Source organism: Gopherus evgoodei, chromosome 8 (genome assembly GCF_007399415.2).
Source record: "Gopherus evgoodei ecotype Sinaloan lineage chromosome 8, rGopEvg1_v1.p, whole genome shotgun sequence".
In the NCBI taxonomy this organism is placed as follows: Eukaryota; Metazoa; Chordata; order Testudines; family Testudinidae; genus Gopherus; species Gopherus evgoodei.
Window position 1 is genome coordinate 69,670,160 of NC_044329.1, and position 125,556 is coordinate 69,795,715.

Genomic DNA, 125,556 nt, shown 5'->3' on the forward strand with positions numbered 1-125,556 from the left:
AAGTATTAGCTATCAATGGGAAATCTGAACAAGTATGGTATCAGTTGACTTCATGTGGTAAATATTAAACCCTCAGCTTGAGGTAGTGGTTTGTGATTCCAGCTGTGCCATCATTAGCCTAACTAAAAGAGAAAAATATACTTAAAAAGGACAGCTTGAAAAAAGAAATCACACTTCTGTCTATAAAAGTAAGTGGAGCTCCCCACAGGCATAGAAGTCAACCCATGCAGTATGACTTGCAAGACTGGGGTTTAGTTGACTATTGAGGGGAACACTGAAACTGACTATACACAAAGCGCTGTCAAATGTACAAAGTAAAACTAAAAAAAGACGAACACTGTTTCCCATTGACTTCTTTCAGTTATAATAATTCAAGTCATTACTTGTTACTGTATTTTAAAGAGTCTCTTGCCCTTTTCCCATTGGGCTCCACATAGACACCGGCATGGAGTAGGTACAGGATCCAAATATTAGTGATTCCAGTTCGTGTGTGCTGACAGGCCCCTACAAACATCAAGGAAGCAGAAAAACCCTTATGCATTTTTTTAAAGTAGGGTTTTTTTAAAAAAAAATAGTTTTCGGAAATAGTATCTAAAAGGTCCTCTATCTAAAATTGGATTTTTTTTAAAACTAGTCAATTAAAAAAAAAATAAAGTTCACAGTATCCCTGTATGGCCAAATTTGATTTTATCAAAAAAGGGTCCAAGTAGGCCAGAGAACCTCTATAGAAAGAGTGGTTAGAGAAAAATATATATTCAAAACAGTAGGGAAATTGTGTTCATATCCTTTCCATTACTATTTTCTCTAATCTTTCTTCTATGAACTATTTTTCATAGTGGAAGGGTACACTGCATGAAATTTTAATTTGAAGAGATATTCTAATTGCAATTATTAGTTATATTAGCCCTAACAGCGTTTGTACCAATAGACTTATTGGTAAAACCTTTCAGGCAGTTGAAGCCACTTGGTCTTCAGGTTTTTTCTTGACAATGAAGCCAGGATATATGCCAACAACCTGTGGGTCTTTGTGTAGCTTACTGCTATTGTATGTTAAGCAGTAAGGCATTCTTGTGGTGATGATTAGTCATTCAGCTACAGCTAGAAAGTCTTGAAAAGCTAATGAAAAAATCTTAAAAGTAAATAATCGGATTGTCTGATAGGAATAAAAAATTTAACCTTTTGGGGTTGTGATAGAGTCACAATCCTTCCTTTCTCATGCAATATTTACACAAAAAGGGCAACATTTTCAAAGAGTCTTCAAACCAGCTTCTAGTTTTGGATCCCCGATCAACTGTAGATATAATATGTGACCCATCATTTCTGCCAAAATTTGAATTTAGACATTTAACTGCCTGATCTATGGGTATATGCAGTATTTTATTATTAGATATCCAAATTCTAGCATTTGCAGGCACAAAATTATATTCCCTTTGGAACATCAAAGATGGATGCTGTGTACTTACAGCTACATTTACCTTCCTTGGCTATAAACCCAGCGTAGTGTTGAAAGAAAGTAGGCTGAGAGTGAGGAAGCATAATTATTGCCTGTATAGGTAAACAGGATACAGTGGGACTGTAATGTACATAGCAATCTTTACCTGAGTGCTCTGACTATTCCTGGGAACTCATCTCCCAGTATTACTGGTAATGGATTGATGACTTATTTCTTGTATGTGTACACAGTATGCAATACTAATTGTATTCATAACATGAAATGTTCACAGCATCTTCTTTGGCTGATGGACTGAGAACAAGAACCCTGACTTGTATGATTACCCAGTTAAATAATAATTCGATGGCTAACTCATTATGGGCCATGCTGTATAAAAAAGAGCTACAATACATCTGTTCTGGAATTTTAGAGGTCCTATGGAATTCTCTGTGATTTGTTTATGATGATGTGATGATTGACTCTGTCAGTAACTAATAAATGGTAAATAAAAAAGTAACCTGTGATATTAAAGTACTACGTTAGCTACATTGTGATTAAATTACAGTAACACCACCAGCTATAAACCTTTATAGAATCTTCTCAACCATGCAGTAATTCTCCTAACTATACTATTATGTAGAGCACAAATATTTCTTTGTAAATCCAAAGCAATACATCAGGGAAGCATTTACTGCTAAAGCTAGATTGAGAGTAAATGCATCTTGGGTTGCTATGAATAAAAGCTCTAGCTTCTCATTACTTTATGACAAGACACAGAAATTCACTTTACTTTTCATTTAAGCTTTTCTGCTCCAGTTTATAGATGTATGCCTTCACGCTTTTATTCCCTTCTCGCTTCAGCCGTACGTAATAAATGATTATAAATTTTCACATTTGACCACCTCTCTGCTAGTCGCATGCTTAATGCACAAAGTTAGGAAGCTGCAGGTAAAAATTTCACAAACACTTTTATTTATGATGTTGTCCTTGGTAACGGAAATTTCAATGTACTGAAATGAAAAGTATGATTAAAGGGATACAACGTTCTGACAAGGATAGTAGAGGGCAGCCTTCTATTTCCCACTGAAAATATATAATACTTTTTTGACATCAATTTCATAGAGAATAGACATGGGCTAGTCATGAAGAGAAAAAAAGACAAACCATTTCTAACTTCAGCGTTGTTGTGCCTTCTTAAATAAAACTTCTCTCAGAAACATTTCTGAGTTAATAAGCTTCTGAGTTGAAAATTATTCAGATAGAATCACAGCTAATTTCCAATGAGTGAGAGTGGCAAAACAACACAGAATAAACAAAGGACAAAAGTGATCTGGGACCTATATAATCAGTTTTCTGTGCAATTAAAAAAATACTACTAATAAAAAAAAGACACCCCTCCAAGAGAAGTAGTCACTATCATTTACTGTTGTCAGACTTCCTGCCATATTCTTATCATAATGGGAATTATTTGCTGGGTTATTTCTCTAATTTTTCCTTTTTATACATCTGTAAAGTGCCAGGCACACCTATGGCACTCTCTATATAGTAATTAATAGGTGAACAGTGAATGTTTTATTTTGAATTACACCAGTTTATCTATCAAAATAGTTTGCCATACTGTGTTAAAGATGCAGATACGGGGAGAAAACACTGGAACCACATTAAGTAATCAGAGTTTTAATTTCCCCTACACGAAAAATAATTTATCTAGCATTACAAAAGTGAATTTAAATCTTTTCTGTTAAAGTTTTAAATCAATAGTCCTAATCTATAGTATTGACTATCTAAACATGTGATATTAGGTCCAAGGTAAATATTTTTGTTAGATGACTTTAATCAATTAAAAAATGGCCAACCAATCATGCTAATCACAAAACTCCTCTCACCAAAAATATTCTAATCCTGTTTACAACAATTTACATATGGAAATAAAAAATCTGTACTCAAAATTGTATAGATACATGGAAATATAAATTGAATCAGTATTTCTCCAATTAAAAATTAAAAAAAATTCTTATGCAAATGTGCAATTTTCAAGGAAAAATAGGCTTTATGAAACAATGTATTTTTAGCGACCCAACACAATAATGCTGCTATACAAACTAGTAAACTCTTATCCTTGCATTCAATGTCTTAAAGCTTTTCTGTTTGGGATTCTTACTCTTGAGTGGTCTAAGAGAGGAACTGGATGCATCAGGCAACTGGTAAGTGAAATATGGACCTTTTCACCCTTACACCACTATTTCAAATTCAGTCCAGACTGGCAGTGACTGAAAGTTATTACTAATCTGATGGCTCTTCAGTAGTCTACATTAAATAATTTGTTGGTCTATGTCCACTTCCCAACAGACATGTTTACCAACCACAGTAACCGTCCTTCTTAACTGGCATTAACTGGACCCAGAAAGACCAATGGCTTAATTATTATTTTAGTTGGCCCCTCTAGTTTAGGGCTGAGTTACATTGATAGGGCACCATGGGGAGGCTGGCACTGTTAAATCCCATGTTCTATGAGTTCTATAGATTAAAAAAAAAGAGCCTTGAACACTTTTCAGCACATTAAAAAAAGATTTACTGAAGAAATCCTTGAGCACTGCATACACTAGTTATGAGAACAAAAGGATTTTTTTTTTTTTTTTAAGAAAAGGGCAAAAGAAGTTGTTATATTGCAGATGTCCATAGTCATTACATTGTTAGGAAAATATTTTATCAATGTATATGCTGAAAAATTTTCAATCTGTGCTTGTACTTTAACAACATTACAACCTTCTTCACTAAGGGGAGTTGCAAATACTTTCTGACAGATTCCATTTGTTGGTTAGCTATCGCAGAACCCTGAAAAACATATTATGTATCATGTCAGTTATAAAAATAACACCACAAATTATAACCAAAACAAAATTACATGGCAATTATCATTTAAATGTCTGTTTTAATCCATTTCAGATTTGCTGTTACTCTGCACTCTTTTACACCTAAATTTTTTATATTTTACCATACAATTACAAACTACTGTGGTCATTTAAATTATTTTTTCATAGTCACTGCTATTCTAATACCAGCAATTACATTGCAGAGCACTCTGCATAGTGTCCTCACCATAAGTGTGTTGTATTCCAAATGTATTTAACATTTGCAGCCTGAAACTTGACAAGAAGTGCTTAGAGTGGACATGTGGTATCAATTATGGAAACTAAAAGCATACAGGTTAAAAGTACAACAACAAGGCTCACACTTTCTTTTAATTAGCTAATGTCTCTGACCCCTTTGTACAAAAGCACTTTAATCAACATTATATATATTATATTTTTGCCTCTCCATTTAACAGGCTGTAAAAAATGTTTGGCTATCAATTATACACATCAAGTTGATATGCTGCAGAACTGAGGGTCATTTAAACTTAAAAATTATAGTTGAAAGTTGGGGAAACCCATGTGGGGAGCAAACTAGGGGTTTTTTAAGCTTGCAAGCAAAGGGGAGACTTAATTAAATTAAATAGGGAGAGTTCCCTCAGCTGACACTTATGAAAAAGCATTGGGGCTCCACGATACTCCACTGTTGTCTCCCACTCCCTCAGACATCCAAGCCTTGCCCTGCATACATACAAGTGCCAATAACAAAAATGTCACAATCAAGTGATCATGTTAGATAAATTTGGTCCTGATCTCACTTTAGGGCCTAATCCAATGCTGGAACAATGGGCTAAGTCTGGATCTGACTACTGATGGCTGGTATGAGATACGGGTCAATACACATAAGTGCTCTATTTGTAATCATAAAAATGAGATAATGTATAGGATGCTAAACCACTTCTTTACATCCCCTTCATCTTATAGGGAAATTGATAGTCCATGTTCTTCAGAATGATGAGGAGAGATTGTGGCTAGTTATAAACTATGTTTTTGCTAACCAAAGATCTTTTTAGAAGTCTCTTTTCTGATTTATTATACCAAATTCCTTGGAGATTACTGATAAATTTAAATTTCACTTGTATTTTGCTGAGGTATTTCAGAGACGATGTCCTATTTCCTCTATTCCATGCAGCCTCAATTTCAGCTTATGCCACATAGGAAATGATCGCAAATTGTAGAAATCATCCCAAGTGTCAAATTTTGGGGGCCAACACTGAAATCAGATCCCCACCTTCCTTCACCAGAATTGTTTTGACTGCAAGCTAGGAACCTCCCTTACTATTATACTTGAAATCCCAGACCTGACTTTTGTTTGTGTACTGTAACTTGGGCAGTAGAGTTAATATGATCCATTCTGGAACTGGCCATTTGACATTTTTGCATGGCTGGTGCCTTTGTAATCCAGGATGGATTGCTGCAGTATCTGTTTATCTTATTTTGGCAGAATGTAACCATGCTGTGCTGTTGTTGCCTTTTCCCTGTTGGATTTGAACCTGTCATCACAATAAATAAATTGTAGGGTAGGGCTGAGGTTATCTTATGGTTTTAGCAGCTCCTTTGCCAGAAGCAGGTATGATACTTTCAGCTGGTTGAATAGCTCATTGATGTGACTTTCAACTCACTCTTTGGGATCGACCTGTTGAACAAGCTCACTGTTGTTCGTCCATCAGACTTTGAAGCTCTGGTGAAGAGCTGAAAACAGCTATTTGTGAGAAATAAAATACTCATGTGTATTTTAATTTGGTAAAAGGAAACTGACACAAAGCAAAGATGATGCATGGTCTCTTGTACCTCTCTCAAAAATTCTTACCCTGGATTAAGCATGTCTCTGAATTATTACAAATGCATTGATCTGACTTCAGTCTGAAGTTACCAAGGTTTTAGAAGACTGTAATAAAGCTCTTTTTGCATTAACCAGCCAAGCACATAAAAATTTTAATGAACTGTTTTTACATGGTTCATTGAGTAGCTCCCAATCTTGTATAATACAAATCACTCCTCCGTCACAGTCAGTTTTCCCATGCAGCCTTTACTTTTTAGTTTACAAAATGCAAATTGAATAGCAGTTCTAGGAGACCTAAGCAAGTATTAGGTTACACAGGAAGTGTACTTCCTAATAGGGAAAATGACTTTGTAATCCATCCCATCTCAACTACACAATTCTAACAATTTAAACCAAAAACCTCCAACATCCACAAGTAATACAATAATATGTTTAGAAAAGCACACTTGCTTGTTGTCATCATGCAAATTATTACAGACCAGTATGAAATGAGCCTTGGAGATATCATCTGAAGCCTTCTCAGCGTACTGCAGTGAGTGACAGTATTGCTATGGAGTATTTGGGAAGCTAAATTACCATTAATCATAGAATAGGCTGTCTCCCCAAACAGGTATTTATTTTATATTGACCTAAAGGCAGAAATGAATTATTGAAATCAACATCAATGCAGATCAAATCTCTTTGGAATAATTAAATATCATTAACAAACAAGTATTTTGGTGTATTCTAGTCAACCTTTAAAAAGCAACACAACATTAAATATTTATAGTTATGTTTTCAAATAAGCTTTACGACATATTATGTATTTAAGATTAAAGATTAGTTGTAACACATGATTTAATAATGAATGCAAATTATAGATGAATATTTAACAAACCATATCACGTTTTATGTCTTAACATATCCTCTGCCATTACTGTGACTGAATGAGAAATGGCTGTATGATGTATTGTCCTGCTGCCTAGGGCCCTGGGTGTTTTCACCTTGATATGGCCTTTAAAATAAATTAATTTGTTAACATTTAAGAACTCTGTGTAACAGCTGACATAAAACATTTATAAGTCTGTTTATGATCTAACCAGCCATGCACTAATCAAATATTTTTTTTTAATTTATTTGGCCAATTGTTCCATGAAAAAGATTTGGAAATGTTTATTTCCAAATTGAGGTTGGGATTAACGGTACTAATGGTACCATAAAGATGTTATATGGTGTTAATATAACCTGAGTATTAAAAACATAATGAATTTGCTATTTATGAACCATTAAGTTTTACCTCACCCCTAGAATAAACTTCATACCATTACAGACCTATTAATAACTTTTCTCGCTCTCTCTTTTTTCTTTTCATCCCTACTCCCCTTCCTTTCTTTCCTCTACATGATCAGACAGACGTAAATGCATAGACATCTATAGAATAGGCACAAATAAACCTACTACTTTATTCTGGACATATTTTCAGCATTTTGTATGTTTAAACTAAAAGACAAACAACTGCACAGAGGAAACAGCATCAGTAAGATTCACTTTGTTTAGGGTGACCAGATAGCAAGTGTGAAAAATTGGGACAGAGGGTTGGGGGGGTAATAGGAGCCTACATAAGAAAAAGCCCCAAATATCGGGACTGTCCCTATAAAATCGGGACATCTGGTCACCCTAACTTAGTTTTCATTATTATTAGTTTTTAAATGTACTATCCAGCCCACTAAACTAGATTTATTTTAAGTCCATAGATCACCTAAGAGAATGCAAAACAAATATAAGCTTCCCAGACTCAAACATCCAAATCCAAACCCAGTATTAGAGGGTGAAATCCCAGTGATTTAAATGGAGATGCACCCATTACACCGAGTCTGAGTTTGGCCCCAACTCTCCAGCAAGGTTCTAAAAGAAAAAAACAAAACAATTCAATTTCTGTGCAGTGCTTAAAGGGCCTGATCCAAATAGATTGTTGTCCTGATTCAAAAGGATTCAGATCAGGCTCAGAGGGAGTTAAAATAGAACTGGGTTTCTTTTCCGATATGGGTTGCAAGTTTTTATACTCTGCATAATATTTCTTCATTTTTAGTCTTCTAATTTAAAGGAAAAAATTAAATAGTATTTCCCTCTTCCCCACTTCCTACCCCTTAAATTCTATTTTGTTTCAGTCAACCCTGGAATCTGGCACCCTAGAACAGCTCCCGCTCTCCACTGCCATGTTACATATCAGCAGCTGGGCTGCACTAACTATGTCTCACATGTTGGGGGGGGTTTGCCCATTTTTTCCACATTTTTCTTTTTACCTGTCTCATTTCTCGAATGTTGCTCTCCATGTTCTATTTTTGCTTTCTCTCCAATAGTCTCTTCCCCTGAGCACTCTTCTCTCCATTATTCCTGTCCCTTCTCTCACTCAAAGTCCCGTGCTGTCCTAGCTATCTACTATCACCCCTGCTGTATATCCGACCCACCCACCCACCCATATCGCTTCCGGCTTCAGAGATATTTCTTTGCTGGGCCACTCCCCCACTCAGAATTTGGCTATTGTCCCCATCAACATCCACCCACTCCAATGGGGATGCTCTTCTCTCCTGCAGCTCCTCTTTTAGAGGCATAGTTGTTACATAAGAACAGCCATACTGGGTCAGACCAAAGGTCCATCTAGCCCAGCATCTTGTCTTCCCACAGTGGCGAATGCCAGGTGCCTCAGAGAGAATGAACAGAACAGGTAATGATCAAGTGAGCCATGCCCTGTTGCTCATTCCCAGCTTCTGGCAAACTGCTGTACAGCCTCTTGTCCCTCTCCTTCCTGGCAATAGAGTGTTCAGGGAGCTGTTCCACATAGCACCATGTGGTGGAGGGGAGAGGACACAGGGCTTGGGAAGGCACAGAGAAGCAGGTGTGCCCTACAGGTTGGGAGTGCCTGCCCAAGAGCCAAAGGTCAAACTCCAGAAGGGTCCCCTCAGCTCTTTGTTTACCTCAAGACAGATAAGTTTTCTATGAGTGGGTCTCAGAGAAATCCTCAAAATACTGTGGGCCTGTCTCTTTTGCATGTACATTAAATATCCCATGGTATTTTGTTCAGAAGCTGGGTTTGCCCCAGAGTCCTTGGCCAAAATTTCCATTCTCCCCATAGTTGTGCACCAGAGAAACAATCCTGCAAGGTGCCAAGTAACTTTGCCTCTTATTGAAGCCGATGGGGAAGTCAGCAGGGTTGGTTTCTTGGTCCAAAGTTGTGACTGTCACTTAGGAGATGGTAATGCTCCCAGCTTTAAATCTTACAGAAGCCCTCAAAGCACAAAATTCCTCAGAGCTGAGGCCTATTGGAAAGAGAGAGATTGGAGGCACTCAGCAGCAGGCAGGATTGAGCCCTAGCACTATCCACTTAGCTGCCACATTTCAGTGTCATTATTTTTACTGAGTTTTGCGTTACATTTAGGGCCTCACCCCAAAGTAACATGTTAGGAGAGTAAAACTGAAAGAAGAGGGGGAGAAAAACGCTTCTGTAGGCTCTCATGGGCACTACTGCATTTCTTAGGCCCCAGTTCTATAAATACATAAGCCTGTGAGCAACATTACTCAAGGAAGTAGTTCCACTGTTCCAAAGGCTGTACAAACATGTGGAAGATGCTCTCTCAGCTCTAATTGAAGTTAAGGGGCCACTCCCCATGGGGGAAGTTACATATATGCTTAAGTGGTTGCAGGATTGGGGCTGGGACCATGTGCTCCTACAGCCCTTAGTGCAATGAAACCCCAAATATGTTTAGAGACACTGATTGCAATTGTTCCGTTGAAGTTTCTCCAACTAGAACATCACAAATTCCATCAGAATGTACAGTTCCATTGAAATCTAAAGACATTGTGAAATTGGGCAGATTTTCCCAGAATTTCATTTTTGAAGAAAACTGGGTAAAAGTTCTGAAAATGTCAAAATGTAAATTTCAATATTTTTGGAACAAAACATTGAGTTTTTGTTTTGAAATGACTTTGCATTTTGAATTTTATATTATAATACAAGATACAGTCAAAATCTAAACGAAATGTTCAACCAACCTGAAACAATGGAGAATTTAAAAATGTTCATTTTTCATTGCAGTTCAGAACTAAGCCACATTTTGAAATCTTTTGCACAACAGAACTTCTGTCCTCAATTCATAACCCAGCATGCTTCTGTTGCAGACCTCAAACCTGCAACTGTAGCACCAAATTAATGTCTCCCACATTTCTTCCCTCATACACCCAATCTTCTCCAGAGCAATTTCACATTAGGATATTTTCCAATTCACTCTGAATGTTGACTTGAAAGCCTGTTTAATTTGCCCTGCTCAGACACAGAATCTCCTCCCCTTGAAGCTGGTAACAGTGAGATGACACACTACCTTCAAGCACAAGTTACAATCTGGCTAATGCACAGTACCCTTCAACCCCTCTGGTAGAACTACTTCTCTACCAAACTCATAAGATGGAGGAATATAATTAACATTGTAAATTAACACAAGGCAGAGAGTTACCAAAATGAGTAATATAGTCAACAAATTGCTTGACAGACCACAACATAAATTAGCTCTTTTATTTGTAACTTGTTATAATCTTTAAGCAGAAACAAGTTTTGTGGGATCTGGGATTTTAAAAAAAAAGTCTGTGTTTATTCTGTTTGAAAACTCGCTAATTGACATAGTCTACTCTTGTCTGGGTGAATGTCAGATTTATTATTTCGCTGGTGCAATAGGTGTGCATAGCACTTTGCAAACACATTTAAAAAAGAAAAAAGACAAGTCCCTATCCCAGCTTATAAGATCAGTATTTTCAAACACATGGAAAAGTCTTAACAAAAAAAAAAAAACCAAACAAGCAAGACAGAGAGAGGAACTACATAAGATTTGTTCCTCATGTGTTTTGTTCTTTCCTGATAATGCACATCTGCTCTAGAAGACACATGGACTAACCAGCACCACCGGGATCGGTCGCTCCACAGAGCAGCGCTGCAATAATGGCAAGAGCAGAATGATAGTCTTCCTTCATACATTGGTGAAAAGTCTGGATTTTGTCATGCAACAGTTTTCCTTCCTCAGCCTTCAGATTTGAGCTCTGTTAACTAATTAAACAGGGAGTATTGACAAAGTCAAGCCCGCCAAAGAATGCAAGACTTATTAAAATAATGTGTGCCACTGTCTACTTAAGCCAAGACCATCAAAGTCAGTTCACCTGTAAACTTACCATGAAATTGGAGTCAGGGTTTCTATGAAATGAGAGTTACAAAGCACTGCTCATGATGCTACCTTGCAATCTGCTTCTGGTTACAGTCTCTCCTCTGGGAATAAGCAGCTATACCTGTGCCCAGGAGAAAAAGAAATAAGCAATGTAGATGTAAAATATAGTGTTATTTTAGATCCTCATAATGGGGAAAACAATGGACAATGATCAAACAGCTGCTTCATAAAAGCAACAACACTCTCAATATTTTCATATGTAACCCTAGCAATGAGGGAAAACAAAAACAATTCCACCCAGAAGTATAGACAAAGAAGATAACCCTCCCAAAGGAGCCCAGCATGATAAGTAGCCACAGTGAGAATCACTGTGATCAGTCAGAAAGGCAGGAGAGTTATTAGCTTAGCCCTGAACCTCCTACTTAATGTGGGGCCAGTGGTGATAGTTAACAGACCCTGGCTAAGGTGACAAGCTTTGGACCTGCTTGAGGAAATCCAATTGAAAAGCAGCCAAGAGGAACAACAAGCTATAGAAACAGATGTTCCAGCTACCAGGATGTGCACACATTTAACCTGAATATGTAGCAAAAATATTATTTTCTAAATATAGTGATTTCATCTCCTCCTGCAGCACAGATATTGTCAAGTATCATTATCTCCAGCTAAAATACTTCCTTCACGTTTTGGAATACATCTTAAACCAAATAGCTGTCTAAGGGATAGCTACCGAATAAAGAATTCAGAGCACTCAATTGATTTTCTGAAGATAATTTCAGCATACGAGCAAAATGAGGCCAAAATTCAGATCCTGGAAAAACATAAAAAAAGGAAATTCCACCCCAAAATTACAATACTTTTGATATTAAATTTAACATAGAAAGTAAAACATTACATCAGGAAATTTTTTTTTTTAAACTTTCAATTCATGTTTAGCAACTAAGGCTGATTACATGTACTCCTATCAACAAGCATCTAACCCACTGCAACAAGGGCACAGACTGGCTTGTCAAAAGGATCTAATTACAGTCGAAGGAGAGTTCTGTCAGATTTAACAAAAGAAGTGTCATCATCCTGGATAGTCTTTTGTGCATCTCTGGACTCTAATGTGTAGAGGAATGTCCAAAGGTTCTAAGGGATGTTAATATCCTGTATGTAGTACATACATTGGGCTATTTCCATACTTCTCATTAATGTTAATGGAAGTTATATATGCACCTCAGGAGGAGAAAATGCCCCACTGTGTTGATTTTTACAACATAAACACTCTTCTGGTCCACATTTCAAGCACACCCCTTTTTAGGCCATGCAACAGTCCTATATGGTTATAGCTAAATTTGTCTGTGGTTCTACATTAAAAACAGAATAAATAAAATGTGTACAAGAAAAAGTGATGCCACACATCATCCTATCTTTGAATACAACAAAGAATAGAGAACAGCAACATCTTTTACTATCTGCTTTTTCTTACACTGGAGTAGAACCCAAGAAATGTACATATTTGGAGAGGGGAGCAGAGTAAAAATTTCCTTTCAATCTGTCAATAACCTTTGTGTTTTACTGAAAAGAAGTTAATGACACCACTTTTTTATACAGCAAAGCTTAAGTGTTGCTAACCTTGAGGACTCCCAAATATTTTTGAAAAGCACAACAACAAAAAACCCAAGTGTCCACAACTTTTTTTTTTTAAATCACTTCCAATAGAGGTAGAGGAGTTCAATAATTTACCCTAATTGTATTTATATATATTAAGAAAAGCTTCTGTTTGAGGTCTTTGAAAACAATATTTTCACTTGCTTTCTGGAAGCAATACCATGAATGCAAAATGAGGAAAAGCACATGAAACCAAAACCTTGACTATGGAATCTATTAGGACTCTTTCCGAGGAAAATTGCAAATAATCAGTGTGGAATGATCATATTATTCCTCTGGTCTAGGCAAACTCAGGGGTGGAGTATGTGTCTCTTTTCCCCTTCCAAACTCACTCCCATGAGTTCTAACTTGTCAAGCCCAAGTTAATGGTACTGGTCCTTTCCATATCTCAAGGCAATTTACAAAGTTTAACAAGATATAAATCATTGTCAAATAAAGCTGTGTGTTACATCACTTCTTATGGAACTAAAAGCCAGCCTTGTTTTCAGTGTCTTTTAAAATGGCCCTCTGCTTGATTTAAGCAACCATAAACAATATAGGTTTGTATGTCTTCATTTTTGGAACATTTGTAAAAAAATAAAAGGCTTTTCCATGCTGCTGCTTCTACTTCAAAAGGGACTCAGTGACCAAATGGTCACCAATTTACCTGCCTCCTTCTACATGAAAATAAATTTAGTATTTTATTTCAGTCATTTTAGGAAATAACATGTTCTTTAATGTTGTCACAGTCTCCAACATTAAAAAAAATTAATATTGTATTTTAAAACTTGCAGTGAATAAATAATCTTCTGTATTAGCATGTAACTCAATTTCTTTTCTTCTTCGATCCTTCAGATTCATCAGTTTGAAAAGAGGGTTACTTTAGGATGAAAAAAAGTTAAATTTTTTTTTGCAGTTTTAATAACAGTTTTAAAAAGCAAGACATCCAAATATAAAGCAGAGTCTAAAACAAAGTAAACCAACGTCTGAGAACACCTACACCATCAAAACAAAAAATAACCAATTTTCTTGTGTGGGTACCACTGCTCAAAGCTAAGCATCATTTTCATTTACGTTCAGCAACTTTTATAAAGTTCTCAAATAATGCAGACAGAGGACTCAATGTCTCTTGCTAGAAAGCACTGACTAGAACTGACTAACATGAAGTTACCATGTCCCCTACAAGAGACCAGATGTTGAATTGTTTTAAGGCCCCAATACTAAAATTGATTACATGTGGGTGGACAGTTGGGCCTGCCTGGAGCCATATTGGCATCAGGGATAGCTCCATGTGGGCACAGCTCCTTGCCCACATGCTGTTCATTGCAGGATCAGGGCTTTGTTTATAGGGTATTTATTGTAGCAGTTAAAAAATAAATAAATAAAATACCAAACTAATCCAACAAAAGAGTTTACAAAAATTCATTTATGAAATGTTCAAACCCCAAAAATTTTTAAGAACCTATCTTCCTGCTAAAATCAATTAAAAAAAGTTACTCATCTGAAATAGTACGTGTTTAGAAACTTTTGAAAGTTAAATGAGATTTCCTTACTGGAGAGTAATAAATAAATCAATAAAATAGGCACTTGAAATTTAAGTAGCACTTTTCATCTGTAAATCACAAAGAACTTGAGAGAAAGTTGGATAACTCGTTATTCACATCTTACATATCAGGAAACTGAGGCACAGCACAATTGAAATTGTGCTTAATCGAACAGAACAAGTCAATGCAAGTGCCAGGAACAGAATTGAGGTCTTGCAACTACAGGACTGGTGCCCAATCCATTCAATCATACCGCTCCCTATTTTGACCACAGAGGCAATGTAATCTCTTACAGACTGGAAACCCCGTATCTATATCACTTAAAAATGGACTAGTTAAAAACACATCTGAAACTAGCCTCCTTGGAATGGATAAGACAGATAAATGGGCTACCTTCTCAAAGCAGGCCACTACACAAGTGCAAATATCCAAGCGGGCATTTCTGCATGCCAAACTGGTACTTAGCTTATAAGCGCTTTGGAGCAGGGATCATTTTTTTGATCTATGCACCTAACACAATGGAATCCCTGGCCCTTGACTGGGCTTCCTAAGTACTACTACAATACTAATAAACAAACTACAATGAGCCCAAGTACCCGAGCTGCGTGGGCAAGAACCTTTCCACACATCTATGTGACTTTTGTTTTTTAGTGTTTTGTAGGCCCAACAAGTGTACCCTGTACTAGTGTTGCAGGTATGAGACTCTCTTCTGTGCTCTCATTACCCAAAGCAGCTTCAGTTTTAAAATGTGAATGCGCATGTCCCTAATGTGCACCATTGCCTTAGGGGTGTGCCATTTGCTCATTAGATATAACTTAATACCTAGAAGTTAAATTCTTCAGATATCCATTTGGCACGAGGGCAGTATTTGGTGTTTGTGTTAGGCCTTTTGGGTGAGTCTGTGGGAAAAAAATTCACTTATCAACATAACCATTTATTCTGCACCATGATCACACTACTGTGTGATGGGCTAGCCATAGAATTTGGGGATGGTTTAGGAAGATAATTCATTGGGTACAGCCAAACTTAACCCCTACTGCCATCTCTCCTCACTGTCCTTTGCTGCAGAAGAAAGGGAGCCTAGCTGTTCATGTTGGGGTCTGTGCAGGGCTGGAAAAATAGCTTGTGCAAGGGACAGTTATCCAAATAAACCAGATACATGAGGACTGCTAAGTCACCCATCACCAAAGTTGTAATGTGCATTTTGGTGAATTTCAGCACTTCTAAGGCATTTTTCAAACACTGTCATAATCCCCAAGTGAGGCAGATAAGTATTATCCCCATTCACAGATGAGGAAATTAAGGCAGCAAGGTTAAATTGATTCCAGTCACTGAGGAGGTCAGAGCCAGATTTGGGACACAGGAGCCCTACACTCAGTCCATGTCACCTCTGTTATGATGCCCATCCTAGGGATCAGAGATCACAGTGTCTGCTAAGCAGAAGGCCTGGCTCATCAGTCAGTAGCTGGCTGAAAGCACTCCACAGTCGTACTATTATTGCTCCCCCACAGCCACAAACTGATCCAGAATGAAGATCAAGTGACCTTTGGACATGGCTTTCATGCATCCCAGTAGGAATAATTCAGAATCTATCCTTCAATATATTTTAGGCTCTCTCCATCAGAAAGAGAGAGAGCTGTGGCTAGCACATACATTTCTATCTTCACCAAATCAGGAAGCCACACACATCAGTACTTTCACGTAGGTTAGTACTTTCTCCATAGGTCAGCTCTGGGGTTTTCTGACTTTGCTTCTTAGGCCTTGGCTACACTTGAGCGTTACAGCGCTGGTGGTGGCTTTACAGTGCTGTAACTCACTCCCCGTCCACTGGCAAGGCACATACAGCGCTGTATCTCCCTGGCTACAGCGCTGCATGTACTCCACCTCGACGAGAGGAATAAAGAGTATAGTGCTGCTGCCGCAGTGCTGGGGTGCCAGTGTAAACAGGGAATAATCTTACTACGCTATAACTGACCTCCGGAACCTTCCCATAATCCTTTTAAGTAAAGATAACTCTCTTTGTTTTGTTGTGATGCCTCTCTTTGTTTTGTTGTGAACTCTGGGCTCCGGGACCTGCTTATCAAAAAACCAAACACAGCTCCTGTTTGCTATGAATAAGCTCCCTTTGGAACGCCCACAGCTAGCGTTTGCTTGAAGAGAGGGGGAAGGAAGGGGCTTGAGGAGAGAAGCAGCTCGGTGGGCGGGGGGGGGTCCGTTTCGGAGCGGCTGCTTATCTGGTCTGTGAGGAAAAAAAAGAGAGGGCTATTTGCTTTCAATGAGTAAGAGACGGGTGGGGGAGGGGGTCGGAACTTGCAAGGCAGGGAGCTGACAGTGTCAGCTCCAAAAATCCACTCACTCTCTCTCCCCCATGCTCCCTGTCACACGCCACCCCACCCCCCTTTTGAAAAGCACGTTGCAGCCACTTGAACACTGGGATAGCTGCCCATAATGCACCGCTCCCAATGCCGCTGCAGATGCTGCAAATATGGCCACGACAGTGCGCTGGTAGCTGTCAGTGTGGCCAGACTGCAGTGCTTTCCCTGCTCAGCTGTACGAAGACAGGTTTAACTCTCACCACTGTACAGATGCAAGTGTAGCCATACCCTTAGAGAGTCTGTGCCAGCAGATTGGGTGAAGGGCAGGTTCTCTCTCTCAGAGTATTTTCCTTGAGAAACCAAATAGTCATTTTCTAGCTCTTGAGCATTTGTTTTTCCAATGTGCCTCATTCTAGCTTTCATATTCTGAATGGACTTCCTAGTCAATGATTTCAGCTGCAACGACCCTAGCTCTTCACTCCCTGAGATTTAGAATATCAATATCCAATAAACAATCAATGTTCAGATGAAGCTCCAGACTCCTAATGGCTAAACATATGTAACATTATTCACTGAAGGACCCAAGACAGTAGTTACACAATCTTCAACAGTGGTAATAAGACAGATATAGATAAAGCAAAGAAGGGCTGATAATAGAGGGCTCTTTAACCTAGCAGATAAAGGCATAACAAGATCTAAGGGGCAAAAGTTGAAGCTAGACAAATTCATACTGGAAATAAAACTCAAAGTTTTAACTGTAAGGGGAGCTAACCACTAGAACAACCACCACATCCGTTAGTAAGATTCTTTCTCACTTGAAGTCTTTAAATCAAAATCAGATGTCTTTATAAAATGATATGTTCTAATTCAGGGATTGGTAACCTACGGCACACGTGCCAAAAAGGTGGCACGCAAGCCGATTTTTTATGGTATGCGGGGTGGGCAGAGCCGCTCAGCCCACCGCTGCTCTGGGGGCAGGGCCGGCTCTAGCCATTTTGCTGCCCCAAGCATGGCGGCACGCCGTGAGGGGCGCTCTGCCTCTCGCTGGTCCCGCGGCTCCGGTGGACCTCCCGCAGACGTGCCCACCGGAGCCGCGGGACCAGCGGACCCTCCACAGGCATGCCTGCGGGAGGTCCACCAGAGCCGCCTGCCACCTTCCCGGCAGCCAGCAGAGCGCCCCCCGCGGCATGCCGCCCCAAACAGGCGCTTGGCACGCTGGGGCCTGGAGCCAGCCCTGTCTGGGGGTCCCGCTGCTGGCCTCTTGCCAGCCAGGGTCCAGCCGCCAGTCCCACTAAGCGCCCACTGCTGGCCTGGGTAAAGGAATCCCAGGCCAGCAGCGGGCTGAGACTCCGGCTGGCAGGAGACAGCGTCCGAAACCCCAGAGTGGAGGTGGGCTGACCCGCTCAGCCCACTGCTGCTCTGGGGTTCTGGCTGCTGATCCCCCGCAGCTCCACTCACCTTGCTTCCAGTTGGAGTTCCAGCGCAGGCCCCCCTGCCAGAAAGGGTCCAGGCCCCCGCCCCTGCTCAGCCTACCAGCCGCCAGCTCCACTCACATCAGCTGCCGATTTGGGGTTCCAACTGGTTAACAACTGATCACTCAGAAGCCTGTGTGCAGCTTAAAGTATCGAAGTACGTGCCATCAGACATTGGAAAACTCAGCAAGGAAAAGCAAAGGCAAGGATCACACTAAACTAATAAGATCTGCATTTTAATGTAATTTTAAATAAAGCTTCTGAAACATTTTGAAAACTTTGTTTACTTTACATATAACAGTAGTTTGGTTATATATTATAGACTTACAGAGAGACCTTCTAAAAAACGTTAAAATGTATTACCGGCACACGAAGCCTTAAATTAGAGTGTATACATGAAGACTCGGCACACCAGTGCTGAAAGGTTGCCGACCTCTGTTCTAGTTCAAGCAGAAGTTATGGCCTGTGTTAGCAGAAAGTCCAACTAGCTGATCATAATGGTCTCTTATGGCCTTAAAAATCTATTCATACAGAATATTTTGTCCACAATTCTCCAATGACTAAACTTCTTTGGCTTAGCTATTATATCCCTTGAATTTCAGCCTAATATGGACCAGTCACTGTAGGATACCTTTTATCCCGTGGATATATCCTACTTTGCATAGCCACAGTATATTCTATCTCTATTGAAAAGTTATTGATCTCTCTCTCTGAGATGAAAGAAAAGCTGTTTGCCTTAGTACAGTATTGGTCTTCTTTCTTTCTGCAACAGGATAACTTTTCAACAAATAAATAAAATTAAGGTTCTGTAGCAAGTTACATACTCTGCTGTAAGATGCTATGTAATGTGTTATGTTATTTTATACCTTACAGTATATGGGACACACATTAATTAAATCAGTATTTTGAGTTATTAAAATACAAATGCAGAATAAACTACTCTATTAGAAACCTACAGTCTAAAGTGTCCCTTACAAATTTAGCACCATCCCACTTCATGTTAAGCTAGATCTTGATCCTGCTTGGTCCTGAGCTGAAGGTGCTCAGCACAGGATAAGGCCATGCTGGATGCCATTATGTACTGACCTCAGGCCCTTGCTATACATCTTGTGGGTAGAATGTGGTACGGGCAAAGGACAAGAGAAAAATCTTAAAACTCCTTTGCTTTTGTGAGTTTAAGTCAAACCTTTAATGTCATTTGTTGTGTCATCATGATGAGAGATATGTTTGCTTTCAGCCCACTCAAATTGTAGTTTAATGCCTTGATCCAGCTTACAAACAAGGCTTTCCTACTGAGTTCAGTGGGAGAGAGATCACACCTAAAAAGCTGAGAGAGGGCACTGAGCAACAGTAATGAATCAAGTATTAGTGCCCCAAATACAGTATCTTAATCTACTGATACTACTACTTCTCCTCCCACCCCAAATCAGACTTTGAAAAAAAATTCTTGAAGATATTGGGTGAGAGACTCACTTAGAGGACCCTGAAAAAAAAACGAGAAGTCAAATTCTATAGTTGGAAAAGCATAGTAAATTTGAGGATATGTAGCAGAGAGTAAACAGCAGCAGTTAAAATTAGATGCAAATACCCACTTCTACTGCAGCAAAGGGAGGACATGCCTATATATTAATGAGAATCAAATGACCCCAAAATGAGGCCTTTTATTGAACCTGTTGATTTTTTGTCTGTAGCATTCTTTGGAGTATTTGTATGTTTAATACAATATCACATTAAAATTAAAACCAACAGAAAATAAAATACCTCAGAACAAATATTTTATATTTATATTTATATTTGAAATACAGATGCAAGACTCTTGCAAATGATTGGTGTGTTTAAAGTACAGAGTTGATTGGCACATACTTTCACTTAATGATGGTAATTACAAAGAACAACAACTCCAAGCCACATCTGTTCAATGTAACAATCTTGTAGTGCTATGCAGATTACATTGAGAGCTGTCAGAAATGCCAATTTTACCACAAATCATGCATAAGCACATTTGTAAGACAAGAAACAGATTAATAAGCATCAACACTTTTCTGTAAACACTTGTTGAAAAGAATAAAAGCTGTTAGCACTGAAGGAAATGATACAACGGTGGAGGCTCTCTCTATCAAGCCTGAAATAAGAAATCACAGGAAGGACAAAAGTGCATGCTGAAGCCAGGAAGAACCTGTCCCCCATCAAGGGATCAAAATGTAGAAAACCACACATCCACATTTCATGTGAATAATATTTGATCAAATTCACTCTATCACTTGTGTCACATTTTGACTAAATTCTCCATTTAACACATTCTTATAGCAACACTAGGTTGTCATGCAAACAAGGTGTTGCTGAATGGACCTGAAATTGAGTACATAACAAATTGAGCAATTCTTTGCAAATATTGAATTCCTTTTACGGTAAAATAAATTTTTGCTGTTGTTTATATTTAAGCTAGGAAAATAATTCTGTCTGCTATTTTAATCATATGTAAACTCCCCAAAAAAAGTGTGTGTGAGACTTTAACCATGTATTTAAAAAAAAAATCAGGTAAAAATCAAATGACAATTGAGGTTCAAACCAATAAATGAAAATAACTGAAACAGCAAATTTATAAATACTGTGAACTTTGTTACCATATCATAATTGTAGGAGATTTTATTCAAAAGCTGTTTAAGATTCAGGGTCATGTTTTTTATAGCAAAGGGGCATGGAATTATAGCCAGTCAGTCATATGATCTCAGACAAGTCATTAATGTAACATGACTGTTTGCTTTTATATGACACAAGGCATTACAAGATATAGCTAACACACAGTAAAATTGCAGAATAAATAAATAGTATGATTTTAAAATAAAAGATTGTTAAATATGTTCCTCAGTAATTTTTTTAAATGAAAAAGTTAACAAAATGTATTTGTGTGTTGAAGAAATAGTTTTCCACTAAATGTGTCGTGGTCATTTATAAACAACCAATCCAAGTACAACCAGAACATGCACACGCAATGGAAAATTAACAAATCTCTCTGAAATAAATAGATTTGCAAGAAGTTCCTTATATTTACTCACGTACATGACTATCCCAAACTCTTAGTAGATAAATTAGTTACAGACCGGATATCAAAATCCATTCATTCAAAAATTAAGGTCTTTTTATTTTGCATCATTTGCTTTTAAATCAAATTTCAACCTACCCAGAATTATACAAAAGCATTCCTTTTTAAAAAGTGTGTGTTTCTTGGTAACGCTGAATCCACAAGGGAAGGATCACAAGAGCTCAGCAATTTAAAATATTAAATCAAGTTATTGCATCACTCCCAAGTATTTCAAATGCAAACTATTTAGTATGTAAATATTAACAAGGCTGAAGTGTAAGGAATACAGAACAATGCTACAACTACTCTCATACTTTATGCTTATTCAGTTACGTATTTTATTCATTCTCCTCAATCATTTTGGGGGGTATTTGTAAGGTCTATAAGAAAGGCTCACTTAGACTCTTAGGCCCCATTCCTGCAAACACTTATGCATGCTTTAGTCACCTAAGGAGCCCCAGTGAAGTCAATATGATTTCTCACATGAGTAAAGATAAGCATCTGCATATTGGCAGATTCAGGTTCTTACCCTGATTTGTAGCTCTCACTAGCCTAATTCTGCCTTTTTCTTAAGCTGCAATAAACATAGCCATCTACCAGAGCTGATATGATGGTTTTACCGGCCAAAGTTCACAACAAATAAATCAAGCAAATATTGTCCCACTACATTCAAAATGTGAATTTATGAATAAGTTATCAAACATACTGAACATTGCTTCAGAAATGGCAGCTAGAAGAATTTAATAAGGCTGTAATGTTATTTCTATCAAGCCATTAGCAATAAAATTAACTTTCAGTGATTTTTTTTTTTACAGTGCTTGTCAAGCAGGAACGTTATTTAGTCGACTTGCTTGTAAACTCAGCATGGCAAGGTTGAACATTTTTGGACTAGGAGTGCATCAGCCTGCTAGAAATATAGTTTGACCTGCTCTGAAGGGTTTAACACTTCATGTATTCTATTTCCATAGGAAGAGATTCTCCTAAGTAATATTCTTATCCACAACAAATATGTAAGCCTGAACACATTTTTCTCAGAACCAGCTGCTTCTGTGGTATCTTGGCATCTGAGTAAATGATTTGCAGAAATTCCACAGGGAAGGAGGTACTTTAAAGGCAGCCAGGCAGTGTTATAGGGCTAGAAGAAGAGTGAAGAGGCACAGCTGTGACAGCTGAAAGCAGGATAAGCTGCCACTGATCTGTTTCCATGCTTATCACAACACCCATTAATCAATTCCAATCACAGCAGGCCCACCAACTAAACCACACTCCACCTCTCAAAAACTGACTACTCAGCCTTGTAATCCTCTTGAAAAATTGTTCATCTGAGGAAAATGGCAGAGGGACAGTGTGTTGTTTACTTTATTAAAATTAAAATTAGTTTGGGAATGTAAAAATAACAGAAGCAACAGTTAAAACAGGTACAGGCTTTTCTTCTTGGATATCTTCTTTTCCGTCAACATTTCACTTACTAAAATATTTTGTATCATTCTGAATTAAAGGATCACATTCTACCTTTGCCTATTGTTGTAAGCCATGCTACAGATACTCATTTCAGACAACCAAAATTCCCATCTGTTTATTGCTATTGAAATGCAAGCTAACTTTTAGTGTAGCCAATGCGATGGTTAAGGTCTAACAGTGTCATTGAAAAAACCCATCGTCCCAGAACTATGTAAAACATTAACACACTGGAATCATGCTATGAAAATTTTATGCCACAAAATATACAGAATTACCTACCAAACAATATCAACCAAATCATAACTGAATATATTAGATAATGGTGGGTCTGTTTTCTCCTTAATATGTGCGTGTACATCCCATTAATGTTAATGCTGATATGAACGGGCATTACGTTCTGCCCCAAGGATTTAAAAGGACACCCGTCCCCACTGTCTACACACATACTAGGCTCAACACTGATATGTAAGCAGGTTCTGAACTGACCACTTGATGTTTACTCAGTACCCAATTACATCACACTTGTTCACTTTAAGTACCACTCATGCAGGCAGCCCTATCTTTTGTTTGCTTGCTCCCTAATTTCCCCATCATTAATGTGATTTAGGCCCTTCCTTTGCTGAACCTAGGTCCACCCACACCAGGCCAATTGCAGGATCAGAACCTTAATGAGGTTCTAATTTTATAAATCAGAGATCCGAAAGAAAATAATTGTATACGTTCTTCTCTCTTGCAACCACTGGGCCATACATTGATGCAATGAGCACATAAGTTTTACATGTAGTTCAAGGACAATAAGGTAAAGACTTCCATGAACTTTAATAAGAGTCAGAATGGGCTCAGAACTCAGAGTAAGGAATAGAGACTGTTATAAACTCTGGGCCACCATGCCCTCTGCTGCTGTGCTGCATGGAGCAGATTCAGCCCTGCGTTGACAAGCTTGATGCTATCAAGGAAAGCACTTAGGCAGAAGCCTAGATGCTTGAGACCACACGTGGAAGGATTAAATGCCCTTTATGAACCTCTCTGAAGTGTCATGTTTAAAAAACAGAGGGAGATTTTCCAAAAGCACTAAAGAGATTTTGAAGCACAAGTCCCATTAACTTTTGATGCGACTTGTGGTCCTAAATACCTTTGCTACTTTTTAAAATCTCCCCCATCTATAGTAAGTCTGTAACTTACCATGTCTTCCTTTATTCAACTATCATTCCTTATTTGAGTAAACGAGTACATACGTTGAGAGGAACCATTAGAGAGAACATGTATGATGGCAAGGGGGACCAGGAACAACTAGTGATCACCTCTTACTCACTATTTCCCTCTCCTAGCCAAGGTGAAAGCTGCAGCCATCTATTTAGACCCAGTTGCTTACGACTGAGCCCAGAATTGGAGCTGCACCATATATTCAAAGTGAAAATAGAATTGGGTTTCTGCTGTAATAAGCCATAAGTGCAACTTTAAGTATTGTTCTGTCTAATGCATTTATCCCTTTGCGTCTTCTTCCATGTCATGTACAGCACACTTCTGGCACTCTTTATTATTATTGCTCTCAAGATGCACTCAAGTATCTGATCTCAATTTTGGCATTTAACCAATATCTTTGAAGAGATTTACGCTTGTGAATATCTCAGAGTAATTGCTGACAAGGGTCTAGAAAGTACGTGTTACAGAGGGGAGGTGAAGAGTTGGGCTAACCATAAGTACAATAAATTAGGCAACCTCTTTAGCTATAAAGTTTGAATGAGAAGTAGTTTCTGCATCTCCATCTGACTACCTAGGAAACATTGTCTTAGCAATACAAAGAGGAAAGATGATCTTGAAATTGAGGCACTGCACTTGGATCAGGAAGCCTGGAATCAACTCTTAATCTGTGCCTCAGTTCCTCCTCTGTAAAATGGGGATAATACTTCCATTTCCTCCTCCTTAGTCTACTTAGATTATAAATTCTTTGGACCAGGGACTATCTTTTACTATGGGCACACATCAACTAGTACAATAGGGCCCTGATATCAGTTGAAGCCTCTAGGTGCTACCATAATAAAAACAGCAAATGATAATAATATGGTGTCTGAAGATTCTGAAAAAGAAGTTAAAAATGAAATGAATGGCTATGGCGAACAGATAGGCAAGTAACATTACAGAAGCAAACAGCAAACCATTTGGGAGGTTTTGCCTCCTTGACCCACCTCCAAACTGGTAGCTGGTGGGATTCAGGTTATCATCATTCCTGAGGCTGGTATTTCTAGGAATGAAATATCAGACGCAGATCAGGAAGAAAAGCCAAGGAGTTTCAACTCTGCTCTAACGACACCTTCCCATTTTTTTAAATCTGTGCACTCTGAGGCAGAGATGATATCTTCCTCTGTATTTGGAAAATACATGGCACATGGTGGGCACTAATGCAATTTAAACAATAAATAAAAATATCCTTATACTGAAGGAATTGTGTTAACACAGCTGTCACAATGGCATGTGACATTCCTTAGCACACTAAAAGGACACACACACAACCCGGCCCAAATATAAGAGCCAATCTTGCTTTTTGGCTAAAATAGGAATTGTTATACATTTCTGATATAAAAAAAAATTGAAAAACTCAAAGAATATTGCTTCCAGCAGATGAACCACAGACTAAAAACAAGAGATAATGTGAACCTAGATATTTACTTCTTGGGAATATAGTGTACAACAATATGCTCTGAACATTGTGACATTTGGAAATATTGAAGTTATATAACGGAGATCAGATGTACAAATGTGCGCACACACAAAATAATATATGCTTTTTACTTTTTATTTACAAAGAAACATAATGCCACTGGGGATCCATTGCATTCCAGGATTGGATGAATCTAACAAGAGTCTAATAACTCAGTCATAAACTACTATGCAGTATGAATATGGCTTTTATTGACCTCATTTTTGGCTATAAAAAGAACAGCACTATGCTCCCAAGGGAAATGTTGATACATTTTGATTTACAGAAATGCAGACCTGTTCAAGTGCTGTTATGAACAGAAAAGTGACTGTAAAAATGGCACTTTTACGCAACACGTCAGTTCCCTGTGCGTATTCAGTCTATCTTGCATTTTTAGTGGCAAAAATAAGTTTTTACTACTTCTTACTCCTGCTGTGACTGCAAAGCCAATGCAGCTATGGGAAAGCAATGGATTCTTATCTGACTCACGCATCATCAACAGAATTGTTAAGTTCCCATTGAATATTCCTTGCAACTGAGTCCTTCCCCCAACAGATAAGAAAATGCAGACCTTCCACGACAGGGGAATTTCTGTTATCCATATTTAGGGTCATTATTGCGTTACAGTACCAACTACCAGCATACTGGTATTACATAGGTTTCATATCCAGTAGCCTAGACACAAGAGAAGCCTTTCGGGAGGAAAAAATAAAAATAAAAATCAATTACATTATTCCCTGATGTCCTAACCAACTTCCTTTGTTATTTAGTGCATCTACAAGATCCTGTCCCCCAAGCAACTATTTTAATATTATTTAATACTTAGCCAATGCTGTGAACTTTCATTATTGTCTGCTAATACATTTTACTTTAATGAGAACAATATAAAATGTTTAAGGATTTCTTTATGAATATTAAAAGGCCAGAGGATTTCTCTCTCTGAAAGCCTCAGTTATCTGACTGCAAAGAAATTAGAAGGAAGAAAAAAAGCATTCTAAAGAGCTCTGTTTTGCATACGTTTGTGCACATTTGAGAACAGTGGATCACTGATGTCTAGATTTCTGGATGTAGATGGCTCCTGTGGACATAGATGCTCCTTGAGGACACAGCATTGGTTGCCTATAGCACGTAGCACTGAACTATCTTTATTCTCTGGACATCATAACCTACCAACACAATATTGCCAGTGCAATGTGTCATAAATGTGTTTTATGTATTGTATATCTCACTGAAGTCTCATCTTTCCTGGACCATTGCCGTAAGCTAATAGTATGGAATAAAGTCTAGTCTCAGATACAGTGAAAAAAAGGCCATCAAAAAGAAAAAGTTGACAATAGTGTCTGTTGGGGTTCCTGGTACTGTAACAGCAGAATTCCAGGAACAATGCTGTTCTTGCTACTAGACTGCTCTCCAACTAGACTGCAGGCTAATCTATGTGCAGGATTCATAGGCAGTATGGTAATATATAATAATAATAATTTCTACTTCACCCATCACCATAGTATCTAAGGGCTGTTCTATATGCAGTTTCTGGAAATAAGCTATACTGATTTAAGCATCTTTGTACCAATATAATTGTGTCTAATCAAGGGGGATTGCAATAGTTTAACTTATATCAGTTTCTTAATGGATGTTGTTAAATTGGTACCAAAACCACATGTAGACCAGCCTTATGAGTAAATACAACATAAAGGTAATTGTCCTAGTGAAGATCAGAACGCATTGTAGAGTCAAAGTGAACTAAAGAACCTGTGCTTGTAGCAGGGGCTGTTCATAAAGATGTCATTAGACCTGGATCCTATTCCCAGTTCTTCCACAGATTCACTGTGTAACTGTGCACAAGTCAGTTAATTTCTCTGTCTCAGTGTCTCCATCTATAAAATAGAGATAATGATATTTACACACTTTTGTATAGCACTTTGAGATCTACAGATGAAAAATGCTATTTTTGTCTGATTCCCACCCTGTCGTGCAGAAAGGGAGACAGTCTGATGCTAACTCAGGGACACACAGTTGGAGCATTGTCTGGCTATTCTAGAAGGAGGACCGGAGGCACTAGATGTAGTGTAATTAGGCCCCAACTTTATTCCTAAATGTCTAGGAGTACCCAGCAGAAAAAGCATACAGCACAGGTAATTTCATAATCATGTACATATAGCAAGAATGGGGAGACTGCTGCCCTTTACCCATCCTCATCCCCAGCCAACCAACTGCTGGGACCTCACCCCTGCTTGAATTAAGGTTAAGGGGGCTTTATATTGCCAAACCAGTTATAGTAGCTCCAAGACCCCTCACCCCTGCCATTTCCACTACTTGAAAGAATTTCTTTAAATCCTTTACCAATCCATTTTATCTGATCACTATAGGGAAGATAATAGATTTTATCTATTTCTTCCCTACAGTGTACCTGCACTGGACATCTGCCCCACATTTACATAGAGTTGTGACAATCATAGCCTAAACCCCATTTCACGTCTACCACAACTAAGCTCTAACTCTTTGTGGGAAAGGCAGAAAATTTCACCTTGGCCAGTCTGTCAGTGATGGGAAAAGTCCTTCCCAGCCCCCTGAGAAAGGAGCAACTAGGGTAGCAACCAGCAGATCATGACAAAACCTGGTGTAGTATTTAACTACACCCATGAGCAGGAGGTGGGTGCAGCTCTGCCTGGTCCAGGGAAAAAGAGGGCTTTTCCAGGGCCAGTGTGGACCTAAATAGTCTCCGCTTTCTTCCAGGGGGAAGATTGGTCAGCATCCCCATGCTCGCCTAGTCTGAAGTCACTTCAGCAAGGCACTCTCTGGCCATCTAGCTCTTAAGGGGATGGGGAGGGGTTCTTTTCCTAGAAGCTGGACAACAGCCCTCACCACTTAATGTATGGTTAGGTCATTTTGTCTGTTGAGAAGAATGACCAGAGTATATTGATAATCTGTAAAAATTGCGAGAAATTCTCTCCCTACACCATCAGCACCAAAAAGCATGCCTGCTCTTGATTTGCTGACAAATACAGGACAAAGTTCTTGTGGGCCAGACGTGCACACATGTATCTACTTGTGCACTGTTACTGATCTGTCTGCAAAAAACCTCTGCAAATTAAGTGGCAAATGGACCCTTCAAGAAGAAAAATTCCATACCACCATTCACCTTTTAATGCCAATCTCATTTCATTTCTATGTCTTTGGTTAACCTCTTCATCTCATAGGACTGATGTTAAATGCAGACAAAACAATACTTGAACAATCCCATACCACCACAATACAATTAACAAACCAGGTTCTGAACCTCTGGTCTAAATTTTTGCAATTGTAATTTTTTAGTAATTGACAGGTTGGATTACTTCTGGCCCACTTTTATTCAAGGGGCAGGATGTGGATAAATGCAGATTGCTCACTAATTGAGGAATCACGCTCTCTTCAACTCCGTAGACTGCCTCTGGTTTATAGTCTCAGTCTCCTGAGGAGACTAGCTGAGGCTGGGAAGAGATCCCTACATACAGCTTATTGCAAACCTTTGTAGCGCCAAAGGATACACTATTTAATTATGATGCAAAGTTAAATTAACGGCTGTCTTCATTTATGTTTAAGTAGAGAATAAAAGAAAGTTTACTAAAGATACAGATCTATATAATAATCTTCCTTGTGAGATGTATACACAGTTGCCTCTGCTCATAATACTCCCGTGTTAATCATTTATAAACGTTGGTTTCACCAGGAAAAAACATTTAGAGCAAGTTTTTGTTTACAATAGTGTTCAAGACAGCTCACAAACTCCTCTACATTATTTCTTAACAGGGGGTATGTTATCTAATAGTTAGAAGAGGGACTTGTCACAAGAATTCATGGGTTCTATTCCCAGCTGTCACTGATTTACTGTGTGAGAGAGTAAAACCTAGACCCCCAGTACAGCAAAGTATTGAAGGACATATTTAAGCACTTTATTGAACAGTGATGACTTAAGCAAGAGCTTAAAGCTAAGCATGTGCTTACATAATTTACTGAATTGAGTACTTCATCTCTCCATGGTTCACGTTCCCCAACTGTAAAACTGTAATATTAGTAATAATATTTTCCTACCACACTGGCTATGTAAGTATCACAAGGAAAGTCATTACTTAAGTCTGCATGTTTAGCGAGGCTTAATATTTTGAAATCATCTGATAAAAGATGTGATATTGGTGAAGTCTTTTCTTATAATTATTATAGACACACAGTCAATTATGTTAGATTACAAACACAATAGAAAATAAGAGCAATAGGATTTTTTTTTTGTGTTGTTGCAGTCAGAGTTTGTAAATTCTATACAGTATATTTTTCCATCTAGTTATGACTGTTCCATGTATATCCTGCTATTCCATGTAATTATGATTATGTATTACATGTAATTACTTGAAAAACTATATACAGAAAAGGACCGTCCTAATAAAATATAAAAATACAGGTTTTTACAGAAGCTGCTTTCAGGTATGTTACAAATGTTAACTTTTAGTTGTGGTTAGATTCCCTTCCATGAGTGAGGTTAATACAGACACTTCTTAAAGGCCTTGTAATTAGCATAGAATTGTGAAACACTTCCATCTAGTGGCTAATATGAGAACTACACACTACTGAAATTGAGAGTACAGATGGCCAAGATTTCATAGAGCGTTTGCTATTTGATCAAGCTTTTCCACCACCATAACCATAACATGAATAGTCACATCATCAGCCACCCTTTCTCTGCCCTCCCAAAAAAAAACAGCCGAGCTTTCTTTAACCTTGTATGGGAAAAGAGCCAGAGGCTCCCTAAAGTCTATTTTGGATTTCACTCTGGCCAATCTCTTTACAGTAGAGGGTCTTAAGCACTATGAAGAAAAGGTTACTTACTGTAACTGTGGTTCTTTGAGAAGTGATGCAGAGGTGTATTCCACTTCGGTGTGTGCACACCCAGTGCACTGGAGCCAGACTCTTGTCTAGCAGTATCTGTAGAGGGGTGGTGCTCGCGCCTTGTGGCCATGGCCCCTTCCTTGGCTATATGAGGCAGCACTACCCCAACCCCCTCTGTTCGTACCACCTGTGGTTGGAGTCAAAGCTCTAGGTGGTTGTAGTCTCTCAGCCTCACATTTCATCTTCACATCATGTACTGTATACATAGGGCCCTACCAAATTCACGGTCCATTTTTACCAATTTCACGGCCAGGAGTTTTTTTAATTGGTCAATTTAACCTTTTCAGATGTTTAAATGTGAAAGTTCACAGTGTTGTAACTGTGGTGGTCCCAAACCAAAAGGATGTTGTAAAGCTGTTGTAGGGTGGTTGCAGAATTGCTGCTCTCACTTCTTTGCTGTCTTCGGGGCTGTTATAGTAGCAGTTAGGCTCCCTAAACAAGGATCAAACTCCCATTGTGCTAGGCAGCATACAGACAAATAAAAGAAACTCTTCCTGCCCAGAGAGTTTTACAGCCTAGGTCTTAGGACATGACAGGTAGACAAGAAGGTAGAAGAGGGGGACGAGGCTAAAAACTGAACAGAGCTTAGTGGGAAAAGTGGATTTTTTTTTTAATGGAAGCTACATTCTATAGAACCCATCCCAAATAGTGGGTAAATACCTTACAGCAAGCCAAATCTGTCCCATAGGCCTGTATGTATGTATGTCCCATAGGTATGTAACAGCAATGGACTAGCTGATTTGAAGATACGAGAACATGAATGTCAGATGTTTGATACATTTGTTACTGCTTTTCTTTTTAGGCGGTCCAAGGACGAGGCAGAAGAATATTTCTTGAGCTTTAAGGAAGCAAAAAAAATTCTACTTTATAACTATGGCCTGGTCTACACACAAAGTTGCACCAATTTAACTAAAGGTGTGATGTTAAACTGAATTCATGAAACTCCAGCAACTGTGTGTGTGAATACTCCAGTTCAGTTTAAACCTGACTTACATTGATTTAGTTTGTCAAATTTAGGCCTGGTCTACACAGACTTAATACTGGTATACTGGGTCTGGTAGGAGTGATTTATTTAACAATATAGTTATTTCACTCTAACCCCTACTGTGGGCACAATAATAATGGTATAAGGGTGCTTTACACTGATATAATTTATTCCCCTTCTCATACAGTGATAATTATATCAACATAAAGCAGCTTTATACTACTATAACAATGTCGACATGGGGGTGGGGGGCAGGAGGCAGGGGTTGTACCACTTTAACAGTACCAGTATAGTTGGAAGCAGCACAATTTTCTTGTGTAGACAAACCTTTAGGATCCTAAATACCCATGTCATTTTTAAAATGGGTCTTACAAATCCAATTCACTTAGGTTCTTCTTAAAATGATATCCATACATTATACATTACAGGAGTGGCCAAACTGACTCCCGAGCCACATGGGGCTCTTTTACCATTAAAGTACAGCTCGTGGAGCCCCCCACCAGCTCCCTCATTGTCCACCTACCAGACTGGGGGCGGGGGGGGAAGAGGGAGCTCAGAACCTCTGCCTTGCAACAAGGTAGTGAGGTAGGGGCCTCTGTCCGGCAGGGAGAGGGTCCCGGGGCTTCTGCGGTTTGCACCTGCCAGGGCTTGGGGCTTCAGCAGGAGTGGGGCTGAAGCCCCACGCCCTGGCAGGTGTGCCCCAGCTCTCAAACTTCTGAAAATTGTTGTATGCAGTTCGGAGGGTCAGTAAGTTTGGCCACCCCGATATATTAGAATTAAACTCAATTTACTCTCAGCAGCTGCCTACCATTTACCATATATACCTCATAGAAGCCATATAAAGAACCATAAGTAATATTTGTGACATGTTTGAGGATATTTGGAAGGGACACACTATGATGCAATACAATATAAAATACTTTTCTTATTACAGGTAAATGCCACAAAATTAAATGCCTTCTAAAAGCAATATTTCTTTTTTCGGATGTTCCCTATTTCACCTCTTCCCCTCTACCAGCACACCTGTCTGATTGGGATTTACCTGGGCTTATCTAATCATTACAGGTAATTCAGAATAAATGCATCACATTCAAAGATATTTGTGATATTTCAATCTTTATCCTGTCACAGGAATGGATTCACTGTCTATGGTGCTCTCTGCTCATTAAATGCCAGCCTCTCAGGAGAATGGACACCTTTTTGGCTCTCTTTTCATTGCAACAGTCAAATTGATGTGAATGTGGACTGGATTTTATGCCATTTCCCATTCTGGCTTCCAATACTCTCATGAGAATAGGTATAACAGCGCAGAATAACATTTTCTAAAAATGGCTGACAATAACAACAAAACTGAATTGATTCTGAGGACAAGGCTAAAAATAACAGAAACAAGAGAGACTACACACAATATGTACCTTTTGTGCCAAACACATTGTGACAGGAACAATGTATTTAAAAAAAAAACCCAGACATAACCACTGCTAGCATCATGATAGATGAAAGAAAGGAAGCAAGAAAGCCTTTAAAAAAAGTAATAGACCATTTCTATTTACAGTATATTATGAAGTGAAAAAGAGGCAGAGCCCAGTCCACAAAAGCTTACTGCTGTATTTGGTGAGATGAAGTAGCTGTAATCTCCTCTGTTACCTCTGGGTGCCATTACTGAACCAAAGGAAGGCAAAGCTGCAACTTGCTGGTTCACCTCATTGTCAGTGTTCTGAGTGTATTAATGGTTTGCCCTAATTTGAAAACCTTACTGAGTGTTTTATAAAAAGATCTTTTATAGATGTGTTTGTGTGTTGTACTTTTACAGAGAAAAGGCAAAATATTTTAAGATACCGAGGCACTTGAAACCAATCTGATGTTCGTGCTCTGATTTCTCTTCTAGCTAAAATGAATCTTCATCTGAGAGATCACAACACTTGACTTCAGAAATACAGTCCACATGTCAAAAAAATTTAAGTGGCTTTTTCAGGCACAGTAGGCCAGAATCATGATTGGTTTAACTTCCCTGATTTCTTTGGAGTTACACCAGAGATGAACTTGTCCCTTGATGTCTTTTTGCTGTAGCTCAGCTCAGGTCATGTTATGTTATTGCCAGCTAAGATGTCAGGGTCTGTAATTTTAATATGGTTTTCTTGTAGTTACAGGGAAAGTACTAGTACTACTGTTAGCGGAATTATAAAAAGAGCAGACTTACAGTCTCAAGCTGAGAGAAATTGCAATCTAAACCATCCTGCAAAAATAATATTCCACTTCTAATTTCTGTGAAAAATTCTAACAAACAGAACTCCCCTTTGTTTATATTAGTGATTTTTTAGCCAGCATCCAAGGAACATAGCAGTGTCTTTCCCTGACTGTGGAGTGCGGGCCATGATTTAGGAAGGCACTATATGTGCCAATATGTGCCAGCACAGACTTTAGATTTGGAAATACAAAAACAAAGGAGAACTATAGGACCAGGAATGAATAATCTTCATATTCAGTACAGCCACATCCTGTCCTTTTTCTGCCACAAGGGACTCAAACTATTAATGCCCTTATTAATGCATGGACATATGAAATACTAAGTTCCCCAATTATACCCTGCGCAGTGTCACGTGGGTGAGTCTAGTAATCCCTTCGTAGTCGTACAGTGTTTGGTGGAGGAGGAGTGAGTCTTGATTAACAATTGTCTTATAATCTGCAGCTACGCTGGGTACTATAGACATGCATAATTTAAAAAAAATTAAGGCTGAAATTCACCCTTGAACAAACAGCCTACATAAGGCCTTATACACCCTTAAAAATGATGCACAAGGCCTTGTGGGGGCCTACTGCAGAGTGGTCAACCTCACCCCATGCCTATGTGGATTTGGTGATATTTCACATGAGAACCTACCAGTACACATTAGAACCAGACTGTTAGCATGGTGCAGGATTGCTCACACAGCTCTGCTAGTGCCTCTTTGTCTTCATCTGCATCATCCATAGTATTGAGCCTACCTAGAGAAAAGCAACTCCATTAAACTATATGGTGGTTTTGTGATCTACATGCATCCAGCAGGGAATGTTAAGACAATAAGGATGCGGATGTAAGCAGCCGTATCACTAGACTACAAACAATATTCCCAGCTGATACAGCTGTTCATTACTCTCTCTCATATGCTACCCTGTCCCTCTGCCCCCTCCCCCAGAGCTGAGAAAGAAAAACAGAAGATTAGCCAGGTAGATTCAAGGCCCAACCCAGCCAGGGATCTCACAGGACAGCACATCACAAAAGCAAGACTAACTATGCCTATTTTGCTTTACATGTAGCTAATCTTACAAATGCCTGGTGCATTACATTACCTTCTGCATCACAGAAAGCAAGGAGAAAATATCAGTCTCTACTTCATTCCTGCAATATATCAGGCAGCCTATACCCATATCCACCATGTCGACATCTCTCTTGACCTGAACCTTACCCACCCTCAGGTTTACCGCTGTTTAATAAGACACCATTCATATGTACATCAGTCCATCCCATAATCTGCCTGCCAGGATCCAAACTCCTCAACATCCTTAGATTGAGCATAAACCCCTCTCCTTGATGATATATTATACCAATACATTACTAGAGTGACAGCTAGCTTGTTGATGTATAAATTCAATATGTCCTGAGAACACTAGTTCACCCTGATGACATACAGTATAATTGCAGTATATACCTGTAGCAGGGTGACCACCTGCTCCAGCCCTGGAGGGGTTGGAAAAGTCCTGCAGAGGGCTCGGGCTGGGCAAGATAAAATCCTGGCTGATTGGGGAGAAGTGGCTGCAGCTGGGACCATGCCCCAAACAGAGCAAAAGGGCCTGATAAGGCAGCCAGGGAAGCTAGAAGCAGCAGTCTCTCTCTGACTTGAGAGGGAGACAGGCCTGGCTGCTGGGGAGCTCACCCAGGGGACCTAGAGGAAGGCAGGGCTGGGGAAAGGCCTTAGGAGCTGGGAAGCCCTAAGCCAGCAACTCCCCAGGCTGCAGGGCCTAGTTCTAGTCCTCCTAGGTATTGGGCTTGCAGAGGGGCAGCCGGAGGGTGGGTAAAGGCAGCCAGTCCAAACCCCTTGTTGCCGGTGATGATCAGCTGATAGACTGCAGTCAGCCCCAGGGCACGTGGGCTAAGCAGAGACTGGCAGTAGCCACGACTGAGGTGATGTGGGGACAGGGGGTGGGGAAACCCAGTAAGACTGTGGGGTATTGCAGGAGGCAGAACCCTGGGATAAGGGCACCGGGGTCCTGGGAAGGACATGGGGGGCCAACGGAAAGCGAATCACTGGCCTGCAGAGGGCCCTCCTGGGTTGAAGAGATAATTCCCGAGGACGACCAGCAGGAGGCACCGCTGGGTGAGTCTGCACTGTGCTACAATACCCTAAAAGTAAAGCGCTTTGGTGATGTACAACTGTAACAAGCGATTTAGTTAAGATAATGGGCTAAAACTGAACACAGCACTAATGTACTTTTTTTTTTTTTTTTGGCCTGGTATCAGCATATTGGCTAAAGTTTCACTTTCCCCTCCATAGCAAAGTTTGCTGAGTCAGTTGTCTACATAGCTGCTGCCCTCTCATACCACTGGTGGCTGCATTTTAGTAATGCTGCATATTAGGTTTGCAAAAGGATAACTCCAATACAGATATACTGGGTCTGATTTTCAGAGATGCTAGGCACCTGTAGCTCCCCTTGACTTTAGTGGGAATTGTGGGTGCTCATAATGCCATGTCCTAGCTATAACATTTCTTACAAGATAAGAAACTTCCTGGAGAAAGGAGTCTATTATCGAGATGTCAAACAAACAAGGATTTAATTAGCTTCCCAGACGTGCCATAGAAACCTTCCAGGAAGGTTTTGCCCTGTGAACTTGAGACTGCAATAAAGCCACCAATCTCAGCTCAGGAAGTAAAAGGCTTGTGTATTGTTACATTGAACTGAGATCTGAATTCATCATACACTAACTTACAGTATTACTTTGAACTTTGTCTCTCCAACCCGCATCTGTGTAACAATACCATGTGTTAAGAGACAAAACTAAAGGAACTTGTTTCAGTGTGAAAGACCTCCTCCCCCACCCCAAAAAAAACACCCCACACATTTGATTTGTTTAGCTTTCCGTGAAATATTTTATCAGATTTTTGTAACACACTATGTTCTCAGCAGGTGTACCATAGGTAGGTCTCAAAGCAACCATAAAAATGGAAACTAATGAATGTTTACAAGTTGTCTAAATTATGGCAATTATCTCAGTTACACAGTCTGATTCTACTCTTTACAATAGTTTACAGTTATATACACAATACATGATTCTGAACAGCAAATTACATTTTTTAAAATTCGGTCAAATACAAAATAGCACTTTTTCAGAACGTGTAAACATATGTTGGATCCCACTTGTTAATTATTTTTAAAAGCCACACAAAGGTTCCTAACAGTAGATTAGGATGTCAAGCTATGAATAAACTTTTACATTTCTTCTCAATGAAAATGGAAAGTGATTAACTGAGTCAATATCACATTTTATGTGATACAATGACAAATACTACCAATAATAATATTCTGTCAATGTTTCTGAAGAACAATTGACAAAATATAACTGCACTGCAACACACTTCTGGAAAAGATATTAAATTACATTAATTTTAAGGAGAGTATTGGATGTGCATTACAAACTGAAGCAAAGCTTTTATTTTCCCAATAGCAAAGATCAGAGAAATATAGTTTATACAGTATTTGCCAAAATCACTGAATTACTGTTCACAAAATGTTTGGACAATATTTAATGTGGAAAACAAATTTATAGTTGACAAAGCAGGTGATTGATTTTCTATTCACTTTACTTACAGCCAATTTTTCAGGTCACTTAGTGTTCTAGTTCCTGTAGTATACAGTACAAATCACATTTTGCAGATCTTTACTGCATTCAAGAGGACTTCAAGGAATGACTGCAAAAGGAGTCCATTTTCTCCTTTTACTAGAATAAATAGCCTTTCGCATATTGTATATTTAATTGCTTATTAGATAACTACAGCTTCCCAAATACAAAAACCTCATCCTATAATAATTCTTAACATCCAATTACTAAAGTCACAGGAGAAAATTTATATGTTGTTATTGTCTCCTTTTGTTCACTTATCACTTCAATGGGGATCATTTCTGGTGTACTCAGACTTTACTACTTGCTGTGTGAAATCCTAGCCTCACTTAAGTTAATTGGAATTTTGCCACTGACTTTAATGGAGCCAGGATTTCACCTGCTCTATCCGAAGTTGGATAACACCATTTCTGCTCCATCACACTATAACCAAATAAAGCATTGACTAACAAGACCAAGTGAAATGCTGAGAAAGGAACAAAACAAAAATGTCATTGATCTGGTGACTGAATTTAATCGAGAGGTAACTTTATCTTTGAGGGGAAGTTTTACATTCCAAAAAAAGGCCGGGGGGGTGGGGGCTCGACTATCAAGAAACACGCTATCTCTGAATACTAGGTTGAAAGGTTTGATAATGGGCACTAAATGTCACTCATTACTAGGATGGATAACACCACTGAGCAAATCCGGTGCTCTTAACAGAACATTTTGTGTTATGATCTCTCAGTTCTCAGTGTTCAAGAACAAAGACTTCTAAAATGCACCATTAGACTTGATTTTCACAGCAATCATTAGCTCTACCTAGAGGTACTGTAGCCTTCTTAAACTACAGCCAACTAGAAAGGGGTGTGAAAAGGGGAAAAGCTGCTTACCAATTTGACACATTGTAGCCTAGATTTGGTCCACATGTTTGCTTCTATTACTCTAGCTATTATACAGGAACACAGAGAAAATGAAAGTCTCAAAGGTATCTGCTTTTATCCTTGAAGAGAATCACAGCTGAGTATATTTCACACGGAAGTAAACACTATAATAAGTGTTCCGTAAACAAGTCACCAAAATATTCTTATAAATATCTTTCAACATTAGTACAACTGGGGCCAGATTGTGGCTAGCCAAAGCTCCCAGAAGCAGCCAGTATCACTTGGGATGCAAGTGGGCTAGTCTAGTGACTGGTGTAAAGGAGAAGATGGCCATGTCCTCACCCACTTTGGTAAGCCCACTGCCAGCATTGGACTGAGAGGGAAAGACTCTGGCCCCACTGAAGTCAATGAAACCAGGATTTCACCCAGAGTCCTTGCTTTCCCTGAGGTCTCAGATTCTGCCCTGTACCTACGCAGGAGCATGAGGTTCTGGGAAAGATGCCTTGTATATCCTTCCCTCTCCTTTGTGCACCCGCAAAGAGCTAGGCTCCACCTGGCCTTAACATTTCAGTATGAACATATTAAATGTACGCTGCATATCAACATAATTCTCAAGTGCCTCACATGGTGATTTTTGTATATTTTAAAGTGTTATGCCTCTAAACTTTTATGCATAGCACTAAAAATTTAAAATCAAGAAAAATTGTTTTTGCTATATAATTTGCAACATGAATCGTTATAGTCAATCTGCATTAATGTTACTTTAGCTCTGTAACCCCCCCATACCTCTATACAAATTATTCCCTTAAATGTGTGTTTACCCAATAATTTTTGTAGCCTTTCAAATCTTTCCTAAGAAAACCTCTCTCAAAAATAAAGCTGACAAACCAAAAATTAAAAAGTCAGGAAACATAGTGGTAGGGATGACACTGCACCCTTAATAAATCATCATTTACTAAAGTGAGGCTACATTATGAATAGAGGATAAAGTGTCCATTTTTAACACTGAATTTCCTTGCTTTTCTCAATTTTTTGTATTTACATATTATCCTTGGACAAGATTTTTACCCACTGTCTGGTTACTTCTTGTATGTTACTCTATAATTTACCGCAGTTAGATATAGGTTTGAAATAAAAAACACACGTTTGTAATTTTCTTAAGTGTAAGTCTAATGTAAAAAGTCTTCTGGATTTAAGTTTGTTCCTGTGCAATTCAGTGCAACATATCTTCTTGTACCTCAAGTCCTCTACTTTCACACACTGTCCATGCTCATGATAAAATTATGAACACATTTCAACCTTGTAAGATATATTATTTTTCCTTCTAAAAATAAGAGACAGATGCCCTCCTGGTGTCTCTTTCATTAAAAAAAGAAAGATGCCCATAATGTTTACTTTTTCCTACATTCAGGAGTCTACTATATTTAATGGCTTAATTTTATACCCACTGTATCGCACTGGGTGAAAGTTTCCCTGAACTTGTAGCTGAAAGCTGAAGTTTATATTCGCGTTTTGGAACTCCTTTCTGTTTCCAAGTAGATTCACCAGTTTCAAGCTGTTTTTCTTCAGTCCTGGTCTTTTGCATACAAATAGTCTGAGATGCCAATGAATTATGTCCTTGTTCAAAACTTATAATGAGTGACTTGGCTAGAGAATCCAGTTCAGAAGTGACCATAAAAGACGTGGTTGTTCCGCAAGTAGGACTGTTTGCTGAAGCAGAAGGCAAGCTAAATGAAGTGCAGTAATTATTAAAATGCCCAGCTAAGATGCAAATCTTTTCTGTATAGCTTCTGAGTTGAGTTGTATTTCTGTATGATCCTGTGAAGTACAAAAGCAAAAAACCAATTCTACTACTTTGCTAAGCAGCATGTTACTTCCATGCACATTTTTGCTTTCATTTCTGTTAGAAACAATACCATATTTTGAAAGTACGTTAGTAAATCTCTTGTGAGACTAAGATGTTAACATGAGGAGTCAGTTGGTGAAAAAAAGACTCAAGACTTTGCCTATAGACCCAGACTGACACAATCACAAGGTTAATTACCTACTATCCAAAAGAAGCTAGTTGGAGTTTTCTATAACATGATCAGCAGTGAAATGGTTAAAATTTGACATTTAGTTTTGTTTTTTTTTAAATTAGGCTTCAGAATCAACAATGAATTGATATGAATGGAATAAAGATATTGTTTTAGTCTGTAGACTAAGTAGTATAGCATCCTATTGGTTCACTATTTGGAAAGTTCTTTCCTCAACTAATTTTTTTTCATATGAATCTTTAAAATCTTCAAGAGCCACCAAAGAAATACTGATATAGTCTACCAGATCAACCTAGAGTATCATGGGAACAATGGTTTTAATTTGCTTATTTGTGCCTGGTCCTTGTAACTTTTATAACAGAAAATTAAACATAAGGAAGGCTGGATGCAAAGGAAAGTTACCTTACAATAATCAGGTCATTTGAAACCAGGAATGTGGAAACACAGTAATTAACTATGTCAGAGGTTGTAAATGACTTAAATCTTGTAAATTCTCTTTTTATTAATGTTGAAGTGATGGAAAAAATACTTCAAATTCTGTTAAAGGTGACTTGCTTCTTTATGCCTAAAAGTGTTTTTTCAACGAAGTTTTTCTCCTGCTTGTCATCACCTTAGAAATTGAACTCTAGTTTATCCTTTTCCTAAAAAATATATCGGTGACTGGAGAACTAGCACATTTATGACATCCTTATTATTAAAAGAAAAATGCTGTTCCGGGGTTGGGGTGGGATGGGGTGGAGTAATATTAATCAAACTGTTTAAAATATTGTTATTGTTAACTTATTTAACTTGAATGCCTAACAAACAGTGGGAAGAAAAGATTGCATTAAAGATTCAACACTGTTCCTTCAGGTAAGTGCTAAGAAAGACCCCAAACCATTTCCAGAAGACACGAGAAACAATAAAGATACTGATAGCCACAGGAAAATGGTTACTTACTGTAACTGTGGTTCTTTGAGATGTGATACAGACATGTATTCCACTTAAGTGTGCGCACACCCAGCTCACCGGAGCTGGAGTTTGCCTAGCAGCAACCATAAAGCGCTTATGCCTCATGGCCTGGCTACATGAAGCAGCACTGCCCCGACCCTCCCTCAGTTCCTTTGCACCAAATGCCCAGAAACAAGATTCCGATGCAGAGGGGAATACAAGTCTGCATCACATCTCAAAGTACCAGTTATGGTAAGTAACTGTTTCTTCTTTGAGTAGATGCAGACATGCATTCTACTTAGGTGACTCACAAGCAGTACATCTCCCACTGCCCTGGAAGCAGGGCTCAGAGTTTACCTAAACAAGGACTGAAGGACCACCTTACCAAAGCCTGCATCTGCCCTGGAAGATGCGGTTGTGGCATAATGGTTCATGAACTATCGACAACCACATAGCAGCCCTGAGTCCAGTATGGAAACATCACTAAGGAATGCTATGGGCATTGCTTGCACCTGTGTGGGGGCATAAACTATTTCAGATGTAGTCCTGATACAGGATATTACCCATTTGGATTTAATCTGTGAAGATATTGTTTGACCCTTCATGCAATCTACATATGATGCAAACAAATGAGGCGAAGCACAAAACAGTTTAGTCCTGCCAAGATAGAAGGCTAGACATTCCCTGGCATCTAAGGTGTGTAGATGCTGCTTATCTATAGATGAATGTGGCTCAGGAAAGAATACTGGTAAATAGACCACCTGGTTCAAATGAAACTGAGAAATCACTTTAGACAAAGATTTTGGAAGTGGCTGTAAAATAACTTTGTCTTTGGAGAACTGTGTATAAGGCGGCTCTAGTCTCAGAGCCTGCAACTCTCTCACTCTCCGTGGAGATGTTATTACTACCAGGAATGCAGTTCTCTAAGGCCACGTCCAGACTAGGAATTAAAATCGATTTTAGATACGCAACTTCAGCTACGAGAATAACGTAGCTGAAGTCGAATTTCTAAAATCGAGGTACTCACCAGTCTGGACGGCGCCGCATCGATGTCCGCGGCTCTCCGTGTCGATTCCAGAACTCCGTTCGGATTGATGGAGTTCCGGAATCGATGTAAGCGCGCTCGGGGATCGATACACCGCGTCCAGACTAGACGCGATATATCGATCCCCGAGCAATCTATTTTAACCCGCCGATGCCGCGGGTTAGTCTGGACGAGGGCTATCACAGCAGAAAAAAGGGACAAGATGCCAGAGGGTTGAATGGAGATCCCACTGGGGCTGCAAGGATTGAGTTAAGGTCCCACAGAAGAACTGGCTCCTGGGCCGTAGGGATGTAGATGAAGGAGCCCTTTTAAGAATTTTGATACCATGGCATTGGAGAAGACTGATCTTCTCTGAATGGGGGGGATAAAATGCCAATAATTGCTACCAGATGCACTTTCAATGAACTAAACACAAGCCCCAACAACTGAAGGTGCAGCAAGTACTCCAAAACGTCCTGGATAGAATCCAAGCAATGGTGGCCTCCTCAGGCTAGTGACCACAATGAAATGGAAGTGGTTTTCAGTGAACAGGCCATCTTGGTAGAGGGTTTTCTACAGTTGAGGATGACTTTTTGAGCACCCACCGAACACTTCTCTTCTTCCTCATTCCGCCATGCCACATGATGCAGCAAGCCAAATGTAGGATGCAAGGCACAGCCTTGGTTTTGAGTGAGTAAGTTGGGATGGAGAAGAAGCAGTATGGGAGACAATAGACAGTGCAAGAAGGCCAGAGAAAAAACAGTTACCTACCTTCTGTAACTGTTGTTCTTCTAGATACGTTGCTTATGTCCATTCCGATTTGGTGTGTTCGTGCCGCAGGCACAATAGCCAGAAGGTTTTTCCCCCAGTGGTACCTGTGGGGTTGGTTCAGGTGCCCCTGGAGTTGCACATCCATGGCACTATATATAGGGTCCTGCTGCCTCTTCAGTTCCTTCTTGCTCTGACAGAGGAGCAGGTGGGTGAGTCTTGGAATGTCAATTACGAAAGGTAGATAACTGTTTTTCTTCAAGTGCTTGGTCATGTTGATTCCAATGAGGTGACTCCCAATCAGGAACTTGGAGATGGTGTCAGAGCTCATGGGTTTGCTGACTGAAGCACTGCTCTGCTGAAGGCTGCATCGTCCCTAGTCTGCTGAGTAATGGCATGGTGAGAGGTAAAAGTGTGGATTGAGTATCATGTCACAGCCCTACAGATTTCCTGGGTCAGAACCCAGGCCAGCAATGCTGCTAAAGATGCCTGCTTGGAAGGTCTGGCATGCCAGACGGATAGCCCTCAGCTCTCTGACAGTGCTGTGAAGTGAGAACTCTGCTTAGGACCAGAGGTCCTGAGTTCTGAACTCCCCAAGATGCGCTCCCCACCCCATCACTGACACATTTGTGACCAGGGAAAGTTATGATTGAGGTCTGCAGAAGGGAATCCCCGCACAAAGAATTTGTGGGTTGAACCACCACAGGAGAGTTGAGAACCGGCCCGAAAAGGGTGACTACCTTGTCTAGACTGTCCCAGTTTGGTCGATACACCGATCGCTAGCCACACCTGAAAGGATTGGAGTCTTCGTCTGGCATATTACACTACAAAAGTACAGGTGGCCAAGTGACCGAGGAGCTTCAGACAATTCTTTGCTGTTGTGGTAGGAAACTGTCTGAGGTCTTCTAAAACATTGCACAGGATCTGAAACCGTGACTCCAGTAGGAATGCTCTCACTTGTCTGGAGTCTAACACTGCTCCTATGAACTCTATCCTCTGTGTGGAGGACAGGGTCAACTTCTGCACATTCTGTAGTAGGCCAAGCTCGTTAAAAGTTGATCTTTTTGGGCTTACATGCGCCTTCACTTGTGTTCTGGAGTGGCCCTTGATCAGCCAGTCGTTGAGGTATGGAAACACCTGCATCTGGCGCTTCTGCAAGAAAGTGGCAATGACTGCCATGCATGAGGTCAACATCCAAGATGCTGCTGACAGGCTGAAGGGGAGGACCATTAACTGATAGTGATTCTGGTTCACCACAAACCTGAGAAACCTTCTGGGAGACAGGGTTATGGATATATGAAAGTACGCAGCCTTCAAGTCAAGGGCTGCATACCAGTCCCCCAGATCCAGAAAAGGGATAATGGAGGCCAAAGAAACCATGTGAAATTTCAGCTTCTTCATGAACTTGTTGAGGTTTGCAGAGTCTGAGACCACCTTCAGCTTTCGGGATTAGGAAATAATGCGAGTAAAAGCCCTTGCCCCGTGACTCCCGAGGAACCGCCTCCACCGCTCCTGCTCTTAGGAGCGGCTGCATCTCCTGAATTAGATGATGATCATGAGAGGGGTACCTGAAGAGGGTCCAGAGAAGGAAGGTGGGAGGGATGTAGGGAGCTGAACTGGAGAGAATATCCCAGTTCTACCATGCGGAGCACCCAGCTATTTGACATCATCTGGGCCCATGTATGGTAGAAGTAGGACAGTCGGCACAAAAAGGATTGGATAGTTGGATCCAGTGCTTGAACTGGTGTCTCACCCTTGGATCCACCTTCAAAAGGTTTGTTTTTTGGGCTGTTTCACCTGCCCAGAGCCCTGAGATGAAGGAGGAAGCCTCCTCCTGTGGTTTCCATTATGCATCTTAGAATAGTCCTGCCTATTCTGAGGTTGGTAGAATCGAGGCAGGGGCTGGGACTTAAAATGCCTCCGTTACGTTGTCGGGGTATGAAGGTCAAGGGAATTGAGAGTGGCTCTTGAGTCCTTAAGGCTACAAAGCCACAGGTCCATTTTCTCAGAGAAGAGGGTTGAGCCCCCAAATGAGAGGTCCTGGATGGTCTGTTGGACCTCATACAGGAGCCTTGATGCCTGCAGCCAGCAGCTCTTTCTCATGGCCACTGCTGAACCCATAGTCCAAGTAGCTGAATCTGCAACATCCAGGGCTGCCTGTAGCGAAGCCCGTGCCACAAGCTTACCCTCTACCACTAAGGCAAAACTCTGCCATCGAGTCCTCTGGCAGAAGCTCTGTGAACTTTAACATAGTCTGGCAGAAATTGAAGCTATATCTGCTGAGGATCGCCTAGTGGTTTGAAACCTGAAGCTAAGGCCTCCCGGTAGAATAGATTTTCCTCCCAGAAAGATACGTCTCAGGCTTTAGGTGAGGGTCTTTGGTGCCCATGACATTCGCATTTGTTCGCTGCTGCTGCCACCACTAAGGAGTCCAGTGGCGGGTGTGAATAAAAATGTTCAAACTTTTTAGAGGGTACAAAGTACTTTCTCTCTGTCCTTTTCACGGTTGGGGGCAGGGAGGTGGGGGATCTGCCACAACATTTTGGTGGTATCATGTATGGTCTTATGAGCGGCAGGGCAACTCGGGAGGGTTCCTAGGGGGCCAGGATGTCTACCATGTGGTCGGAGGACTCAGACCCCCTCCTCAACCTGGAGCCTCAGGTTCTGGGCCACTCTCTTCAGGACCTGTTGATGGACCCTACCGTCCTTGAGTACAGGAGCCGTGGAGGTTCCAGCCACAGCTTTGTCTGGCGATGATGAGGCTCTAACTGGGACCAGCTCTTTCTCCTGGCCTACAGTGCCGAGGGGATCGTGCGGTGCCAGGTCTTCCAGTGCACCATGGGGTGCCTAGTCCTGCACTGAAGGAGGTGGAGAAGATGCATGGGTTTCCGAAGCCACCGACATCCAACTCCTGGAATAGGACCCTTGGCTTTGATAGAATGGCCGGGGTCCAAAATGACTATTGGGCTGGAGCCTGCCATTGAGTGAGCCATGGCATCGGGGGAAATTGCTGTCACTCCCTGTCCAACCTCGAGCATCTGTGCTCTGATTTGTGCTGGCTCCACCTGGACACAAAGGACTCCATCTTCGATAGGGAGGACTCACTCTGAGAGGACCACGGGGAAGCAGTGCCACCAAGGAGCAGTGCCACGACATTAGGGACTGGTACAGCTCCACTGCCAGTCTGCTGCCAGAAGGTACCAGGGGATAAGTGCTGAGGTGATGGTGACCAACATGGTTTGCCTTGGGATGGCACCGAGGGTTTCAGGGGTGCCGTTGCTTTTGAGCTCGGTCTCGCCTGGGTGTGGAAGGTGGTGCCATGAAGGCAATGAGCTCTCTCGCTGCCTCGAAGATCTCTGACATGGAGGGCAGCTCCAAAGCCTCTCTGTAACTCTCCCAGGAGGGGAGTCCTGCGGAGCTGAATTCGACTGACTCCGTATTGGGACAGCAGTCAATGATGCTGGGCTAGGTGGTGCCGCACTTGTGCGGCCCAAAGCAGGTCTCACTGGGCTTAAGTCTCTCTGTCCCGGTCTCGGCGTGGGTGAATGCCCTCTGTCCTGCTTCATCTTCTTGTGGAGCACTGGGGACAGGAAGTAGTGCCATGGTGCTGGTGCTGAGCATCTCTATCAGAGTCCCTTCTTGGCGCTGAAGTCTCCCATGTTGATGCTGAGGCACTGTGCATCAATGTTGAGGTTCAGCCAAACTCTGTTTTGAGTGAGGATGGAGGGCGGCCTCCATCAGAAGGATTTATAACCATTGGTGTTTTTCTTTTTGAGTCCTGGGGCAGAATCCCCTACAGATCTTGCAAATGGTCCTTCTTGCTTGAAGTGTCTGGGGGAATTGCATCAGAAGTGTGAGGATTACTCCTGGGCATAGGCTTGTTGCAAGCTGCGCAGGGTTTAAAACCCCAGGGACTGGTGGTGGGGGAGGTAGGGAAAAAGGGAGGTAACCCCCAGAACAACTCCTTACTGGAATTCTAATTATACTATGACTAGTGTCAGGGGGTAGCAGTGTTAGTCTGTATCCACAAAAACAACAAGGAGTCCAGTGGCACCTCAAAGACTAAGATTTATTTGGGCATAAGCTTTTGTGGGTAAAAAAACCTCACTTCTTCAGATGCATGGAGTGAAAGTTACAGATGTAGGCATTATATGATGACATATGAAGAAAAGGGAGTACCTTGCAAGTGAAGAACCAGTGTTATACTATGACTAACTAAAACTACAAACAAATTTAACTATTTACAGAGAACAATTGGAGGACCACTAGGGAGAAGGCTTGCCAAACCAAGAGAAAACGAGTGTTCCGGCTAACCCTCACAGGAGGTAAGAAGGAACCGAAGTGGCGGCTAGTCGACAGAACCCTATATATGGCACCATGGAGGTGTGACTCCAGGGGGTGCCTGAACTGACCCAAAGAGTACTGCTAGGGGAAAAACCCTTCCACATCTGTGCATGTGGCACGCACACACCTAATTGGAATTGACATGAGTAGGCACTCGAAGAAGAGCCAGCACTGGTCTCAGCATGCCGGGGCATTGAGAACGAGCCTGGCCTGATCTTGAGCAGACCTGAAGGATGACCAGGAGAAAAGCCTACAGGAGAGCCAATTGCCAGATGAGATGGAAAGCACTGGCAGGGAGCTTAGACTGATGCCCTCTAGAGAGCAGAACAGACGATGTTTCCCATTGTCTCTTGTAGCGAACAAGTCAATTATTGGAATGTCTCAAGCTGTGAAGATGACCCAAGATGCATCTTCAGGGACCAGTTGTGACTCAGCAAAAAATACCTGCTGAGATGGTCTGCAGGATAATTCTGAATCCCAAGCAAGTGAACTGCTATAGAAGCAATGTTCTCCTTGATGCAGAACAGTCACAGTCTGATTGCCTCTAGGCAGAGCAACCTGCATCGTGCTCCCCCTTGCTTGCAGCACATAATAAAGACAATAGCATCATGACGTAAATATGCACACTAAGTCTCTAATATAGTCTCACAAAGCATGACAAATTTTAAATAGCCTGAAGCTCCAGCAAGTTGATACAGAGTGACGCCTCCTGCTCCGACCATAGCCCCTGCACTTTCAGGGACCCCCAGGTGCGCCACCCACAACTCATCAGGGAGGCGTTAGTAACAACCAGTCTGGTTGGCAAGGACCAGACAAAGGGAACACCTGGGCAAATCTTCTCTGGACTCATCCACCACTGCAAGGAGTCTAGGACTATAAAGGAAGACTGACCAGTCTGTCTACAGGGTGATGACTAGGACAGTAAATCACTCTTCGCCACATTTGAAGGGGAGTGAAGGCACAGCCTTGCAAATTGGACCACTTGTGTGCAAGTGGAAATATGGCCCAAAAGCCTCAGACACATCTGAACTATCACGGAAGGCTGAGACTGCAGACTGAGGCAAAGATTACAACCTGTCTGAAAACGGTCGGTCAGTAGAAATGCTTTCAACATGAACTTTGTTTTCTGAGTGAGAACAAAGGTTGACTTCCAGGTGTTTAGTATGAAACCCAGACAGTCGAGCAAGCATAATGTGATGCTGATAGGAGCAAGAACTTCCTCTCTGGATCTGCACCTCAGTAACGAGTTGTCCACATACAGGAAGATGTAAATTCCCTTCTTCCTGAGATATGCTGCAACAATGACCATGATCTAGGTAAAAACCTGGTGTACAGAAGAGAGGTCAAATGAAAGCACTGCGTAGTGACAGTGGCCTTTTACCATGATAAAATGAAGGAACTTTCTGTGGTTGGCAGAACTGCCACATGAAAGTAGACATCCTGAAGGTCCAGAGCAGCACACCAGTCATTCTGAGACTACACAGGGAGAATAGTCAATAAGAGTGACATTCAGAACTTCGTATACTTGATATATTTGTTGAGGCCATAAAGGTCAAGGTTGGGTCTTACCCAAATTCAAGGGTGGGTACCAGAAAGTACCAGGAGTTCAAGCCATGACACTGGTGTTCCGGCTGAACCTCTTCCACCACTTCCAAAGCCAGTAGAGAGCAGACCTGCTCAAGAAGCACTATCTTGTGAGGGGGACCCTGGAGAGGGACAGGGAGGGTGGGCTGGAAGTGTGGCGAGCAACTGGATAGCATAACCTGATCTGAGTGTGCTTAGGAATCAGCTGTCAGTGATGATCGAGCCCCAGGACTGGCTCTAGGCACCAGCAAACCCAGCATGTGCTTGGGGCGGCATTCTGGGAGGTTTAGGGGTTTTGCGGTTTTTTTGTGCTCGGGGCAGCAAAAAACCTAGAGCCGACTGTCAAGCCCCAACAATTGTGAAAGCAGGCCAGCCTGTATGAGGAGGGAGGAGCAACAGGAACAGAGATCTGCACCAAGGAGACAAAATGGGTACTTGAAGAGCAGTGGCAGGAGGGCATATGAACTGGCTGAACCCCAAGCCTGATTGCTTTCTCCTGTGGGATCTGTCCCTCTTTTTGGGGTACTGCTGGTGCCTCAAAGGAGGGAAAGCCTGGCCAAATGTATGCTATGGATGATACTGCTGCTACCACTGGCATGGTCACCCCTACAACACTGGCGTGGCCACCCCCAAGGACCACAGTGTACTGAAGGGAAGGATGAGCTGGGCAGCACAGCATTGTCTGTAGATGAAGATGAGGCCCTGGATGGGACAACTCTGGAGGGTCCACAGGGAGAAGGACTGCCAGTGCCTGGTCCTGTGGCAGATCAACCGTCACCACTACAGACTTGGCCGGCGATCTCACCTTTAAAGCAAGGCAAAGAGCAGGACCTCTGCAACTGAGGGGAATCCTACAGATTCCATGGAGGCCACTGACATGGATAAGGTATTGGTGACCAGTAGATGCTGGGCCATATGCCTTGTCCCAACCACAGGACGTGCGCCAATCTTGGTACCCATAACGGTCTATCAACAACTCCCAGTGCTGGTCAGGTGATGGAGAGCAGGAGGATAACAATCCCAACTCAGATGCAGAGGAGCCTTGAGATCAAGGTGGAGCAAGACCAGAGCTGCAAGTATCTGGTCTGATTTGTTCATTGCCCAGAATGAGGCAGGACGTGGCAGTGTCAACAGAAGTGGTGCCATCAACACCACACATGCTAGTGCTGGAAGCAAGCAGCAGTACTGAGTGTCTGACAATACTGATGTTGAGGGCGGTGAAAGGCACCACAGAAGCATTTTCAGTACTGAAAGCAGCAGTGCATTCCTGGTAGTGATGTCCCCAGTACTGAATTTGGTACCAGCCCTGCTTATATAACCTGTGAAAGGTGAACATTGGAGTGCAGTGCAGACAGACCAGAGGGTTCAGCAGCACATTCAATCAACTGAGCTATAGATGACAGTTCTGGCAAAGTCCTGGATCAAAGGAGAGATCGGAACCAAAAGGTGGAGGAAGTCTAACTGCGTGGTATGCTGCTGACATGGAAACAGTCAATACTAGTATCTGCCTCTTTGGTACCCTACTCAACGGATGTTTGGAGGCCAGAACTGGATTCAACAGTACATGGCTTCCAACCTTCCTGTTTGGTACTGGAGAAGGATTAGAGGTATCTGCTCCATCCCATGCACCAGCACCAACTCCATGTGAGTCCACACTTTTCCTGGGGAAAGCAGAAGAGTCACCCGGAGACCTGGAGTGGTTTCGATTGGTCTTATGCAAACTTTTCCTCAGCGCGGTTGACAGGGAATGGCTCATCTGTGTCTCTGAAGAAGTGCCTGCCTTGGAATGTGAAGCAGCAGCACTCTTGGAACCTGAAGACCTCGATACCGAAGCAGGCCACATGGCCTGTTTGAGCAGGTGCTGCTTCAGGCGAAGGTTGTGAGCCACTTGAGTCAATTTCTTAAACGATCTGCAGGTCATGCAATGCCAAGGCAGAGGAAGAACCACAGGTGCGGATCACCCCCTACATGAAGGACAGTGTTTAAACCTCAGCGAGGACAACACCGCAGGAAACAAACTACTACAACAAACACTACTCTAATGGTACTACTAACTATATACAAGGGGAAAAACAGAACTAGTAGAGAGGTTGTGAAGCTAAGATCACACAGAGTTATGACTCCAGGTAGAGGCGGGAAGAAGGAACAGTGGGATGGTCAGGGCACCAATGCCTCATGTAGCCAGGGGAGGGGCTATGGCCACGAGGCACAAACGCCAACCCTCTATGGATGCTGCTAGGCAAATTTCTCCAGCTCTGGTGCACTAGGAACACCCCCCTCTAAGGGGAATACATGTCTACATCTACTCAAAAAAACACCTAAAATAACCAAGCAGATTAAAAATAACCACCACTCTTTCTGTCCTCCAACATACACCAAATAAAGAAGCAAAAAAGAGCACAAACCTCTCACTCACAGGTCTCCTTTAGTGTACAATTTTCTGGTACAACACAAACAGCAGCTCAGACACATACCTTTTAATGAAGTAGTAATGATCTGACACACTTTATCTATGCACTGCTCTAATTCCAAGTATTCAGAAGCAAGATTAGTTGCCTTCTTGAGTTCCTGGTAGGCAGATTCTTCTATTGTTAATTCAGTTCCTATTTCTCTCTGTTTTAATAAAGAGCAATTTATTTGAAAGCTATAAGATACATCTGTAATGCTTAGTGGTCAACATTCTGATAGCAAATGTGGTCATGGGTTCAAATTTCACACCAGCATTCACAGGCACCATTTCACTGTTGCAATGTATTATGGGGATGTTGGATTGTTGAAGTTTCAAAATACAATTCTGGCAAGAGTTCCAATTTCTGCCAGTCTTAAAATCACCAGCTGGAGCTGTAAGATCCTAGAACATTTTTTGACATTCAAGGGATAGATAACGTCGATAACTTGGTCAATATTCCATTCAAAGTAAATCATCATGCTAATAGTCAAGGTTGTAAGCTATTGCCTACACAGTTAATGTATTACTAGTATCTAACACAACACTTAGAAATAAATAAAAATGTGTTTGACAAGTTAATTATATGTAAATCAATGATTTCAGATAGACCAAAATAGAAAATAAAATGAATATCATCTTTAATTTATCATTGACAGTGTTTTGTCGGTCTCTGAATCATTTGTATTTCTGCAGCATGATTTCAGAGATGAGACGATCAGAACAACAAACAGATGCATTCATTGGGCTGTCCAAAGTGCAATAGGAAGAAGGAGGTGATTTTCAAAAGCACATTATAGTAGTTAGGTGCCTATCTGCCCTTCGAAAGTCTCCTCGGGTGTTTTCCTTGAGTCATTACAGTCAATTTAGAACTCAAAAACATCTATGAGCAATTCAAGTTATTCCATCTAATGTATATTATCTTTCATTTGTCACTGAATTTCAATCCACAATACAATACTCAAAAGTCTAAAAAACTAAGTCCTTCTGGAGATGATCACTCATTTCTAGTTGGAAATAGCCTCAAAAATTCTGCCAACAACAAAATCTGCCACCTCTACATCATCCATGTTATCAGATTATTAACAGGCAACCCAAGAACCTTAGGTCACCTTACTCAATTTTGCCATTTTGAAAAGTGACAATTTATTCCTAGTTTTCTTTTGTCATTGAACCAGCTTCTAAGCCATACTACTACTATATTTCTGACCACACCCCCACATAGTTTCCTTACTAGCGTCTTCTTAGGGCCTTTGTCAAAGCTTTTAAAAAGCCTGAAAAAATTATATCTTGTTCCTCTGACACACATAAAGAATTCAAGTAGCATAGAGGGTTACTTTAAAAATTGTAAAGCAGAAGAATGAACCAAATTCTGTTCTAATAAACACAAGAATTATATTTATACAACTATAAGATAGTTAAGATAATTAGGTAAAGAAGTGCAAAATGTAAAGTTCTTACAGCAAGATTAACTTGTCCACAATGCATACAGGTAGTAATTTTTATTCCTCTTTCTTGTTAAACTTTTAAACAAGAAACCCTTTGAAGTTAACGTTTAAACAATGTACTTTTGTGAATGGGTTCCCTTACCTTTTTGCAGTCAGATATTGTATTTTCAAGGGATCTGGCGAAAGCCACTGCATTATTCTTTATTTGATTTTGAACCTATAACAAGGGAAATTTAATTATTATTTTGCATGCATTATTCAAAGCATTGAGAAAGAAAAATGTGTCAACCTATATCCCAGAGACAGGACAATGAGCACATATGATTATGGAGGAAAGCGTTCAGAAGAGAATTACAAAACAAGCAATAGTCGGAGAGAATTTTCTATCATTACTCTCAACCATTTCATAAAAAAGTGACCACTTTAATTGTATCATCATAACTCTCAGTGGTAGGATTTTGGCAGTGCCATTTGGCTTCTCTCTGATGCTTCATGTTATATGCACTGCCCTCCAGTGAAACGAAAACCCTTATGGTTCCATAGGTCTCTGCTACAAGCAAAGACAATAGCATTTAGCAAGTTGGCTGTTCAATCCCCACCCTGGGCAAAAAACTAAAACTAAAAATTTAATTTGCTGTGAATAGAGAGATTTGAGCTCCCTGGAAACAGTGCCAGTTGTGGGAGGTCCAGTGTAACACTGGATTGTGGAGAGGGAAAGGCAGGCAGAGTGAATCCTCCTCTCTGGGAGCCTGGCTTGCTGTGAGGGAAGACACTGGCACAAATGCACCAATTAGTGTAAAAATAGATTCAATTATTGTAAGTATTTGAATATTTTGTGCAAAAGGTTTGTTTTCAAGACCCAGTTATGCCATGGGCTAAACAATTCACTCTCCAATTCCTTATCAATATAGCAATGCTCCCTCAACAAAGGCTACCACAGAAGTTTTAAAAATGCATCCCTAGCTCCAGGTGTGGTCTGCTGTTTAGCAGTCATTGCAGCCCTGGAGCCATGGCCACTAACTCCCTCTAGCAGGGGTGGGCAAACTTTTTGGCCCAAGGGCCACATCTGGGTATGGAAATTGTATGTTGGGCCACGAATGCTCACAAAATTGGGGGCCGGGATGTGGGAGGGGGTGAGGGCTCCCCGGGGGGTGAAGGATCTAGGGTGGGGCCGGAAATGGGGAGTTCAGGGTGCAGGAGGGAGCTCCAGGCTGGGGCAGAGGATTAGAGTGTGGGAGGAGGGCCCCGGCTGGGGGTGCAAGCTCTAGGGTGAGGCTGGGGATGAGGGGTTGGGAATGCAGGAGGGTGCTCCGGGCTGGGACCATGGCATTTGGAAGTCAGGAGGGTGATCAGGGTTGGGGCAAAAGAGGGTCAGCGGTCCAGGTGGCGCTTACCTCAAGCAGCTCCTGGAAGCAGCGGCATGTCCCCCTCCAGCTCCTAGGCATCACAACCAGGCGCCTCTGCATGCTGCCTGGTCCTCAGGCACTGCCCCTGCAGCACCCATTGGCTGCATTTCCTAGCCAATGGGAGCTGTGGGGGCGGCGCTTGGGGCCGGGGCAGCATGCAGAACTCCCTGGCTGCCCCTATATGTAGGAGGCGGAGTATGGGCAAGCCCCCTAGCCTGCAGCCTGGCTGGAGCAGGGCAAGCCCCAGACCCTGCTCCCTGGCGGGAGCTCAAGGGCCAGATTAAAACATCAGAAGGGCTGGATGTGGCCCCTGGGCCACAGTTTACCCATCCCTGCCCTATAGCATAACAGAGGCTTGGCCCCCACTTCATTCCCTCTTGTGCCTTGAGTGTGCCACCTGCACTCAGAAAGAGGATGCAAAGCTAGGAAGAGGATTATGGATGAGTGAAATTCTGAGGAGAAGGGCAGGGTAGAGAACGTAGGGCACATGAAGACAAAGGGATTGGTTACAGGAAAGTAGTGAAAAAGAGAGAATGAGGAAAGAATAAGGGGATGGGAGAGGAAAGAAGGGAGAGAATGTTGCGGATGAGATGTTGGGAATTAGTCCTATGTGAATGAGGGTGGGTTTCTTGACTTCTCAACCTTAGTCTTCATTGTTGATTTCTCCTCCACTGGGAATAGCCCCAATGGCTACTTTTACCATTCCTCTCACATTTCTCAAGCAACAACGATGAAACTGAAAAGACACTGGCCCAGTTTCACTGCTGTCCAGAGAGTTAAGAATAGCAGCAGTGGAACTAATAAGAGCTAAGAGATTTCTCTTGTGGCTCAAGAAGCCATTGAGCACTGCTCTGGGTCACATTTGGAAGGTTTACTGCACAAGCATAAGGAATAGTTCATTTTCTTTGAAATCGGAACTTAAGTTTTGCAGAATTGTATGCTCTAGATGCCCTCCACTTGACAAGGAATTTATCTTACTTTCCACTAGCAAGTAGATTATTCAAGCTCTGTTGTACTCTGGAAAGACAAGAGAGCTTCAAACGCAAGTGAAGAGTAGGATTTGCCTTGCACACTATCTGTCCAAGATACAAGTTTTTATTCACAGAAGGAAAGAGCTGGAACAAGAATGCATGTGTACTCTAAGCTGAAAAGAGAGATGTACACTATGTGCAACCTAATACTTTTAAAAAGAATTTTCATCCTTTTATAACATTACTTGTAAGGCTACCAGACTCACTGTCAACATGAATTACCTACTGTGTAAGTGGCATCTTTCCCAGGACTACTGTAACTTGCATTCCTGAATTTTCAGACTGTTTTCTGAGTACATATTTTATGGAAAAATTTTAGCTGCAGAATATAGTCTTTTGTTTCCCTACCACCAATCTCCTTATTAGACTTACTTAACAAATACATATAATAGGGGAATACCACGACCATGCACCTTGTTGTAAAGAAACTTGTTAGGTGGGCTCTCTTCAATTTGCTTTAAAAAAAAAAATCTCTGCATGCAAGAAGGACTTGAACTATTTTAACTGAAGTGACAAAATACTGTTTCTACCATTTCCCAGACAACTGTGTATCTTAAATTAAAATTGTCAGCCTATGATTTTCTGCTACAAATTACAAACCCCAACTTTTTAACGACATTGCTCTGAAAAAATTGTGTGAATACTGTTAAATATGCTTTCATCCAAAACTTTTATTGCCTAATGTATAATTAAAATATCAGTTGCCACCAGAAAACACACACTACCTTTATTGCTCTAAGTGAATATGAAAATTCCCTCATATTATAGAGAATAATTAAATTCAGAAGTCTTATGTAAAGTTAAACAGAACACTGGTTTGACTTCTTTTCACATTACAGTGTCTGGGGAGGTGGTAGGGTCAACTCATTAAAATGTCAAATATATTTGCTGTATTTATCCTATAACTTAATAAAGCAGCTGCTACAATGGAAATACCAATGCTGCTTAGCAACCTAGAAAACTTTTGAAGGTTATTCCTGATTCCAGTTGCTACCATGAAAAACGAACAACATTTCTGGCATTCATGCTGTTAGATGCTTGCTTGGAATATGCCACTATCCTTTTAGAGGGCCCAATTCAGCATAGTGCTTAAGTGCATGCCTAACTTTAAACATGTGAGTAGTCTGGGACTATACTAAACTTACTCAGTTTTAGGTACAAGCTTAAATAACATGCTGAATAGAGCTAAAATTATAACAGCAGAATATAGGAAATACTATTATCTTAACTTTCTAAAGATGCCTGGATACAGGATTTTGTAACGCTAACAGCAAGTGCTGTAATAGCAGATATGTGCTTGCTATTAGTACTAGGAAATGTAGTCAATTTCAAACAGCAAGTTAAAAATAGTTTCACGTATCATACCAGCCCTTGAGTGTCCCTGTCAATTTTTTAAGTCTTGTGATATTTTCCCTTCTCCTTCCATTTAATATCTCTCTCCCTTCTTGGCGTGTGAAAGACCCCCCCAAATAACAAGGGATGCCAAGTGGATACAGTAAAACTCCAGACAAATAACACTGTCAAATGTACAGAGTAAACACTGAAAATACACCCAATACTTCAGAGGAATCCATCTGAGCAAAAAGGGACCAACTGTGGAGACTGATTGAAGGATTATGTCAATATTTTTTTCCCTCCATTGTGTCAAGTTAACAGTAATTGTAAGTTTTGTCCATAATAGTAGTAGGCAAAACATTTTGAGACAGGATTTTAAATTGATATTGTATCTTTAAAGGGTCGAATTATAGTAACAAAGATACACCTTGCAGAGATTTTATCTATAACAAATACAGATGCATATACAGTCTATACTATTATTGTATGAACTCCAGGATTTCGCCAATCAAGGTACAAGTTTCCAACCCATGTGTTACAGGAAAAAACTATTAGCAAATATCACTAAAAACTCTGACCTCAAGCCACAAACTAACTCTCTCACCTCATTTTGTGGATCCTGTTTCAAAAGCTCTTTCTGCATCTCTTTTGTTTTTTTCTGTACAGAATCCAAGAGACTCTTCAGTCCTGAGCCTACTCCATCATAAATAGCAAGTATAAAATCTTCCTAAAAAATATTCAAAATATTTAATATTCAAATAATGGTTTAAAAAACTGACATTTGCATCAATGAATTTGTAACATTTTGTTATATTAGGCATATTAACCAACAGAGACAGACCAACCCTTATGCCCAAATTAGACCTAATGTAGTCAATAGGGTTGATAATGCTTTCCCTTTGAGAAATCTGCATTTTCAGCTCTTATTCAGATTTTTGAGAATTCTTTTTTGAACAGACTTTTACCATGAGCATATTAGTGGCAAAAAACACACACAAAACAAATTATTTTAATTCCAAACTCTGCATCCAGGCTGTCAGCACAGGATTCAATCTGATTCTTCATTTTTATTTTTATATTTTTTTTAAAACTTAGCTCTATTGACCTGTTTTATCCTTCCCATGGCAAAACAATTTTTAATATACAGGACTCAGTGTGAACACATAAAAGCTGCTATATCACTGCATTGAGGCCTGGTCTATGCACACATTTTGTATTAGTACATCTATTTTAGCTAGAGGTAAGATTTTTATCACAATAGTAATAATTATCCACACTAGGGTTGTATCAGTATAAAGGTGCCTTATACCGGGACAGTTTATTCCTTGTCCCATATGGCAATAAGTTACACAAATATAAAGATGCCTTATATCAGTATAATTTCAGCCACACTAGGGAGGTTTTTCCATTGTAACTATATCCATACACTTAAATGATTTAGGATTATAAACAGAGTTTAAGTCATTGACTTGAGAAACGCTCTGTTGCATTCCAAAGGTGCTATGTAAGATCAAATTTTATATTATAGATATTACATTTGTGAGACAAAGATACACTAACACAGTGTATCAAATGTGCAACTATGAAAATCTGAGTGTAGACATTTAAATTATTTTAAATCTTGCCTTCACACTACTACTGTGAATATACTTTCTATAGTATTCAAAGGATACCTTTATTTTGATCCAGTGGAGTAGTCACAGTCCATAAGTAGTTCTGATATTAACCTTGAAAACTGTTGTATCCAACAAAATTTTGGTTTTTTACCTGTGAGATAGTTGCATCTTCTTTGGTCTCTTCAGAAAGGTGTAGGTCAGATCCTATAAATGCTGTCAAGTGTCCTACATGTTTTCCTGCTTGTTTCACTATTTGGATTATTTTGGAGTGTGCTTCTGTTACCATTGAGGATATATCTGAACAACAACCCTGAGAAATGAAAATAATAATTTAGTTAGAAAACTTCTGAAATAAAAGTGTAAATGTTTTATATGTGCAATTGAAAATAGTGTTTAAACTATCCTGAAGCATTACCAATATCATATCCTTAATATTACTAATTAGTGGCTCAGCCATTGTCTCAAATAAAAATGGAACGAACCTCGCAACCACATACAGAAAAATTATCATTACCCTGCAGGATTAAAAATCTTAACTGCAAACACATGTTAGAATAGAATAGAAGGAATAATAAATGGGTTTTAAAAATCCATAATCAATAACTTTATATAGAATGGCATGAACAGACAATGACAAGTCTATCAAATTACAAAATATCTAAAGAGACAATCATTTAAAAGAAAATAACCACCAAGCATACTTGTCGAAAGTGCAGTATATTTATTCATCCAGCAAAGCATTCACAGAGAACATGATTAATTTAAAACTGGCTGTAGCATGTTTATCATATCTTTTACCAAAGTCAGCTTGTGATTATATGCATTGTGTGGCAGATTGTTGTAACAAAGTCTATGGCCAATAATATGAGTATATACACATTACACAACTCTAGATATAGTTTTAATTATTTTTTCTTTCAATTATTTATATGAAAATATAGTGGATATAATTTACCTGCAACAGTAATTGTAAATAACCTCCCAAGTTTTTTACACCCTGTCTCAATTCATCATCAATTTTTAAGGAATCAGTACATTTTTGGAAACTATAAAGCCAATGCTCGGTTAGAACCACAAGTTGTTCAAAAGCAGAGGTAATTCTGATGCTGCAGGACTGAGTAGCACGATCAAGAAAGAAAACTACAAAAAAAAAAAGGAAGATCATTCAGAATCTCAGGTCTGCAAATGAAAGCGGGAACATTTATATTTAAGTGTAAGACATGACAGAATAAACAGTGTAGAATATTTTGTTTATGTTAGTACGAATTAAGCTTACAATTATCTTGACTTTCTTCATCTTGCTGTTCATAGGCATTTGAAATAGCAGTTACTCCAGTATAAATAGTAAGCAAATTAGTTAGGAGACGATCTGCTATACTCTTTTCTTCTGCATGATTCTGTCCTAGTAAATCCAAAGCTGAACCAATTAATTCTTTGCAAATTCCAGGTAGAAATGATTCAGAAGAACCTGAACATATGCTGCTGGATTTATTGACTGAACCTGTATTAATAGAAAAGCAACATGAATTAAAAGTTCCTTACAAAACTAGTGGGTCTGTTAGACAAATGTATCCTCTTATGATAGTTTCATGTTGGTTCCTTCTGTCTCTACTATCTAACCTGAAGGATGAAAATAATTATGAAAAATAAATTAGACATACTTCTGTTGAGAAAATTTAATCCCGTTAAAGTTTCTATTAGTTAAACGAGAAAAGCATGAAAAGAAAACAAGCATATTTTAAAGTGAAATAGATAATAATGTACACTTTCACAAAACTATTCTTTCCAATTGCACTTATCAGTAGCTATGATAAAACAAAAGCACAGCTGATCTAAAATGAGCGAACACATAAGTATAAAATATTTGGAAGACTCAGATAACTTATATCTGAAAAACATACGTTTTAAAATTTTAATTTCTGAAATTTGTAACCAACAAACCAGAGACAATGTCAGAGACGTTGAGTAACTAGCAACATCTCAAGCAACGAATCACTCAGGTGACTGTATTGGAATTAATAGTCTCTGGTACAGCCAACACTAGGCGCTGGTTGACAGCATCATCCTAGTTAACCTTCAATGGCTAAGTGTATGGAGTTTCCAGCCAAAACCCTCAGCATGATAGGCAGAAGCTTTGCTCACGAGGGTTTTACCCTCAAGAAGGATAACACAAAGTTTTAGGCAAAGAAATGGTGTAAGGTCTACAGGCAGGCACAGGAACACCGACTACAAATCTGAATATTTTGCTTGTAAAATGTCAGGCTTCTCATTTTCTTTACAATAAATTCTCAAATTATTACACAAGCATACATTACTACTACTACTACTAAGCTACAAGTTTCCAGCTTCTCAGTGTGAAATAAAAGGTAATCTGCCATACAGAAAAAAAAGCACCTGATAAGTGTGACGTGTGTAGAGTCTGGATTGGCTGCAATTTTATATCAGACAAACATCCAGAAATTCTCCTGTTCTTCATGAAACTTCTGCTCCTAGAATATGAGGGCATGGAGGAGAAACACAAGAGAGACAGGTCTTTATTTAAATTTATTCCAGAAGGTCAGTGGAAAATTGCAGACGACATTTGCCCTCAGAAAGATTAGTGAGAATCCCACTTATCTTTCAGGGACCGGATCAAAACAGCACAGACCATAGGTGTACCAGTCATCACTGTCCCCTTCCATATGAGCCAGGAAATAAAGATCAAGGGAGATCCTCAGTTAATGTGAAGTGTCATACTTCCATCTGAGTCAATGGAATAATAACAAATTTACCTGTACTGATTATCTTCCCCTACTCTCCAACTAGAACTTCTGTGTGACTCACTTTTATTACACTGGACTCTCTTCAATTTGATTATATAAGCAGGAATGATGATCAATTAAAACAACAGAATTTACCCTCCTCAAGAGTCAGCTTCCTCCAAGTTCAGTTCCTTCCAATATGAATGAATAAAGCATTAGCCCCATGGTTCTCCACCAGGTTTCAGGGTGTCTGTCAAGCAGGACCAGTGTTAGACTCGCTGGGGCCCAGGACAGAAAGCCTAAGCCCTGCAGGGCTGAATCCCAGGGCCATGGGCCCCACCACACAGGGCTGAAGCAAAAGCCTGAGCAACTTAGATTCACAGGGCTCCCTGTGGTGCAGACCCCGGACAATTGCCCTGCTTGCAACTCCTTAATGTTGGCCCTGGTTTTTATATGCAGAAAATAAGTTGTTGTGGCACAGGTGGGCCATGGAGTTCTTAATCACATGTTGGGGAGGCCTCAGAAAGAAAGAGGTCAAGGACCCCTGCTTTAGCCTACATACCACCCTATCTACATGTCTCACCCTCAGTCATAGAATTCTTGGAGAAGGTGGCTATCTTCACTCAGCCACAGAAAATGGGAATATATAAACTTCTCTTTCTGTGCCTGCACAACACAGACATTGGGTTCTGAACATAGTACCTCAGCAGGCATCCAGGGAAGAGGTTAGACTAACCACGGAGATCTTGTTTTCTCTAAAAAAAATTTTTCCTTAAAAACCACATATTAGCTAACCCATGGTATCTACCATGTGGCAAAATCCTAGTGCCAACAAGGCAGTTGTAATTTTCACATTCGTTTGCTGGGCGAGATAAACCTTAGATTACGTCTTAGCTAACATGCAGTAAAAAACCTGCAACCTTCTTACCTACAGTGGGCATACCCTGAAAAGATTTAGGACCATAGAGGCATGCACACAAATGGGAGGCCATGTTCTTCTACTTATCCCTCTACCAGATGGCTCCCTAAGGGAGGGGAACTCTAAGCACTATGCCTATTTTGTAAGAGCCCTACTGACTAGGTAAAAACTCCCCCTACATTGACATTCTGCTTAGCAATGTAGGTGGCTCCAGATGCATCAGACTTATTGACAGCAGGTTTCGTTACATTCATATAAACAGCAGTATGACCCCCCCGCATAGCTATGTGAGGTTCCTGGTGCTATCCAGACAGATCAAATATACTAACACCATAGTATTATCAGAGTTTATGAGGAAACACCTGCATACCTTGGAGGCGGTCAGTTTAGCTGACCTTAGATTGGGGCAAATTCAATTAAGTAAACTTGAGATCTAGACAGTATCTGAAAATCTCAAACTAAGGGGATTTGCAACAGAACAAAGCCCAGTAGCCATACCTGACGAATAGTCGTCAGACTCCGATCTCTTCCTCTGTAGAAGCTGCTGACTGAGATGGACTGATCTCTCGTTTGAACAGAAACTAGACTAAGTGAGGCTCAATTTCTCTCTTTTAATAACTTATAAGGCCCCCATTACTTTACTATCTAAGCATCTAACAGTCTTTAATGTATTTATCCTCTCAACACTTCTGTGAGGCAGGGTAGTACTATTATCCATATTTTACAGATGGGGTACAGAGACTGTGACCTGCCCAAGGTCACACAGGAAGTCTGTGGCAGAGGAGGGACTTCAACCAAGGTCTCCCCAGGAGTAGGCTAGTGCCTTAATCCTTGGACTATCCTTCCTTTCAAAAACCTAGAGAAAACAAAGGACTGCTTCCTCCCCGATTCACAGGACTTAGCAATGTGAAACCTGGCGCTGCCCCTTTAGAGAAAAAGCTGATTTTTGGACCCTGTCAGAAGAAAATAACTGCATACAGTCAGCCACCCACCTTCTTTTTAAGGGAGTAAGTGACAATAGCTTTGCTTTTCTCTGTGTCTATTTGCTGGTTGAACAAACTTAACACCACACGTCAAGGGTGGCATCAAAGGACACAGAATGCTTTTTCAAAAACAAACTGCTAATTACCCAAATCCACACATTTTTAAATGAACTCTTACTCACTCTCCATGCCATGAGGTTTACTATTTTCTTTTCCCCCTGCTATAACCAGCAACATCAAACTCCTACATGGAAACTGAATTCAATTTCCTTCACCATTAGTGATGTCACTAAAGGCTGGTCCACATTACGGGGGGGAAATCGATCTTAGATACGCAACTTCAGATACGTGAATAACGTAGCTGAAGTCGAATATCTAAGATTGGATTACTCACCCATCCACACCGCGCGGGATCGATGTCCGCGGCTCCCCCTGTCTATTCCGGAACTCCGTTGGGGTTGATGGAGTTCCGGAATCGATATAAGCGCGCTCAGGGATCGATATATCGCATCTAGATTAGACACGATATATCGATCCCCGAGCAATCGATTTTAACCCGCCGATACGGTGGGTAGTCTGGACGTGGCCTAAGTGTTACAGAAGAAACACAGAACTTTGAACTCAGGTGTTGACAGTTCAAAAGCTTTTTCTTTCAATTCACTTTTATATAGAATATTGTTTAAAATATGTAGATTAAATACACAACTGAGACTCTGACAGTGCACAGAAATAGCATTCCATTACTGCCCAGCAAGCAACAGACCAGGAAAGCTGTTGCTGTTCCAACTTTATTCTATTGTTAAACCAATATTTAGACTAGAAATAGAGAAACTGCCTGTCAGATTCCTTTTAAAGAACTTTTATTTAACCCCAAGGTCAACAACGCATATAAAGATTTACAATCAGCTGAACCAAACTGCTTTACTGCAGAATAACAGTATCATATCTGTGCCCAGTAGCAAAGCCATAATTAAGGATCTGTCAGCATTTCCATTATAAGCTACTATTTGCAGGAGTTTGCAATTCAGTCGTAAACACTGTTACAAGGCTAAAACTTCATGTAAAAGGTCTTAGCTCAGCAGCAATTTACTTCTTTAAATATGATGCTTTTAAATTATACAAGTGTAAATAAAACCTTCTAAACCAGACACTATTTTGTACTGCTGATAGCTAAACACATTTGGGAAAAAAATTGTTTTAGAACATATTTTTGGTATTTTTCACCTTTCCCTAAAAACCCTCCCCCACACAACTTCAAGATTTAGGATAGGGCTGTCAATCAATTAAAAAAGTTAATCATGATTAATTGCATTGTTAATAATAGAATATAATTTAAATATTTTTTGATGTTTTCTACATTTTCAAATATATTGATTTCAATTACAACACAATACAAAGTCTACAAGGCTCATTTTTTATTACAAATATTTGCACTGTAAAAAAGAAAATAGTATTTTTCAGCTCACCTACTACAAGTACTGTAGCGCAATCGCATTATCATGAAAAGAGAACTCTCAAATGTAGAATTAAGTACAATAAAAACCTGCATTCAAAAAATAAAACAATGTAAAACTTTAGAGCCTACAAGTTGACTCAGTCCTACTTCTTGTTCAGCCAAATGCTAAGAAAAACAAGTTTGTTTACATTTACAGGAGATAATGCTGCCCACTTCTTAATTAAAATGTTACCTGAAAGTGAGAACAGGTATTTGCATGGCACTCTTGTGGCCGGCATTGCAAAATATTTACATGCCAGATGTGCTAAAGATTCATATTTCCATTGATGCTTTAACCACCATTCCAGAGGACAAGTGTCCATGCTAATGACAGGTTCTGCTCAATAACAATCCAAAGCAGTGTGGACTGATGCATGTTCATTTTCATCATCTGAGTCAGATGTCACCAGCAGAAGGTTGATTTTCTTTTACGGTGGTTTGGGTTCTGTAGTTTCCGCATCAAAAAGTGTTGCTCTTTTAAGACTTCTGAAAGCATGCTCCATGCCTCATCCCTCAGATTTTGGAAGACAGTTCAGATTCCTAAATCTTGGGCCAAGTACTGTAACTATCTTGCAGTGAAAAAGTGGTCTTAAAACAAACAACATGTGCTGGGTCATCATTCAAGACTGCTATAGCATGAAATATATGGCAGAATGCTGGTAAAACAAAGCAGGAGACATACACTTCTCCCCCAAGTAGTTCAGTCATTGATTTAATTAATGTATTATTTTTTTAAATGAGCATCACCACCATGGAAGCATGTCCTCTGGAACGATGTCCGAAGCATGAAGAGGCATATGAATCTTCAGCACGTGGCACATGAATATCTTGTGACACAAGCTATAACAGTAGCTGTGAATGACTGTTCTCACTTTCAGGTGACACTGTAGTTAAGAAGTGGACAGCATTATCTCCCGCAAATGTGAACAAACTTGTTTCTCTTGTGATTGGCTGAACAAGAAGTAGGACTGAATGGACTTATAGGGTCTAAAGTTTTACATTGTTATGTTTGAGTGCAGTTATGTAACAAAAAACCCTTACATCTGTAAGCTCCACTTTCATGATAAAGAGATTGCACTACAGTACCTGTATGAGGTACACTGAAAAATACTGTTTCATTTATTTTTACAGTGCAAATATTTAATAAAAATAATAAAGCGAGCACTGTACACTTTGTATTCTGTGCTGTAATTGAAAGAGATACATTTAAAATGAAGAAAAACATCCAATAATATTGAATAAATTTCAATTGGTATTCTATTGCTTAACAGTGTGATTAATTGTTTTAATCGTGATTTTTTTTTTAGTTAAATTGCATGAGTTAACTGCGATTAATCGACAGCCCTAATTTAGGATTATAAAGTAACTGCTGTGCATGACAGATAACTATTCTCTTTAGTTAGATTTACTGCTTACTTGATAGTCCACAATGTTCAAGATATTATAGCTTTACAATGCCCACTGAAAAAGTCATAAAAAATGTATTGTACCTATATACACTAAGTCTGCCTTTAAAGATACCCTTTTTTATTTTTTCCTATGATGCATGAATGTGGCCTGAGGTTGTGGTGGGAGGAAATTTTTTTTTTTTTTTTAAGAAGTTCAGGTACAAATTCATGCCAATACAACCTTAACTCTGCCCATCAGAGCTGGCAATAGCCACTGGGACTTATCTGCATGTACTCCAGCTTTATTCACTGCATAAGGTATAATTGTACTGAATGGCAGAAGAAGCTGTAATAGCTTGGAACAGCTATGATTGTGATACAAGGTGTCCTGGGAGACTGTGGCCCTCTGGGAGTAGTGTTAGCCCCTCTCCCTGACCCATGTGTGTAATCACACGAAAGAGGTGCAAGAAAGGGGGGGGGGAAAAAGGGTGCCTGTGTCCCTTGACAGACCCAGTATGCCTCATTTCATCACTGCGCTGTGTAGGCTGTGTCACTAGCAGGGCCTGGGAACTTCTTGCCATGGGGATTGTCAGCAGTTAGGTGGGAAATGAGCGTGGTCTGTGATTTTAAGGAAGGGTAAGTGAAAGGATAATCCTATTGGGAACCAGGAAGAGGGTGCCCACTGCTAAAGGACCCACCCCCCGAGCCTAAGGGGAGGATCCACAGGGCCTGGAAACCAAATAATTCCGGCGGACAACAATGAGATAACAGGAATGAGAGTGAGGTCAAAGGGTCAAACAAAGGGAACCTGACAGGGACACCAAGCAGCACCCACTGCTCCTCAAAGACGTCAAGGGAGCCAGCGGACGCCACCCAGAGGAACTCTGCCCGGATGCATGAACGGACAGAGGATCGGAAATTGGCCCCACCGTCACAAGAGACCCAATTGGCCAACCTCCTCTCCCTGGTTTTATAGATGGCCGTTTTAGCCAGGGCCTGGAGGAGGCTGACCAGGAAGACCCGTGACTTTGTGGGGCCACAGATAGGGAGTACATAAATAAAAAGATGAGGGGGAAAAGTGCAACCAAAATCTTAAAATATTTGTGAAGAGCCGGAATAGGGGCTGTAGCCTGGCGTACTCCAAGTAAATGTGCGCCAGGGTTTCCCTCACACCGCAAAAGGGGCAGGTGTCCAGGACAGGGGAAAACCGCGCCAAGTACAGCCCCATGAAGGAGTCGCCAACTAATATCCATTGTATTTAAGAAAGGATAATGTTTGGTGGTATAGTGTGCCTAAGGTGAAGGGGTTGTGAAAGGGGTTGAATAGGTGTAAAATTTAGTATATGTGGAGTTCTTTCTGTGGAATAAGCCAAGTATGAAAGTATATGGAGCTCCTGTGCAATCCATAGCAAAGGCAAGTGAGAATATCTTTTATGGGCTTATTGGGGCAGACTTAAGGCTGCACAGGTATTTACTGTAACTCTATATTTCCTGGTTTTCACAAGCTTGAGCTTTGCTGAACTCAGTGTTCTGGTAGGGCATCAGCTATCACCAGGCAACCTTAACTCTTCATTAAAGTTTTGGGGTGGAGGCTTTTTTGGACAATTTATAGATATAATGGCAAACCACTCTTAGTATAGACATGGTCAAGTTCATGTGACTGGTTCCTCTTAAAAAAACCCACACCTCTACACAAACATTCAATCTCAAGAATTAAATTGATTGCTACTTTGTAAAGTAAATCTGGACACTCCCCAAACTATCTTAAATTAATTGTCAACCCATTAGGCAAAACACTTAAGTGCAGACAAGCCTTAAAATAGACCTCCAGCAAAAGTAGTGCAAGACTCAACATTCTCGATCTCTCCAAGGGAAAACATAAGGAAAAAAAGCATTAGAAAAACCCACACCTTTCAGGCCTCCTAGGTACATCATAAAGTAACAAGGCGGGATGTAATCCATTTTATTTTTAAGGTTACTTCTAAAAAAAGATACAAAAAAGTCACTGCTAAGTGCATCACATTCACAATAGGAAAGTCATTAATATGCATGAAGAGCATACTTCTGCCATTCCACAAATACATGAAATTATATTTATTTCATTACTATTGGCATAATGTGTGCAAAAGAGCTTCAGAGCCTGCTAAGATTATATCAGTGCTATTCCACCTTCCTTGCCAATACACAAGTTGAATGGGAAATAATTTTTAACATGTAAGTATCAGCACCATAATAAGGCAAACAATCAATAATGTTATTTATTCAGACAATTAATTATACCAAACAAGTTTAAAAATTACATTTTCAGAAATATAAAAAATTAGAATAATAAATTATTTACCTCCTTTTGGAAAAGGAAGAAATGGATGTAGTTGTAAGGTCAGGTTCCCAGTCATCAGCAGGGTCATAAAATACATCATCAGCTTTGTTACTACTGTTAGTCTGAAAGGAGAAGAAAATCTAGTTCTTTTAGCTATGTTAAAGAGAGGAATGGTATAATAAAAAAGTGTATAATTTATTTGTAAAGAAAGTAGGCTGGTCATTAAAATTAGCATTTGTCTTTTGAAATAAATGTTTGCTTGCTTGTTAAGGTTATGTCAACTTGAGACACAAAGGCCTAATGTAAACTGATAGCAATGAACTTGAAGTACTTAACATATTTGTAAATGCTAATGCAGAAAGGTCTCCACAGATTTGTTCCAGGCTACAAACTTTTATGGAGTGTCCACACTAGCCTTTACAAACAAGATAAAAGTTTAGGGAAGACAATGTTATCCAGCATCCTGGATTTGGGAGAGCCAAGGACAAAACTACTTTACAGTTCACTCCCTAAGACAGAAGCATAAAGACTAAATGCATTTAGATTTCACTAAAGGGTCTTGCATTATTATAACATTTAGAAATACATAACAATTCTAGCCATATTTTTCCATATGTAATAGGACCTGATCTCTAGTATTGCCAAGACCAAAGCAGGTCCTAACAACAAATATACCTAAACATAGTTTTGTTATTTGATACACATACACAAACAGAATTTCCCCCAACTCCATCCCCACACCTCCATTTACAAAATTTGAACTAGATAATACTGAAGGAAGAATTCTGGAGCTTTCTTTTTAAATTTCTGATTTCAGATACCTACTTGTGTCTGAAGAAATTACCTTTTCAAATGAAAGGGTTTCAGGTTTCACAATTTGAGGGGCAATTTTCTTTGAAAGGTTTGATAAAAATTACAGAACAACATTTCCAAACATGAAAAGTCAGTATTTTTTCTACTGAGAAAATTTTCTGATTGTATTTTTTGGGCTCCAGTAGCACAAATCGTTTTTTCAAATTCCAAGCCTGACATTGAGTTAGGCTTGCTCTACAATATAAAGTTAGGTTGACGTGTCAACCTGGTTGTACATTTAAATGTCTCTGCCACTGATGTGCCCCATTACACTAACATAGAAACACCAGCTCCCTGAGCAGCATTGTGCTATGGTCAACGTGCAGAAATTGACACAGCTCAAGTATAGACATGGAGTTACCCATGTCGACCCAAAAAATCCTCCAGCAGCTGCCCCACAATGCCCGACACTTACTGCTCTGGTCACAATTGTTAACTCCGGGGTCATGCATGCCAGAAGCCCCCCCACCTTTAAAACCCCTCAGGTATTTTTAAATGCCTTTTCCTAGTTGTTCAGCTGGGGGAGCACGCTTTTATCTGCTCTCCTTTGTTGTATGCAACTTCCCAGCTGACTATGTCAGCTACATACTCCAGATGCACTCCTGCCTGGAGTAGAGAGGAGCTGTTTGATCTTCTGGGTCTGCAGGGAGAAGGGCTGTGCAGGCACAGCTCTGAACCAGCTGTAGAAGTGTCAACATCTATGAACAGATTGTTGAGGGGACGCAGGAGAAGAGGGTATTACAAGCACCAGCAATAGTGTCATATGAAAGCCAAGAAATTGTGTCAGGCCTATCTGAAGGCCAGGGAGGGTAACAATCAATCTGGTGCTGAGTCATAGACCTCCTGCTTAAACCCCACCACCACCCAGCACACCTTAGATACCTCTGTGGTGCCTGAGTCAAAGGCCCCTGCCATGAACAGTGAGGAGGACTATGACAACAACAAGGGAGAGGTGGTGGCATATGGGGACAGATGACCAGGAGGGTCCAGCTGTGTTGTAAGCCAGGACCTGTTTTTGACTCCACTGCAGTTCAGCCAGTCTCTGCAGTTGAACATAGGCAAAGTAGGGAAAGGAACCTCAGGTAAGAATGTAAATACATTTCTCATTACTGTGAAGGCATCTCTAACAGCAGGACACAGCTATCTATTTTGCATTAATTTACTTGTACTACAGGAAGTAGCAGGATGACAAAGAGGTAGAGATGCTATCTGCTGTTTATTCCCCTGTAGAGTTAGGGCAACACGTGGAGCAGTTTGTTTATGTACACAGGGCTGTTTTTGTAAGTGAATAAAACTCCTTTGTTTTGAAAGTTGTTCATCTTTATTAGTTAACACCACATGTTGTGTAATGGTGCTGGCAGTGAAAGTAGTGGTCTTGTACACTCGCAACCTATAGGATCAGTGTCAAACAGAGTAGTTGTAATAAGTGTACATCAAGCACACCAACATTAATAGGTGATTGTAGCAGGGTGCTGGCACAAAAAGTACCTAATTACCCCAGCTCAGCCAGCTCCAATCAAGAGAAATAGATTGGGACTGGTGAAACAGACTTGATGCCTGGCCTGCGGATTGGCTCCACCTGCAGGCCTGACAAGCCAGCAGTTATTAGGGCTGGGAGCCAGCAGAAAGGCCAGACAGGGAAAGGTCAGTCTCCTAGCTGTGGGCTGACTGTAGGAAAAGGTGGAACTAACCCTGCACACCTTGTATATAGCTCACCACTGCGGTGGGAGAACTGTGTGTGTGTAAATAAAGACAAGGGTGCTGCATAACTGGAGGTCTCTGCATTTTAATGGAACAGCTAGCAGGCCCAGGAAGAGGGGCAGGGCACTGGACTCATTACAGTGATACATGCACAGAAGTACAGCAAGCACCACACAATTCCTAACAGGCCTCCAACTGCAGTGCCAAGTTGAGTACAGTACCTGACAGCACATTGCTGTGGCTTGCTGTTAAAATGCTCTTTCAAAGCTCCCTAAGCCATATAGCTCCTCATTGAGCTCATCTGATAGCCCTTGTGTCTGGCTGTTCAAACTCAGCAGACAGCCACTTCACCACCACCCCTGCAGCAAGTTTTCTCACTTTGCTTCACAATTTTGCACTGACATCCAGTCTGGTGAGTTGACAATCCCAGAGCCTTTTCAATCTACCTGTCATTCTGCACTGCTATAGTTGAATCTTTCCGTGGTGCTGTCAAGGTTACTGGTGTACAACTTCTAGCATTTCAATATTGTCAATGGTAATCTGCCAGTTGGGAAGGACGGTCCATACTTGTAGCTTTCTGAACAGTCCTGTGTTCTTAAAGTGTCATGCACCTTCCCTGACCAGCCAACATTGATGCATCCCCAGTGATCCACCAGCACTTGCATAAGCATGGAAAAAAAGAGACTGTTACCTTTTCCGTAACTGGTGTTCTTTGAGATGTGTTGCTTATATCCATTCCATAATAGGTGGGGGGGGGGGGAAAGCCGGTGGTGCCCCTTATACTGTGCCATGCAGGTGCCGCTCCAGAGAGCGCCAGAGCCAGTCCCCCACGGATACTGCTAAGAGAAAAACTTCTGGCACTGGTGTATGTGGTGAACACACACATCTAATATGGAATGGACATGAGCAAGCACTAAAAGAAATAGTCACCCTTTATGTTGATGTACTCTGTAGTAAGGTGAACTAGGGCCAAAACAGGAATGTGCATGCTGTCTATTGCTCCACCGCAGTTTGGGAGCCCCTTTAACTGAAAAGCCATTCACTATATCCTGCACATAGCAGAGAGTCACAGTCCTGCACAGCAGGAGATGATTAATGGCCCTGCACTTTTGCATGACCATGGCCCCCTACAGTGGATTTTCCTACTGACTGGTAACAATCCAGCATTGCAAATTTCCACAATGTAATCACCACTTGCTTCCCCACTAGAGTGACCAGATGTTCTGATTTTATAGAGACAGTCCTGATTTTTTGGTCTTTCTTATATAGGCTCCTATTACCCCGCTACCCCATCCTGATTTTTCACACTTGCTGTCTGGTCACCCTATTCTCCACTGTCAGTGCAGCTCTGAGTTTGCTGCCCCTGCACTGGATGGCTTGGGCGAGCTCAGCACACAGATCCAGGAACATGGCCTTGTACATCCAAAAGTTCTGCAGCCACTGCTCATCATCCCAAATTTGCATTATGATGCAATGCCACTACTCAGTGCTCATTTCTTGGTCCCACTAGTGGCACTCCACCATTTGCAGCAGTTCTGCGAATGCCACCAACAACCTTGAATTGGTTCGTGCTATGTCCCACAGCAAAGTGACTGCCAGGAAATCATCTCCATGGTTCTTCTTTGCAGCTCTGCAAATATCGGAGAATTGTGCATCCTGTGCTTTCAACACCCAGGACAACAGTGCAGAGCTGCGCAGGCCCCATGCTCTGTCAGAGATGACAGACAGCGGCAAGTCTCACACACGTTCATGGAAATTGAAAATGGGCAATAAAAATTATGGGGTACAGATATTATGGGATGGAGTACACTGCATTATGGGAAGTTGACCCTCTGCTCTCAGTCACTTCTGCACTAGCCGTTTCTGCCCCACCTTGCATTGTCAAAACTACCCAAAAGAACGCACACTCAGTGTTGCACTTTGGGATACCTCCCTATGGTGCCCTGCACATTGACACAAGTACTCCCGGTGAGCGCACACAGTACTGACACAAGGAGACAAGTATGCACATACACAAGAGATATACTAACCATAGTGGCTGTATGCTGAGTCAACAAAGCTTTGTTGTGTAGACATGGCCTGAATGCTCCATCAGAATTAGTGTTTTTGAAATGTTTGAAGAAATTTCATTTAGAAACAGCAAAAATCAAAATATTTGATTATAAACTTGACATAGCACATTGTTTTCTACTAATTTGTCAACAATGCATGAGGCTGTGCACAAAATAAATGTTGAAAAGAAAGAAGAACAAGTGTGCATATATCCAGAGCATCACACACTGAAGCACGTATAAACTAATTAAGACAAACTGTTTTATCGTCCCACTTGATAGCTTTGGACCCTTCCTGCACTGCAGCCAGCTCTCACCTCTGAATACCATCTAGTATGTTTGTTTTAGTATGCAATTAGATTACACTCTCACATATTGCACAGACTGAAGAAAAGATACTGCACTCTGCAAAGCTCCTGAAATGAGAACGGAAGTGCAGCAGAAAGACCACACTCTGTGCCCATTTTGTTGCCCTCCTAAAAATGGAAGGAACCTGAAGAGGCCCAGCAGGTTGGGTGGATTTTTCACTAGATTTCTTAAGCTACCCATTCTAAAACTTCACACAAGGTATAAATCCATGGTGCTCTTTAGGACATATTGTCCTAGAACATGGGCAATTTGCACTGCGCTTATATGTTTATAAACAATTGTACAAAGATGGATTTACTCTGACACATTTTCCTCCCCCACAGACCAAGGCCGACCATTTAAACTTTGATATGCAATGGGAAAAGAAGTTGCATATAGACAAGACTAAATAAAAAGGGCAATATAATTGTGAAGGTGTTGTCTCCCCTTCATGAAATTTCAAATTTAAAAAAAAGTTTTTTTTTTTTTTTTTTAATATGTACAATTGTGGAGTCAAATACAGATACCTTTCTTCTTTTTTTCCTGCCCTCCCTCTTCCTTTGCACGTGCTCCTCTTATGTACAAAGCATTAACATTAACACCATCTATCCTAATACAAAATACTGCATGTACAAAGGGAACAAGGTATAAATTCTATAGTCTGTCTAAAGGAGACGTAATGAGAGTGATGGAGATTTTTGCTGCATTTAACTAATATAGTTTAAAGAACAGTTTTTTAGGAGACAGATGTTTTACATGGAAAAAATTTCTAAGCCCTTCCTCTGCCCTTGAAAATCTAAGATTGCACATGAAAACAATGATCTGCCTGAATGTCAAATTGTGTGTTTGACTAGCAAGACCCAAAAACTAGTGAAAATTTGAAAAAAATCCATAACCTTTTACAACTGATATTTTCTCAGAATGTATGAGCACGAATGAGCACATGCGCACATACAACAGTTACAAACATGGGTCCAAGTCACGAAGCCATTACTCAATTTTTCCTAAGTAAATGAGAGCTTTACCTAAGGAAGGATGCAGTAAAAACTAAAACACATAAAACTGAGTAAAAACTAGGATTTCTCCTACCGTACATAAAAAGCACAGATGTTTAGTTCATTAAAATCTGACAAATTCTGAACTCTAACTCTAATTGATTTCATCAATATCTTAAATTAAATGTTTACAATTAGTCAAGTTTTTCTTCAATTCTTACAGACCTCATAGAGTTCTTTCATTGCTGCTAGCTTATATTCAAACTTCTCCAGGCTCCAGAAAGTTGCAATTCCCAGCTTGAGGTTACGAACCAGCACTTTAACAGAAGGTCCAGTGCCATTTCCTTGTTCTGATATATCATGTCTAATTTAAAAAAAATAAAAATACAAAAGCCATGATCACCAAAATTAACAAAAAAGAGTGGACTAGTGGATTAGTATGAGGCTAATAGTTTGCCAATAGTAGACAAAGATTGCTTTTGAAAAATTTGGCTTGCTTAAGTAACAAATAATATCAAGGGCCTAATTAAAATAATAGAATCATAGAACTGGAAGGAACCTGTAGAGGTCATCTAGTCTAGTCCCCTGCACTAGATGGCAGGACTAAGTATTATCTAGACCATTCCTGAGAGGTGTTTGTCTAACCTGCTCTTAAAAGTCTCCAATGATGGAGATTCCACAACCTCCCTAGGCAACTTATTTCAGAGCTTAACCACCCTAACAAGAAGTTGTTCCTAATGTCCAACCTAAACCTCCCTTGCTGCAATTTAAGCCCATTGCTTCTTGTCCTATCCTCAGGAGGTTAAGAAAAACATTGTTTCTTCCTCCTCCTTGTAACAATCTTTTACATACTTGAAAACTGTTATGTCCCCTCTCAGCCTTTTCTTTTCCAGACTAAACAAACCCAACTTTTTCCATCTTCCTTCATAGGTCATGTTTTCTAGACCTTTAATCATTTTTGTCAGTCTTCTCTGGACTTTCTCCAATTTGTCCACATCCTTCCTGAAATGTGACACCTGGAACTAGACACAGTACTCCAACTGAGGCCTAATCAGTGCGGAGTAGAGTGGAAGAATTACTTCTCGTGTCTTGCTTACAATACTCCTAATACAGGAATAATCAGGTTGGTTCTGTAAAATTTTCCTGTAACAGTCAGATTCAAGGGAGAAATTTCAAAATAATATACAAGATCCTGGCTCTTGAGAAGCCTTAAATAGAAGTTTCTCTGTCGTGTATTTATTATAAATCAGTTTACTCAAAATAGCTTACAAACCAACAGGTTTGAGTTAAGAGTATTAAGCAAAAGTCTTCTAAGAAAAAAGATAAGCTCATTCCACATCCAACATCAAATGTAGGTTGCTTTTTTTTTTTAAAAAACATGTGCCTTGTATGTGAATTAGGTAACTCACCTGCAGAAGACTGTGTGCTTTCCTAATTTGCTACTAATGGTATTGGCCTCCTGGATCATCAGAGAGAGTTTCATAGAATTCCAGTTAGGCTTAACTAAATAAAAAATACAAGATTATGGTTGACTGGATCAAACATAATGAAATGATTCCAGACGAAAAAAAGGAGACCTTTAAAGGAGTTCAGTGGACAAGGCAGTCTCACGGATTTCCAATTTATTGAAAACATTAAAAGACAGTTCACACTTTCAAAGGATGTTTCAAAACTGGAATGCCATTTAAATCATTGCAGGTATCGCATTTGCATGATTTTAGAAACAAATAAATTTTACCTTCCTGCTCTGGTCCTTCAGCCTCCACAACTGTGTTTCCTTCTCTTTCCCACAAAGCCTAGACCATCTCATGATGGGAGAGCCTTTGGTCTGCTGAGGAAGTACACTAATCTACATGTTTCTGTTTGTTCACCCAGCCCAACTAAATGTGAACAAACTATCACTCTAGCACTGCCTGATATGCATGTCTCAAAAAGGGCAAGGATCGCATCCCAACAATAAAGATGAAGATCTTATAACTTCAATACCACTGAGATAACGTGCTGGGGTAAGAGATTAAGCTACTAGGATCCCATCTCAGCCAGAAATGCAGCAATTGTCTCACAAGAAGGATAGTGAAAACAGAGACTAAAGAGGTCTCTCTGCCAGAAAGTAAACCTCCCAGCAAGCGGGAAGAAAAGGGGAGAAAGCCTCTCTCTCCATTGCCAGACAGCAGAGGAAATAATAATGAATTGAAAGTTACACTGTACACCAGGGGTGGCCAACCTGAGCCTGAGAAGGAGTCAGAATTTACCAAAGTATATTGCCAAACAGCCACGGTAATATCTCAGCAGCCCCCCAACTGCTCCTCAGCCCCCAGTGCCTCCCACCTGCCAGCAGCCCCCACCAAACAGTGCCTACTCCCACCTCCCACCACAATCAGCTGTTTTACGTGTGTAGGAGGCTGGGGGGGGGGGAGCGAGGGCATGCAAGGCTCAGGGGAAGAACCTTGGGGGAATGGGTGGAGTGGGGACAGGGCTTGGGGCAGAGCAGAAGGTTAAGCAGTGAACACCCCCTGGCACATTGGAAAGTTGGCTTCTATAGCTCCAGTCCCGGAATCAGTGCCTAGATAAGGAGCTGCATATAGCTCCAGAGCCACAGGTTGGCCACCCCTGCTGTACACAATCTCTCCACACATACACACCCCACACACATACTTGTTATAGTTTCATTCCCATTTCCACGATTCTGCTGGAGAGTTTCTATTTCTTTAGCAATTTTCTGCTTCTCAGCCTCCAGAGCTTCAAGAATCTTTGCGTGACGAATAGTATGATCTTCTAAAGCCTAAATAAAAGACATAGATCCATCCATGACAATGTTTTTACAAGAAGCAGAGAATAAAATGGAGTGAGAGGTTCTTATCTTTTGAGGCTGCATGCTTTACAATAAACTACTTTATCTGATCCCTCTACTACATCAATTAAGACGACACACATTCTACCAATTTTCATTGCTTGCTTAAATTCTCACATGTATATGTTGGAGCATTTATTATTTAAATAGGACTACTGAATTCAAGAAAAAGATAACAGAATTTTCTATTATTTTAAAAAGAAAAAAATTCTACCATAGAAGTTTAAAGATGAAAGAAAATGTCCACTAGCAGTCATGGAAAATACTGAAGTTTTGGTGTCTACTGCAGTCAGCAAATGTAGAAACCTAATATGGGTCAAAATGTAAGGTATTACATCTATTAATACGATTTAGGAATAATTCCTCATTTTCAGGGGTGCTGTCAAGTCTCCTTCAATGTTTTTATCTGAGGAAACAAGTTTTGAAAGTATTCTGGCTCCCTCAGCTATTTCCCCAAATACTTAACATTCTAGACATTGCTTGCACTTATGCCTGAGTCCATCATTTTTGGTGAGCTCAACATTTCCCTAAGTTTGGAATATCAGCAACCCAGCCCCCATTACATAAAATTATAGCTGATCTTGTTATTTTTGATACCCCAAATAGCAGCTGATTTAATAAGAGGGCTGTGAGAGAGACATGTCTGTCTTATAATCTTTTTGAGAGGATTATTTTTAAGAGAGCCAATGAAGTTAAATAATATTATAATGGTTTGTTTAAATATATGATTGATCAGACAAAATGCATGTTTTAAAATTACCTGTCTGGTGGCTAATGTCTCCATTTCCAGGCGCTTCTTGCTGAAACGTACTTCCAACTCAAGATGTTGCTTTGCTTTTTCCAGTTCTTGTATTTTGTTAGCAGCCTGCTGGTGATTCATTTCCTGAAGTTGTTTCTTATGAGATTCTTCTCTCTTAAAAAAAAAAAGATAGAATAAATGGAGTATAGAAAAAAAAAATCATATGCTTCAGCTCATACAACCCATTCACTAAAGATGGATATTGGAGTCTGTTCTTCTTTCAGTCCATGAGAGATTTATGGCCACTATAGATTACAGAGATAAATTCACTTTCTCAGCAATGGGAGGTTATATCCCAGTCAATGAACATCAATTATTATACCCTATAGTATAGAGGTGGGCAAACTATGGCCCATGGGACCGTCCGGCCTGGCCCTTAAGCTCCCGGCTGGGGAGGCTAGCACCCAGCCCCTCCCCTGCTGCCCCCTCTCCCCCGCAGCTTGCTGTGCCACCAGCGCTCTGGGCGGTTGGACTGCAAGCTCCTGCTGGGCAGCATGGCTGCGAGCGCCACCGGCCTGACACGGTGCTCTAGACTGTACGGCAGTGTGGCTAGCTCTGGCCAGGTGGCGTGGCTGCCAGTCCTGGTGTTCTGAATGGCATGGTAAGGGGGCGGGGAGCAGGGGGTTGGATAAGGGGCAAGGGGTCCCCAGGGGCAGTCAGGGGACAGAGACCAGCGGGCAGTTGGATAGGTGTGGGAGTCCCGGAGTGCAGGTCAGGGGGCAGGGTATGGATAGGGATCAGGGCAGTCAGGGAACAGTGAGCAGGGGGGTTGGATAGGGGGTGGAGTACCAGGGAGTGGTTGGGGACAAGGTGCAGGGGGGTTGGATGGGTTGGGAGTTCTGAGGGGAGCAGTCAGAGGGCACGGGCTAGGCTGTTTGGGGAGGCACAGCCTTCCCTATCCGGCACTCCATACAGTTTCAGTTTCACAATCTCAATGTGGCCCTTAGGCCAAAAAGTTTGCCCACCCCTGCTATGGTACATTTGCTGAGAAGTAAAGTATCATAAATTTATCACGTTGCCACCATATATTATTCTCTATTGATATCAAGCCAGCATATCCTGAAAATTGTACCCTGCTTGTAGTAGTTCTTGCCCCCAAGACACATGCAAATACAAGAAAGAATGAAAACCCTGTGCAAAAAGACTGCATTATATCTGGAATACTTTGTGCAATAGGTGGGTTTTTATAAGTGTTTCAAAGGAGAGGAAAGAGAGAGCCAGGGATTCAGCTGTTCAGGCATGCGAGACAGCATGAAAGGCTACACAAACCACCTTTTCATTTAATTATGCAAAGCAATTTACCAGTTCTGCTTCTAGTGATTTTATCTTGCTTTCGTAAACTTTTTTTTGCGAAATAAGTTCTTGTTGAGCCATCTCTTTTGCAACCTGGATACCTTGCATCATTTCTTCCTTGGCTTTCAGTCGTGCCGCTTCAATTTCTGATTCAAGTCTGGAAGTAATGAGCAACTTAAATTAAAATATTAGCTTTTAACCTTTTTTAGTATGTTGCATATGAGATAAAAAGAGTAACATGCTATATTCATTACTTTATTGCTTCCGTCAAATGTGAAATTTAGGTCTAAAAACCTCTCATTTTAATTGTTGTGGTTGTGCTAAATTTTTGTAGTTTATTGATTATCTGTTCTCATCTCCCCCTGGGAGAAAATCACACACAAGAAGGAAAAAGACTTTTTAGCCACAGCTGCTACATTTTGGGCAATTCGATCATTAGAGACATAGATAGCTGAGTTTGCAATGATCAGGAGAACTGCATGGTGACTTGCCTGCCTGGTGCGAAGGTTGCAGATCTCTCAAGACATCTAGATAGGCTTATGTGTAGAGTTGGGGAGGAGACAGTGGTTGTGATACATGTAGGTACCAACGACATGGGGAAGGATAGGAGAGAGGTCCTGGGCACACCCGGCACACCCCATGCACATGCCTATGCTCTGCCTCCTGCCCCTGTGCAGGGAAGTGGGGGGGAGAAGGCAGAGGGCGGAGAAGAGCGGGCCGGGCCAGGCAGGATTTTTAATGACATGCTGCTCCGGCAGGCAGCAGCGTACCATTAAAAATCGGCTCGTGTGCCGTCTTTGGCATGCATGCCATAAGTTGCCAACCCCTGGGATAGAACAAGGAGTAATGGTCTCAAGTTGCAGTGGGGGAGGTTTAGGTTGGATATTAGGAAAAGCTTTTTCACTAGGAGGGTGGTGAAACACTGGAATGGGTTACCTAGGGAAGTGATGGAATCTCTTTCCTTAAAGGTTTTTAAGGTCAGGCTTGAAAAAGCCCTAGCTGTGATGATTTAGTTGGGGCTCAGGTCCTGCTTTGAGCAGAGAGTTGGACTAGATGACCTCCTGAGGTCCCTTCCAACCCTATGATTCTATGAATGGGAGTAGAGGTGCAGGGCCTCATGGGCAGGGGGTGCAGAGCTACTGTGGGCAGGCGGATGACTGAGTGGGGGCACAGAAACACATGGGGACAGAGAATGTAGAAAGACATGGAGATGAAGGTAAGGAGCTGGCTGAGGGAATGTAGGGGCACATGGGGACCCGGGGGTGGCTGAGTGGGAGAACAGACACATGGGGACAGGGGGAGGGGGTGCAGGGGCACATGGGGACAGATGTCCCTCAGCTTCACACTCACCCATTTTGCATTGCATTAAACATATCAATCTGTATTTGGAATAACCCTCTCTGAAAGTCTGATTTTTGCAGTGAAATAAATTCTCAATTTAATCTTTTGGCAAGCAAGAAGATTCAATGTGAGAAGACAATTTTAGTAGAATTCAGGCTTATTGTGGAAATATATGTCATAATAAGAATTACGTATTAGAATTCCAAACAGTTAATCAAAAGAGTGCACAGCTAGAGATAACAAAAATAAAATTGTTTCATGGTTATAAAAACACTGCAATATCATTGTGTGTATTCAACTTTATATTAAAATGTTTGACTTTATGAGAAGTCAAGAGTGACCTTGTCTTTTTTTTTTTTTTTAAAACTTTAACTTACTCTTATGCAGTTTATATACCTATATATTTCCAGAAGAGAGCATGCTGCATTAGCATATGAGCAGTTTATTGTTAACCTGGAAGGTTCCACAATACTTACTGTGACCTCTGTGCAACCAACAGTTCATTTTTTGCAAATTCAAAATCTTTTGGCCCATCACATGAAAAGGTAGTCCCACAAGATGGTCTTTTTACTTTCTGAACCTCTACTGGATGATTAAACCTGAAATAATGGTCTCCACCGAGAATTACCCGATCACCCTGCAAAATACAGACACACTATTAGTCTATAATCTTAGAATCAAATATATAATACATCAAAATTAGAAAAATAAAAATATCCAGTAATCTGTCATTATGAACAAGTCAAGAGCCTTCTCAAAAACTGCAGTCAGATAATTTACCATTCATGCCAGGTATTTTCAAAGCCATGCATAAATATATTATATCTGTACCAGTGATGGACAACTTACGTGATGCATAAGTGTTGGCTCTGAAATGTGTTCCCATTAACATATGTCTTTGCTTCTCCCAGTGGCGTAATGCTCACTCTACCATCAACATTTTTGATAACACTGAAAGTGAGAAACATCAGATGTGACAGCAATAGCTTATCATGAACAAAAAAAAGTTGTCACTTAACTCCAGCTATCCATGACATTCATGATTTAGATAATGTGACTTTGAATCCCTTCCCCAGCTCCCCCAAATATTGACTGTATAGTTCATGCTATTCTGTTATTACACCATACACCTCAACTATATTGCTTTCTAAGAGTCAATCCTCATTTTGGAACAAGGTAAGTTTGAGTCTAAACACACCTGCTGCTACAATACTTAGTGTAATTTACTGCTGTCTGAAATGCTGAATCAAGTACTTGAGGTTATGGAAAACTTTATTAAAGAAAATTTCACCTTATCCCACATTTCTTCAAAATGTTTTTTTTAAGTAGTAATGTTGTTTAAATTTCTTGTATTACATAAGTGGTTCTAGGCAGAATGAGCGCTGCACATTATACAACATTTCTATAATTTGGTCAAGTTACAACTCCATCTCGGAGACAAATTTTATTTCATGTAGGGAGTTTCTACCAATATAATTCATAACTCAGGAGAGGAGAGATTGAAACAAGACGGTTACTCACCTTTGTAACTGTTGTTCTTCAAAGGTGAGTAACCGTCTTTTCTTCTTCGAGTGATTGCTCATATCCATTCCAGTTAGGTGAATCCCAAGCCTTACGTAGGCAGTGGGGTCGGAGTGAAATGTGGCAGAATGAAAACTGCTGAGCCAGAGGCTACAGCATCTCTTGACTGTTGAACCAGGGCATACTGCGAAGCAAAGGTATGGACCGAGGACCAATGGAGCTGCGCGATAGATCTCGTGGGTAGGAACACGAGCCAGCAAGGCGGCAGATGAAGCCTGAGCCCTGGTAGAATGCACGGTGATGTGGCTTGGGGAAATATGAGCCAAATCATAACAAGTGCGGATGTACGCCATCACCCAAGATGAGATCCTCTGAGAGGAAAACAAGCAAGCCTTCCCCTTGGTCTGCTACCGTGACAGAGCTGGGGCACCTTACGAAATGGTTCTGTCAGCGCAATATAAATGCGAGCACTCTACAGATGTCCAGGGAGTGCAACTGTTGCGCCCATTGCGTTGAGCTGTGGGTAACATGAAAGGCCGAAACCACCTTAGGGAGGAAAGCCGGGTGTGGTCATAACTGCACCTTGTCTTTGTGAAACCTAGTGTACGGCGGAACCACCGTAAGAGCTCTGAACTCGGAGACTCATCTGGCCGATGTAACAGCTACGAGGAAAGTTGTCGTCCAAGACAGGTATAGCAGAGGGCCCGGTCCGCGAACGGCTCGAATGGGGGAGACATAAGTCTGGTTAAAACTAGGTTGAGGTCCCAGGTTGGGGCTGGGCGGCGTACCCGAGGGTGCAAGCGCTCCAAGCCCTTGAGGGACCTCGAATCCATAGAGTGTGAGAACACGGAACGTCCACCTTAGCCTGGCTGGAAGGTAGAGATGGCTGCCAAGTGTACCCTCAGCGATGATACCGCCAGGTCCTGCCGCTGAAGGCCAGAGGCAGGCCAAATAGAGGGGATCGAGACCTCAGTAGGAGCAAGATCGAGCGTATTGCACCTGTAGAAGAAATGCTTCCACTCGGCCAGGTATGTTGACCAGGTGGAAGGCTTCCTGCCACCCTGGCTCAGTTACGCAGCAGCTACACTGTGAGGCGAAGAGGCTGCAGGTCCGGGTGACGAAGCCTGTCGTGGCCCTGAGTGATGAGGTCTGGGTGGGGTGGCAGGGTAATTAGGTTGGTTATTGACAGGCCGAGCAACGTGGTATATCAGTGCTGCCTGGACCACACTGGAGTGATCATGATGATGCGCGCTCTGCCCCTGCGGAGTTTGAGTAGGACCTAATGAACCAGTGGGAACAGGGGGAAGGCATAAAGGAGTTGGCCTTTCCACGGCATCAGGAATGTGTCCAAGATCGATCCCGAGGAGAGACCTTGGAAGGAGCAGAACATCTGGCATTTTCTGCTCTCGCGGTGAGCAAACAGGTCTATGTGAGGAAAAATCTCCACTTCTGGAAAGCAGAACGCCTCACATGGGGCAGAGTGACCACTCATAAGACAGGAAAGACCTGCTGGGTCAAAGCGCCAAGGCGTTCCGAACACCTGGGAGAAAGGACGTCACCAGCTCCATCGAGTGGGGCATGCAAAAGTCCCAGAAATGGATGGCCTCCTGACAAAAGGGGGGAAGACCATGTCCCTCCCTGGTTATTTATGAAGCACATGGCCATTGTGTTGGCTGTAAACACCGAGATACCACGGCCTTGCAGGTGCCGCTGGAACCCCTGGCACGCCAGGCGGACTACTCTCATTTGTGGGGCATTGATGTGGAATGCCAGCTCCCGAGAAGACCAAAGGCCTTAAGCTCGGAGGTGACCATGAGCACTCGAGCAGAGAGATGACGCGTCCATCGTCAGGGGCAGTGAGGGCTGGGGCGGATGGAACCGCATCCCTGCCCACACCAGGGAGGGAGTTAGCCACCACTCTAGGGAGCCTAAGGTGCTCGAGGGAATGGTGACTACCATGATCATTGGCTTCCTGTCCGGGCGGTACGCCGAGGTGAGCCGGACTTGGAGAGGACGGAGACGGAGCTTGGCGTGTTTGGTTACAAACTTGCGGGCAGCCATGGACCCAGGAGACTGAGACAAGTGCGAGCCGAGGTCGTTGGGAAAGTCTGCAGACCTCGGATGATTGTTGCCATCGCCTAAAACCGTGGCTGTGATAAGCAGGCTCCAGCTAGGTCGGAGACCAGGATAGCCCCTAGGAAGTCCAACCTCTGCGTGGGAACCAGAGTGGATTGCTCTATAGTAATCATCAGGCCTAGACCTGTGAATAAGACCGTGACGATGCCCACGTGCTGAGTGGTTTGTGTCTCGGAGTCTCCTCGGATAAGCGAATCGTCCAGATATGGAAAAACGCCTATCCGACATCAGCGAAGGTAGGTGGCGACTATGGCCATATACTTGGTCAATACCTGTGGGGCTGCAGAAAGGCCAAACAGTAGGACCGTAAACCAGAAGTACTGACGGTTGGCTAGAAAGCGGAGGTATCTCCTGTGCGGAGGGAAGATGGCGTTGTGAAAGTACACGTCCTTCATATCGAGGGCGGCATAGCAGTCCCCAGGAGGCAAGGATGGGATAATGGTTCCCAGGGATACCATGCGGAACTTCAACCTTATCCTAAACTGGTTGAGTCTGCACAGGACTAGGAAGGTCTGAGACCTCCATTCGAGTGGGGGACTAGGGCATAACGGGAGTAAACCCCCTTGCCCCTTTCGTCCGTCAGCGTCTGCACCTCTTGTACGAGGAATTGCTCGTGAGAGGGGTCCCTGAAGGGCGACAGGGTTGGAACAAATTAGAGGTGGTACCCATGCTCCACCGTGCGCAGGACCCAGCGATCTGAAATTAACTGGGGCCACGTCAGGAGAAAGCGGGATTGGGATCCCGGCCTGTGACTGGTACACCGCCCTCAGGCGCACCTTGGAAGGTTCGTCTTTGGTCCCAGTGGTAATTGCGAGGGACCTTGACCTTGGCTCTTTAGGGGTCCTGACGTTTGTCTGCAACCACCTCGGCCTCGCCATTTGCCAAAGTCCTGTCTCTGGCTAGGCACAGAGTATGGCGGCTGGGGACAGAAAGGCCTGTGTTTCGTCGCTGGCATATGCATGCTGAGAGAGCACATTAGGACCCTATTGTCCATCAGGCTTCGCAGCCTGGGGCTGTCTTTGCCGCGAAGAGGCCTTTACCAACAAAGGGTAAGTCCTGAATGGCATACTGCAGCTCCGGCCGGAGGTTTGAAACCTGAAGCCATGAGATGCACCTCATGGCGACACCAAAGGCCAGAGTCCTGGCTGCTGAGTCTGCTGCGTCCAACGAGGCCTGGAGGGACGCTCTGGGTACCTTTTTCCCCCCATCCTCCAAGACGGCAGCGAACTCTTGGCGGGAGATTTGAGGGAGAAACTCCATAAACTAAACTACCGTCACCCAGGTGATATAATTATAGCAGCTAAGCAAGGCTTGTTGCTTTGCTACCCAGAGCTGCAGGGCCTCTGCAGAGTACACCTGGTGGCCAAGTAGGTTCATTCGCCAAGCCTCCTTCGGTTTCGGGGCTGGCGCCCGCTGGCCATGCCAATACCTCTCCTTAACAGACTGAAAGACTAGTGAGCAGAGAGGAGAGCAGACAGATGAGTAGTCGTACCCCTTAGAGGGCACCATACCGGGTCCTCTACCTCTGGGACCTCCTCCACCTCAGGTTGTCGGGGGGCGTATCAGAATCGTGGTCCTGAGCATAAGATCTGCGCATGTGGGATGACACGGATGCGTGTCTGGATGGCCATGGAGGCACTAAAAAAAGGCAAGGGCAGAGTCTCTGACTCTATCGGACCTTGCCCAACTCGGAACCGGGGACCGGCACCGGGAGGCGTACCGGTACCTGGAACGAGATCCAGACCTGCAACCAGAACGGTGCCGGGAGGTTGACCGAGATCTCGAGGCTCGGGGAGAGGCTACGGGAGTCACGGTACCTGTCGCGGTGCCGGGAGTCGGAACGGTGCCGATAGCAGCGGGTCGGCGAACGGGATACCGACCGGTGCGGCGAGTGCGACCAGTACCGATGAGGAAAACAGCACCAGGACTGCAAGTGGTGTCGGGTGTGCTGACGGGACCTGGAGCGTCTGCGGGACCGTGATCATGAACGGTGCCGCTCTGCTGACAGAGGACGGTCATATGAAGAGACTGTATTACCCGCACCGGCGGTGCCGGGGTCAGGCAGCATCGACTCTGTCATGGCAATGAGATCCCTCACCGTTGGTAATGTCTCCGGCGTGGAGGGAACAGCAGGCTCAACCACAGTGCATACTGGGGAGCTGTCAGGCACCGGATTCGACGGCCCTCATGGGACCGGGATCGACGGTACCGAGGTCGTCAGAGCTTCGGTAGGTGTCGGTGCCGGGTGATCTGACTTAGACGAGCTCTCTGGCTGTGGTGCAGTTGGCACAGAAGCAGCGGGAGCAGTAAGCTCTACCACGGTGCATGCCGGGGAGCTGTCAAGCACTGGATTCAATGGCCCTGGGGGACTGGAATCGACGGTGCCGATGTCATCGGTGCCTCTGCAGGTGTCGGTGCCGGGCAATCTGACTTAGACGAGCTCTCTGGCTGCAATGCAGGTGGCACGGAAGCAGCAGGAGCAGGGGGCTCAACCACAGCGCGTGCCGGGGAGCCGTCAGGCACCAGCAGGAATTGTAGGCTCTCTCGACCTCGGAGGAAGGGAGCGGTGCCGAGTCGACTTCGGTGCCGGCGACGGCCGATGCCGAAAGGCCTTGGCAGTACCGGTGGGGTCCGGTGCCGAGGAGGCGCTTCTACCAGCCGCTTGATCATCGCTCGGTGCCAAAGGTGGAGGGGTATGTGAAAGTCCCGCTCCTTTTTGTTCTCGGCTTTAAAGCCTTGCAAATGGGGCACTTAGCTGTCAAGTGTGATTCCCTGAGGCACTTCAAAAAGGAGTCGTGTGGATCTCCCTTCGGCATCGGCTTCTGGCAGGCCGAGCCCATTTTAAAACCCGGTGAGCCGTGCATGGGCTCCGGCACCGGGTGCAGGAAAGGGGCTACTTCCTGAACCCCGCTAACTATTACTAAACTAACTGTGTTAGCAAAGAAAAAAAAACATAACTATACAAATATATATATAAAAGGATTATAACTGCATAACTATATACGAGAACTACGAGTAGCTAGGGAAGTGGAGGTCAGCTAAGCCGCGCTCCGCTGTTCCAACGACCGACACGGGCGGTAAGAAGGAACTGAGGAGCGGGTGGGCCGGCAGGAGTATATATCGAGCACCATGACGGCGCCACTCTAGGGGGCGACCTGCTGGCCCACTGAGTTGCTAGGGTAAAAGTTTTCTGACGAATGTGCACGCGCGGCGCACACACCTAACTGGAATGGATATGAGCAATCACTCGAAGAAGAACTGTTAGCTACAAATAAACTGCAAATATATCTCCTGATATTCTTATATTAGAAGGCAAATTTTTCTAGTTACATATTGGAAGATATACATTTCTAGTCAAAATTGAATCTTTTTTTTAATAGTTAAAGCTCAACACCAGGTGTTAGTCTCCTCTGTCACCCCTCTCCTCCTCAAACAAACCAAATACATTGTTCAGGTGTCGGATTATTCATAAACGGAAGGTAATATTAAAATTTACACAAAATCATCTCCATCAAAAAATAAAAATAAAATGTTCAGGGGCTACCAGTGTGATTCTCAGTTCATGCAAATTTCTTCAGGTGTGGAAAGTTTCATGAAAGATTTACTAATGAGATTATATATGTTACTATACAATGAGGCCATACATTTTGTATGGGGCTGAGCAGAGGCCAAAGGGAAGTGCCATGAACTGGAAATGGCACTGGCCCACCATAAAATGGAGGAACTGTCTATGTCCTTGGAAGACAGATATGGAAATAAGCATCTTTCAAGGTAGGTCCAGAATGGGTTGTAGGCCCCCTTATGCTTTTGGGATCAGGAAATAGCGGGAGTAGAAACCTTTCCCCCCCATTTCCTGAGGGACCTCCTCCACTGCCCCCAGTTCTAGGTGGTTGTCTAGCTCCTGAATGAGGAGTTACTAGTGAGAAGGGTCCCTGAAGGAGGAGTGGAAGAAGGTAGGTGGGGTGGGAAGGTGGCCAAAAGCTGGAGAATGTAGCCCAGCGACAATCTCTAGCACCTAGTGGTCTGAGGCAACCTACGACCAGGCCAAATTGTAAGGAGGGAGACAGTTGAGGAAAAGATGGGAAGGAACCAGGGAGTTGACTGGAATGTTGCTCTCTAGCGCATCCTTGAAATGCGAGCTTCTGACCCCTGTGGTGTTTCACTGGGCCAGGTTGCATAGGTGAACAGGAGGAGGAAGAGCAATGGAGACTAAAACTAGTGTCCCTTGTAAATCCCTGCCGAGGGCTGCCAAGGCCTTGGTGGCTGGGGTGGCCGGAAATTGCTTCCTCGCCAAATGAGGCACATGAAACCCCAAGGGGCAGAGGGTGGCTCGAGTGTCCTTCAGACAGTGCAGCCTCACGTCCGTTTGTTCTGCAAAGAACCCAACTCCATAAAATGGGAGATCTTGTATCGAAGACTGCATCTCCTGGAACAGATCTGTGGTCTGAAGCCAGGAACTGCACCTTATGACCACCACCGAGGTGACCACCCTGGCCGCTGAATCAGCCACATCCCAGGCCATCTAGCAGGAACACCTAGCCACTGCTGTACACTCCTCAACCAGGGCCCCGAATTCTTGGGCCACCTCCTGGGGCATGGAATCCTTAAACTAATGGAGGGAGTCACACAGCTTAAAGTTACATTGCTCCAAAAGAGCTGGTGGTTCGCAACTAGGAAACTGTAGACTGGCAGTGGAATACATTTATCCTCCCAAAAAGGTCCAGTCTCTTGGTCAACCTTATTTTTGGGTGTGAAACTAGAGTGCCCTTGCTTGTCCTTTTTGTTGGCCGCCAAAACAAACAATGATCCTGGGGGCGGATGAGTATAAGTATTCGAAACCCTTGGCCAGAACAAAATACTTTTTCTCAGCCCTCTTGGAAGTGGGCAGGACTGAGGATGGGGTTTGCCAGAGAGTTTTGGCAATCTTTAGGACCCCTTCATGCACCGAGTGTGAGACATGTGCGGGGGTGGATGTGGACAGCACATTAAACCAAGTGTCTGATTGCTCTGCCATCTCTTCTACCTCTTGGCCTAGGTTACTGTTCACTCTTCGGAGCAGGGTTTGGTGCTCCTTAAAGTCGTTCAGTGAGCTAGCACGAGAGGACCCCACCATAGCCTCATCTGGAGAGGATGAGGATGACTGAACCACCAGGGCAGGGACTGGAGCATCATCCTCTGTGGGGAAAGGAGGTCTCGAGGTGGGCATCTGGCCCTCCATCCCAGCATCTGCTTGTGTTTCGCACAACTAGCCTGGTGCTGTTTGATGCTTGTCCGACGTGGTGACCAATGATTGGTGAGATGGGGGCATCAGCAGAACCAGCATGCCCCAGGCATTTGAGTAAGGCCATTCTGCTGGCTACTGGCCCTGCTACCAGGACGGCATCGCTGAGGTGGACACAACCTCAGGAGCCCAGTCACAACGGTGCTCTCTTGGCGAGGGGTTGAACTTCCCCTTGCGTCGGAGAAATCCTCCTCTGGTGACAAGGTTGGACCATCGACGTCTGAGTCCAGCGGCTAACCATTGCTGTGGGTGCCTCGAATAGTTAGACCAGTGCCAGGAGTAGGGGGAGCAGCGCCAAGTTGGAGAGTGTCCCTGTGATGGGGGGAGAGTCCCTTTGCGCTTTGGGCGCCAGGAAGGTGTTGACTCAGCCACCAGTCTGAGTCCCCTACCACTCAGCAGAGTCCGGTGACAGATTATTTAGGAGGGTAGGAGGTCTCCTTGCAGCTCCAGCGGCCCAAACAGGGACCCAATGTCCCCTTGATCTGTCTTGCTCATACAGGGTCCCACTTCTTAGACTACTTCTTCTCCGGTGCCTAAGAAGGAGATCGTTCTGGGTAGACCCAGTACCTGGGATGTGCTATGCACTGAGGCCAAAGTGCTGGGCATTGTGTCTGGCCAGGCCAGCTCCAAGGCTGGGTGGAGAGCGGCCTCCATGAGGAAGGCCCTCAAATGAATGTTGTGTCCTTGGACGAAAGTTCTTGCAGATGTGACACTTACTTAGATATGGGATCCCCCCAAGCACTTCAGACAGCTGCCGTGTGGGTCACTAACAGGCATAGGTCTATTACAGTCAGCACAAGGCTTAAAACCTGGAGACCAGGGCATGCCCCGCCTAAGGCAAAGTCCCCGCCGGTACCTTAGCTGACTGACTATAGTACATAATAGCTACTTACTAACTAATCTACAATAAACAAAACTATTTACAGCTGAAATACGAAGTCGAAAGGGAAAGAAACCACTGACCACTTGTGAGGCAAGGAAGAGAGGTGCTCTGGGAACCAACTACCATGAGTAACAATGAACTGAGAGGTCGTAGGACCAGCAGCACCTGATATTCCGATGCATGGGTGCGGCACTGCAGACGGCGCCACAGCCAACCCTACAGATCTCGCTAAAGCAAAAGTCTCCGACAACTGTGAATGTGGGCACACATACACCTAGAATGGAATTGATATGAGCAAGCACTCAAAGAACTGGGTATGTTTAGTTTAGAAAAAAGATTAATGAGGAACATGATAGCTGTTTTCAAATACTTGAAAGGCTGTCATTAAAAAGATGGAGAAAAGCTATTCTTTCTCGCCACAGAGGGCAGGACAAGAGACAATGGGTTCAAGATACAGCATAGCAGATTTAGATGAAATCTCAGGAAAAACGTCTTAAATGCAAGAACAGTAGGACAATGGAACAGACTGCCTAGGAAGGTTATGGAAAGTCCTTCACTGGAGGTTTTCTAAAGGAGGATGGATAGCTGTTAGTCTTGGATAGTTTAGATGCAAAAAATCCTGCATCTTGGCAGGGCATTAGACTAGCTGACCCTTGCAGTCGCTTCTAACCTTATGATTCTATGATCTTATGACTAGAAAAACCATGTGTGGAGTTAATTTGGGGATCCAAAAAGGGAAACTGAGGTGAAGGGCTACATGTAGGTCTGCCCAAGGTCACCAGGGGGCATCATGAGGCAGCCACTCATCTACAATCTTTCATTGTTCAGATTCTCTGAAGTACTGCTTATCTGATGTACACAGACCAAAACAAAAACAAAAAAATGTTTTCAAACAGAAATTAGATTCATATTACATGCAGACAGCACATCACTGAATGGAATTCTGATACTGACATGACAGCGTATATTTCATTCTGCTTTTAAGAATTTAGCAGATTTTTTTCTGTGTAGAACTAATTTAGTATCTTTCATTTGAGTTATTACTGTATTTTAATTTTGAACTACTTATTTCCTAACCGGAAATTTCTGTTTGTTTTGCATATGAGTATATAAACGTATGATGTGAGGCAGTATTACTGCTGATGTTGGCTGACTTTGACAAAGAACATGAACACAGCTAAGAGGGATGCAGCACTGAAAACTTCCTTGCTCATCCCAAAAACATGTGAAATGTTTTAGAAAACTAAACCGAACACTGATCCCTATAAGTGACTCAAGCCCCTCTCACTTTCAGCATGAGTAGTCCCAAACTCATACGGACTATATACATGCTTAAAGTTAAGCTCATGTTTAAATGCTTCACTGAATTTGGGATCTTAAAACAACTCTTCTTGATTACTTGAACTCTCATTTAGATAAATGAAAAGGATAGTCAGGGTACATCAGGATTGGGTAATTAATCTTTCTATTCAGCAGGAGAAGTTCTTATACACAGCATCATATGATCATGTTTCTCTCAACCTTTTCTACCTTAAGCAGATACCTTAGCTATGTCAACACTAAAAACAGTTTTGCTGCACTAGATGACAGAGATCAGACATATGCTTGCAGTGATTAACTTACTCGATCATAAGCCAGTTCATTTATAAGCCAACCCCCCAAAGATGGATAAGTAGAAATGGAAAATTTGTATAACCTGTTCATAAGCCAACCCTATAATTCAGGGGTCAGCGAACTTTGGCTCCTGCGCCATCAGGATAAGCCACTGGCGGGCTGAGATGGTTTGTTTACCTTGAGCATCCACAGGCACAGAGATAAACCTAAGTAAACAAAGTGTCCCAGCAGGCCAACGGCTTACCCTGACGGGCCAGGATAGCAACTGGTGGGGAAGTTTTTGGTGAGGGAGAAGCTGGGAGTCAGGGGAGTAACCCCTGTGACCACAACCACGTGACCCCACTCCTGGCCCAGGACCCCGCACACTCCCTATCCCATCCCTTCCCACCTTATCTGGGGAGGGCCAGGGGAAGATGTCCCTGGCCTGGCTGGAGTCACTCCGGCAGGCTGGGCAGTGCGGCCGCAGCCGGCCAGATCAGGTGGCATAGCCGCAGCATGTTCCAGTGGGCTGAGCCGGGCGGCATGGCCGCAGCAAGCTCCAGTGGGCCAGGCAGCACAGCCACAGCATGCTCTGGGGGGCGGGCCAAGCAGCACAGCTGCAGCCTGCCAGCCCCAGAGCTGCAGCTGCTTTGGAAGCTCAGGGGAGAGCAGCGTGGCCAGAAGCAGAGATACTCTAGCCCTGCCTCTTCCCTTCTGTCTCTGCTGGCTGTGCTGCCTCTCCTTTCTCCCTCTGTTGGGGGGAGGGGCTGTGCCCCACCTCTCCCTCTGTATACCCATTCATTAGCTGACCCCCTTCTTTGGTGCTTCCCTTTTTTACTTAAAAAATTCGGCTTATGAATGAGTATATATGGTAATTTCTAGGGGGAGGTGCAAAGAGTTCTTCATTGAAAACCACTCTGTGATGTCTGGTGAATCCCTCAAAAGAGGTCACATCATGTCTGTTATACTGGTCAAACAGCAGCTCCATGCTAGATGAGAGATTGAGCACCCTGTGAATTATTTCATACAGCAACCCAGTTTAATACAGCAGTAAGACGCATAAGATATCCCACCAGAAATTCATCTCTGCACATTGGCTAATACAGCACCATTGTGAATGCAGTTACATGTGTTTTGCACAGATAACATAGCTGGAGTGTCCACACTGCAAAGAGCTAAGACACTCCAGCTATGCTAAGCTAACCCAGGTTAACTCTACAGTGAATACATACCTAGAAGAGACACTTGCTCGGGGGGTGGGGGGAAGAGGGAGGGAGAAGAGGAGGTGGTAACCCATTCTCACATAGTCACATGAAGGGTCTTTCATTTTAGGGTATCACATACCAGTGATCATCAGCAATTAGCACTCCAGAGAGCTGGATATCATGATGAGAATTTGGTTTGTACTTTCCAACTGTAGTTTGTCCTTCTTTTATCATGTACAGAAGCATCTCAGAAAGCTGGGGATCTTCATTGAGATTGACAAGGTTTGGCAAACGATTGTCCATCTTGAATGTAATTCCTGCTTTCTAGGCGATTGATTCAGAAAAATACATACAAATAAATCACTAACATTTTCTATAAAAAATAGATCAAAGTCTGCCTACTGTACCATAGGTCAGTGTTTCTCAAACTGGGGTCCTTGGACCACTGGGGTTGCACAAGTGTACTTCAAGCGGTCCACAGGCCCCACTTATCAATTCCTCCCCAATGCCGCTGGGTGGGTGGTGCAGGCAGGGCCCAGGGTGGCTTGCCAAAGGGAGCACCGTGCATAAAGGTTGCCTGATTCCTACCTGACCTGACAAGAGCCGGCTGGGTTGGCAGAGGCAGCAGGCAGGCGGAGCAGCAGCATTTGGAGGGGAGGGGAGAGGGACCCAAGCTGCAGGGGGGCAGTTGAACAAAAAGCCGAGCCAGGTCTCTTCTCTGGAGCAGGGGTGCCCATCCTGCCCGACTGCCATGTTCGGTTGCCTCTGCTTCTAGCCCCTCGCCCCAGAGTGGGAATGCCCTACTGTCTGCTGTGAGGAGGGTGTGGTCGTGGCGGCAGCATGGCTGATGTCATATGTCCTCCACCCATGTACCCGGTCTCCACTGAGCTGAGGTGATGGGACAGGGTGAAATCTGTGTGCGCTGCTGCCTCTCTGGGTCAGAAGCTGCTAGCAGCTACTTGTGTCTGAACAAGCCTTCAGGCCCCTGACCCTGAGTGCTTTATTAAAGGGAATGTGCTCAACACTCTGTGTGTGCACGCGTGCACACACAGTCTCCCTCACACGGTCCCCACAACACACAGCAGGGCTCCCTAGGTCAGTTTCATCACCTGGCCTGTGCTGTGGGTAAGCACCAGGAGCTGCTGCTCTCCTGCCCTCTACTTATGCAGCCCAGGTGGGGAAGTAATCTGGATGTAGGGAGCCCTGGTGTCGCTCCTTATTCGCCCCTCACAGCCCCCAAAGGGGTGCATGGGTCAGAGGAGCATCAGTCCAGTGGGGGAGCAAGCAGCAATGCCAGCTGCTCTGTCACTGCATCCAGGTGAGTTTTCCCATATGCAGTTTTCTCATGTGGGTGCAGGAGGGGAATTCAGAGGTTAGGGGCACAGGAGTGGGACTGGGATTGGAGTAAAGGGGGCACAGTGCAGGAGGGAGGTGGCCGGGTAGGAGTGAAGGGGTGCAGGAATTAAATCGCACAGGAGAGGAGTGCAGGGGTTGGGGTGAAGAGGGCACAGTATGGGGTTAAGGCTGAAGTGAGAGTGGGGAGCCTATGGGAGACAGGGTTAATGGGGAGAGGGGTGCACCACACCCATAGGGCCAGGAGCACCAAAATGAAAGTTTGCCAAGGGTGCCATTTTCCCTAAGGCCAGCCCTGTGGAACAGCTGTTCTCCAACATGCATGAGCCGCTGGAAGAGGAGCAGGGATGGGGAGCACTCAGGGGAGGGGGCAGAAAGAGGCGGGGAAGAGGAGGGGTGGGGTGGAATGGGATGGGAAGAGATGGGGCCTTGGGGGAAAGCATGGAGTGAGAGATTGGGAGTCCACAAAAAAATTTAAATCAAAATGGAAGTCCACAGGTTGCTAAAAAGTTTGAGAACCACTGCCACACATAATTTATTTGAAAGCACTGACCTGAAGAGAATGAATATTAACTGCTTCTTGCAAAGAGGAATGTAAACTAGGAAAGAGGATTCTTAGGACAATCCCAATTCTGTGCATTAAGGGTGTCATAAACAGATAGTTAAGGGTTAATAGAACAGGAGTACCTCATGTCTCTTTTGACTGTAAAGAGTTAACAAGTTCAGTGAGCTTGGCTGTCACCTGACCAGACGACCAATCAGGGGACAGGATACTTTCAAATCTTGAGGGAGGGAAGTTTTTGCGTGTGCTGTTTTTGGTTGTTGTTCTCTCCGAGTTCTGAGAGTGACCAGATGTGCAACCAGGTTTCTCTCCAATCTCCCTGATACAGGTTCTTACAGATTCAAAATAATAAGTACTAGGTGATAAGGCGAGTTAGGCTTATGTTTGTTTTCTTTATTTGCAAATGTGTATTTGGCTGGAAGGATTCTAATTTGTACTTGTATACTTAGGCTGGGAGGGGATTCCCAGTGTCTATAGCTGAAAGACTCTAACATATTCCATCTTAAATTTACAAAGATAATTTTTACTTTTTTTTTTCTTCCTCTCTTTAATTAAAAGCTTTTCTTGTTTAAGAACCTGATTTTTTATTTTTTTTTTTTAATTCTGGTGTGAGATCCCAGGGGACGGGGTCTGGATTCACCAGGGAATTGGTGGGGAGAAAGGAGGGAAGGGGGAGAGAAAGGTTAATTTTCTCTGGGTTAGGAATACTCTCTCTCTCAGAGTCTGGGAGGGGGAGAGAGAAGGAGGGGGGAAGGTGAATTTTCCTCTCTGTTTTAAGATTCAAAAAGAGTTTGAATCACAGTGATCTTCCAGGGTAACCAGGGAGGGGAAGTCTGGGAGAGGCAACGGTGAGGGAAAGGGTTTACTTTCCTTGTGTTAAGATCCAGAGGGACTGGGTCTTGGGGGTCCCCGGGCAAGGTTTTAGGGGGGACCGGAGTGTACCAGGCACTGGAATTCCTGGTTGGTGGCAGCGCTATAAGTACTAAGCTGGTAATTGAGCTTAGAGGAATTCATGCTGGTACCCCATCTTTTGGACACTAAGGTTCAGAGTGGGGGTTTATACCATGACAAAGGGGTTTATTGATATTAAGCATTTTCTAAACTTCTTTAATTCTTGTGAATAAAGGGTACCTGTAACTCCTTTGTTTCTTCAAATTTCCTCTGTTCTGCTTGTTCAAATTTTTCTTTCCAGGCCCTTAACATATCAGGAAAAAGAAATCAAAATAATTACTTTAGGGATATTTTATTCCAATATTTATAAGACTACTACTTACTATTCAGAAGACATTAATGACTACCCCACCTTTGCATCTCTGCCATATCCCTCTCCTTTTGGTGTAGTTTTACCCTTAGGGCTGTTATTTCTTGCAGATACTGTCTATATTTCTCAGGATCTCTATTTAGAGTACTTTTGCGAGCTGCTTTCAGTTTCTCAATTTCTGCTTTCAGTTCTACATTTGAAAAATAAAAACATAACTCAGCTTTTACAGTAAACATAGGATCCTACATTAAGCAGGTGTTTAATATTAAAAAACCTCATTCTTTTTTAACAGTAAGTCTGAGGATTTTATCCTCACTTTGGCAATATGGAATTTATGTTAAATAGAAAGTATCCCACCCAAGCTTTAACATGCCCATCTAGCTACAAAAGTCTGTGTTTGTTACTTTTAAGAATAGTGAGAAAATAATTTTATGTCACTACTGCTGAAATGTGAGACATTAAATAACCTGCTAAACTGCACACTGAATAGTGTGCCTGGAGATATGGCAAACTGAATGTTTTTGTTTAAGGTCTAGACGTCACTTTTATATCATGCTATTCTCTGAAACACACAGGTCACACCAATTGAAGAGATGTCCCCCAAGGAAGCATTAGCTAAATTAACTGATCAACTAGAGTGCTGACAATAGCTTATTACACTATACAACTGATTTCATTTGATTATATAGCACGTAGACAGATTCCAGTTAAGTACTGCCAGGTTTTCAACCTGCATAATGTTTTTGAAGAAGCTGCTAATTTAGAAAACACAACTGGTTCTCTCTCTCTTATAATACAGCATGGTTCTTTTTGTTTGCCATCCACCTAAGCACGTCTTCATTATCCTGTGTGCAACACCTGCTGGGTTCTCATCTATTTTTGATTTTTAAATGTAAACAAAATAAACAAGTAAAATAATATCCTACTTGGTGAATCAATCCCATTGTATCTCTACATAAAACCACTTCAGCATGAATACCAAGCACCACTGGAGGTGGTAGTAACCCAATCCCCTCAGCAAACCTAACAAGAAGGGGACAATGCCAGTTTTTACACCCCAGTTACCACAATACTACTCATCTCCAGTACCACTGCAAGTTAGTCTGCACTTGCCTATTGGCTGCAATACTAATGTTCCCCACAGGTAATACAATGATTATATATGCAGCTGTAAATTATTTCATAATTCAGACTGACTGGAGAAAATCATAAAATAGTAAGTCTGACTTCATTTTTATGCAATAAAAGACTTTCCTCCTCCATTTTCAGTAAGCACCATATGACTAAATGCCAGAGAAGTTATTTTCTCTTCAAAAAGGGAAACTTCAGGTTGAATGAACACTTACAGTCTACAAAATACAACAATGTCCTAAATATGAGTACAATAGCATGTGTCTAAACAGGTTGCTGCTGACCCCACTCAGAGGGAACAATAAAACTATTTTGTGTGGAGAATTAAGGGCCAGAATTTGATCTCCTTGTTCACACTGCATAGCAATTTAGTAGTACCACTGACGTCAACGACTACTAGTGCAGCACAGTGCTCTTTATCATGTGCAAGTATACCACAATCTGACTGTACATAAAAGCAACATTATAGCTGAGATTTTTAAGTGTACAGACTTTAGGAAATTCAACTTTAATTTGACCACCTTTCATTCATGTTGTATTTTGTGTATCACTGTGGGAATCGAACTGAATTTCCTGACTTTTTAAAAATCTCAACCATAATGTCAAATTACATGTAAAAAATTAAGGTTAATTTCCTTGTTTCATAAACAAAAATAAACAGAAGGAAAACTTAGGTTTGCTTGAATACATAACTGAAATGAACACATTTAACTGGATGCTGTGATATCTATAAAAGTGTGTACATTCAAACATATATACAGTACCTAATTACTTCAAATAGGGCATAGGTTTAAGCTCAAAAACAAAAAACGTAACCTATAAAAAATACTGAGATGTAAGTTTGTGAAACTGTATCAAAGAAAAAAGAGTATCTCCAGTTTTGAAATATTAGTAGGCCTGTAAATTGTTTAAAGCCAGTTATTTAGAAAAATCTTAATGTTAAAAAGAATAAACCTCAAATATGCTGTCAATCATTACAAGAGTATTAATATCAACATCATGGACAATTAATTTAAAAATGCTTGCAAATAAAAAAAATCCCACTTTACCTCTAATTAATTTAGCATTCACATCTTCATTTACTTTGGCAATGTTGATTATCAAACGAGCTTGTTTAGCATATCGAAGAGTGCTAAGGGTTTCCTCTACATTGCTGGCAGCAGGGCTTATTGTGGCAATCATGGTCGTTTTTGAATTTCCACCAAGACTTTCCTTTAATAACCTTCATTGACAAGAAAATGAAACAATTATTCCCACCATTGAAACCAAATTAACTTCTCAGAGTTCATAAGGAATTAAATACAAAAAAGCCTGTGTGATTTACTATATATTTCAAGATGATTTTCAACCAGATAGCCAAATCCAAAACACGAGCCTGTTCCTGCTTACAGATACAACGGTTTTTTTATGCTTAGAGAAAATTCAATCAAATACTTATACACCTACATAATTTCACTCTATTCTACTTAAAAGACTCTTACAAACCATAGAAACTATTATACACAAGCATTCCTTTGCTTTCCATTTATGTTCTCCTCTTCTTGGAAAACACTGATCCCAAATGCCTAAATATAGCAGAAAAAACATGCCTGCTTATATTTGTTTATATTTTCACTGGTGCACCAACACCATGGAAGACTTCAGATGAAAATGTCTTAAGAGTTATGGGAATAGGTCATAAATCAATTTTTGGTGCAATCAACATGACAACTGCTTTCATCTTAGTGATAAAACTGCATTAAAATAGATTAAAATAGTCTATAATTCAGATGACATTGCCCAGCAAGTTCTAATAGCAATAACAATTTGCAAGACAGTACACCTTGCTACAGAGTGGGCAATGAGAGAGGAATGCGGAAGGACGAATAGTTTTTACTTTGCCCAAGTTCTTTTCCTTTCCTGAATCAAAAGAAGCTTCTCCCCCTGTGCATTTTTCCCACTCCAGATTTAGTATTTATGACAGCTGCGAGAATGAAGAAATGGAAACTAAAGTCCTTTATTTACAGAAAGCCCTATTCTGACTAAAATAAACTCAGGTGTCAGGCACGCATAAGCCCCAGGCCACTTGCCTCTACCAGCTGATCTACAGGAGACAGATGAATGGTGGTATAAGACTTACTCAGCTAACCAACAATTCATAGTTTTAGGGTTTGTCCTTAATCTATAAAAAATTAGCAGATTCCCAGGTGCACTGAACTAGTTTCACAATGTCATGCCAGCGATGAGGGTTGAGAGAGTGTTGTGCCAAGGAGAGAGAGTCAGGGATGGGATCAAGACCATAAAGTCCTCTCATGTACTGTGTGCCTAATATGACATGCCCGCCCCAGTCACTAGTTCGATCAGGCCAGCAACCTGCTGAAAAATCTGTCTTTAGGAGAGAAAGAACCATCACGGAGCCAAAAAGGCAAGGCCAGCAAATAAGAGAACATAGGGAATAGGAGATTGTTTTCTTTCTTGTGGGAGGAAGTTTTAGTGTTCAATAGATGCTAAAAAATGTGAATGCAATCTCTTCAGTGCCAGAAGAAAAAGGGAACAGCAGAGAGATGAGGGCCCTGTTAAGAGAAGAAAAGACATCAGAAGCACATTTCTTCATCTACAGTACAGAACACTGAGGAAGACTATACCGGTCCTCAAATGTACCCACAATTAGCAGAACATGAAAATAAAAGTATTTTTCAAGTTTACTTTACTTCATCCAATAGTTATTTCACACAATTTGTAGAAGTGAGAGTCTACAGATGCATGAATCTACCATCTGATAAGAGTCTCATCTTTTTGTTTTCCACAAACCAAGATTACTGTATAGTAGCGCTGCATGGAATATACATACCACGTAAGGACAGATTCCCGATAAGGAATGAAAGCTCTCTTTCTGTTCTGAGATTGCTCAGAAAGCGCAGAAATAACTTTCCCCAGAGTCAGCAGTGATTTATTAATACTCATGCCCTCCTATATAAAAGCAGAAATAAGAATAAATGCACAGCCTCATTCTGAATATAAAACATTACTACTTAGATTTTTTTTAAAGGGCAAATTGCTAAAACAGAGCCTAACAGGCTAGCAGCATTCTCCTATGAACCCATCCTATTAACAGTAATTGTTGATCCTATCAGGATATGCTAAGTGAATCATGCTGACTCTGATGCAGATGCAGATGTAGTGTATTAAATCCAACACTGATATAATGGAAACGAGAGCAGCCCAGAAGGATCTTCAATCTGATGTAATGAAGACCTACGTTTTGGACTAAGCAGTTCCAAGGAGCAACGTTAGAGAAGACTTGGGATACATTTTATCTTATTGTAAATTTTTTTTTTTGTTAATAATGCCAAACCCCAGGGAGGAGTGAGTTCCGACTCTACACAGTGTTTAGACTGTTTTAGAGCAGGTTAGGAAAGGTACTTGCACATATAAAGCAGTCCCCTCGCCTTCTTTTTAGCTTCTTTGCATTATAAAAACAGAGTTAAGCAAGTGCTTTCTCCCCTGTTTTAGACATAAAAGAATATTCAGCTTTGTAAAGTTACAATAAATGTGTGACATATGGGATAAAAGCTAAAGCAAGCATTTAATATCTAGCCTTTTGGAAGATAACTAGAAAACAAAACAAAGATGTCCAAGCCTCTGATACAAAAACTACCAAAGAAAACTATTTTTTCCTGTCTTTTTATAATCAAGTCAAGTTAAAGCAGATGTGATGTTTTCCACATTGATTCAGGATTTATACTGAACCTGTGATGTGAGACTCAGATCAATAATAATTTATATGCACATATATTTTAAACAGTGAAACTGTTGAACAATTAAAGAAGTTAAATTTAACTCTATGAATAGTGCAGAATATTCAGCAGACATTACATGAATTAATTTTTTTCCCGTCTTGTGAAAAGACCAGAGCAGCTATGCAAAAGACACCGTGTTACATCAAGATTCATTCAACATGGAGACCAATAGGTCTTCTCTTACAAGTGCAGACCTAAAGCATTTTCATTTCATGGCCTCACAATACTGTACTCTGAGACAAACCATATGTCACAAAACTGTAAATGCAGTTTACCTTCAGCCTCTCCTCACTGGTCTGAGTTGGAGAGCAGCGTTCGCTGCCTGCTAGATCTATTAGATTTATGCGACTGGTAATCCTATGATCATGCCCTTCTTCTTCCACAAACTCTGTCTAGAGAAAAGAGATTACTGCACTTAGAAAAAACATTTAATTTTGCAGATTATGACATCACCAAAATAAAAACCCCATGAAGAGTCAGATCCACCATGCTATTCACTTTTAAATAATGCATTAAACATTTTCTCATTTTACTTTTTTAATGAGAGTGTCATTTAAGATATAGTATAACTTTCAACAAGAAAAAGATTAAGGCGAGGATAGTAAATAGTATCCAGAGACAAACACCTGAGGATTTCCGGTAGCACACCTGCATAAGCATAAGTAGAAGTCGTAAAAAATGAAATGCAGCCTAGCAGTACATTTTGCTACCTTAGCTAAGGAGCATATCAGGACTATTACTCACTTGGGCTTCAATCCAGCACCCACTGAAGTCACTACAAATTGTCTTGGACTTTTGTTGATGCAAGACTAAACCACTGGTGAGTGAAAAGGACACTGACCTACATGCCCCAATGGGGAAGACAGGGCAAAGTATGGTGATGGCAGCAACTGAGGAAAATCAGGAAAAAAATCTGAGAGAGGAAAAAATTTGGAGGTCCATAAACTTGGGAAGAGCTCTATCTACTTCGCTTCCTTCTCTACCCTTGTCTCTGTGGAGGTTGCCTGTCTCCTACATACAGAATTATAGGAGGGAGAGCAGAGCTCATGCCTGCTGGGGATAGGTGACACTGACCTGAGTGCACAGGTGTGTTTCAGTAGCTTCTCATTTAACAGTGCCTGAAACACTTTGCATTATCCTCTCTCTGACCCAGATCAGGTAAGTGAGACATATCACTGGGACATAAACATTCAAAACTGTGTATTATAGGATTTTCTCCCCTTGCTATAACTGAACCATGAACATATTTGTATAGTGCAATAAATACAGATAGTGCAGAACTTAGAAAAGCAGGTGTCCTGAAAGTTTACAGTATGACTCAGACATGTTTACAATGTGCTTTTAAAAAAAACGGTAGTACTGCGAGTATATAAAATAAACCAGACCTGGCTATTTAGAAAGCAAGACTACTACTTCTTATTCAGCCCAATATATTTAACACAACCCTCTCCTCCTTCATTCTTTCTAGGCAGCATACAATAATTGAATTTTCCACCATTACATTATTGCACTAATTAAAAAGAAAAAAAGTCACACTATACCTTTGTTTGCGTCATCACGAGGGTGAAGACAGAATGAGATCTAGAGCTCTTGTCATTCATGCCTGTGGCAGCAGTTGCTCTCTGTTTATTTCCTAGCTCGAGCCAACTCTGATAATAGAGATAAGAGACAGGATATTAAGTGAAAGGATTCTGTGAGCAGCTAACTAAAGTTAAAGAGCTCTGCAAAATAGAATACACTGTATCTACAAGCTGGTATTGGTGGTAGCGTGGGCCAATAAAAGAAAATGTTGGTAGCCCACAAAATACTTCTATGTAGGATGCCAACATTAATCAATGTTTGAGCACTACTGATCCAATTTTTCCCCACCTCTAATCACAGGGGCCAAAAGGGGACAAACTTTTTGAGATCCTGGTGTTAGCAAAAGGAAAAATTGAACCACTACTACTTTTGTCTAAGCTTAAATGAGCAATTAAATGAATTTAGGCCCCGATCCTGCAAGTAACTTCAGATGGGCACAAGGATCTGCCCACATGTAGTCAGCTGCAAGATCAGATAAGATGTCATAGGCTAACAGACTAGGCTTTGTAAGCTCATGTTTATCATCACTGAAAACAAGCATTCAGGAGTAAAGAAAGGAGCAGTCATGAGGCAAAAGAAAGATTTTTACTTACAGCTATTAAAAGACTGATTTTTATTAGTTAAAAACATCATCATCTTACCTGGATATCTGAATAAGAACTGACTGTGTTCCTATAAACAAATAAACTAGTTCTAGTTCAAACCCAGTCATTTTTGTTTCTACAAAAGGCATTAGTGGTTTAATTTTTGAAAAAAATTTACTGAGTTAAAACAAGTACATACACTGAAGCCGAACTTCATCAACCGCACCATGAAGCCTAAGTATCTACCCAGCAAGATTGGGCAGGATCTTAGGCCTTGATTCTGCAAAGATTTGCACACGTGCTTAACTTTACTCACTGTGAGAGTTTCTCTGGCTCAATGAGATTATTTACAGATCATAAGTAAGCATGTGCGCAAATCTTTTCAGAATAAAGGTCTGCCCAGTCCTGCTAGGGTTGACCTTTATATTTGCAGAGCCTTTTATTAAGTCAATGGGACTGCATAAGGGCATAGAACAATAATGCATATTGCCATATCAGGCCCATGTATACTAGAATGACAAAGCTAAGGCTTACGCTGTCAAGTCTTCCACGTATGGCCCCAATACTGATGTTCTCTTACACGGAGCTGTTGAGAATTGTAAAAGAAAAAGCTATTCAATATATGAATGTGTCCTAACAATTATGCAACCAATCTCTTAAAAGTAAAAAAACCTAATGAAATAGAAGTGAAAAATTATTTTCTACATGTCATGGTATGAAGGGGTGGTTGTTTTTTTTTGGGGGGGCAGGAGGTTGAAGGAAGGTCTTAAAAAAATCAATGCATGCTCCAGAGTAACATCATTAGAAGAATAATAATAAAACCTTTATTTTACCAGGATGATAACTGAAAATGAGTTCTCAATTACAAAAAGTAACCAGGACAAAATAGGTCACAAACTGGAATATACTGTTGCTTACCAGATAGAACCGAAATGTAACAATGTGTGAACAAAACAAAATTGAGGAAAATTCATAACTGGAATTTGCTAGAAACACTCTTTACTGCTTTGACACTGAAGTTTTAAAGATACCTGCAACACACTTAATTACATGCCCAAGACTCAACAGAAATTTAGCCTGAGTCCATCAGCAAACATATTCTCCCAAAATCACTGTCCAACCTAACCCTCCCAATTTCATAGAGCTGTAGGGTGCTCTGCAGAGAACTAGAATTGAAAAAGTGCTAAATATAAAGGAATGCATTTCACTAATAAATGCTGTGTATTGTGGGGGGTGTTTCCTCTTCTTCTCTTCAGCATTTCTTGGTTTAGTAATCTCCCTCTCCTCTTCATTTTGTTTTTTTCTCCCACTCCTGTCATTTAATTTACTCTCTCTCTTATATCTGTTTATCATCTTCTGCTTTTAAAGGCAGCACAAGATCTTGCATTATCCTCTTCCTTGTTTGTTTTTCCCCTTTGATCTCAGTTTGTCCAACGCTTCCTTCTAAATGTTCTTTCACTGTTCTGATTTCCCCAACCCCACTCCATAGTGCTACATTTTCACTGCAAAGAGTTGTGCTTTTACATCAAAGTAACTATCCTGATGTAAAATCCTAGTGGAAGCAAGGCACTGTAGTTTTATGTCAGTGTAGCTAGTCAAAGCCAATTCTAGTAAGGGACAAATAAGACTGATCTTGACCGGCTACATCAAGGTGAAAATTACCTGCATCTTGTCTCCGCTAGGATTTACACCAAGATCTCTCTCAATGTAAAAAACTTTTTAAGCTAAGACAAAGCCTTAGGGTTTATGTACACTAGGTGTGTTACTAGATCATATTAGCTAATCAATCTAACGAATACCTTCTATGACAAGTTGTTCTTTAACACAATTAGTAGTTAGCAACTTGCCTTGCCTCCGTAGAGTTTCAAAAGGAATTAATTAGCTACTCCATCTAGCATCACACCTTTAAATCCTACTTAAAACAAGACTTTAGGGTTGAATGGACAAGCTCTGCTCCTGCAAAGTGGGGGGTTGGAGGGCATACATGAGAAACCCCAAAATGTAAATGCAGAAGAGGACAAAAAAGAGGGACCCCAAAAATCCTAGAATTGGAGTTAGGGAAATGATAGAAAAATCAAAGTATCAAATTACAATTTTGGGGAAGGGATTAATGTGTGTTTCTTACAGATGCTGTCTGTCTAGCTATCTGCTTCAACTAATTTGGTATGAAGTAGGGTTGCCAATTTTGGTTGGACATATTCCCTGAGGTTTCATCACGACAGTCTTTAATTAAAAGATTAATTTTTGTCCTGGAGTCTCCAGGAATTAATCCTAGAGGGATGGAAATCCTCCCTACAAAGAAAATATTCAGAGAGCAATCCTCAAAAAAGTAAATTCCTCCACTTGGAAGGCTGATGGGCAAATTAAATTAAAGCCCTAGCTACAGATTCCAGCTCTCTCCCAGTGTTACTTTAATTAGAAATAACCTTGGTTCTGTTTTTAAATTTCTTCTATGCAGTGACATTATCAATATCAGTAGCAGAAAGGTGGACAGATTAGTAACAGCATTTGGGTGAACAGAGAACCCCAAAATCAGTGTATATTTGTTCATTTTATCGCTGAAAACGTTTTGATCATGCAGTAGTGGAGAAAAATAAAATCTAGTCTGCAAAATATTACTCAGTTAATATTTAACAACCTTAAAACTAAAAGCATCTTAAAATTTGACAATTTTTAATTGAAACTGGCATATCAAGTATTTTTAAAATTGAACCAGTGTAAGTTCTAGGCACTGGAGTACATAGCTAAAGATGCTTCATAGCAGACTAACATGTGTACCATCTTCTCTGTAACTCATTTAGTAGGAACATTTATAAACAAGGTAAAATATTAGGAGATGAGCAAGCAAGAAGAAAGCAATGAGCACTTCACACAACAACATTGCTACATGATCTACCTATACAACAACTTCCAAGCTTGCCTGACAGGAAGCTTACCATATCCTTCCAGTTAGAATGCAGGTGCCACTACAGCTTGTAAATTGACAGATATATTAAGAGTGTATGAGTAGTAACTTACAGGTTGCTTCTTTTGTCCATTTTCAGCTTTAAGATGAGCAAATCATGAATTTTCTCATTGTAGACTTCAAAATAGCTCATTTCAAGATGGTACAAATTCTAATTTAAAAACAAATTATACGAGTGAGATATTCTACCAGACTTCTTTTATCATTTCCAGTCAACAAATTAATGGCAGCTGCAGGTATTCTACACCACCGTTGCAAGCTTTAGTTTCAAGTCATCTTCCAACAGCAAGATCCTTGACAAGAATCTTAAATATACAAACTTATTACAATTCTACTCACTGCTTTCCGCAGCCATGACACGTCATGTTTAAAAAAACACAAAACAAAAAAACCACAGCAAGCAACCATTGTGCTTTTAAAACATAAAAAAAAATTATTCGCTCCTGCAGGAGTCCCATATTATTTTATGGACTAAGTTTGCACAGTATGATACATGCAATACATGAAATAAAGATTCTGACTGGTGGAGCTGGCACACTTTGGTGTTTATTACCATGTCTCAGAAAAGGGACATGCATTTTTATAACTGGTATCCACAATTATCTTAATTATTGAATGAGCATTTTCTGTGTAAGTACTCACCCCTTCACTTAAACTCCTACAGTATTTATAAAATTAAAATATGTTGTCTAAGGAGCAAAGACGACTGAAGTAAAAAAAACTGACAATGCAGATAAAAATAGAACTTGGATGATTAGGGCAACAGAATCACTTATTCACAGCACATAAGCACAGACACTTATATCCATCTATCGGCATTCATTAGAAACTATAATTTGATGTTGAATTTAGCAATAAAGAGTAATATACTACTTAGATTCCTCAATGCCTAACAAACCTTTATAATTTCTGTGCCTCACAGTAAAGCAAAATGATTTATAAGCTTTTTAGCTGTGAATACCAATATATTTATGTATGCTGATGTGCTGAATAATACTTTGGCAATAGATAAGAAATTCCAAGCAAGTTAAAACAAAGAAACCTTTCTGTATAAACTTCACTCAAAATTACCTTCACTATTTTATATCCATCAAAATTTAACATTTAGTCACCAAACACTTGTATGCAGCCTTTTCTTTCCTATAAGAAAGCAATTATATGTTCCTGATCTCTAGTTTATCGTTACATATGTGAACAATAGCATCAAAGACGTAAAAATAAGCCAGATGTCCATCTGTTTTACATTTAATATCTCCTTCAATAATAATCTAAAAAATCAGATTTATAAACTGAAGAAAGATAAAAAACATTCTTTCTAGGGAGCATCCATACCATTCTTACCAAGGACTGCATCTTGTATTTGTAGCAAGGTGAGATTTAGCTGTCTCAGTCCTCTCTTAAGCTCTCTGGTCTAGGTAAAAAAGTACAATACCAAAAAACAGCCAGCTCTACCAAATTATTCGGAATTCGCTTTTAGCAAAGCCTGAAACCCAGTAACCATAGAAACAAGAAAAGCACATCTCTGGAAGAACCTCTAGTGATAAGAATCACCCAACAAAACCCCAATCCATCCTTCTCTCTGGATAGCATAGGTATACACGGTATATACATACCAAGTTACCATGAAACACCACATACAGATTAGCCATTGTCTTAATCTGCTCAACAGCCCTCGTGACCCTTCTGCTAGACTTCCTCTCAAAGATTCCAAAGCAAAATTATAGAAGCTGTAATACTTGTTTTCAACTAATTGCAGATTCTTCAGTTTGGATCATTTTTTGTTTGTTGATCTCTCCATCTGATAAATGTTCCTCTCTGCATGAACACCACAATTTTTCTCCTTGAAATGCTTTTTGGCTCACTAAACGATTCAGTTTCAGCATCCTTTCCAACATGCTAACTTGGAGTAATGGGACTGTCCTGCTCTTCCACAAACTCTAGCATATGCAACTGCTTTCTTCAGATGGCATGACCTACGGTTAATCTAGAAAAACAACTAGGAGTCCGGTAGCACCTTAAAGACTAACAGATTTATTTGGGCATAAGTTTTCATGGGTAAAAAACCCACTTCTGCAGATGCATGGAGTGAAAATTACAGAAGCAGGCATTATTATACATGAAGAGAAGGGAGTTACCTTACAAATGTATAATACCACCTGCATCTGTAATTTTCATTCCATGCATCTGAAGTAGATTTTTTACCACGAAACTTATGCTCAAATAAATTTGTTAGTCTGTATCCACAAAACAATGAGGAGACCGGTGGCACCTTAAAACTAACACAGCCCCTCCCCTGATATGTTACTCTAGGTAGCACCAATGCAATGGATGTAACATGTTGCTTTCTAGGGTTTATAACATAGGCTCTAATAGAGTATTGAAAGAACTTCCCACTAAATTATAATCGATCCTTTCCTGAAAGAATCAAACAAGGTACCATAGAGGAACTAAAAACAACCAACCATTTGTTGTCCTGAGAAATCGAGGTTATTATACTGAAAGATGATATCACCCATATAAACTGTATGATAAGACAGATTTGAGGTGCTGAAGTTCAAACAACTGAAAGGCTGTCTCCATTTCACCATGTAAGTTACTGTACCAAAACATATATAATGTATCTGAGTACTAAGAGAAACTTTGGGACAAAGCGTGCATCTTATCTTTGTCCTCCATGTGTCTATCTGTGCTTTGGGACCCTACTTTTTGCCACTTTTTCCTTTGGATAATGAATCCAGGCTTGAGGATCTACAGACTTTATGGAATGTTCTTCTAACTGTGGATTCAGTAGATCAACTAAAAGTAAGTGCTTGTCTAAACACAAAGGTTACACAATACAAACATGCTTTAGTCTTTCCCTTCTTAAAAAAAACCAAACACTTTTAATCCCACTTGTCTTTCCAACTCCCATTCCTTTCATCCGTAAATTCATTTAACAAACTATCTACAATCACTGTCTGGAGTTCCTTTTCTCCAATTCAATCCTACACCACCTTCAATCTAGCTTCTGCCTTCTATACTCTGCTGACCTTGCTCTCGCCAAAGTCTCCAGTTACCTCCTCTTAGCCAAAGCTCAGAACCAGTACACCATCCTCATTCTCCTTGACCTGTCAGCTGACTTTGATATAATCAACCAGGTTCTTCTTGAAGTCTTGTCCTGCGTTGGCTTCTCTGAAACTTACTCTCCCTGTTATTCTCCTACCTCTCTATTGCTCCTTCTGTGTGCTCTTTGGAGGATGCCCCTTATCCCTCCCTTCCAACTTTCTGTGTTCCATTGTCCAAAGATCCAGGGGTTTGGGTCTTTGATCACTTTTGTAACCAATTGGTTAGGATATGATTCTCATACCTCCCTAGGAAAGAGGGTGTAAGGGTTTGGGGGGGATTTTTTGGGGGGAAGAAGAACTCCAAGTGGTCCTTTCTCTGTTTCCCGTTAAATCACTTGGTGGTGGCAGAGTACCAGGTTTAACCTAAGCTGGTAGGAATAAGCTTAGGGTGCTTTCATGTGGGTCCCCACATCTGTACCCTAGAGTTCAGAGTGGGGAAGGAACCCTGACAGTCTGATACCTCCTCATGAATATCCAGCTGTCAGACCAAGTTCAACATGGCTAAACAAAGCTCTTATTCTCAATCACTGTAGACACCACCACCATCCTGCCTGTCCTATCAATCAGGCCATGCCCCAGGTGTCATCTTCAACTTGGACCTCTCTCAGGTCTTCACAACCAGGCTATGTCTCAATCTTGCCAATTCTTTCTGCATAACACCTCTAAGGTATAGCCTGTCATCTATCCACAAACCTTAATTCTTATCCAGGCTGTCATCTCAATTAGTACATACTTTTCTCTGGATATGACAAATGCAATCTAGCCCCACTGATATCCATTTAGAATTCTGCTGCAAATATCACTATCCTAGCTCAGCATTTTGATGCTGTCACCTCTCTTTTTACACCCCTCCACTGTCTTCACCTCTCCTCTATCACATCAAACATAAGCTGCTTGTTTTCATTTTGAAGGCCCTTCACAGCCAACTCACCCCCATCCGCAAAGCTACCTAATTATCCTCCTTGAAATACCTCCTTTAAATGCTCTTTTGTCTTGGTACCTACAAAAATTTTGACAATAGTTAAGATGCTGGTGTACCAAGACCACTGCCTATCATTCTGACCAGTATTGTCTTCACTGTTTCCTTGTACTCTTCTGCTAGTATGTCTATATCCATCGGATGTCTTATATTTAGGTTGCAAGCTCTCTGTCTTTATGTTTTGCATCTGCACAGGCCCTAGCACAATGCTCCATAACTAGGGCCCCCAGGCACTATGATAATACAAATAGTGAAAGTGGTACAACCCCATTAGCGAGGATGCAATTATATCGTACAGCTACTCCCATATGGGAAGGGGAATAAGCTATACTCCAGTATGAGACACCTTTACACTGATATAACTGCATCCACTCTAGGAGTTGTGTCAGTATAACTATTTTTGTAAAAGAGTCACATACACCAATACAAAAATTGTGTAGAGATCAGGCCTAAAAGATTGTTCTTAAGTAATTCTGGAGCTTTACGTGAACTAAAAGATGACTTCACAATCATTTTAATATAACCAGAGACAGTTCATCTAATTATTCAAACTTTGGTTCTTTTTCATGGTTTCCTTTTTTCATATTATGCTTACCCATGTTTATCCCAAAAGTAATTGTTGTAATAATTTTAATGAAGAAGGGCTTACATTCATTAAATTAGGAAAGGATTGCACATACCCTAGTAAGAAAACTGAGGTCTTGACATTAAATAAGCTGTGCTCTGAGTAAACAGAAAGGCTGCTATACAGTGCAGACTTGTCCAATAGTAAGACATTGCCAAGACTAGGGAGAGGGAAACACAGATAACCACTGCCATTTACACTGGGGATCTCTAAAATCTCTCAAAATTTCAAAATCAGAAAAGTTTAGAGGACAGGTAGTTGTTTTTAAATAGAGTAAAAATAGCTACCATCATGCAGGTTTTATTTAATTATTGAGTATCATTTGTATACAGCACCACCAGTTGTGCTAGGATTTTTATTTACCCTTCTTTCTGTAAATTTTTATCTTTTAAACACAAAAAGTATATATTAAAAAAACCACATAGCCTTTTGGAACAGCACCAAGAGTATGTACATACCTCTTTTTCTATTACTCCTGATACGGGACTATAGCACAATATATGATTTGAATTGTCTAGAGAACGTTGCTTGTCACTTCTAGCAAAAATAAAATTTAAAGCAGCAGCAGAGTACAGAAACTAGGAGGAAGTAAAATAGCACTAAAGAGTAGAATGACAGAAATAGCAAAATCCTTGATAACAATATACCTTAATTCAGTACAGCCGCAACAGAAATAAGCTTTCTGACACAATACCTGCTGTGTGTCCATTTGTGCTATTTGAGTAAAAAGATCTTCACAAAATCTTGGAATTATTCCTAGTTCTTCACCAAATCCCATCATCCTGTAATTACAAAAGAATGTGTACACCAGGGGTCGGCAACCTTTCAGAAGTTGTATGCCGAGTCATCATTTATTCACTTTAATTTAAGTTTTTGCGTGCCAGTAACACATTTTTAGAAGATCTCTTTCTGTAAGTCTATCATATATAACTAAACTATTGTTGTATGTAAAGTAAATAAGGCTTTTAAAATGTTTAAGAAGCTTCATTTAAAATTAAATTAAAATGCAGAGCCCACCGGATTGGTGGCCAGGACCTGGGCAGTGTGAGTGCCACTGAAAATCAGCTTGCGTGCTGCCTTCGGCACCCGTGCCATAGGTTGTCTTCCCTTGGTGTACGTACACACACACACGTACGTACATGTATTTGTAGTTTTTTAGAAGATGTTTACATTTATCTGCCTAATGTAAATATTAATCATGTTGCAGTTAAGACCAGATAGAACTTAGATAATTTTTTGACTTCAAGGTCCCAGAGACAAAGACAAGGTTTTCATCTTGAGGCTAAAAGACCAAAAACATCAAGACACTTGATCACGGCCTTGGCTAAACCAAAAGACTACTCACGCTTGATCTTAGCTCACAGAGAGCCGAGAAGCAATTTACAGTTCAAATCTCAAATGCATTTCTAAATTATGTAAATACTTAATTATAGAAATAAATCAGAGACATGTAAGGATCAAGAAAAAAAAAGTTATCAATACCTGACCTGGTGTATACAAACCAATTTATCCTCAGATTCCAAATTGATGTTTATGGGCCTCCCTTTCAAGTCCTGTCTACCAGTCCAACTTCTTGAATTCATTACTACTAATTTTATGAAAAATTCATACTTAAACACATTTCAAACTATACCAACATTTATTTAAAAAAAAAAAAATAAGGCATAGAGGCCAATTCACTTGAAGACCACCAGTTTGTTCGAAAATAGATCTGGCATAATTGTTCCTGTACTAATCACCTCATTAGCTCCAGTTTGTACCCCTCTTGATTTGAGTTTTGCATCTTTAGTTCAATTTAATTTCAGTTTCAATTCAAAAAAATAGACATTAAGTCGGCTGGTAAATGTTTACATTAATAGCTGCAGTAGTATAAAGAAATCTGTGCTGAAACTATAATCCCAACACAGTACTAGTTTATTTCAAACCTTAAAACGCTGTAAAATGTGACCTAGTTTAACATGAAAATGAGTACTGTCCTCTTCATTCTCCTCCCCTACACAGCTACTGAAAAACTTGTTTAAAAAAAATCATATAGAATAGCCATTGTTCAAGTAGGAAGTACAGTGTCTTATGTACTTCTAGTAAAGAGCTATGCAATCATAAATTAATCAAAGCCCTGCACAAGTGTTGTGCCAACATCTGAGAACTGTGAAGCTGAGTAAAGAGAGGTACAAATCAATGTTTGCCAGAGAGAAAAATGACAAAGTTGGGATAGAACAAGTCATTTTCAAGCTTTTAAGAAGGCTGCTACAAATATGACAATTTTATACTATAGAAAGTATTGAATGTGTGTTTTAGTCCACCTTTACTAAATACTTCATGTCAAAATTAGGATTTCAAAAGAATGACAAATTTTAAAAAAATACACTGTCTAAATATTTTCAGTTACAACTTTTGCAAATAACTGCTGAAGATAATTACAACAAGAAAAGTTTAGAGAAAAAATTAACTCCCCCCCCCATTTCTTTATTTGTGCATTTGGCAGTACTTTGCATATAGTCACTTTTACTCTTTCCTTGTAGTCCATTTCCCTTGATTGATGTGTGGGTGTTGGGAGAAGAATCAGTTGTTAAAGACACCAGAGCCTCTACTGTAGATGCAGCATGTGCCAACAGTAGTAATTTTTTTGCATATACACTGAGTTGCATCTACACTGTGGGTTTTCCGGGCTAAGAGTGTAGAAAAACAAAAAACAGTCCCTAGCCAATATAACTGTGTTGCCAAAACTTTGCATAGACTAAGACCACGTCTACACTAAAAGTTTAGGTGACCTAATCCCCATTATAGACAGTGCTAGGTCAACAGAAGAATTCTTCTGTTCACCAAGCTATCATCTTTTGGGGAGGTCAATCAACTGCAGTGACAGGAGAACCCCTCCCATCACTGTAGCAAGTGTCCACACTGAAGTACTATAGTGGTGCAGTTGCAGCATTTCTAGTGAAGACAGCCTAATGTTTGACTGTAAAACCACAAAAATGCGCTGAGGAAGTCAGTGGGAGATACATATATGAAAAAAAAATTTAATTGACTAGATTTCAAGCTGAAAAATGTCTTTTTATAATAAAATTCCCATTGACTTTCTTTAGATTAAATATTTGATGGGGATTGTTTTTAAAAAGACTAGGATCATCTCAAAACATTCCTTCCTTTCATTCCTGAGAAATCAGAGCCATAACTATTTCTGCTTATAGGGCTTCTTTATTAAGCACCATATTCACTAGCATGTCCATTTCACCAAACATTGACAAACTGCAACAAACAAAAAGCGTGGAATTTTCGGAAGCGCTCAGCCTTAACCTTAAGCTAAAAGTTCCCATTAACTTCACTAGAAGCCAAGTTACTACGTAAAGAAGAATTTTTTGTCGTTCGAGGCATTTTCTGGACAAAAGCCTATGTGGTTTTGATAAAGCTGCCTGCCAAATGCTATTCATATCCTCTAGGCACATTGATACATATTTGATTTTATTACAAATATGCAACACTGGAATTCAAATCCAAGATCCTTAGAAGACATACATTTAAGAACATAAGTATGGCCCTACTGTGTCAGACCAAAGGTTCATCTAGCCCAGTATCCTGTCTTCCGACAGTAGCCAGTGCCAGGTGCCCCAGAGGGAATGAACAGAACAGGTAATCATCAAGTGATTCATCCCGTCGCTCATTCCCAGCTTCTGGCAAACATTTGTAACTGCTTTTAAGATAACATTTTTTTCAGTACGGTTTTCTCAATATTGCCCAGCCAAACAATGTTAATTCTACTTTAGCTGAAGCCAGTGCCTCAGACTTGAATTCATTAGATCAAACAATGGAAGTAGCATAGCCCTTGATATAATAGCATAATAATGTATTCAATTAATAGTATTTGCCCAGCTCTGATTGTCTTAATTTCTATTAAAAGAATTACATTTAAAGCAGATTTTCAAAAGCTTAACAAGTCAGTCATTTACAAGCCTATTTAAATTAGGTCTCTTTCAGCAAATCCAGGTGACTTATAAATTCAGCTCCAAAAGAAACATTTCCAAATTATAACATTTACAATGAAACTTACGTATATGATTTTCCAGAACCAGTCTGTCCATAAGCAAAAAGACAGGTGTTGTATCCCTCAAAAGCTCTTTCTAGAAGCGGTACTGCCAATGCCTTATATATCGTCTCCTGGCTGGCAAAGTTAGGATGACAGTGGTCAAAAGACCAGAACGAAAAGTCATAAATGAAGTCGTACACTTGTTTTGTTTCTGGATGTCGCACAATTGTCTCCAGGCCACTCATGGAGACCACCTGGAATGCTTTTTCTTTTCTCTCTCTGAATAAGACACAAAAACAAACTTTACAGATAACTTTGCTTTTAATGTTTCATTTGTGTTATGATGGTCAACTCAATCACATTTTGTGATCAATAATTTTCTTAAGAGCCAAGGTGTTTTACATTTATGTAGAACATCATCATCTAATAAAGAACAGCTTAATTTTGCAGAAAAAAATAAACTTAAGGCTAGGATGGGAAACCACTGGTAGAAAATAGGTCACTGCTCCATGTAAAAGACTTAACTACATTAACATGCTTCTTAATGCTTTTTTCTTTATTTAGAAAGAAATCAGATCTTTTCATATACATTATATGTCAAGAGAATGAACATCTTTAATAGAATGACCATGCTGCCTACTTGATATATATATAAAAATGTTTATGATACCACACATTTAATTCAGCTCAGTGTATAAAATAGACCTACACCAAAATGAAAAGTTGACTCTGAAATAAAGCTGAAGATTTTTAATATGGTCAAATAAAATACTTGCTATATCCTTTCTAACCATGCACTGTAACTCTTTGCCTAGACGACCAACTGAAATGATTCAGGAAACATTAGCAATTAAACATTACTAACAAACAAATTAAAAATTATATTACATTGCTTCTACCAAGATAATAACGTCATGAGTCTGACGAAAGCTCATGCTCCAATTACTTCTGTTAGTCTATAAGGTGCCACCGGACTCTGTTGCTTTTTACAAGATAACGATTCCGTTGAACATATACTGTAGAAACTATTTTAAACTGTTTAAAACAATCTCTGAAAACAGTTGATTACTAACCTGTCACTGAAGGGCCTTACTCGCACAGCCACAGTCACTTTACTGTTTTCTACTTTGAGAACATTTTCCTCTATGCAAGTGTTCTGAGCTACGGTTTCAACTTTAAGTGCAGCAGGTGGCATAAATATTTGACTCCCTTCTGCCCTGGCACTTCTATGTATGGACAAAGAGCTGGATGCATGGGTGTTCTTTTTCTGTAAAACTTGAAGACAAGGTGTCCTGTTCTTAAGAATAGACATAGCTGGACTTTTGGCATCCTGAAGAGTGCCACACATTGGTGAAGCTTTTGTTCCATCTGTTGTACCACCTTTCCTAGGTGTTCTTTGTTTTTCCAAACTGCCATATTTAGCAACTGAATTTTGTATCCTTTCCTTTCCAGTCAGTTCATTAAAATTATCTTTTTCATTCAGCTTTACCCCTGGGGTCCTGTTAACAAATTTTGTTGCTATTAAATGTGCTGATCTAGGAACGTCATTTTGAATTTTGGCATCAGCAATAGTTGCCCTATATTTCAAACATTTACTATTCCCATTTCCACTTGAACCATTAAGATTAGCAAAGGAATCTTTATTTTTCAGATCAGAGCATCTCTTTTCATTCATCTGACCTTCAACTAACTGAGTACTAGATTTAATGTAATGGGTGTTATTAGTACTAATGCCTGGTGGAAATCCATTTTTGTTGTTTGTCTGTGCAACAACAGAACCTCTATTTTCTATCCCAGGTTCACTGTTCTTATTTGTTTTATGTTTCTCTATTGATCCAGTCCCCAAACGTCGCTTCAGGGTAAGTCTTCCATCTGTTTGGGTACTTTCAATGTCCTGTGCTGTGTTCTCCTCCAACTGTTTATCAATAGAAGGGGATATTCTGCTTGCTCCAGTTCTTCTCTGGAGAGTTAACCTACCTTCGGGTTTAAAGGTAACTGAAGTATCACCTGCATTTTTACAGGCAGAAATCACATAAGTCCTATTTATTTCTTTGGTCTTAGTCAGAGAAAGAGACAATGAATTATCTTTTTCATCTTCTGGTACCTGTGATTTAAGCTGCTGTCCAAACCTGTTGCTTTTAGGAAAGGTATTTTGTGGAGGATTTTTTTGGAAAGAAGAAACACCAAGCACCTCAGTGTGGTTTCTAGTAGGAACTGCGTATATAGGCATTTTGGCTTCAAGCACGTTTTAATTTTAGGATTTAAAGTATACAACCAAAGCTTCTCCTGAGAGATTAAACTTGATTTTTTAATTTTATCTTCTCTACAGTCGAGTGAGCCACCATCCAGCTTTTACATGGAATCTGTAAAAGTAAAGCAAACATATTTATTTTCATCCTGAAGAATGCGAGTTATTTTTACTACAATGTATTCAAGTCCTGTATTGGGAAATATATATTCAGTCTGATGTTTAAAGTAAATGATATCCCCCTTCTACCTCTGTCATAGTGTAATTCCCAGATCTGAACCTTAGCGTCCAAAATATGGGTACTAGCATGAATTTTCCTAAGCTTAATTACCAGCTTAGATCTGATAGGCTGCCACCAATCAGGACTTAGGTAGAGCATCTGATAGACTCTGGTCTCCCCAAACCCTTCCCTGGGGACCCCCAAGACCCAGATTCCTTGAGTCTCACAACAAAGGGGAATGAACCATTTCCCTTCCCCCTCCTTCCTTCCTCCCAGCTCTTTCCCACCCTGGGTATACTAGGAGACCACCGTGACTCAACTCCTTGAATCACCCCTTCCCCATCCCTTCTTCCCCGGAGAGAGATACAGAGATAAACGCAGAGAGCAGGTTTTTCTTCTCTCCTCCCTTTCCTTTCTCCCACCAATTCCCTGGTGAGTGCAGACTCCCTTCCCTGGAGTTTTACAAAAGATAACCAAAAAATCAAGTAGATTCTAAAAAAGAGGAAAACTTTAATAAAAGAAGAAAAAACATAAAAACTGTCTCTGTAATCAAGATGGTAAATATACAGGGTTTTTACAGCTTATAGACAATAGAAAGAAGCTTTCTCCAGCAGAAACACAATTTAAGCTACTTCCAGCAAGTACACATCTGTAAATAAGAAAAACAAATTAAAAGACTATAACCGCCTTTTTTTCTTACTCACTATTCTGAATAGATAAGAGACTGTAGCAGAGAGATTGGCAGAAACCTGGTTGCACCTCTAGTCCCGTCCAGGACCCTGACAGAACAACCCACAAACCCAAAACCCACAAACAAAGGCTTCCCTCCACCTAGATTTGAAAGTATCTTGTTTCCTGATTGGTTCTCTGGTCAGGTGTCTGGGTCCCTGTTTGTTAACCCTTTACACGTAAGAGACATTAACCCTTAACTATCTGTTTATGACAACCTCACACACAACACACACATTTGATTAAAATGCTACTGGCCACAACATTGCACCTCACCCTGTTGGATGCAGGTTTGGCCACAGTGAGTCACACATTTGTGACCAATTGTGATTTTTGCAATTCATGTCTAAGAGAATGTCTACACTGCAGTTGGAGTTATGATTTGAAGCTCACATAGGCATTCCTGTATCAGCTTTAATCTAGCTCAGTGGTTCTCAGCCAGGGGTACATGTGCCCCTGGGAGTATGCAGAGATCTTCCAGGGGGGTATATCAACTCATCTAGATATTTGCCTAGTTTTACAACCAGCTACATAAAAACCACTAGCGAAGTCAGTACAAACTAAACTTTCATACGACTTGTTTCTACTGTTCTATATACTATAAACTGAAATGTAAGTACAATATTTATATTCCAAATTATTTATTTTATAATTATATGGTAAAAAGGAGAAAGTAAGCAATTTTTCAGTAATCATGTGCTAAGACACTTCATATTTTTAGGTCTGATTTTGTAAGCAAGGAGGTTTTAAGGGAGGTGTAACAAATCAGTTACCTGAATGTGGTACAGTTGTCTGGAAAGGTCGAGAACTACTGATCTAACTAGTTCGCTAAAAATAGCAGGGAAGATGCAGTGATGCAGGCTTCAATGCAGGCTAGGAACACAAGTAGGTACCCAGGGTTCTGGGCAGGTTTAGACAGCCCATTCTGAAGCCTATGACACCACTTCTTCACAGCTGTTCTTGGCCATGTTAGCTAGATTAAAGCTATTGTGGGTATGACTACATGAGCTACAATCACATCTCTAACAGTAGGGTAGATGTATTCCAAAAATTAAGCACAGATCCCAAAGAAGCTCCAGATGGTACAAAATGCAGTAATCCAACTTAGTAACATTGGTCATCATGGGCGTGTCACCCCATTGCTCTACTCTCTACACCAGTTCCCAGTTGAAGAAAATCCAATTCAAGGGCTCTTCTCCTGATATTCAAAGTCCTCCATGGAATTACCTCTAGCTACCTAAGAAACTGTCTCTCCCGCTATCATGATGATTTCCCACATCTAAATTCCACTGGAACCATGAAAGTATCAATCAAAAGGAGAAAGCCTGTGAATGTAGGAAGCAGATCTTTTACAGGAACTATACCTAGACTGAAATTCACAAACAGAAAAATTAAGAATCACTAGTAACTACACTATGTTCAGAATCAAATGAGGAACTCATCTATATAGTTTATTTCCCCCTCCCTATATCCCCCCCACACACACACAACAGAGAAAAAAAAAACAACTTTCACTAATCAAGCTATTTCTCCTAGGATGCCAAAGGGAGAAATTTCTTGTGTTTTATATTTTTTAAGACTCAGGAGGCACTCAAGCACTATAGTGTTGGCTCCATGATACAAGTCTCCACATAGATTTGACAGATGAGACACATTCAGATGTGTATCACTCCTGACTATGCAACATTTTAGGTGTGATATGAGTATACAGTGCCTTCGATCATCCAGATCTATCACCTGGAATTTCAAGAAGGCCCAACTGCCATTAAAAGTCAATATGAGCTGGATGCCTAACTCCCTTAGGTCCCTTTGAAAATTGCAGACATTTTACACAGCATCACAGGCCAAAGAGTATTTTAATCCACATGTATTTTGTATTCTATCTAAATATATTGCTAATATATCTTTGAGGTGGATGGGCTGCATACAGAGTGCGGAAGGTTGACATGACAGCAGGGAGCCCCGTGTTAGTTAAGACTAAAAAGTTTAAAGTCTATCCATTTTTAACTTTTTTTTGTTTTTGGATTTGATAGTGAGAAAAAGCTTAATTTTCTTCCTATAGTTAATTTCTCTCTCCAGTTCTGCACTTTTCATAATTACAGGGCAGAGTTTATATAGCTCAAATGCTGAAAAAAGAGCAAAATACAAAAACAAAGCCTATTAGCCAGCCATCAGCTTGATGTAAGAAACTACTTCTACATTATTTGGAGTTTGCACAAAGAGATTCGGGAGTGTTCCCTTTGAGCAATGATTTATGTTACATGCTTTTGGGTCATTTACTACTATGGTCTCTAAATTATCCTTATCTCATTTTGATTTGGATTTAAAAATGCTTAAGACTGAAGATACATTATCTTTCTTGTTCGTATATAGTTGTAATTTGTAACTACTTAAGGAATAGTACTTCTGCAGCAAGATTAATCTCTCAGTTTATAGCTGCCTTCATTTTATGAATTTTTGAAAGTAATAAAGAAAATATACATTTATAACTGAACTCTGTTTAGACATAAAATCCAAGTGTTCAAAATTAGGTTAAAGCTTAGAGAGATCAATGAGCTATTACTCTACCCACCAAACCATTCTCTTGAGAAAAAGCCGGTCAGATAATTTGTTACGATTTTTTTTATAATCACACACTTTTACTTTTATGCCACAAATGCAGTGGTGCAAGTCTATGAACTATCCCCAGTACTAGTACTCATTTAGTAAAGATACAATGTTTGGCCAGGACATGTCAAAAGTACCATATTTCCCCAAATGTAATTTTAACAAAATAAAGATCCCGCTACTGGCAACAGATGTAATACTCTGTTGGCTGAGTGCACTTGGCTTGGGAAGGCAAGGCAAGGCCACGATCCCTTCCTCCCTTCACAGCTGTCTCAATGTAGTCAACATCTTTCTTGCATTCCTGTTTTTCCAAGTAGGGTAACCCATTATCCAACTGTATTGAGAGGCACTGCGAGATCTGAGGTGGGTCCGTTTGGAGCCTTCTTTTAGAAGGCAGAGCTCCCTGGAAGGGCAGGTCCCAAGGCAGCAGTTCAGGGCTGACCCCAGCCACTTGCAGATGCTGCGGCTAAAGGGGATTAACGAGGTGTCCTGTGCACGGAGCGCAGGCTCGGCAAAGCAGGGCCCCACCAGGACCTTCCTCGAGGCTGTTGCCTTGCACCTGGCCGGGTGCGTCAGGGAGCAGTTAGCAAGGCCCTGCCTCAGGGCAACGAGCCCCGGCCCGAGGCATTCAAAGCGGGCACGAATGGCCGTACTTTCCCTGAGCAAGGGGGGTGGGGCGGGGAATCTATTCCATTAACAGCCTCGTAGCCCCCTCATCGCTGGAGAAGGGCCCGGCTTGGGAAGGTGGAGGGAGAACTAACAGCCCCCAGGGGTACCCCAACCCCCGAGACCAATGCGGAGCGGGGAAACGAGAGCACGGCACTTCCACTGAGAAACTAGCCCACCCCCGGGCTCCGCGCAGCGACCTCACTTACCTGCCCCCAAGCAAGAGCACCAGCGACCGCCGCCCTCCAGCGCCCTGTTCGAATGCGCCGCGCAGCCCACGATTGGCTACAGCACTGGTTGCGTCATACGCAGCACGGGCGGGGCGGGTCCTAGGCGCTGTCTGGGAAACGGTCTTCCCTGAGCGGCGTGGTTGTTTATGCTCTGGCCCGGGGAGCTCATTGCCGCGCGCAATGAGGGAGGCTCCCCAGGTCGCCAAAGCCCGTCCCCAGGGAATTCCCCCTGCTCTTCCCAAGGGGAGACCCTGGCATTGTGACAAAATGACCTGGCGCTGAAGCAATGGGGAGAAGGTTCCCCTCCCGAAAGCCGTTTGGGAGGTGGGAGAAGGTTCCCCTCCTGAAAGTGTCCCTGTCTTACTTGGCTCCTATCACCTCTCCCATCTACCTTGCACAGCACCATTTTCAGCTACTCACAGAATGTTGGCACCTTCTTCCATGCTGCCCTGCACACATTAAATACCCTCTCTGAGTTGGCCCCCTAAGGCGAGAGCTCTCTCTTTCCGATCTGTCCTTCGGACCTCGCTGTGCTACAAAGCCTATAAGAAATTAATTACTAGTTGCTAGGTTGAGTTGCTGATTAAGATAGTTGATAACTTCATTTATAACTAGCCCCTGAAAGCCTGTGCTGGTGCACCACTGTGATTCATAAAGCCATGTGTGTTAAAAAACTGGAAATGGCTGACACCTTAAAACCAGTGGCTAAGAACATTCAGAGCATGTACAAATGGTTAGGCAATACATCTGAAGAAGTAGTGAGTTTTTTTACCCATGAAAGCTTATGCCCAAATAAACTGGTTAGTCCTTAAGGTGCCACTAGACTCCTTGTTGTTTTTTTAGGCCATAGATCATTTGTGAGTGGTCAAAGATTACTTCTGCTACCTTCCAGCTGATTTTAAGAAAAATATCATAAAATTACTAAGATTTTGCACTACCTATCAGATAAAAAGTAGTCAGATTTGAATCGTATACTTGAAAAAATATAATTAAATATATACACTGAAATTATGGATAAGATATTCATCCACAAAAGGAAGGACTTTCTGAGTTAATGTCATAGCCTTAACATTTTATATAGTATGTAGAATACCAATTTAACAGATACCTTCCCTGTTGAAAGATTCTATCCTTCCCTTCCAAGTGAACTCAGTGGTTTGTTTTTGCTTTTTCCCATATCTGGGAAATAATCCTAATTAATCAATAATCCTATTATTGTTTGCAAATTCCCTTTTCTTAAATGCCATACAATTCAAATTGATAGTCTTTGTCAGGCTTGATCGACTACATAACATTTTCTTCAGAGAGCTCCAGTGAAATCATTTTGACAATGTAAAGTCATTGTCATATATCAGTTACTTCCCATAAGAGGTGAAGAGGCAACTTCCAGCTGAGGCAAACGTAGTTCAGCTCACACTGAATCAATTGTCCAAAGATTTCTTTTGGCTCCGATAAATACAGCTGCTTCCTTCAGACCACAAAGATCTTCATTTAAGACTTGGCTTCAGGATAAGCCACCAGATGGGGCACGGCGCTTGTCTAATTGTGTATGTCTGATCTGGTGTCTAGCCAACAATTGTGGGACAAAACAAACCATACCATTTATCTCAATTAAGATTAATAACCCTTCCACTACTCTACTCTTTCTCTACTTTAAGAAAACATTATAATCCAGGTTGTAGTTTTTTTTAATTTAGTTATTGCTTTATATTGAGCAAAATTATCAATTATTTTCACAAAAATTTTCCACAGAAAATAATTGTAAAAACAGGACAGTAAAAGCTGTGTTCTACACATTCTACATGCAAGTACAATATCCCACCCTACCCCATGTTCTTTATTGGAAAAATACTGTTAGCTATTTAGGTTATCAGAATATCCATCAGTCTGATAATCTTATATATTTTGAGTAGTTTTCCAGCGGGTCTTAAAGCATTCAGCTCTGTTATAGGGCAGGTAAAACAAAACAGCTGGTATTCAGAAATACTGTACATCAGCCAAACTAAAATATGAGCAAAGGTAAAAATATTCCAGCAGAGGGAGACAAAACGAAGGATACAGTTCAGAAGCAGCAGCAAAGTAAAACAAGACATGACTGTTTTCCTCATCTTAATGAAACTATGTAAACAAAGGAATGCCAGCATATCTGGAACACAGTACAAATCAGGATGAAATATTAAATACGATATTTAACACAAATATTAGCGTTTGGCACTGATTAAATGGAAAATAATTTAAAATATAAATATAGCATTCAAACTTGGAAGGGTTAAATTCTGCTAAGTGCAGAGAGTGCTATGTCATTTCCAGTATGTGCATATGCACATTCACAAAGAGCTTGTCTACATGAGAACATCCAGGAAAGTTAATTTGAATTAACTAAAGATGTGAATTTGAAATCGGTTAATTAAACTATATTAAATCCCTGTTGTTCAGAATTAGTGGCCTTAATTTGGTTTAGTTTATTTGACTCTGGAACTGAATTAAGGTCACTTTAATTCTGAATGAGGTTTCACTAATACACTTCAAATTCACACACTTAGTTAATTTGGATTACTATTCCTGGATTAATTAATGTCCTCATATAAACAATCTCATACAAGACAAATGCAGTACTGATAATGTATTGGTATTCTGGCTGTTAACCTGAAGAGGGCACCCCTTCTGAATTTCGTAAACTGTAGTCCATGGACCACTGGTGATCATAGAACAGCTGTTTTTATTTTGAGATGACACAAATGGAATAAATTAGTGGGGGAGATGAAATAGACCAGAAACAGAGAATGACAACTTTCTTCAAAAAGGACAAAACAATTAATGCACTAAAGAGAGCTAAATGATTATTTCCTAATGATGCTCTTGTTGCCACAGGGATTGTATGGATGGGAGAGTAGGTGTCCCCAAGACAATTTATGTTAAGAAGCGGTTCATACTACAAATTAGAGAACTACTGCTATACAAGTGGGAATAAATTACACAGTAGCAGTGCCTAGGAGCAACATCTATAGCAGGTCAAGGTGGCGAGCTGGTGATACATGTGGACAATAACTCCTTACCTCCATTATGCTGCTCTGTAACTCCTGTTTTAGAGGTCCACTAAGAAAAGGTTCTTTACAGTATTTCAGTGGATACAGGAGCGAGGAAGATATGTTCTTCTGTTTTTTTGCATACCACATAAAAAGGAACTCATGCCTTTGTGAATTCCATATCGGATTATTGTCTGGGATCTCCTTGAAGACCATCCAGAAGTTTTAGATAGCTGTGTTAGGATGGACATGGAACACGGGTCACCTTTGCACCAGAGGCTGCAATGGCTTCCGGTTAGTCTCCAGCTGCAATTTAAGGTGCTGTGTTCTCAATAATAATGTAGCTGCTGGTAATTTCTGAGATCACTCCCTCCCCTCTTTATCATCTCAATTAAGATCAGTGGGAGCACTTTCTGCTAACAGATCTTATATTTGAATTGCAGTGGCCTGGAGGGACAGTTCTATTTAAACTTGTTTCCAGGATACATCTGAAAAAGCCAATCTTTTGAGATTCAGGGTATAGTACAAAGCTTTATTTATTCCAGACTTGGGCTGATAGGATGACATGGAGTGAGCTGTGGTCAGTGTGAAATAGGTTTTATGTTTGTTTTTTGCTTTTATCAACTTGATTTTTAATTGTGTTTTACATGTGTCCAGAGGCTTGTGTAGAACTGATGAATGAAATTGTTTTTAATTGTTCACTTTATTAATGTAACTTCGTAAGTAACATTTTATGAATGAAACAACATTCATTCATAAACCAGTTACCCCAATAACTGGCTAACTGACAATTAAGATGCTTGTTAAGAGTCATGGCAGTTCAGCCAGGTGCCCTTGTAAGTTTCACTGTCAATCAATTCCTGCTTAAATCACTAAGACTTGCACTGTTTCAGTACTGTAACTTCTGTTCACTGTTTGCCATATTGCAATTCAAACTTCATTTTAAAATGCTTACTCCATTTTATAAAAGCTTGCTGCAACTTTCATTTTTGCAAATTCCTCCTAATCTTATTAGTTTAGACATGTGAATGAGGTATGTATGGATGATGGAATCAACCTCCAGTC

General features: G+C 41.0%; 2 protein-coding genes across 2 annotated transcripts; both read right to left on the reverse strand.

Moving 5' to 3' along the window:
• Nucleotides 1–36,539: 36,539 nt before the first annotated feature.
• On the reverse strand, nt 36,540–106,166 carry KIF14 (kinesin family member 14). The gene is given in 29 exon segments (XM_030573372.1): nt 36,540–39,972; nt 51,315–51,453; nt 52,877–52,951; nt 57,111–57,233; nt 58,274–58,432; nt 59,078–59,262; nt 59,399–59,623; nt 60,517–60,611; nt 67,989–68,089; nt 74,140–74,278; nt 75,324–75,417; nt 76,570–76,696; nt 77,526–77,678; nt 78,867–79,014; nt 80,675–80,835; nt 81,048–81,079; nt 81,082–81,149; nt 92,957–93,141; nt 95,864–95,927; nt 96,036–96,183; nt 98,174–98,346; nt 99,955–100,073; nt 101,179–101,295; nt 102,445–102,552; nt 103,126–103,156; nt 103,603–103,636; nt 103,639–103,654; nt 106,087–106,112; nt 106,115–106,166. Coding segments are annotated over 29 exon segments (3,477 nt in total). The 3' UTR covers nt 36,540–39,592.
• Nucleotides 106,167–107,187: 1,021 nt separating this feature from the next.
• LOC115656770 (kinesin-like protein KIF14) lies at nt 107,188–121,459 on the reverse strand. The gene is made up of 7 exons (XM_030573918.1): nt 121,445–121,459; nt 119,190–119,287; nt 115,839–117,128; nt 114,790–115,044; nt 111,436–111,523; nt 111,200–111,319; nt 107,188–107,301 (listed from the first exon to the last, which is right to left on the reverse strand). The coding sequence occupies exons 3-7, from the start codon at nt 116,993–116,995 to the stop codon at nt 107,188–107,190; spliced, it is 1,734 nt and encodes a 577-aa protein (XP_030429778.1). The 5' UTR covers nt 116,996–117,128; nt 119,190–119,287; nt 121,445–121,459.
• Nucleotides 121,460–125,556: the final 4,097 nt, after the last annotated feature.

Bases quoted from the DNA above. Each gene is read 5' to 3' on its own strand.
- LOC115656770 (XM_030573918.1), bottom strand. From the start codon at position 116,995: ATGCCTATATACGCAGTTCCTACTAGAAACCACACTGAGGTGCTTGGT. The intron at 115,045-115,838 runs GTTAGTAATCAA...TGTCTTATTCAG, and splicing joins GTAAGGCCCTTCAGTGACAG to AGAGAGAAAAGAAAAAGCAT. The intron at 111,320-111,435 runs GTATTGTGTCAG...ACTTCCTCCTAG, and splicing joins CACAAATGGACACACAGCAG to TTTCTGTACTCTGCTGCTGC.